Raw genomic sequence first — 144179 nt, 5'->3', positions numbered from 1 at the left:
ATATAACTCATAGAAGCCAAAAGACGTATACCATTCTTCTGAAACCCTTTATCTAGTTAATTTTTTATTTATGTAAAATCCAATAGATACACGATAATTTGCGGACTGACATGTAGAACTAACAAAATACAAGATGAAGTATTCTCACTTAAAAACTGATAGCCAATACAAGTAATCAGGCTGCACTAAGTGATTACAATACTAAAAAATCTTTACGTGGAAAGATAAATAACATGAGGGATAGCATCTCACACTAGAGTTCCGATCTGATATACCATCAACATCAAAGAAAAATGCACCAGGAATATGAGCCATCTGCATGAAAAATAAATGTGTTAAAAAGAAAAGGAATGCAGATGCTGCACATTGAAATAAGCAAGACAATATTCAACCTGTCCAAAACACTTAATATTCCTTTCGAAAAGATTATTTAAATCTGAAGAAAAACTTCAGGGTTGCTAAGAACGTGAAAAAACTGATGAACTATAAAAAGATTCAACACAAGGCAAAATCAATATGTATAACCTAAGACAACTAATTAAATACGCAATGACACCAGTTCACTATAATGGTTTCTTCCACTATTTCCTCTTTCAATTTGACACAGTTCTATTATATGCCTAAAAGATAATATGCTTGTTACTATGGTGGTAGTCAGATAGAAAGCCTACACTCAGTTTACCTAATCACATTAAAGTAGACACAGGGTTCAGCAGTGCCCAGACAACTACCTATATCAGAATCATCATATCCAAAACAATATATAGGAGGCACAAAACCCATCAAATGAAAATCCGTGTCTCAATGAAAGCCTATCCAAAAGATATTGCCCAAATTAGAAGCCATACTAGAGTATAATAATCCAGTAACTAAAGAAATAAATATTTTTTGATGCTTGGTCCTGGTTAAAGTTGCCTCTACTCATGCTTGCCTTATTCTTTCAAATATTCTCCCTTGGATTAAAAGCAATAATTTCTTTAAAAAATATACACTTTAACATTGAGAAGGCACCACATCTTAAATTTTTATCACATGAACAGAGGCCATACTTCTTACTTTTGCTTCTAGTATGCTGAATTTCAATGCATTTATGAATTTTGACCTTTTTTTTGAAAGAAAGATAATAAAGAGATATATACATTCTCATCAACACCAGCCCTAGCATAGTTTTAAAACCCAGTGACTCGTCACTCGGCAAGGTCGTGACAACTTTATATTTTATATAAAACATGTAAAGATATACATATAATATGTATTATATTGATATTTTATAATATGTTTATTGTATAATTTTATTAATATATGTATAACAATCTTTTTAAATATAATATACATAACACGTATATTATATTTTATATAATATATGTAATTACATACAAAATATATAATGTATTCACCTATATACATATATCTCAAATAGATGTATGACTCAGCCGAGTCATGCCAAAACTTGGCGGCTGACTGGGCCGAGTCAGCCCACGAGTTCTGTGAATTACTGGATCATTCACTGGGTTGACCCAGTAAGGGAAAGAGTTGGGCCGAGTCAACTGAGTTACTGGGTTGACTCGGCGGGTTCTTAAACCCCTGGCCCTAGGTACATTACATCCATTTAATTTGCAAAAAAGGTCAAACATGGGGAAAACATATTTACTTTTACCAATGATGCTTTAAGATATGATCAGGACCCTCTTCTAGCAACAGAAACATTATCAAAGTCAACCTAACTTGAAAAGGACAAGTACATGAAACTTTTTTTTCCTTCTTTGTTGTGCATGTTGGTGGCCTATTTCCATAACCAAGAAATACTCGTGAGACAAGGACCTCAGCAACAGGCCCAAACATGTCGTTAAAAAGAAAAGGAAGCAACACAAAAAAGTTGAAAGAGAAGAAATGACAAAGCATTTTTGAACATCCTTCCTAGCAGTTCACTTCTGGAAGCAAGAAGTGCCAAGACCAACTTCACATGCCATTTTCAAACCAAATGAAAACCTTATTGATGTATTCCGGCAGAAAAAAGTGCTATTTAAAAAAAAATCCTTTCAACAATTCTTTTCCTTGAAGAGGATGAAAATGAGTTCTTCCATTGTTCATCATTGGTAATGATAGTGTTGTTCAAAATATGAAGAGAATGAACCCAAATTCAACACTACCAATCATGCATTTCAAACAAATACTACAAAACATCTGTACTTTCTAAGTACAAGCAATAGTTAAAAGATAACACACAACAAGGTGCTGACCCTATCACTTCCACCTTATAGATGGAAGATGTGGTCTCAGTGTGGCAGTTCTGCACTAACCATATGCAACTTGACTCTATCTTGAGCCTTCGAATCTCCACGCACAGAACATGCAGGAAGAAGTAGAGACCCTTTCTCAACATAAACCAGGTATTTTGATAACTGGAGATGATTTAAGAGTTTTGTGAAATTTAACTAATTACAAAGAGACTATGTCCCACTGGTCCACTGGCTACTTAATATTGTACTGGCCAAAACGGCCCTCCCAGTGGAGGGTTTGGATCAAAGAAGCAAGCAAGCACCCTTCACCTAAAAAAGTTACAATTGTAATGTGGTGAATTTAAGTAAAAAACTATCAAAAAGAAGAATCTCACTTTTTTAATCCCTTAAAATCAGGATTATAGAAACACAAGCTACATTGTTGAGCAGTTAAGACACCTCTAATCTTTACTACTTAAGAAGATGTGTGTTACACCTCTGAGTGTAAGAAAACACCGTGCCTTCAAAAAATAGCAGGCAAACCACCCATCCACACCTTGTCATTTTGTAAATGTCTACAAAGTGCCCCAATTTTTGACAAGTCTACCTTAATCACTTCTTAAGAAGTAATAAAGTTAACCTACCATGATCAAGAATATAAAGTTCACAAGCAAATTAGAAGAAAACAAAAGGTTAGATTTATATTAAATAAAAATATTGTAAAACTTCAACTGAAGCAACATATGAAACAAACACCAAAGTAGCACCTGATATTCCTGTAGTGGATTCCGCTTCTCATCTGGCATATACCAGGAAGCATCCAACACCTGCATTAGACACAAAAGGCCTAAGGCATAATCAGAAAAAGAGAAATATTCATTGAACTCTTGGCCCAAATTACATCAGCTCCAAGATGCAGGATAAACATCATGATGAAGATGAAGAAACGAACACTGATTTATTGGTAAGGAATCTAATGAAACAAATAAAAGACCTTATCAAGTTATAGGTTTGGGAAACATCATACAAGCACTGTTTCTTCTTTTCTTCTTTTCTTCTTCTCTTCTCTTCTTCTATGAAGTTGTGCTTCTAAAGCTCAAAACCTTGCCCTTAACCTAGAACATTTTGTAAAACTTTAGGAGAGAGAACTTTAAAGAAACACATAAGGATATCATAAATAAAGGTACTGTATAGCTACAGACAAGGAGTTTCTGCCTTATGTATGAAGTTTATGTCTTGCTTTTTTCAATCTCATACTGAGTGAGCCACACAGACATGCTAAGCCTGACGGTGCTGAATAAGATAGTTGGACTGGTTAGAGTTGCACCATCTTAACTGACTGGATCTTGGGTTCACAATCCCATTGGGATAACCCCTAGCTTGACTATCCAGGAAAAAAAAAGAAAACAAACGTAATTCCAAGGTTAGCCTCAATTCAGGCTGGTTCCTTGACCAATGTGAATCTCATATGAAACCATTTCAAATAACCCAGAGCATTGCATGCTGGAATACTTATTATCTACTATGAAATACAAAAAGTTCCTTTTCCTTATATGAAAGAAGTTCTTAAACAGACGAAAACAACTCTTAACCCCATATTTACGGACTGCTGTTCCTGATCATGAACCGCATGCAATATCTAAGTCTGGTACTTCAAATAGAGTAAATGTCATTGAAGAAAACGTAACTGCAAGGAAAATAAAACTAAAACCAGCAACTATAACAGCCAGCCAATAATATCACCTCATGACAATCCAAATTAAAAATGAGATGGACATTCAGAAGCATCACGCAAAGTAAAATGAAAATGCCCAAAGATCATGAAGAGAGGCAAGCAAAGCAAACAAGCACCTTCAGATCAGGATCCCGGAGATTATCATGAAGCCAATCCACAGAAACAACTGGCTCAGTTGATGTCATGGTTTGGGTGACATATGAAGCTTTGCATGTTTGTGCCGAACTAGTCACAACACAGTGAGAGGAGCCAGAAGTTGCAGAGACGCAAAGTGCAAGATGCACAAACCAACATACCAACCTCTTCTACAGACAAAGATAACAAGCCAAAAACACCTCAGCCACTCATATAAGAAACATGAGAAAAGGCAATCAATCAAAAGAAAACCAACTGTACGAACTAATGAATAATTCTTACATACGTAAAATCAAATTCTATCAGCAAAACAAAGAGTTTGCATGAAGATTCAACATCAAAAGGGGAAAAGGCCAAATAAACTTGAGAAAAGAAAATTTTGAAGACAACAAAAATGATGGTGTTTCCAAAATTTCACTACACACATTTGATTGGTGTGAACACCCCAAATTTTACAAAATTTTGTTAATATTTCCTTTTTGCCCCTGGCCCCCGTGTTCTGAGTAAATTGAGTCATTTTCACTCAGAATTCCGGTTTATTTCTCGGATTTACTGGAATCAAATCCATTTTCTATCTTTGACTCAATTTCAGATCTGGATCCAGTTCAAAATCCAAATCTGAGCCTCGTTATCCAATTTTTAAATCAAATTTACAAAAAATACCAAAAATAATTTTTGAAAGGCTCAGACAATCCATCCGGTGTCTGTTTGATCTACGGCTCTGTATTTCTCTATTCGAGGTTAAAAACTTGAATATTTCCTCAAAATCCGGATCTAAACCCGTTTTTCAAAGAAATCAAACCCGAATTCTCAGAAAACCCCTTTCTTTGTAAATATTTCTCAAAAATCCAAAAAAAATAGTTTTAAATCTCTTAGTCTTAAAGTTTTTATGTCAAAAATACAAAAAAATGAAGAAAATATAAAGAAAACACCAAAAAAAATAGAAAATACAAAAAGAAAATTCCTTGAAAGCTCCCTTTTGAAAATCGGCTTTTGTTAAAAACCATTTTTTGGAAGACCTTATAAAAAGAGTCGTTGTTTTGAAAATTTGGAAAACTTGAAGGACATGCTTTGAAAAAACCCCTAACGGCTTTCTGTTGCAAAGGGATCGAAGAGGCCGCTCTTTCCCTCTCTCGATCTTTCCTCCCTTTTTCTATATAAACACCTATTGATCCCCTCTTCAATCCATCTATCTCCACCCTTCCCCTTTTATCGCTCTTCACCCCCGCATTGGCCCTTCTCTTTCTTCTTCACTGATCCCTTCTTCTCCCTATGATCTCATCTCCTTCTCCTTCTTATCTCCCCGGTATCTCCCCTTAAGCAACAAAAGGAGTCTCGATTCCCCTTTTTCAAGTCAAGTAAGTGCTCTTTCCTCCTTCCGTAGTTTTTATTTTTCTTTATTATTTTCCTTTGGTTTCCCCTGTTTTCAGTCCCTTTTACACACCAGTGGTGGCGGTGGCGTTGGGTTGCCTGTGCAACACCGACCCACCCTTGTGCTACAGCAAGAGGAACAATTACGTTCCAACAGTTTTGTGTTTAATTTGTTTCGTTGATCTGCACTTTTATTCAGTTTCTGCTTATGTTGTCAAATTTAATCATCTTATGCGTTTTCATCTGGATCCCATCCTATTCTTCTATTGATTCTCGATTTTTGCTTTCATTTCAATCTTTCTGAGAATTTTTAATTCCCTTATTCATGTTATTATCCTTGTTCTCAGAATTTGATTTCCCGTTTTCATTGGTCATTACATTTTCTTTCTAATGTTGTGATTTCCTATTTTACGTTATTTCATAGCATTTGGATGCTTTTATTCCATCGCATGACATTGATCACATTTTTGGATCAGTTCTGATCTATCAGAACATTGTTAAAATTTGATCTGATTGATTATTTGGGTATCGAGTGACTGTAATTGGGTTTTGGAAGAGCCTTGGTGGGATAATCTGATCGTCAGATATGTCTTGAACCCTGAGCTATCCACCCCAGGACCATTTTGATTGATCGCTTTGCTATTGAGTTTCTGTAGCTTCAACGAATTTTTGGTGGTTAAGTGTTATCTGAAGTTGACAGGTAGGGATACGTTTTCGTTGGTCTTTGAGATGCCTTATTGCAAGAATATCTTATCAATGATGGGTGTCTCTTTCTTTAAGAGATTTCTTCAAAAGGAATCTAGCGATCAAAAGCCGCAAACTTGTTCAATGGGTTGTCTTAGAGTGATCGATTGAAAGTCTGGATTGATTCCGATCCGATGATTCCTGTTTTGCACAGATCAAACTCTGGTAAGTAACTCTCCGTTTGCCGATCGGACGAGTTCAGACAATTGATTGTCTGAATTCCAAAACCATGGTCGAAACTAGACTTACATAATCATTTTATTTCTGTTTTGCGATGTTGATTCAACTTCATGTTTTTTTTTTTGTCTTTCGGCATGGCTTCACTGTCACGTTTTAGGTCATGGGTGATATCAAATCTGATTCCAAAATTTTTGGGTCATGCCTTTGTTATCCTGTCTGACCACCAGCTCACGGATGCTTTCTCATCTGCCCCTTTTATCCCTCAAGAGGCTGATCTCATCATTTGGTTGAGGCCAACATTTAAATCAATGAGGGAATTCGGTCTTTTGGTGTTGCATACGAATTATACAGCTCTTGACTCCTGTTTAGCTTCCAGTTTTCCTGTTAGGCAATATGCAGTTCAGATTTGCTGGACTCATGTAGCCTAATTGGGTGATGGAGGCAGCTTAAGAAGGCTGTCTTCTTTCATGACAGACCCATTATGAATGTGTTCCATAAGTAAGACGCTAGTCGTTTGTAGCAGCCCTGTATGCTAAAGGAGATCTAGGCTGCATCCAAAGTTCCAAATCCTTTTTTGATTGAGTAAAGGGTTTAAGAAAGAGGTCTGAGGATGATTCATTACACAAGCTTTCAAGAATTCCTGACATACTTAGCAGATACACCATGCTTGGATGAAAGTGACCCAGAGGCATGGCATGTACAGATATTCCACTCAATTGACTCCAATTCTGTCAAAGGATTTCCAAAGGATCCGAAAATGGCAATGAGCAAGAATTTGACATGTGAAAAAAAAATGTTACAATTAATATGAGCGTACATACAGTGTATGTTGAGGCCATTCGAGCCTCACAACATTTCATTTATATTGAGAATTAGTACTTCATTGGGTCCTCGTACAACTGGTCTTCTCACAATGATGTAGGTGCTAACAACCTAATACCCATGGAAATAGCACTGGAAATTGCCAATAAGATCAAAGCAAATGAAAGATTTTCTGCTTATATTGTAATCCCAATGTGGCCTGAGGGTCTTCCAACTATTACTACTACCCAGCGGATTCTCTTTTGGCAGGAAACTGGGGCAATCTATACTCAACATCAAAAAGTCAGTGATCTTGGACTGTGATGCTGGACATTACAAACTGTGCATAAAGAAGATTATCACAATCTATCTCTTCCAACAGGTGTGACTTCCCCAAGAGAGCCATGGCATCACTTGCACTGCAAAATTGATGGTCCTGCGGCTTACGATGTTTTAACCAACTTTGAGGAGAGGTGGTCCAAGTCTTCAAAGCGTTGTGGGATTGAAAAACTCAAGAGGTCCAAGGATTGTTATAGAATTCGGCATCCCTGACATAAGACACGTTAAATGTGGTATGTAGCAGGAGTATATGCTAAATTTTTTTTGGTTTGAATTTCTATGAGATGTTCAATCTTGTTCAGATGGGATGAACTCGAGCTATACTTTGGCCTGCCACTGGTTATGGTTTGAGATCGTGCTCTTTGCTGTTTTGATGTTGTAGTTTATCTGCAACTAAGGCTGGCCCATTCTACATAGGCAAAAGAAGGATGATGGTATTCTGAATATCATATTCTTGCTACACGTAGCACATATCACAACCCATTAACAGTACACTCCATCTATGTGTACAAGGCACTGTTGCCTATCACCCTGTCACCTCACTCTTCACTTATCATCTCACAGCACATTCACTGCCTCCATACTGCTACACTCTCACATTTCTCCTGTACACTTTCATGCTACATACTGAATATCGTATCACAACTTCTTACTTGTTGCCTTCACACTTCAGCATCTAGCACCTATGGCTTCACTATTTGCAAGATAGCCACTACTATATCTGTGCCCTGTTTCACCTGCATATTTCCACCTTTCTCATTATCCAGCATCTTCATTCATTAACCTACAGCAAGCATTCACCCACTGTACCTATTATCTGTACTCACATCCATACCCATTGCAGCATACCCTCTACAGCTCCACTTACCTATCACATTATACCAACCCATAGCATTAGACCCACTTCATACACTGCTATCACATTAGCACCTTCGCACCCTTCACTTCTTCATTTTCAGCATCCATACACAGTAGCCCTCTGCAACATCCACCTGTCACCGCCTACCAATGCACCCATTATCACTATACCTATTCCCCACTATTGCACCTCTTCCCTATTGCCTGCTGAAATTACAGCAACACATCATTGTTGTCACCCATTTGCAGCAGCCCGACATCCTCATTAGTCTTTGCTGCCATATCCATCCCGCTGCTACAACATCAATTCCATTCCCAGCCCACTGTTATGCTTTGCACTCCAGCACCTTACCCATGTGTATACTATCTACCACCTGTCACCGCCTACCAATGCACCCATTACCACTGTAGCTCACCCTATTGATTTTCCTAATGTATACTAATCACCCTTACCTGCCAACACTTCCAGTTCCACCATATTCATTCCCCTTGTCACCTATACTCTCAATACCTCTATCACACTACACTCGATTACACTACATTTAGAAACCATCTCTATTTTGTAAAATAGTACATTTCATGCAATTGGCACTTGTCCCAATACATTTTCCCAATGTAACCAGTATATAGCCCTTCTTTCCTTAAACTAGGCATTATATTTAAGAGCATATATATACATGCATTTTAAATTTCCTCATCAATTTAGAATATTACCTATGCATTCAAAGATGTATTTTCTCATATGCAATTTTTAATCCCAATATAGCATCTTAGTTTCTTTCTCCATTTTGCATTTTGCTTCATGCTACCTCTGTTTTGCAGGAAATGTATGGAAAATGTTATTTCTTTCCTTAGCTTAGAAGTTGTAATTTCTATTTCAATCTCAGAATTGTAATAGTTAGGTTATAATGAGAATTTTATATTTTCAACTTTTAGAATAGAATGTATGAGCATGCATCTTTATAAAATTATGTGTTTCATATCATTTTTTTTCTTTCTCTTCCAAAAATTCACGAATGAAAACACAAATGACACGTGCACCCTATGTCACATGGGTGCGGGTGCGGGGATTCAGCACTTCCAAAAAACCCGGGTGCGGGGGTGCGGCAGGGGCAAAAATGTAATATATATATATATATATATATATATATATATATATATATATATATATATATATATATATATATATTTTATATATATATATATATTAACCAAGCTTAATCGAGTTTCTTCATTAAGCTCTACTGGTCTGAGCCGAGTTTAATAGTTTAATCGAGCACTGTTGGATGCATATATAGTTTTAATTTTTTGCTATTGAATCAGACAAATATCAGGATTTGATGGATATCTGATTACATGTAAAAGAATCAAATAAGATACGAACACCGGTCCAAACGGGGCGAGACCCCATTTTCCCCCTGGCCAGGACATATATGCTTGGTTTTCCATCCGACTCTTTTAGTTATTCTCTCTTAGTTTCGTAATTGAGCTACTTTAGAATGGTAACCAAGTTGGTCATCCCTGAAGAAAGGCTATATTGTCCATGATCATTACATCCTGTCCCAAAATCTGGCAGCTCATTGGATTTAGATATTTTGTATTAATTTTTGTAGTATGTAACCTCCAGCCCAACGCATATCTCGAAGGAAATCAAAATCTGATTTAATATTTGCAGGCAGGTACAGTGGACTGCAATCTGTACGGGCCAACATGGGCATCATTACCCTTTTGCCTTCCTGAACCCTCTATTTTAACAGAACCATCTGTGCTCTCTTCAATTTTCAGGATACAGTATGGTTGTTCTCTGAGACCATCCAGATTTTCATGAAAAGTTAAGCTCTCATCAACTACGAGAGGTGTCAGATCTTCAATAAAAGGTGAGAATGATGAAGAAAGCCACCAAGTGTAGTATCAATGCATTGCCTGATTCACTCCCCATCAAAGTTGCGGTGAGGACCAACATCATGTCCAAGAGATGGAGGTATCTCCCCACCGCAATCCCCTCTGCAGATTTCGATGAGGATCATTTCCCTTCGACCATGAAGCAACTCAAGAGACAGAAGAAGCTTGGCGAGTGTCACTCGCCACTAGAAGGAATCGATCTATTCACCGTTGTCAATCGATTCTTGTTGAACCAGGCACCTTCGTAGATTGAGCCTGCGCTTGACCCAAAGAAACAATTTAGAGAAGAGACTCATTGGTAGTTGGCTACGGCATGTGGTTGCCGTAAAGAAAGTTGAAGAGTTGTGTCTCGAAACTCGCCATGTTGACAAACCAATTCCTAAGTTTTCTGGCTGTCATGCCCATTTCAGCGGGCCTCTTTTTTTTCAAGTCCAAAAGTTGGACATAAATGACCCTGGGTGCGTTGACCGCACCCAGGGTCGGGTTGACCGCACCGGGTGCCGCACGCGCACCCGCATCGCGTCGCATCGACGCGGGTGCGGTACCTGGTTGGCTGAATCCCTGTGACATAGCGTGCACCATTCTAATGAGAGGTAATTAATCCTAAGCAAATGGCTCACATTGATGGTCATAGTTAAAATGTGGGCAATGCTTAGGATTTTTATCTTTTATGAAATAACATTGGATCTACACTGGATCTCTTTTAAAAAATCATCATTTTTTTTTCTAAATATTTTCTTCCTTTATCAGAGTTTAACTTGAAATCAACTCAAAATATATATCAATGGCCATAGTCAGGATATATTAAGAGTCAATTTCATTTTAAATCCTATAAAGGCACCAAAATGTGTTTTATTCTTTATCTGAATTTAAATATAGATTATTTTATAATACATTTTATGACCATAGTCAGAGATGTATTATATTTTCAATCTTATTTTAATTCTCCTAAAGAATGAAATATGTTTTTCAAAATCCAATTTTAAATTCTTTTAATTCATTTATCATCTAGGATAGAATTACATCATATTTTCAAAATTCTTTTTCAAAATCCAAGTGATTTTGAGATATATTTTCAAATATCTTTCTCACTTCTCAATTCTTATAAATTCAAATTCTTCTTTCTATTCTCAAATTCTATCTTATTTCAAAAACTTCAAAACTTCAATTTCAAAGTCCAATTTGACTTTGAAATTTCAAATTCATTTTTTTTTATCTTCAAAATTCAATTTCCAATTGAAATCAAATTTCAAAGTTCAATTCGACTTTGAAATTCCAAATTCATTTTCAGGATTCAATTTCAAATTCAATTTAACATCTCAGATCAAATTTCAAAGTTCAATTTAACTTTGAAATTCCCAGATTCATCTTCTGATTTTTAAATTCAAGTTTAACATCAAATTTATTCTTTATTTTCCGAAGTCTCCAAAGTTTCATCTAAAGACGGAGTCTTGAGCCTCAAATTCAAAATCAAGGTTTTAAGATTGATTCTCAATCTCAAAATTCGATTTTCCCTAAGTTTAAAGCCCACTTGTAAATTCAAATCTAGATTTCCAAAATCCATATCGATCCTCAAAAGTCTCATTTGGAATTTCAAAATTCAATTCAATCTAAGATTCTAGATTTAGAACCTAGTTCCACCTTGGATTCAGATCTCCAAATCCAATCTCCATCTTTTTGGATTCCAGACTTCGGATCCAATTCTATTTAGGATTCCAGACTTCGGATCCAATTCTATTTTAGATTCCAGACTTCGGATCCAATTTCATTTAGGATTCCAGACTTCGGATCCAATTCCATTTAAGGTTCCAGACTTCGGATCCAACTTCATTTTGGATTCTAGACTTTGGATCCAATTCCATTTAGGATTCCAGATTTCGGATTTAACTTCATCTTGGATTCCATGCTTCGGATCCAATTCCATTTAGGATTCCAGATTTCAAATTCAAATCCACCCTGAAATCTAGATTCTAAATCCAATTCTATTTTCAAATTCCACCTAGATTCAAGATTCATTCTAAATTCGGATTTCAATTCCCTTTCAAGATTCCATCTCAAAATTGAATCCTATATTTAAAATCAAAGTTCATTCTAAACTTTGAAAATTCATTTTCACTTCAAAAGGTCTATCTCAGTTTCAAAATCTCATTTTTATTTCTTCAAATCAAAGTCCATTTTTCAAGTTTTGATTATTCTAAGACTTGAAATTTCAAGTTTCTTCTCTCATATCTATTTTCAAGTCTAAGTTAGATTCAAAATCTAACTTTTGCAAATCAAACCTTTGAATCATTTCTTCACTCCATTATCAAATTTATTTCAGAATCACTTAGAAAATCCCAAATTTCTAAATTGTTTTCTCAAAAGCATACATTTTTGCATTTACATTGCACAAGCATGATTCTTTGTGCATTTAGACTTAGAATAAATTCTTAGATAATATTTAGGCAAAGCAAAAGGCATAAATTCGATCCTGAGTTGGATTACCCCTGGTAAAGGCGCCAGAAACGGTCGAACCTCGTACCGACGAGCGAATCCCGTCTCTCCATTTTTCTGCAAATTTTTTAAACGGATGCGAGTAATTTCAAAATCTTTTTTCAAAACTAAGGTCAAGTGAGACCTTCGCAAAAGAGTTTCTCTCTCTTCTTTCTTTTCTTTTCTCTCTTCTTTTCTGTCTTTTATTTTCCCTTCAAAAGAGGAAATAGAGGTTCGAAAGGAAAAAGAAGAGGAAAAGAGAGAAAGATACGAGAGGAAAAAAAATTGCGATGATCACAATTGGTCATAAAACCAAGTATCAATTGCCAAGACCTACGGGTCAAGGGACAGTCTCAGTCTAAGAAACAACAATGAAATGCATCGAACAGCATGAAACTAACACAGAAAAGTGTTGGACCACAAATAACAAACCCGTCTTTGTACAAAGAAGAGAAAGAAAAAGTTACAAAAGGTGAGGATCCAACTCAATGAACCACAAATAAAAGAAGCTTCCCATCATCATAATCTCTTCCAAACAAACAAGACTGCCAAGAAACATAATGACCCACAAGCAATAACCAAAATCTCTTCGAAAGTACCAAAAATATCAAGACTTATGAACAAGAAAAACGGGAATAAAAACTCACTAAGCATCAAAATCGCTTCTAAACAAGAAACATCTACCAAAAACGCCATTTCCCACATGCGAAAACCAAACTGCTGCCTACAAACAATCTCAAAAGCATCAACTAATGAGCAAGAAGGATGAAAACTCAATCACCCAGAAACGAAATACACTTCTTTTCACCATAATCCCTTCTAAGCAAGCAATATTGACGAAAATTACGATCACCCACAAGCAAAAAACACAATCCATACTAAAAGATAGCAAAAGTTTCACAAAATGAACGAACTCAACTCACCATTCCGACTGTTCATGCTTGGACAAAAACCTCAAAAGCACAAAAAAACCTACAATCAAATCGATTAAACTTCTGGAAATGAGGATCAATACTCACAAATAAGAAGGGATTGGGGATTGGGGTCTTGTGGGTACGTGGGATTGATGATCGGACCGATCTCAATCCAGTGAAAGCTCTTGCCAAAAGGGCAACTGCCATCTCGAAACAATAGAAAATTGATACGATGGTGAAGAGTTCCTTCAGAAAATGGAGCAACGGTGGACTTTACCAGCACCACAGGAGACACAGAACCATGGAGGAGAGAGAGAGAGAGAGAGACTGTCAACAGTTTATGGTCTTCGCCACTTGGCTATCAATGGATCGGATCATGTCTGGATGGATCCCTTTCTGACCCGGTATAGACCGGGTCTTATTGTTTGTGTCAATGTCTCGTTTTTTTAAAGAAAACATAAAATTAATTGTTTGTATCAATGTTGCAGATCTCGTTATGCGGAAAATTTCAGCAAAGAAAATCTCGCAGTAAATTAATTTTTTTTTTAGAAAAAGTTGAAATTATCGTGCATTTATAAAATATTGAAAGTATAATAAACATATGTGAGTAAAAATATAAACATATCAAAAAATAAGGAAAATACTTCCATTGCATTAATATCATGATAAAAAATACGATAGTGTTAATGTGTGCAAGCTTCTGAAAATGTCGCATTTTTTTTAGAATGTATATTCTTCTGAAAGTACCACTGATAAAATCATTTTTATCATGGTATTTTCAAAATATCACCAACATTTGTCATAAAGGTTGATATGTTTATAACACAGACCTGGGTGAGATCTGCCCAATGTTGTCAGTATCGGTATCGACCCTGAATCGTTTGGCCACCGATTCAGTTGTATCAGCCGATACTGCTACTCAACTGAATCGTTCAGCCCAAAAATAATAAAAAAATATTATGTGTCAATCATAACGTTACATGTGTTAAAACTATTAAAATATTTTTTATATTTTTTTATATTCATTAAAAATAGCCGATTCAGGGGGTGAAGTGTATCGATTTTTGGCCCGATATGATGTGTATCAGACTTGGATTCAGTTGGATATCCAACCCGAACCTGAACCATTTGCATACTTATAAAATAGTCGAGCTTGCCTTGTTCATGCTTGGACTGGGTTTATTCTCCAAAGAATAATAAAATGAAAAAAATGAACCCCTAACCTATTATATCTAAATCATGGAATAGCAATTATTTATATGCATATTATTGTGAATATATAGCAAGTTGAACAAATATTTAATTTTGATAGCGCACTATTACTTGGCAAAAAAAAAGATGCATGTTCAACAGTGTTCATTTAATAAGAATCACACTTTGGATCAAGTTGTTTTGTCAGCAAATTATGAATTTTTCAATTATGAATATGCTCCTAAAATAGTGCTTATAGATCACAATTGAATACCTCAAAATATTTTTGTTTAACTCAATAAACCATGAAATGATATGTGCAAGGCCTGATCCAAAGGCAGATTTGATTACATAGCAATCAGTACCCTAGAGTCAAGGGGTGCACCACAGGTGGGAAGTGATCGTAAGTACAACAGGCATAGCCAGCGCGATTAGGTCTCTGATATCTTGAGGTAGTTTTCCAGTTCTTAGTTTTAAAAAAATGGTACTTTTCTCTTAACTATACACCTTTCTTACGTTGGACGTCTCGTCTTATATGTGGTTCTTAATTAGAAACTGCATAAAATTGGTCTAGTACTTGTTCTTTTGGTTGTGTCTATAGAGAAATTAAGATAACAAAAAATATGTGAAAGCAATATAGGATCTAACAAAGACACAATCAAATCACAACACAAGGGTTTACGTGGTTCGGTCAACACGACCTACATCCACGGGGCACGGAGAGAATAATCCACTATAGTGAAAGTAGAGAGTATAATGTAGAGAGTACAACATCCAATAGCTTGCCCAAAGCTAAAGATAATAACAACAAAGAAATCACAGGAAGAAATGAATACAAGATTACCTCTCGGGTGCACAACCCGAGTCAAAGTCCACACCACAACCAATACCTCTCTCTGAGGATCAATGTATGGTGACGAACCTTCTTCCTTCATTTTCTTCTTTCTACTCTCTCTCTCTTACTTCTTCTCTCTCTGCACACTGCACACAACCACTCTACCCTTCTCCTTCCAGCACACAGCCTCTGCACCCCTATTTATAGATGGCATAGAGTCTTCTAGATATGAACCTTCTAGAAGTGAGCCTTCTAGACTCATTCCAGAAATCGAAGGGGTTTTAACCCTTCAACTTCCTGCATTAATGGGAGTTAGGTGGCTATTCCACTTCCCCACATCATTAATGAGGGGATAGGGCTGACCCTTCAACTTCTCCTGCATTAATGAGAAGTGGGTGGCTATTCCACTTCCCCACACCATTAATTAGGAATAAGGCTGGACCCAACAATCTCCCCCTCCAGCCCAAGGGGATACTCCAATTCAACTAATCAACTGAAGTTCATGCCGGCTAATTGCCGACATGTATTTTGTTTCTCCATCGGTAAGGCCTTTGTCAGCATATCTGCACCATTATCATTTGTGGAGATCTTTGCAAGATGAAGCAATTTTTTCTCAAACACATCTCGAATCCAATGGTACCTGATATCTATATGCTTTGACTTTGAGTGAAAACTCAGATTCTTGGCGAGATGAATGACACTCTGATTGTCGCAGTACACCAAGTACTTGTCTTGCTCAAAACCCAACTCCATCAAGAATCTTTTCATCCACAACATCTCTTTGCAAGCTTCTATAAGAGCAATGTACTCTGCCTCAGTAGTAGACAAAGCAATACACATTTGCAATTTTGACTACCATGACACAGCTCTCCCTACAAAAGTGAGTACAAAACCAGATGTGGACTTCCTCGTATCAATATCTCCAGCCATATTTGCATCTGTGTAACCTGTCAAGACAGGTGATCCACCACCAAAGCTTAAACAAACTTTGGAGCTCCCTTTGAGATATCTAAAGATCCACTTTATTGCTGCCCAATGCTCTTTTCCTGGATTTGTAAGGAATCTACTAGCAACACCTACTGCATATGTGATGTTTGGTCTCGTACATACCATCGCGTACATCAAGCTTCCGACTGCTGAAGCATAAGGAACTTTCTTCATTTTCTCCTTCTCCTCGTCACTTGATGGACTCTGCTCCGAGTTCAGCTTAAAGTTACCTGCAAAAGGAGAACCAACTGGCTTTGCATTGTTCATATTTAACCTGTCCAACACCTTTTCGATGTATTTCTCATGTGATAACCATATCTTCTTGGTTTTTCTATCACGAGAGATCTGCATGCCCAATATTTTCTTTGTTGGCCCCATGTTCTTCATTGCAAAGGTCTTACTCAGTTCCTTTTTAAGCCTGTCAATTATAGACATATCTTTTTCAAGGATAAGAATATCATCAACATATAACAAGAGAATAATAAAATTCTCACTGAACCATTTTATGTAGACACAATGATTTGCAGCCGATCTATTGTATCCATTTTCAGCCATAAATGAATCAAATTTCTTGTACCACTGTCTTGGAGCTTGCTTCAGCCCATACAAGCTCTTTTTCAACCTGCATACAAGATTTTCTTTACCTTTGACTTTAAAGCCTTCTGGTTGCTCCATGTATATCTCCTCCTTCAAATCACCATGGAGGAAAGCAGTCTTCACATCTAGCTGCTCAATCTTCAAGTTCAGGCTAGCAGCAATACCTAGAGCAACACGAATAGAAGACATTTTAACAACAGGAGAGAAAATCTCTTCAAAGTCAATACCTTGCTTTTGACCAAAGTCTTTCACAACCAATCTAGCTTTGTACTTTGGTTGAGAACATTGTTCTTGAGTCTTCAACCTGAAAACCCACTTGTTCTTCAAGGCCTTTCTGCCTTCTGGTAGTTCCACCAAATCATAAGTGTGGTTCTTCTGCAATGCATTCATCTCATCGTGCATAGCTATTAGCCATTGCTCTTTCTGCTCACACTCTTGTGCTTCCTGGTAATTCTCTGGTTCACATGCATCAGTAAGCATCACATACTCATGTGGAGAATACATTTTGGAAGGTTGTGACTCTCTGAAAGATCTTCTCAGTTGGGGTTCTGGAAGAGGTTGTTCTCTAACTTCTTCCTGCTCAACATGGCCTGCAGGTAAATCAACATCTGCCCCTGCATCATCTTTCTGCACTGTTCTTCCTTCAACTTGTGTCACTGGAGGAGTAACTGGATCTAAGTAGATAGATCCACATGCAGAAGTCTGAATTGACACCTCTTTTTTTATATCTTCAAGTGTCTGATCTTCAAAGAATACCACATCTTTGGAACTGAATACCTTCTGCTTTTCTGGATTCCATAGCCTGTAGCCGAATTAGACATCACCATATCCCAGAAAAATGCATTGCCTCGTCTTATCATCAAGCTTGGACCTCTCCTCCTTGGGGATATGTGCAAATGCTCTGCATCCAAATACCCTCAGGTGCTTGTAAGACACATCATTTCCTGACCATACCCTATCTGCAACATCATTTGCTAAGGCATGAGCAGGAGACAAGTTGATCACATCAACTATTGTCCTTAAGGCCTCGCCCTAGAATTTCTTTGGCAGCTTGGACTGTGCAAGCATACACCTGATTCTTTCTGCAATTGTACAATTCATCCTTTCTGCAATTGCATTGTGTTGTGGGGTACCTGGAATTGTCAACTCATGGCGAATTCTATGAATTTTACAATATTCATGAAATGGACCTGTGTACTCGCCACCATTATCTGACCTGATGCATTTCAGTTGTTTTCATGTTTCTCTCTCAACCATAGCATGGAATTGCTTGAATACATCAAGAACCTGATCCTTGGTTTTCAGAGGGTATGCCCAAACCTTCCTGGAGAAGTCATCTATAAAAGTAACAAAATGAAGTGCACCACTGAAAGTTTTCACATCAGTAAAACCATTAACAGTTTTTGTTCTCAGAGAACCACAAACATCAGTATAAACTCACTCCAGAATGTGAGATTTTCTATAAAAGGCATTTCTAACAAAGGATACTCTATGTTGCTTACCAGCTAAGCAATGAACACACGGGTTTAGACGTGTACCTTTTAACTCTAGGAGTTGCTCCCTCTTAGCAAGAATTTGGGAGTTGCTCCCTCTTAGCAAGAATCTGCAAGCCCTTCTCACTCATGTGGCCTAATCGACTGTTCCACAAATCAATAAAAGAGTTCTCAGTTGTATTCAACCGTCACTTGCATACCTTGCCTTGCATCTTGTAAAGAGTACAACATCTCTTTCCTCTGGCCTGAACCAATAACCCGTTGTTGAGTTTCCACTGTCTTTGGCTAAAAACACTACTTCTGCCATCTTCATCAAGCTTTCCTACTGAAAGCAAATTCAACCTCAAGTCTGGAACATGTCTGACATCCTTGAGCAGCAACATGTACCCAAGACTGGTCTAGAGATGAATATCTTCAATACCTACAATTTTTGACGTTTCTGTGTTTCTCATTCAGACAACACCAAAATTATTGGTCCTGTATGTACTAAAATATTCTCTCTGTGGTGTGGCATGGTACAAGGCTCCTGTGTCTATGACTCAATCTGTATACTGACATACACAGATACATGGATCATTAGTAGTAGACAAAATCACAAGCTCACCTTCAACTGTGGTTGTGGTATCTTCTTTGGTTTCTGATGATTCTGTCTCTTTCCCTTTTTTCTGATTTTTCTTTGGCTCTTTGCACTGATTCTGGAAGTGCACTTTCTTTCCACAATTGTAGCAAGTGATGTGCTTCCTTGACCTGGACTTGCTCTTATATCTGCGGTCATTTTTCCTGTCCTTTGACCGACCCCTGTCTTTGGATGAACTCACCATCAATCCTTCACCAGAATCCTCATTCAGTGATGATCTTCTCCTAATTTCATTGGAAATGAGCGTACTTGTGACATCTTCCATATCCAATGTTTCTTTTCCATAAATTATGGTTGTCACAAGATGCTCATAAGATGGTGACAATGAGGTTAGTAACAATAAAGTTTTATCCTTATCTTCAAGTTTAACATCCAGACTAAACAGGCCAACAATAATCTTATTAAACACACTAAGATGATCAAGAATGGGAGTACCTTCCTTCATACGAAGACTATAAAGTTGTTTCTTGAGGTGTAACTTGTTGGACAAGTTCTTGGTCATGTAGAGGCTCTGTAGTCGCAACCGCAATCCTGCTACTGTCCTCTCTTACATCACGTTACACATGACTTCATCTGATAGACACAACTCAATCACACTAGCAGCCCTCAAGTCAAGATCATCTCATTCATCATCGGTCATGCTTTCTGGCTTATTCGCCTTCCCGACAAGAGCCTTGTGCAACCTTTGTTGTGCAAGTAGAGCTTTCACCCTTCTTTGCCATAAGAAAAAGTTTCATTTGCCATCAAACCTCTCCACCTCAAACTTAGAGCTAACTGACTTAGAATACATGATTTTCCACGAACCTGCTCTGATACCACTTGTAGAGAAATTAAGATAACAAAAAATATGTGAAAGCAATATAGGATCTAACAAAGGTACAATCAAATCACAACACAAGGGTTTACGTGGTTCGGTCAACACGACCTACATCCACGGGGCACGGAGAGAATAATCCACTATAGTGAAAGTAGAGAGTATAATGTAGAGAGTACAACGTCCAATAGTTTGCCCAAAACCAAAGATAATAACAACAAAGAAATCACAAGAAGAAATGAATACAAGATTACCTCTCGGGTGCACAACCCGAGTCAAAGCCCACACCACAACCAACACCTCTCTCTGAGGATTAATGTGTGGTGACGAACCTTCTTCCTTCCTTTTCTTCTTTTTACTCTCTCTCTCTTACTTCTTCTCTCTCTGCATACTGTACACAACCACTCTACCCTTCTCCTTCCAGCACACAACCTATGCACCCCTATTTATAGATGACATAGAGTCTTCTAGATATGAACCTTCTAGAAGTGAGCCTTCTAGACTCATTCCAGAAATCGAAGGGGTTTTAACCCTTCAACTTCCTGTATTAATGGGAGTTAGGTGGCTATTTCACTTCCCCACATCATTAATGAGGGGATAGGGCTGACCCTTCAACTTCTTCTGCATTAATGAGAAGTGGGTGGCTATTCCACTTCCCCACACCATTAATTAGGAATAGGGCTGGACCCAACAGTGTCCACGTGACAGTCTAATAACTTGGGGTGGCAAAATCTGACCCTACTCGCCAACCCGCTTCTTAGCCGGGTTAGGGTTTGGCTTAAATGGGTTCGTGTCATAAACGGGTCGACCCGCCTAACCCGTTTATTAAATGGGTCGTGTTCATGTTAGGGGTATGCCAACCCGTTTGACCCATTTAATAAATGGGTTAGGTGGGTGGGTCAACCCATTTACACGAACCCGTCAACCCGCCGACCCATATATATATATATATATATATATATATATATATATAAACTTATCTAACCCTAACTCAGACCCGCCAACCCGTTTATTAAATGGGTCGCCATTTCGTGTAATCGTGTCGTGTCGACCTGACCCGTTTATTAAACGGGTTAACCGTGTCGTGTCGGATTACCCGTTTAATAAATGGGTCGTGTTCGTGTTTGCCACATTTGACCCGTTTAATAAACGGGTCATGTTCGTGTTGAGGTATTTTGACCCGTCAACCGGCCGGCCCGACCCGATTGTCACCCCTACTAATAACCACCCATTTTAGGCTTGACTATTTTATCATACTTGATTATTTGTTGTTTTTTATTTATAACCTGAAAAAACCACACCCAACATAAAGACATAGTCGCGTTGGCTCAACCTACAATATTTATGATCATTCATGTCAGCTGTATAAAACTCTGAGGATAGGACCCCGGCCCTTAAAGCCTATTCTCCAAGTTGGAGAGAAGTGATGCCCATGAGAATCAAACCTTGACCGCCCATCTAACAGCAAAGGTCCCACCCCAAGTAGCCTGCCAATGGGTCAGTTGTATCTTGGGTATACCCAACCTGACTTGGAGCTAGATATCTAGGTATGACATATAAAGTGCTGACCCAAATGCTATTTAGTTTGACCCGAACCCATCCCGAGTAACATGCGTGGCAAATTTGGGTTATTATTTTCACCAAATATTTGACCCAACCCCGCTTATCTGAACGTTTTTTATATATTTTTTTCTTATAAAAATTATGTTGTCAATTCTCTCTAAATTTTGTAAATCAAATTTGCGTTTATCTTATCAGGGCTCGACATAATAGGAGTGTCAACATGTTAGATCTGGTTTGGACCCAGGCAAGTCCAAACCCAGATCCATCCTTGAGGTGCTGGTACTTGGTCTGGACCCAAGTCCTATATATCAGGTCAACTATAAGAAAAACCATACCCGGATCATATAAGGATTACATAAACCAGACCCGGTTCATACAGAGTAAAATACTATTTTTTATCTTTTTATATTGAAAAATCGCAGGTCTTAATCAGAACTCAGGTCGGACCTGGGTCTGGTGTAAAATTTCACAAACTATACCTAGTTTCATATACTAAACTGACCTTTTGGATCCAACCCGATTTCTAATCCCACATCCATTTTATCACCAAACCCTAACCCTAGCTATAGGGTTTGATGCTAGTTTGTTCCGGGTCAAACCCGACCCATTGACAACCCTGGACAGCTCAAACCTAAATTCAGACCCAACTGATTGTTAATTGGGCGAGTATTGGATGCACCTTGATGGGTTGGACAGCCGATCTGTAACTGTAATTGGCACCCATAGGGCTCACTAAATATACTACGTACTTGATTAAGTTGATTGGGTATTCAAACCAAAGCTATATTAAGGGACTCCCTAAATATTGGGCTTGGTTCCTTTTAAGTTGGACCTGGATCCATGCTCATTCCCACCTAAGCTAGACCATTTCTGACTAGAGCAGCACCTGGACGCACTCAGACCTAGCTCAAGTACTTGGTGCCTCTGATAGATTGATGGTCAGCTGATCCATGAGTGAACCCATTGTGGTTGGTCAACATAATCAAAATCCATATCCACCAAGTCAATAAATTGACCTATAATGGTTTTTAGACTTCCACCAAATGAGCTCTTTTTTATAATTAAAATAATTTGGACTAACTGAGAAAACTATATGCTACCAGCTTGGCTCGGTAGTTGTTGCAGAGTGATCACTTGATCAATTGGGATCTCCATGATGTTGACAAAACACTACAATGGAGATGGAGAGTTGGTGACTACGTACACCTAGGGCTGGGAAACACGCCAAGTCGGCCACCTGATGCTTGGATTGCATTTGGCTAATAAAAAGCGAGTTCAAACTCATAAAATAGGCTCAACAAGCTCAATATGAACAATAAGTGTTCAGCTTGGCTTGGCTCGGCTCAGTTCATAGTGATTCGTTAAGTAGAAATATAATATAACATAGAGCATATGATTCAAGCATTTGGTTTGCAAGCAATAGGTTTAGAGAAAATACCAAGGTGGGCTCTGCTTGTCTGGTAGAGCAGCTAGTGCACCTCACCTTGTGTTGGGGCATTGCAGGTTCAAAACTGATGTAGAGCAGGATCGGGTCCGGTCTACATATTGACAACACCCCGATCCATTAACAGCATGAAGATGATTCGGGTAAAGACTCGGGTCCAATACCGGACCCGATACCCGGGTCCAATAGCAGTCTTTAAAAACCCCTCTAGGGTTGCGTGCGCAGAGGAGAAGACTTTCATAATTGCAGCAGTCGTCCCTTTCTTTTCAGAATCAGTTTCGTTTTCTTTTTCAGCATATTTTTTTATTCTTTTTTTTTTGTCTTCTTCTGTCAGTCTGTTTTCTTTTCTGTTGGTTTTTTTTACTGCAGCTTTCCTTTCTTTCACGTTGAATTCATCCAGACTCCTTGACTGTTTTTCTTTTTGTCCTTTTGTATCTGTTTTCTTCCATCAGTCTAAGTATTTATTTATTGCAACAACCTTTTCCTTTATAATTTTTTGAGTTTTTTTTTAACACACACTCGATATCCTTTTTTTGTTTTAGTTTTCTCCGTTATTGCTTTCTTTCAGTCGCACGTCCTTCTGTAGTTTTTCTTCTATTATTCCTCTGTCACGTTCAGCTTTCTACAACAGTTTTTACATTAATGTTCTTTGTTTTATTTTCCCTAGTAGTTATTTCATTCAGCCATTCGATTGATTGTTAATAAAAATAAAAACAGTCACCGTGTATTCCACGGTGACATTCATTCACCATTGCAGTGCCTCGTTGCAAACTATATTTATTGATTCCTGGGTAACGTGATTCGCCATGCTGAATCCAAAGATTAACGTGTGACCTCGGTTCTTTCCACTGCATCAAATGGTATCAGAGCATAGCCCATCTTCCTTTGTGAACCACATGATGCAAGAAGCGAGAAATGGTCCTATGAGCAGAAAGGCGCGAGAGGAGATCATGAAGCGGATGCTTGACATGATGACAGAGATGCAAGAAGATATGCTATGCCTAGAAAAGGAGGTAGCCGGTCTGTCGAAGCGCATGGACAGGATCGAGGCGTGGATGGGCACTCTTGAATCCAAGGTAGATGTGCATGCGGTGCAATTGAATCAGTCAGGCGCACGCGCGATCAATCCCGTTGATACTACCGTCGTCGATCCAGCCTCGATGACGCTCCAACACACGACACGATGAGAAGGCATTGAGGAAACCCTGCACAGGGATACGAGTTGCAACAATGTTCCCCATTCGGTAAACCCCCTCCATCTCGAACCTGCGGTGACTGTGGCTCACCCAGATTTGGGAACCCTCCAACCAAGCCATCAAAGTGATACACCCTGTCACTCGGGTGTACCCCAACCGTGGCAGCAGGTCACTGCGACTGCAACGCAAACTGGATCTGGTCTACAGGAACCCAGCATCACGCTGAGTCCCGTCGTAGGTTTGGGATTGTGGCCTTGTGCCATGGGAGCTGTGTCGTAGAGTGGGTCAGACTTGTAGGGCCCTGACGTCCCTTTGAGCTTTGCTGGGGACTCGGGTACCTCTGTCTGACCCGGGTGGACAGGTCTGGTTGCAATTGTAGATATTAATGTTCATCTTGACGGCATTCAAGAAATCTCTTTGGTATTGAATCAAGCTTCATTACAGCCTGTCATGCTCAGGGTTGAGCATATCAGCAGTTATAAATCTGAAGTTGACGTTGTGAAGGAGACAGGCAAGCGTTGCAAAACAAAAAGGGTGGTAGATTTTGGAAAAACGCTCTGTGAGTATGGTAAGGTGGCCAACCTTGATGATGATGGGTTCTCATTTATTGGTGCTGGAGATGTGGTCATTGGTAGTTTGCAGAGTCAGGAGCAGATCATAATTTTAAATGGAAGCGCCTATCTTTGATGTGTCTGATCTATATGCTTACTGTGGAGGAGATCAGTCATCATAGCCGACTTTTTCTCAATCAGGAGAGAATGATGCAGAGCAGGATCGGGTCCGATCTACATATTGACAACACTCCGATCCATCAACAACATGAAGATGATTCAGGTCAAGACTCGGGTCCAATACCAGACCCGATACCCGGGTCCAGTAGCAGGCTTTAAAAACCCCTCTAGGGTTGCGTGCCTAGAGAATAAGACTTTTAGAATTGAAGCAGCCGTCCTTTTCTTTTCAACAACAATTTTTTTTCCTTTTCAGCATATTTTTTATTTCTTTTTTTTGTCTTCTTCTGTCAGCCTATTTTCTTTTCTGTTAGTTTTTTTTACTGCAGCTTTCCTTTCTTTCACATTGCAGATTGCCTGACTATTTTTCTTTTTGTCCTTTTGTATCTATTTTCGTATCCTTTTTCTATTTTAGTTTTCCTTGTTATTGCTTTCTTTCAGCCGCACGTCCTTCTGCAGTTTTTTTCTATTATTCCTCTGTCACGTTCAGTCTTCTGCAGTAACTTTTACATTAATGTTCTTTGTTTTCATTCAGCCATTCGATAGATTGTTAATAAAAATAAAAACAGTCACAGTGTATTTCACGGTGACATTCATTCATCATCGGAGTGCCTTATTGCAAACTATATTTGTTGATTCCTGGGTAACCAGATCTGCCATGCTGAATCAAAAGATTAATGTGTTCTTTCCACTGCATCAAAAACCCAATGGTACGTATAGTTGCATAACTGGGTTTAGAGACAATACCTAGGTGGGTTCTGCTTGTCTGGTAGAGCAGCTAGTGCACCTCACCTTGTGTTTGGGGGCATTGCAGGTTCAAAACCCAATGTTACAGTTGCATAATTGGTAGGGGTCTGCCTAACCCCAGCTTGCCTTTTAAAAAACAATGGTTTAGAGACAAGATCTAAGGCTCTGTTTGTAAACTAATGGCTGGGATAAGAAGTGTCATTTGAGGAAGTGAAAACTGTCGAATCATGATTTGGCAGCTGCCACCAATTGGAGGTGGTAGTTGTGGATTCCATTCTTTAGGGTAAATACAAAGGTGAAGGGACTTCCCTTCCCATCCCAAATGCATAAACACTCATCCCAGCTATCAGTTTTCAAATGACCACCAGAAGGTATATAGTTTGACCAAGTTTTTCTCAAATGCATTAACTCATATCCTAGCTTTTACTATCCAAACAGGGCCTAATTGTATAAAACATGTCAACTCGACCAGCTCAGTTCACTTAGTTTAATCTCATTATGAGCTCGAACTCGGTTTAGCTAACCACAAAAATGAGTCAAGCTTAAACACTTTGAGCTCGCTCATTCAGCTCATTTACCAGCTCGACGTTTCAATATAATTTATAACAGGATATTTTTTTGCAACTCCATCCCCAACGCCATATTTTGGCGAAACTATATTTTATATGACATGATCACGGTGTCCCTATTTTAGTGCAAAGCATTAATGAATGATACCATACACTTCTTAAAATTGAAGGCGCAACATGGAAGCTAAACCAAGCTGGTGTCTTATTATTGATTTCTTCTCCAATTTGCAGAGTTGAAAAGCCATTTGATTAATCTCTCACCTACGAGACATAAAGGTTTTTGTTAAAGGTACACGCACGAGTTAGTTCATTTAAAAAAAAAATATTTTTAGGTATTTTTAAGCTTGATAATATAATATATATACATATATATAATAAATGTATAAAATATATATTATATAATTATATAATCTGTGTACTGAGCTTATATGAGCTGAGCTTGCTATGTTAGTGCTTGGGTCATTTACCTAAACGAGCTGGCTTGTTGTAGCTGGGCTCATTGAGCTCAAATTTTGAGCTGAGCTCAAACTTCCTAACCTTGGCGTCACCCCAAGCCCACGATATTCAGCATGTGGCTAAGGCGTCTGTCATTTTTCTTGCTTTTTTTATTCATGGTAGTTTGTTTTCAGGGGAAAGACTCCAAGCAGAGGTTGGTATATGTTTTATTTTAATATATCTTGGGATGTGAATGTGTGTGCCTGCCTGCTCTTAGACGTTTTGGTTCATAGCTTGGAGGATGCATCTTTCACATGACGTATGTGCTAACATCATTCATTGTACGTACGTAACATTTTTTAGGAAAATGATCGACATGAACGTAGTGTTGAGTTTTTGAATAAATCCTCCAGTTACAATCTACTGAAATGTACCAAGGTCCGAGTTTCTACTTTTATATATATATATATATATATATATATATATATATATATAGAGAGAGAGAGAGAGAGAGAGAGAGAGTAATGGGTATATGCTAAATGGGCTTTTCTACTCTTTCAGTATTTTTTTTTCAGGGAATCCACACCTGGATCATGTGTTTTTGATGAAAAAATGATATTTAAAGCTTAAAAATTTTACAAAGATTTTGGGCCATTGATTTTTCAAACTTTGTAAAAATCACCCTTGTACCGGAATCGAACACTTCATGAGCTGACCCTTATAAAATCAAGTACATAGATCACATCTGTATGGTCAGGATTTAAAAAAAAAAAAACTGAAAACCCCATTTAACACATTTCATTTAGCATGTACTCATATATATATATATATATATATATATATATATATATATATATATATATATATATATATATATATATATATATATATATATATATATATATATAAAGAGAGAAGAGAGAGTAATGGGTTTGTGCTAAACTACATTGGTGCTAAATGGAAGTAAAAAAGCGCTGACTGTCCATCGTGCGCATTGATGGACCGTCTGAAAGCTTTACCAGCGCTTTTAGTGCATCACTAAAAGTCAAGGCATTTTTTTTAAAAAGGTCTTTGGTGGAGCACTAAAAGTGCCAGGTGTAAGATGTGATTTTTTTTTGCGTGCTGACCATCCATCAATGTGTGTGATGAACGGTCAACGCGCCTTAGCACTGGTTTAGCACCAAATGGGTTTAGCATAAACCCATTTCAAGACACACACACACACACGGAGAAACCACCCTTAGGATCAAAGGATCTACCTTTGTCCTTACAGAGTAAAACTCTTAAAGCTTACATCCGAAACTCCTTTGCTTTCTATTAAAAACACAAAATGCCCCTTGAAGGCATTTGTAATTAAATTATACGTGCAACCAGCTTTAACACAGAAAATATATAGCTTTTGGATTAGCTATCTAAATAGAAATCTCTCTCATTACCATCAGTTGGTACAACGAGTTAGTTTTAGCTATCTTAATCCTGTGAGTTCCCAATTCTAGAAATCTCTCTCTCTCTCATTATCATCAATTGGTACAATGAGTTAGTTTTAGCTATCTTAATCTGATGAGTTCCCAATTTCAGTGAAACAATCCTTCTGCCACGGGCCTATTTCTTTAATAAGCCAGTGATAAGGCTCAGTCGTTGTCACCTGTCTTCAATTCAGTGCTCACAAGCAATTACACAACTTTTGGACGCTAACGCGCAGGCGCAGCTTCACTAAGCACTTGCCAATATGCTCTCTAGCGGACACAGGCAAATCTCTTGCGCACACAGGCATGGTCACCTCAGCGCACACAGGTGTTTTCTCTTCTACGCTCACAGGTGCGAATGACAAAAGGTGTGCACAGTCGCTTAGAGAGAAGTTCAAGTATCGATTCCAATTCTTCTTTGATTCACACATAAATAAGATAAATGCAGTGCGCAAACCTGTGATTTAAGAGACGTTTATAGATTAAATCAATTTTAAGTATCAAGCTTGAAATATTTTTGCACTTAGCTGAGATGAGCAAATCAGTGAATTGAGCGAATGCTCTGGAGATTGATTCTTCGTTATTTCAGTCCAGCTACAGCTTCATCTTTCTGTGTTCAGGTGCTGGATTTCAATCATGCTGATCATCGTCCTGGGAAGGAAACAAAACTGAAGAGTTTCCAGCAAAATCGCTATCCAAGCTGTATGCATAATTGCACTTAGCTGCAATACGAGTGTTGACGATCTAGAGCTCACTTGCTCTAAGGTTCGTCGGAAACATTGTCTTGGATTGCCTGCTGTGATGCAGTTGTTTATGGATCCTCAATTGATTCGCCGGAAAGGATCATCGAATCGAACGACTTATAACGACCCCAACTCATACCCCTTGAAAAATATGATTTTTTTTTAAGAGTTGAGGAAAACTTCCCAGAGACCCGGGGTCCTTACAATTTCAATTTCAGCTGGCTAACTACATACAACAAACAAACTTATATTTATCATCCATAATAGTCTCATACTCAAGTTAAAAGTGAAGTAACAACTGTAGAAAATAAAAAAACTAAAAGAAATAAAAGTAGAATCACTTTGTCCGTAAGTAAAGCAGTATGAAGCAATTGTGGCCCTCGTATCTCCTTAGAAGCGAGTCAACTTTACTGATCACCAGTATTTGCGAAGGACCAATAAAGTAGGGCATCAGAATTCGAAGAATTTTGCGTACAGGTCTCTCTAATGAATCAAATAAGAACAAAATATATAAATAAGATTCATGCAATATTTTAGAGTGATACAATTATAACCAATTCATAAGACAATTTACCACTCATACAAATAGAAAATAAATATTAAGCATGAGAAAACATTAACTAACCAACATGGATCACAATTTAAGCAATAAGAGCATTTAACATGCATTTAGATAACAACATTATGCATTCATCAACATATAACAACTAAGGGGACAAGTAAATATGTATGATTTAATGTATAACAGGAATATGCATGATTTATGTGCAATGCATGAACTCTTTATTATCTATCATTTAAGCTTCTCTCTTTCCATATGCATGCTCTATTAAATGCATATAATTTAAGTTTTTTTTTTAATTATCATTGCCCGTGGATATACCAAACGGGTAAAAATCCCCGAGGTCAAGTTAGGTTCCCAGAGTATCTTAACACATAATTTGTATTTTATTACTGAATTTCAAACTTAGCCCTCGACCGATATCAAGAAACAACATCATTCATCGAAACATTGAAAAACAACATCCAATGTCGAAGACACCATAGAAAACAGCATCTACTGGCGCCATTTTCTTGGTATACCAAAACAACAACAATTGTGTCAAACACACCACCCCTAGGCAAAGTGACACTCTTCTTAAAATTGTGGCCAGGAGAAGAACCTCAATATCGAGTTTAGGGGCAACAACAACGCACATGGAGTTTTTATATCCTCACGATTTCTCCCAAACCGCAACTTCCAAGATTCTCACACTAAATAAGGGACATCAAGGAAACATAAATTACACTGTTCTTTACTTTCTTTTATCTTGTTATTAATTCATCTCTTTTACATTTGCAAATCAACATACAAAATTAATAACATAAGCTTGCAAAAAAGCATGCCAAGCTCTTCACGGGACCACAACCCGTGGCAACAGAGAACAATGTTGTAAAACCATAATATCACTTTCGATTTTTGCAATGCATAGAAAAATTAAAACAAAGAGCAACACCTGCTCAAGGCTCACACAGCCCAGGATGATCCAATTTGATCATCAATGCATCCATATACAAAAGCCATAATTAACATGCCATTACACATTCACTTCACATGCTTCTTGATGCATATTCATGTATGCAAACTTTTGAGATATGCATGAGACAAGGTTCATATGCAGGTGATCACATAATCATGCCAATTACATGCCTCTATTTATGAATATTCTCAAGTAAACAAGTGAACAACCATGCAATGGTGCACTTGCCAGACACATCAATTTAATGTACACACATGCATAAGATGTAACCTTGCGATATTACTTTAATTCAACGTATTATGTCAAGTAAAGGCATATGAAAAGAATTCATCTTTAACATGTAGATGGCTAGTTTAATACAAGAAATCAAATTCTGGATTTTGCATGCTAAGTGGATCTTTTGTTCCAGCTTCAATCGAACACAAGAACTATACATATTAGAAATTCTTGATGTACTGTGTGACCCTTGTCTGAGTATAAACCAAGCATACACAGTCTGAAAATTTTCTTCGTAATAGTGCAACCTGTCCTACCATCTACAAAAAAAATAATTTGTTTTTAACTGCACCCAGTCCAAATAGGTCCATACCGGGCCCAGAATCATTGTCTAGTCGACATGTAGTCAGCTGGGGCTAAGGCAAAAAATGCCCAGCTACAAACAACTAGCCCAACTGAACCCAGCCGATTGGGTCTATTCAATGCCAAAGCACACCCAGCCGACTGGGGGGGCAAACCAAGCCACTTACTCAGCTAGATAATACATAAAGAAAAATTGTTTAACTACATATATTGTTTCACTTTGAAATAAATGTGTACATCCATGTATAATTCTTTTATCAAGATTTCCATGACTATGAGTGCAGTGTTTTTGTTTGACATGAACAAACACACAATGCCCTTCTTGTTCATGTTTGTTTCTCATTGAAGCGATCATCAGTGTCTATATATTTTTTTTTTCAAATGCATATGTACCTGTAAATGTGTTGTGACCACATATATCTAACTGCCTATTGTTATCAACATTCACTTGACTGCAAATACATACCCCTCCCATGATTTTTTTTTTGTAAAACAAGATTTCAATACTCAGATATACATATGTTTGTTTTTTTTTGTTTTTTTGTTTTTAATAAACGTGACCTAGTCGATGTCCATCTACTGGGTTCAGCAGGCTCGACAGGCCTGTCTAGCCTGTCGAGACCTAGCTGAATAGGGCCAAATCTTGCAGAGGGCCTGCTCGATGGCCTCAGACCAACCAATAGGCTGGGCCTGGTGGGCCCGAGGTCTGTCCCAGCCGAGCCCAACTCGGTTGAGTTGTCAGGCACCCACTGCAGTCTGCAGTTTTGAAAGGCTTGCAGTCGGGCCTGACAGGGGCCTGTTAAGCCACTACCAGTCCAGCTGAGTGGCTAGACTGGGTCTGATAGAGGTCCAGGCTACCCGACTGCAACTCAAAACTGCGATTATATTTTTTTTTAAAAGGAAAATAGATAACTATATATATATATACGTATACAACATGTAAAAACACATATACTAGGTTATGTAGAGAACAAGCTACAACCTAATACACTGTTTTAACAAAAATCAAATCATGATTTCTATTTCAGCATTGGAATAAATTTTTTTTCACAGGTTTTGTGCTATCGCCCCACAAGTCGCCATATATAATTTCCCTCCTTTAAAACAATAGCACTCACGATCGACAGATCATCCTTTATATATATATATATATTCTTAACATAAAGTTCAAGGAAGAAGAAAATACATAAATCTTAGCCATGGAAACAAGATTTACAAAGCCCCATTCATGTATTTTAGAGTAAATAAGTAGATTTACTCTTCTCCCATGGATTTTCACTAAAATACCACATGGAATATGAATCCATATCCTTTTTTCTCATCTAAGACAATATAGACACCCGTACTTTGAATCAAGTTATGAAAATGAGGGTGGAAAATCGCTTGGAGCTGAAAAATCAATGGCTTCCCCTTCCTCTTCTTCTTCTCCCTTTTACCTCTCTTTTTCTCACCTTCTCTCTCCCCCTTCTTTTTTTCCTTCTCTTTCTCCTTTCTCTCTCTTTTTGAGGTCTTTTTATAGGCCCCCATAGGGGAGGTCACCCATCCCTTCTCCATCCCATCTAGAAGGGCTGGAGAGAGAAAACTTTTAAAAAAAATAGTACTCTTTTATAAGAGTTTTTCAAATTTTTTAAAACTCTTCACATTTGACTTTTCAAAGTTTTATGCTTTTAGAAGTCTTTCTTAAAACCACTAAGCCAAGACATGACTCTATAAAGGGTCCTAATCAACTATCAAAAATAGAATTTTGGAATTGAATTAAAATAATTATTTATTTAATATTAAATTATAAATAAATTTTTGAAAATTTCCAAAAATTACCAAATTAATAGGAGAGTCTTCTTAACATAAATAAACCCCAATTTAAAGGTTTTAGACTAATTTAAAGTTAGAAAATCACTGGGCTTGGATTTGGATCAGGATCTGAATCTAAGATCCAAACCCATACTTAAAACAAAAATGGATCAAGACCTGAATCAAGTCCAGATTTAAGTACGACCTAAATAAAACCCAAACCCATAGAAATTTGGATCCTAGGCCTTGGATTTATCACATAATAGGTGTGATGACTAACCAATGTAAATATCAAGTTGGATATCTGTCTTTACTGAAGTAACTTGCATAAGAGACAATGCCCCAAATCATGTGTATATTCACTCACATGCCAGGTTCGGCTAGCATAGGTTTCATTTTTTTTCATTTGTCACTGCTTATAGAGATATGTTTTGTTTAAACCATTTAGAACTCACACTAAGCTGTAAAATACACCAACTAAACAACATGTAATCCATTAAACTCTTCGTACCAAAGGGTATTTCCGATTAGCTTTACACGAAAGCACCTTGTATCCATATGAAAACCCCTCAAAATTTTGAAACCCCATGATTTGGGGTGGGATACAACACAGTGCAGACTTTGAAACACAATACACCCGAAAATCACATTAACTCCTATGTTCAGGTTTTCGAAATCTAAACCCACGCCAAACATAATAACTTCTACTATCGAAAATCCAAAATCCCCAAATCAGAGATTTGGCATTTTCGGTGGCTTAAAACCCAAATCCCCAAAATTTCTTTTCCGATTTGGGATTCACTGCACTCTTAAATCCTTGTTCACTGCACCCACATCCCATGCTTGACCCACAGAATACCCAAAAAAAAAAAATAGGAAAAAAACAAATGTATGTATATCTGAGTATTGAAATCTTGTTTTAAGGGTGAAATGAAATGGAAAAATGAACAGGTGATCCTAAATTAGCTGGTGAAAGAGCTAGCAAGGCCGATTCCTCACAATGAGGCCTTCTCCCTAAGGAGCCAAGAACAAATTGAGTTTTATTTCTTAAGTCAAATTTACAAGATTTCAGAATTCAAATTCACCGAATATCCATTTTACAACACAAACTTACCTATTTATAGGTTGAATTCCAAATGGCGCCAAAAGCTACCAGATGGCCCTTGATTCAAAACCGGTTGCAGACATGACTATTCCCACTATGCAAACCGAATACTCCATCTTTGGTTGATGATGTCTAAGCTGACATCACTGGCTGACCTGGCTCGTGTTGCTGCTGACCCTGCAAAGTCTTGCCATCCCAACTATCCCACGACTATCTGCTGAACCCATTTGTTGACTGTCTGTGACTGTCGTAGGCTCAATACCATGTGTACTGTCCTAACCGAACCAATCTAAACTTTCCTGACCCACTCAACTTGGTCTCGCATGTTCGTGGTTTGGATTTTTAATGGCGTCCATATCAATCCCTCCCTCTTGAGATTGTCCTAGTCCTCTAGGATGAAATTCTGGATATCTATTCTTCATGTTGTAATCCCATTCTCATGTTGTTGTGGCTTCCCTTTCATTATCCCATTCAACCAAGTATTTTCTAATTCTTCTTATACTTTTTCGCACTAATTTGGATTTCAAAATTTGTGTGGGTTGCCTCGTAATTGTCTCTTGTATTTCTACACTTGGTTTTGGTCCATGATATGGCTTAAGTTGAGATACATGAAGATCGTTTGAATGAGCACACTTTGTGGTAACTTCAATTTATAGGCTACTTCTCCAATTCTAGCCATAATTTGATAAGAACCAAAATACTTAGGTAAAAGCTTTGTTATAAGATCCTTGCTTAAGGAGAATTGACCATGATTAATGTACTTAAGCCATACCCAATCACTAACTTGAAACTCTCTATCCTATCTTTGCCTATTATAGACTTGTTTTATTCTATTTTGGGCATGCTCAATATTATTCTTTAAAATTCTTAGAATCTCATCTCTTGCTCTTAATTGCTTATCCACTATAGGAATGTTTGTCGCTCCTTCTTCATATAAGAGGGTTTGAGGTAGAGGTCTTTTATACACCGCTTCATAGGGTGTTATACCCGTGGTAGAATGAAAATAAGTGTTGTAACACCATTCGACCTATGGTAAGTAATCAACCCACTCCTTTTGTTTCTCACTTGTAAAATATCACAAATAAGTTTTGAGTGTTCTATTTACCACCTCAATTTGCCCATCTATTTGTGGATGACTTGCCATACTAAAATACATTTTGGTGCCCATCAAGGTGAAATACTCCTAAAATCTATTAAGGAAGGTCGGATCTCTATCACATGTGATAGTCTTAGGCATCCCATATAACTTGGTCACATTTTGCAAGAAAACCCTTGCCACCATTTTCACTGAGTAGGTGCTAAGTAGTACTATAAAGTGAGTAAATTTGGATAGTCTATCCACTACCATGAAAATCACTTCTTTCTTTTGTGAAGATGAAAGCTTTTCAATAAAATCTATACTTAGATCGGTCTATATTTATGATGGAATAGGGAGAGGTTGAAGAAGACCGGGAGGTCTAATTCTTTTATATTTGCTTGCTTGACAAACTTGACATTTCTTCACATACTTTTTCATGTCTTTCCTCATTCTGGACCAATAGATTTCGGATTTGATTCTTTTCCAATTCTTGTGAACACCTCCATGCCCTCACACTCTTGAGTTATAAAAATATTCCAAAACCTCATTAATAGAAGAGTCATTTGGTAGAACAAACTTATCCTTGAAAAATAACTTGTCTCCTTTCACTAATTAAGAGGGATGACTTGTAGGATCCTCTCCCAATTCTTGATTTTTTTTAATCTCTTCATTTTCAATTTGAGCTTGACTGATCCTTTCCACAAAGGAACAAGAGACATTGAAAATGATTAGAAGATAATCATTCTCCATTTTTCTTGATAAAGCATCGGCAACCACATTTTTCACTCATTTCTTATACTTAATTTCAAAATCATAGTCCATAAGTTTTGTAAGCCATTTTTGTTGAAGAGGAGTAGTAATCCTTTGTTGCAAGATATACATAAGGCTTTAGTGATCTCTTTGGATTAGGAAGTGACTCCCAAGAAAGTAAGGCCTCTATTTTTTCAAAGCCAAAGCAATAGCAAGTAGTTCCTTTTCATAAGTAGATAAGCTTTGCTTTTTTCCGAAAGGGCTTTACTCAAGTAAGCCAAGGGATGTCTTTCTTGCACAAGCACGACCCCAATACCAATGTCACAAGCACCGGTCTCTAAGACAAAAATTTTGTCAAAATTAGAAAAGACAAGAACCGGTGCATCTACTATAGATTGTTTAAGCTTAAGAAAAGCTTGTTTGGCTTCTATATTCCATCCCCAAGAATTCTTTTTCAACAAAATCATGAGAGGTTGGGCAATGAAACCATAATGCCTAAAGAACCAGCGATAGTATCCAGTAAGACCCAAGAATCCTCTTAAAGCCTTAATGGTGCATGGAATTGACCAACTAGACATTGCTTCAATTTTGTCCAGATCGGCACTAACTCCTTCACTTCTCACTATATGCCCAAGGTATGATACACTTGCTTGTCCAAAGCTACATTTACTTTGCTTAGCTAAGAAAGTATGTTCCCTTAAAACCTTTAACACAATTTTAACATGTTTGAGATGGTCTTCTCAATTAGCACTATAGACCAAGATGTCGTCAAAGAAGACCAATACGAACTTCCTTAACATCGGTCCAAATATATCATTCATTGTCCTATGAAAAGTGGCTGGTGCATTTATCAACCCAAATCGCATAACCAAGGATTCATAGTGACCATCATGTGTATGAAAAACGATCTTCTATATGTCTTCCTTGGCCATTCTAATTTGATGATAGTCGGCTCTTAGGTCAAGCTTAGAGAAGTATTTGGCACCAAGCAATTCATCAATAACCGAAATTGGATGTTTGTCTTTGTAAGTTACCTCATTAAGTGCTTTATAATTAATGCAAAATTGCCATGTATTATCCTTCTTGCACACAAAGAGGACCGGTGATGAATAAGCACTTAAACTTGGGTGAATGATGTCATTCTCAAGCATCTCTTGCACTAGTTTTTTAATTTCACTCATTTGTGTAAAAGCATACCGGTATGGTCTTACACTTATTGGCCCTTGTCCTAGCATAAGTGGTATATGGTGATCTTGAATGCGTGTAGGAGGTAAACCCTTAAGTTCTTCAAAAACATCTTGATATGACTCAAACAACTCACTCATGTCGAAAGGAATATGATGCAATATCACGATGTGGACTTGGTATGCATCGATCCACGATCTAAGATCCAAACAAATCTTAACACGCGCAGAAGCTTATACGATAATGAATCTGAATAGGACTCTAGGAAAATGAAATTTTGGGACCCAAACACTCTGCTTTGACAAATGCGGTCCAAATAAAAGTTATGCGCTACTCGCACAACTTTTCAAAGAATCCAAAATCACTAGATTCAGATCAACGGTGTCCATTCTACGAACTCGAAACTGGGACTCACAAACAAGGTTATTACAAACTTCCTAATTCTGCAGACAGTCTGTTTGAAGGAGTTTTTGACCCTTCAAACAGTGAATTTTGCAAAAACTTTCAACTGAGAAATCGAGGGACAGATCCAGACCTTTCCAACAAACTAAAATTTGATTTTTTTTGAGTTTTTTATAAGTCGCTACAAAATTTTGAATTATAAAAATGGTATGAGTTATTGATAAAAGAACTAAATTTTTCACTATTCGACATCAGCAAAGATTGATATTTTTGAAACCCCTAAACGAAGATTCATTTATAACTCAAAACATAAAAGTTATAGATCTGGGTTCTAGATTTTCATAGAATTATACAAAATAATTTTTCATGCAGAGAAACTCTAGATAATTAAAAATTACCGAACACCACTAGGAGTGTTCTGAAACAAGCAAATGACAGTGGATTCTTGTCAATCCGATACTTTACCAGTACTTTTTAGGGACTCAAACGATCGATTGAAGAAATGGTCTCAACTATAAAGTTGTAGACAATTGTCTTATCTTTTCCAAAAGTTAAAGAAATCAAGAATCCAACTAGTATCGAGGCCGATACAGACGATTCTTCAGAGTCATTCTAGAAAACTCAAGATTCGAGAACTCGGGTTTTAACAGGGAAACTGAGTTATGTAAAAACCAAACGAAAGAGAATTTCTTGTGAGCAATAGAATCAATTCGTAACATAAACTATTTTTAATCATTCATTCAAACACAACAAATAAATCACTTCAACTCACAAGTAAATTTCAATGAGAAAACACATATGAAAAAAATAACACAAATGAAAGACAAGTGAACCGGAGAATATGATTTTGGGATAAAGATGACAATGGATGTCACTGGGAAGCATCCGACACCAGAAAGAACACTCTTGAATTGTAACTTGAATCAACAGCCAACACAAACCACAAACGTTGCTCCACCCACAAGGTCGATCTTGACAAGATCACCTTCATGCCCAAGAGGAAACAACTTTTCTTCACTCACAAGATCTCTCCATCGAATTTTCAGCCACACACCAAAATATTTTTTTCAAAATGAAGCAGCCTCTTCCCACCTTGGTCGACCCCCCCTTCATAAAAGCCTTAGAGCTTGGGGAAGAGCCACCATAAAGGAGGTGTTGCCTTCCCAAGCCTTGTCTCAAAATTTGAATTTGGCTAGCCTATTTTTGGCCATGAGCATTAAAAGGTCCAACAACTATTTTTGACTTGGAATAGTCAAAGCTGAATTTGAATGAAGGCTATAAAGGTCCATACCAAGTGGCGCCAACTAGTGCCCCTTGGGTATGGCTCTTGATCCATATCCAAAACATGCAGCGAACTCAATCATACACAAAAATGCATTAGAAAATGCAAATGCAAAAAAAATAAAAAACTACCCGCATACCCCATACACCCTCTAGTACCACAAAAAAAATCCTACAGGGCACCAAAACTATCTGAATCTGTAGAATCTGACTCCTAAAAAAATAAAAATAAAAAGATTACAAATAAAAACATATTTAATGTGATTCCTCACATGCCAAAATGAAATCGAATAATAAAAAAAATACAATTTCTGAGCGAGTTCGGGTTTGGCTTAAACGGGTTCATGTTGTAAATGGGTCGACCCGCCTAACCCGTTTATTAAATGGGTCGGGTTCGTGTTAGGGGTATGCCAACCTGGCTGACCTGTTTAATAAACGGGTTAGGCGGGTGAGTCAACCCGTTTACATGAACCCACAACCCGTCAACCCACAACCCATCAACTCGCAACTCACAACCCGTCAACCCGCAACCCACAACCCTCAACCCGCAACCCGTGTTATCGGGTTGACCCGTTTAATAAATGGGTCATCATGTCGTGTAATCGTGTTGGGTCGACCCAACCCATTTATTAAACGGGTTAACCGTGTCGGGTCGGGTTACCCATTTAATAAATGGGTCATGTTCGTGTTTGCCACATCCGACCCCTTCAATAAACGGGTCAGGTTCGTGTTGAGGTGTTCTGACCCGCCAACCCAACCCGTCGACCCGACACAATTGCCACCCCTAGGCAAAATAAACAAATCAAGTTTGAAATAGGAACCTTGAAGATTAATCTCCACATCCGTGCAAAGTTGGTCACACTTGAGATGACTCCCATCATCCACCATAACATCAAACATAGGATGTTCATGTGGCCAAAACTTGAGTTTAGGCACTAAGTGATCTCTTACAAAATTGTGGGTAAACCCATGTCTATAAGCACTTCAACTTTCTTGAAGGAAACTCTCATGAAATTTGGGGCGGTTTTACTTTCTAAAGCATAACATTGGCCAATTGGTCCTTGATTTTCATCAATTTTCTCTTGGTCCAATTCATCCATGGAATCTTCTTCTTCTGATTCACTATCAACCACATTAGTAGTCACTATTAAACATTTAAGAGATTTGCACTTATGATCGAGCATCCAATTGCTCATGTAATTGAAGCATAACCCTTTTCGTCTTAATTCTTTCATCTCTTCTCTAGAGATGCGCTCTACCTTAGGGTTATTAAAACCCCGAAACTTGACTCTTTTGTTAGGCATAGCTTTTTGTATAAACCTTGAATTAGGGTTAGAACTCAATGTACTCTTGCGAAACCCATGCATTCTTTTGTGTTTCTTCTCAATTATGTGCGCTTGAAGATAGCAATCCTCAAGTGAATTGGGATTTTGAGCTAAAAGCTTATGACGGATATCATCTTTAAGTCCCCCTATGAAAAAGCTCAAAAGTGCTCCCTCGTTCCATTCCTCACATAAAGAACATAGATCTTCAAATTGAGTTTAATATTCTTACACGATTCCTATTTGACGAAGTTGTTTCATCTCAACCTCATGGTTGGTGTAAGGTATAGGGTCAAACCTTTTTATGATTTCTTGCTCAAGAATATCCTAAGTTGGATATCCATTTCTCTAGTCAAACCATTGGAACCATCTAAGTGCCTCTTCTTCAAAGCTCATAATTGCACATCCCACTATGTGCTCAAAACTCACGTTATGGCTTATGAAAAATTGTTGCACTTTGTATAGCCATTCGATGGGGTTCTTTCTCAAAAATGTTGGAAAAGAGAGTTTTACTGACCTAGGAAAGAATCCCTCATTTTGATTTTCAAAAGGTGCAGGTGTTCTATCATGGGTTGCAAAATCGGGCATTTGCTTATAAGCATGCACCTCATCCTCATGTGTGAAACCATCTACGAAATGTGCGTCATTTGAAAAGGTTGCATCCATTCGGTTTCCCTGCACATACTCAGCCTGACCCCACAGACTGTGCACAAGCGACACCATGCCGCACACTACACAAGTAGGCATTGCTCAACCGCCCTCCTGAAAGGTGCCATGTGCATTATATATTGATGCATCACGCGTGTCATGGCCATAGCCATAGGCTGCAAATCCATTCCACCCATCGCGTGTGTCCTGCACATTGCGCTCATCACGTGAGCAACACGTATCACGAGCGTCTTGTGCATCTTGCGCATAGTGTGCATCGCGTGTGTCCCACATGTAGCGAGTGTGTGTCTTGTGCGTTGCACGGTTGCATGTCATGTGCAAAGAACTGTGGCACATCTACCCGACCAGGCGTAGGCTCGTCGTTCGGCAATAGCAAGTGCATGCGCACGTTAATGCATTGCACTTCCCTGATAGATCACTCGCGCCAAGGCACATCAAACACAGGCATGTTCTGCACATTTGCGCTTAGGTCTGATGGATTTTGCGCTTGAGATTGTGCATGATACACATCTCCAATTTTTGTTGTATAAGGACTGGCAGTAGTCTGCATCTGTTTTGGCTCCTACGTATCAGGCGCTCGCCTGTCTGCAGAGCATCTGAGTGACTGACTGTTTTCCATCAGTCTTCAGCTGCATTTTTCAAGTCAGCAAATAACTCCCGGATGTTTTGCTGCAGTGATGACAGTTGAGTCTCCAGACCGGTAAGTCTCTTTTTCGATTTCTCCATTTTTTCTTCGATTGCAATTTGCAGCTGAACAAAGTGAGTTTTCTTCCAGCGGATCTTCAAGCTTCTGTTGCATCTATTCGAACACTATCTCCTTCAACGGAGTGGCCTTCGACGACATTGGATCTGATACCAATTGATAAGGCCCAGACTAATGATTGTTGTCGCATGTCTTCAATTCAGTGCTCACAAACACTTATACAACTTTTGGACGCTAATGCGCACAGGCGCAACTTCACTAAGCACTTGTCGATATGCTCTCTAGCTCACACAGACTTAATCTCTCATGCATACAGGCATGGTCACCTCAGCGCACACAAGCGCTTTCTCTTCTACGCTCGCAGGCACAAATGACAGAAGGTGCACACAGTCACTTACAAAGAAGTTTAAGTACCGATTCCAGTTCTTCTTTGATTCGCACAGGAATAAGAAAAATGCAGTGCACAAATCTGTGAATTAAGAGACGTCTGTAGATTAAATCAATTTTAAGTTTCAAGCTTGAAAAGTTTCTGTGCTTGGCTGAGATGAGCGAATGCTCGTTTTCACTGGAGATTGATTCTTCGTTATTTCGGTCCAGTTACAACTTCATCTTGTTGTGTTTAGGTGCCAGATTTTGATCGTGTTGATCATCGTCCTGCGAAGGAAACAAGACTGAAGAGTTTCCTACAAAATCTTTATCCAATCTGTATGTATAATTGCACTTAGCTGCAATACGAGTGTTGACGATCTAGAGCTCGCTTGCTCTAAGGTTCATCAAAAGCGTTGTCTTGGATTGTCTGCGGTGATGTAGTTGTTTATGGATTCTCAATTGATTCGTCAGAAAGGATCATCGAATCAGACGAGCAATGATGAGAGAAGAAGGAATGAAATGGAAAAGTGAATAGGTGATCCTAAACTAGTCGGTGAAAGAGCTAGCAAGGTCGATTCCTCACAATGAGGCCTTCTCCCTAAGGAGTCAAGAACAAATCGAGTTTTATTTCTCAAGTCAAAGTTACAAGATTTCAGAATTCAAATTCACCGAATATCCATTTTACTTACCTATTTATAGGTTGAATTCCAAATGGCACCAAAAGCTACCAGGTGACCCCTGATTCAAAATCGGTTGCGAACATGATTATTCCCATTGTGTAAACCGAATGCTCCATCTTTGGTTGATGTTGTTTAAGCTGACATCACTGGCTAACCTGGCGTGTGCTGCTAACCCTGCAAAGTCTTGCCAACCCAACTATCCCACAACTATCTGGTGGACCCATTTATTGACTATACTGTGATTATTGTATGCCCAATACACTCTAAACTTTCCTGACCCACTTGGCTTGGTCCCACATGTTCCTGGTTTGGATTTTTAGTGAAGTTCGTATCATGTGGCATGATGGCCCTTCCTTACCACCGGAAGCCTTCTAGTCGCTCACTTGCAACTAATTTGTCACGAGCATAGAATGCTTCGCAAACCCGTAACGTGCTAAACTTTCCAATCTGGCCAGCCTAACGGCCAAATGTCGCGTACCAATACCTTTCCATGTGCTGAATCATTTTTATTGGCTCTGCACACCACCTCATGCGCAACTACCTAGTGGAAGTTGATCAAGCGCATTTTCAAATATGTATTCTATATAGTTCATGTCACTTAGTGTATAGTCGTCCCATACCAGCTATCACTTTCGAAAAGCGCACAAACTTTACCTTAGCCTTGCGTGCCATGGAGCATATTGCAATTTCATGCACACGCTACAACAAAACCTTACCACTGAAGGAACAAGACTTTGCGGCCCTCAGTCCGAAGACCAGTTGATGATTGAATACTATAGCGAAAATCACCACCCAGACTCATTCGTCGATACCTACGCATTCTCTCGCCTAGCCCTGAGTCACCATACTTGATTGGAATCACCTAAGGTGATTCCTAAGAGAATTATCCCTAACCCACATGCACCCCCGTGCATCCAAACACTATGCGTCTGACACTCCTGCAAGCCGAGAGGTCCTTAACCAAATCTCTAAAGAAAATATTTGTTGATCTACTAGCAATGCTTAATCAAACAATGTTCCACATTTGTACCGTCACACAAAGATGCACTAACGATGGTACTGTTATCTATCGTGTGTCATGCTACCACCGCACATCACCGATCAAGTTAATGCACACCGCACGTTCTTATTGTCGATGTATTTTTCACTTAGTAGAGCTCTGCACTGCAACTTGCCCTATTCCGAAGGTTCAGTCCGAGACATTCTCCCGCACCCAAAACATTGTCGTCATTGACAATGCTGGTGCAGGTAAGAACACAATCTTAACAAATATGTCAGTTTCTCTTTGTACTTATCTTTGATTTACTCCTTTTCTTCACCTTACTCAACTTGTTTTGGTTTTCATCCACCATCGCCGCAACCTTTAATATGCAAAGTTTCATTCCTTAGCATGCCTTCGATCACTTAGACATCGGTCTTTTGCTTTATCAACATCAAACATTCTTTGCTCGTAAGACCCCAGTACAACCTCATACACAAGCGGGTCATCCTCGCTCGCACGACAAACTTGTCATCTTCAAGTACATATTTGTGGTGCCTTCTAACCCCAACAAGGGCAATTTCAAGCCTTTTATAGTTCTCGCAGAGATATATAACCACCAATGAGTGTCGTAGGGATATCAACTCCCTTAAGGTAGCAACTTACAGTTTTCCAACAGTCTAAACTAGTCCTCAAGTGGGGGACATCTACTTACATATCAAAGCAATCTTTTAAAGTGTCTTCCTAGACACTAATCCTTACAAGGGCACCTTGGCCTAACACTGCAACTCTCATCCATAGCCAACACGCCATAGGAACCAAACTGACGAGCCACAAATAATAACTTTTTGTGCACACACAATTCACAAAAGAACTACCAAGTAAAGGGACCAAACAATGAGCATTCTGCTCAACATGGGTACTCCGCTAACCCACAATCTTGGAAGAGAATATAGAAGTTTAGTTGAGTCTCTCATAGCCAAATGTGTAAATCAATCCAGCTGAATCCAACATGTATTCTCTGCATGGACAAGGCAAACATCATGCTCCATCTGCGAGCCTAACACACAACTGGTAGGAATCTTTGGCTTATCTTTGTTTCCTTAGTCAACTGAACAATAACCTTGCACTTCTGCTTACGATGGTCAAGATGTCCCATATCATCCTGCCAACATCTTGCTTCGGTGCTCAGTCAACAATACTTTAGTTGCACAAATTTGTATAACTAAGATAAACTATCTCAGTCTTCTTCAATATCGTACACAATAAATAACAAGGTCTCCATGAATCTTTCTGCTCTCATATCAATTTATCTCAGACATATTTTTTTAATAAACCAGTGTGGCATGACGGTCCTTTCTTATCGCCACAAGCCTTTGAGTCGCTCACTTATAACTAATTTGTCACTGACATAGAATGCTTCACAAACTTGCGATGCGCCAAACTGTCCAACCTGGCCAGCTTAACAGCCAAAAGCCGCGTACCAACATCTTTCCATGTGCTGAATCATTTTCATTGGCCTTGCACACCACTTCATGCGCAGCTGCCTAGCAGAAGCTAATCAAGCACATTTTTAAATATGTATTCTATATAGTTCATGTCACTTAGTGCATAGTCATCCCATATTAGCTATCACTTTCGAAAAGAGCACAAACTTTGCCTTAGCTTTGCGTGCCATAGAGCGTATTGTGATTCCATGTGCACGCTACAATAAAATCTCACCATTGAAAGAACAAGTCCTTGCAACCTCTAGTCCGAAGACCAGTTGATGATTGAATATCATAGCAAAGAGCATCACCCAAACTCATTCATCGGTGCCTAGGCATTCTCTCATCGAGCCCCAAGTCACCATACTCGGTTGGAATCACCTAAGGTGATTCCTAGGGGAATTAGCTCTAACCGACACGTACTCCCATGTGTCTAAACATTGCGTGTGGGACACTCCTGCAAGCTGAGAGGTCCTTAACAAAATCTCCAAAGATAACATCCTCTGATCCACTGGCACTGCTTAATCAAACAATGCTCCATATTTGTGTCGCTACATAGCGATGCACTAACAACAATATTGTTGCCTATCGCGTGCCATGCTACCGATCAAGCCAACGTACACCGCATGTTCCTACAGTCGATGCATTTTTCACTCAGTAGAGCACTACACTGCAACTTGCCCTATTCCGACTATGGTATTAGGTTTGGATTCAAGTTTAATCGGGTCTACTATAAGAAAAACTATACCTCGACTCGATAAGAACTACAAGAATTAGTCCCGGACGATACCCGGTAAAACCATAATTTTTATCATTTTTACATTGAAAATTTATGGGTCTTAATCGGAACTCTGGTCAGGTCTGAGTCTGGTATAAAATTTCATAAACTATACCTGGGTTCTTGTATTAATCAGACCTTCAGGTCTGTACTCAGGTTTTATTATTTATCATCATACCTAAACCCTATAGAGTTTGGTTCGAGTCAGATCGAGGTAAACCAGGCTCGTTGACACCTCTAATTCAAACTAATCAGAAAATAGGCAACCCTGAATCATGAGAAGAATAAAAGAAAAACAAGCAAGAGTACTCAAGTGAGAAGACTTTGAAACCTTAGAAGATTTTTTTTTGTGAATTTCTCTTAGATCCCATTGAAAGCTTCCTGCACCATGGACAAGGTTTTCAAAGGTCTGAGGGATTTTTCAAAACTATTAACAAGTCATAAGCCTAGCAAGGAGTAAGCCTTAATATTTCTCAATGTTTAATCTAATATATATATATATATATATATATATATATATATATATATATATATATATATATATTAGGAAAACTATAACTATTACAATAAAGTATTCATTCATAAATCACAAAACATAAATAAATAACAATTCATAACAAATAATAAAAAAAACCTAGGAAGCAATTATGCATCTTAATATACAATTAATTTAAGAAGCAATTCAGAAAAATTGATATAAACAATAACAAGAACAAACAAACAAGAAAATATTCATTCAAATATATAAGGACAAAGATAAAAATCTAAAAATAAAGATCCTATTCAATTTGCTTTTTCCAGCATATATGGAAGCACATATAATAATAGAATTTAATTAAAAAAGTATAAGAATAAGAATACCCAATTAAACAAAGAAAATATTTGGTCGAATTATATAAAACAGAAATAAAAATAAAACAATTAATTTATGGTTAAATAGTCCTTTACTCTTTTTTTTTGATATTTTTTAGTAATAGAAAAGTTAGGAAGAGTAGATTGCTTCTTCTTAGCAATAACATGTCAGACTAATGGCTAGTTAGGTAACTATGTAATCTAGAAAATAGTGAAAAAAAATTAGCAAATGTAGGTAACTTACCTTACTTAGGCATCTAAAAGAGGCAACTACCTCTTTTAGAACCTAGAGTAAATACTAGGTAAAAAGGTAAAAGGTCAAAGAGTTGTGTACAGGCCCACGCCTAGGGGTGTAACCGGGCTGGGTTGGGTTGGGTTTGACTCAGATATTATCACTCCTGATTTTGAGTCAGGTCTAAAATTAAGACCCAAACCCGACCCAATCTAATTTGTATTCAGGTTCGAGTTTGGGTACAGCTAGAAATTATGGATCCATATGGGTTAACAGGTTTGGGTACAATCGGTTTGGGTCTTTAATAGTCCCATTTTGATTTGGTTCAGGTTCAAGCCTGGGTATCACTGAAAAAAGTAGTCCCATATGAGTTGACGGGTTTAGGTATGATCTGTTTAGGTCTTCAAGGGTTCAAATTTTAGCTAGGATCTTCATGTGATTGGTAATCCAGACCTTTTTTTATGATGAAGAATCCTTGCCGTGAACTGGGTCACTTAATGGGCCTTCCCCCTTGCGAGGGAAGCCTCAAGTTGGGGGGCCCTCACACAGCCCACCAATTAAAGGCACTAAAAAATAAGTAAATATAATTAACTACTCATTAAGAAGATTATATGCTAACAAATGAGAAGTTTATTAATTATTATAAATATGCCAAAATTTAAATATAAAAATATTATTTTGATACCTACCAATCATTTCAAGTTGAAATAAAATGCCATCAATGACATCTCATATTCAAAATGTATCAAATTCAGTTACTTCTTGAGTATTATTCTTTAGAATTGGGATTCACTTCAACCCAATAATTTTCATGCTAGAAGGGCAATAGGAAATATCTAAAAATAAATGAATTAAAGTTTGCATCTCTAAAAGGTAATACATTTAGATATTTAATTGATTATATAACATAATATTTACCAATTATTCTAGCTATTTACTGGTATTACCAATTATAAAACATGTTTGGGTACATAATCAATTCGGGTTCAGGTCGGCTTAGTTATGAAGTGGGTTTGGGTTCGAGTTGGTTCAAGAATAAAACTGGTTCAGGTACATAATTGGTTCTGATTCAGGTTGGTTCAATTTTACAATATGGGGAACGATTAGGATCAGATATAAAAAAAATGAGTCGGGTCCAAAGAGGTTTGGATCTTATTTGCAATACTCAAGCCCAACCCATTTTCATTATGGATCTATATTTTGGATACAACCCGAACCGATGGGTGCACCAAAATTGAGTTGGTTTGGGTATAATTGGTTCAAAACGCTAGTTTGGGTCTGGTATACCCAACCCAGTTACACCCCTACCCATGCATCATCAAGGGTGATAAGCCGCGCTGTTGGGGAGGCATAACTCATAAGCCTCACTACCGGCAAAGTGGCTTAAGCTTCAAAGTACAAGGCTAGGGATGGCAATGGAGCAGGGTGGGGGCGAGGGACAAAGTCTCCACCGCCACCCCATCTCAAAATTCTGCCCTCCATCCCCGCCTTCATCTCCCATGGGTTTTGATTTTAACATCCATCCTTGTTTCATGTCCTCCATCTCCGGTCCAAACGGGGCGAGGAGAGGCAGGGCTCTGTTTTCCTTCGGCTCATTGACATCCCTAAAGAAGGAGAGAAAGGTTTACTAACGGGGATCGGATACTGGGTGGGGCAGGGCAAGGCGGTGAGAAAGCATAAGTCCATCCCCGCCTCCATTCCCATTTCATGTCCTCCATCTCCGGTCCAAATGGGGCGAGGAGGGGCGATGCTCCGTTTCCCTTCAGTCTATTGCCATCCCTAAGAAAGAGAGGAAGGTTTACTAACAAGGATCATGGACGGGGTGGGGCAGTGTAGGAGAAAGCGTAAGTTCATCCCTGCCTCTATCTCCGCACGGGTTTTGACTTTAACCTTCATCCCTGTTTCATGTCCTCCATCTGTGGTCCAAATAGGGTGAGGCGGAGTGGGGCCCCGTTAACCCCCATCCACTGCCATCCTTACACAAGGCATTGAGTGGCGTTAAAGGCATATGCCCTTAGCACCTCTCAAAACGCCTTTAGAAACCATGACTATGGAGACTATGCATCTCTCTTCCCAATGTAGACAAGAAAATATGATACCAGCTACTAGGATGAATTAGGAGAGATGAGAGTGAGATAGGATAGAATGAGGGTAGACAGGAGGGCTAGATAGAAGGATATAGTTTTGGAAGGAATGTAAATTTTGAGTGTGAGGAAATGAGAGATAAGGTGAGGGAGTTGTCAGTTGCCTAGATGACTAAGCAAGTGACCCAAGCTAACAAGGCTTCCAACTATAGACCAAAGCAATGTTGTTAAAATCGGTCCGAATCTAGCAGTCAGCCTTTAGCTGATTCACATGTCATTTCAATTCATATTGTTTAATTATTTTTAATATTTTTGAGGTTAAAAAGTATTTAATATTTTTTAGTAATTTTTATTGTTTAATGACACAATCATTTGTGATTCACAAACGATTCTATTCGATCCTTAGATTTTTTTTAAGAAACCGAGTCACCTAGTGAACCAATTTTAACAACATTTGGACTAAATCCACTCTAACAATTCAGAGAAGCTAAGAGACCTAATAGAGATCAATTCAATTTCTTTAAAGACGTAAATTGATATGGACTCTTATTTATAGTCTCAAACCGTTCCTAAGCTTCTCAAGGAAGCTACAAGAGTGCAATGATAGTATTGCCTCCCACAGTATATGTAAACCCATATACAAGCTTTTATTTGGGTCATGGATCCTAGTACAATACTAATTGCACCGAAACACCTCAAGTAAGATGTAAAGGACCCCATCTAACAACCCAACCCAATACAAGGAAATCAATCCAAACCCAAGGCTAGTTGATACTGTTGCAAAATAAGATGAGTTAAAGATAAATGATTTCTAGAATATTCTAAAAGGCTTAGTGTGTGGATGTGCATGGACTGATGGACAAGACCACCATGGGACACACCCTTGCCTTATGGCCCACCTTCATCCAGTTAAAACATCTTGGATGCCCCTCTTATCCACCAAGGAGCCTACTGCTTCAGTCTTCAAGCAAGGGATGAACAACTCAGGGATTGAACTCTTGATGTCCTTTAACTTGGACACCTCAAGTTGGGCAACCTAGCCAAGTGTGTAGAGCCCATGTCACATGATGGTTTAGGTTAAAACTACTCTTTTACAAACCTAAATTTCTTTGGCAAATCTAGATCTTTGGAGTCAAAGTGATTCAATATGGCCCAAAATTTAGCTTATCTAAGCAAGATGATGCCATAGGGATGCAAATAGATCAAATCAGTTGGACATTCCCTCCATATGTGATGTATTAATGTTACAAATCAAATTCAGACTCACATAGTTGGGGTCCTTTTTAGATTCAGACTCGAACTTGGATTAATAATATTTTCTGTTGGATTTATATTCAGGTCGATATCAAATTTGATTTGTTTGTATATCTTTACGTGTAAAATATGCATTCTCTATCCTCTTTTTTTATCAAATCGATAGTATCATATAAAATTTGTATTTAGATTCAAATATCCTTATCAAATTTATTATGGATTTGAATTCGTAATTGAACTTTTTACTAAATTTGGATTCAAATTCAGATCAATCATGACACGGTCCATATTTGATTAATTTTCAACATTATCATGTGATGGGATGGTAGTATTTGAGTTCTGGTGGGACCTAGATTCAGATGTTTCCAACATGAATCTTTCCAAGCTATGCATTGTCTTTAATCTTTTGGAAGAAAGATGGCACCATACTGACAAGTTTGAGTAAAGTCCTATTCCAATGGATTTGAATTTGGTAAGGATCCATTGATGAAGTAAGATTTGAATGAGCATTTAGATCAGTTTGAATTTGCTAAATCAAATTATCTTTGGATTTTAAAACAGATTCAGCTGGATCAGTATTTTAGGTCAACTCTAATAGAAATTCAGTTCATAATCTTATCTATCTATCTATCTATCTATCTATATATATATATATTACCAGATCTGGTACTACCACATATATTTCAGATCTAGATTCAAACCCGACCTCTTCAGATCTGATTTGGATTTGGATTCAAATTTTGATACAAATTTATTCTTTGCAATTTGGATTCAGATTCAGATTTGATATGATCCAGCCCGCAACTGTTTTGTGGGTTCCTCTAGTTGTTAGAGTGCAATTCTAAGCAGTTCAACTATCTTATTGAACCTAAGATGCAAGTGGAAAAAGGAAAAAAGAAGGAAAAAACTTAAAGACCAAGTCTGGCCTTATAAAAGCTTGAATCCTCAGGCCCATGGGTCTAGAGGACCATTGATAAGTGCTTCTTACTAGGTTAAATCTTATTATTATTTATATGGTTAATCTTTCTTCCCCCAACCTAACTCACAAAAGCATACTCACGAGACTAGTCACAAGCACAATCCCAGTAAGAATCGAACATGAGACATCGAGGTACAAAGGACAATTGCAGTTCGATCTAACCACATGGGTGACCCTATGGTGGGCCATCTATTCTTGACCTAAAACTAATCATTAAAAAAAAGTTTCAAATGTCTATGTGACTAATTTAACAAAAATGATCCAATCCTTTGACATAGGATACAAAGTATCCTATGTCAATCCTAGCGGTCCAACCAATGCACCTGGACAGCTAGGATCAGTCCACATCTAGGTGAAAATGTAGACCAATCTTAGTTGTTGGTTGGATGGTTAGGATTGAATGTAGGACGATCTCATCCTTATCAAATGATGGGATCCCTACTCCTAATTTTAATGGTTTTCCTGTCACTAATAAAGACATTGAAATGAAACCTTAATTAAAATGCTATTTAGACTTCAGTTTAAATTGATATCTTCAAGTTGTTTTTTTACTTCACTTGTCTGCTTACAGCTACCATGATTTTTCACGGAAGTGTGAAGAAGAGGTTGATTAAGGTGTTTCAAAGTTTTAGTTGGACTAGAAACATTGACAGTAGCTCAAGAGGATTGGTGGGTTGGTTGGATATATCAAGACCATTAGAGTTTGGTGGCTTGGGTATTCGAAACATTCACTGATTTAATTTGGCGCTCCTTGCCAAATGGTTATTAAGGATGGCAGTGGGCCGGGGGAAAGCGGGGCCCCGCCCCGCCTCGCCCAGTTTGGACCAGAGATGAAGGGTATGAAACGGGGATGGAGGCGGGGACAAAGGTTAAAATCTATCCCCGTTCGAAGATGGAGGCGGAGATGGACGTACACTTTTCCTTACCCCGTCCCCACCATGATCCCCGCCTCATCCCTGTCCCGCCCCGTCCCCGCCACTTTTCCCCGCAATAGCCCCGCCTCGCCGCATCCCCATTTGAACTGGGAATGGAGGACATGAAACGGGGGTGGAGGTTGAAATCCATCCCCATGCAGGGATGGAGGTTCTAATCTTGAGGCGGGGCGGGGGTGGAGACCTTGTCCCCCACCCCGCCCCACTGCCATCCCTAATGGTTATGGGGGATCTACAAGAAGAAAGGTAGACATTCTAAGTTTTTTTTTTTGAAAAAATATAATTTATCAGAATAGCCTTGGAATTGGTCGGAAAATTATAAATGGCAAGGGGGTTTCGAGATTTGGAAAGGATGGTTGACAGTTATTGATGCATTCTACCAATTTATTACAGTTGGTGTTCGCGACGACGTGCTCACACTCTTTTGGCATGACATTTGGGGGGAACCGTCCACTAAAAGAAGTGTTTCCTGAATTATATCATGTTGTTCATGGTAAATTCGGCGAGGTGAAGGATGTTGGTAAGCCTAACACAAATGCATGAAATATAATGCTAAGAAAGGACCCTTCCAAGGAAGTATTTCGGCAATGGTCCACCCTCATGTCTAACTTGGAGGGAGTTCTATTGACGCAACAATTGGACAGTTTAGTGCAACTTCTCTTTACAAGGCTTTGGGTGATCCCTCCCCTATTTGGATGCCAAAAAAAAATCCGTGTGGGATGGCGGGTTTTTCATACGGGTTTCGCTTAGAGGGTGGCTCATCATTCATGAAAATATTCAAACTGAATCTAAGTTGAAGCATAAAGGGTTTCACTTGGTTAGCAGGTGTTCCCTATATTACAGTCATGAGGAATCAACAAAGCATCTCTTTTGGGACTGCCCATTCACAAAAAAATTGTTGCATGAGCCTTGAAATGATTTGAATTTTGCTTGGGATGAACTTCAATTCCCTCAACATGTTCTAATTGCAAAACATTTACAACAAGAAGAAAAAAAGTGGTCATTTGTATGGTGATTCTAGTTGTCCTCATTCTGGAGGATAATCTGGCTTAAACGCAATCATCATACTTTCAGGGATGTCAATCTCAGTTCTGATCAACTTTTGTTTCAATTGAGATGGGAGACTTCCAATAGGGTGCACAGGAAATGGCCAAACTAGGACCATTGGTGCGAATTGGGTCCTCATCTGATGTAAACAACACCTGCATTCAATTCCTCTGTTGTGTCTTCTTTGCTGGATTGGGTTCACTCTACGATGTTTGAACAATCAGATTCTTTTTAGGATTAGGCATATGTTGGATCCTTACGGGTGCCTGGACTGTGTTTACAGGCTTCTACTCTCCTGCTTACTAGCTGTCACTTTGGTCTACCTCGTGTCCCTACACTAAACATATCCTTTGTTGTCTCTATCTCACCATTCAATAGATTATATGAAACTTTCATCTGAAAGTGTACTAGGATCGAGACAACGAGCACTAGAGGGGGTTGAATAGTGCTTTTAAAAATTTTCTGCGGAATATTGAAGGATTTCGCAATTTGAAAAGCAAACACACAAAGAACACAAGATTTTATCCTGGTTCGGTCTATCCCGACCTACATCCAGTCCCCAAGCAAAACCCGCTTGAGATTTCCACTATCAACCTTGTTAACTACAAGATCACATAGACCAAAACTGGTCCCACTTTCAGTAACAACCCTACTGAAAGCAAACAACTCCTTTAAACCAAGGAGTCCTTCTTTTTACAGAAAATAAGTAACAACTTACAATACAACCTATGAGCCTTTCTTTTGAATGCAAATGAGATGCAATTGGCTTTTGAGGTTGTTGAAATACTCTACTCACGAATTCACTATCTCTCAAAGGAATTTGAGTGAAAAACTGAAGTGAAAATATCAAGTGAGTGAGAAAACAAATACTTGAATGAATAAGAGTGAAGGGCAAGAAGTAAATGATTCAAATTGATTGAATTAAAGTTGTTTTGAGTGTAAAATGCACTCATATTTATAGTTAAAAAATTCCATACATTGAGAGTATGAAAGGGTGTCAAAACAGTCCATTTTGAACGTTCAAAACCTTTGAAAAATTAAAAGATGCCCTTTTGAAGTTTCAGGAAAAACGACAAAATTAGTCGACTGGAACAGTAGTTAGTCGATTAATAGTTAGTTATTAGTAGACTGACAGTTATCGTCGGTCGACTGATCTGTTTATCGAGCCGTTTGAAAATCTAAACTTTTGAAACTTAATCGACTAGAGAAAAATTAGTCGACCGATAATATCATTAGTAGACTGAAAAACCTTTCAGTTGACTGCTGCTAAAATCTTCTGAAAAATAAACATTTTGTCCGGTCGACTGATAAAAGCATTAGTCGACTGCTGCTAAATTTTTCAGAAAATACATGTTCTGTTCAGTCAATTGATAAAACCGATAGTCGACTGCTGCTAATTTTTCAGAAAACAGACATTCTGTCCAGTCGACTGATAAAACCTTCAGTCGACTAATTTGACAAAAATGACTTTTTAGAAAATATGGCGCGAAAGGATTAGTCGACTGGTAAGTCTATTGGTCGACTAATAAACACGAAAATTTAAGAAAAGAGTTTTATAAAAAGATTTTCATGAGGGGTTCTTTTAGAAAAGTTTTTCTAAAGACTTTTAGGTAAAATACAACCTAAATATGCACTCTAAGTAAGGCTCTTACAAGAATCTAAGACTTTTTAATGAATTAAACATTTGCACACTAGTCTTCAAAGATTCTTCATCGAATTCTTCAATTTCTTCATAGCCTTAGCTGAAATACAGTTGATTCCACTTGCTCATCATCAAAACCTTGTACTTGAAGTATCATGTATGGATTCATTGTCGTAACAATCTCTCCCTTTTTTATGATGACAAGCTTAATCAAAGATGGAGCATTTTAGATGCATAGATGGAGATTTTACTCCCCCTATCAATATGCTGCAAAACATTAAAAAGTTAGTACTTTCAAAGCACATATATCACATATTGATTGGTTTGCATTACCATTCATCATTACTTCATGCATTTATAAATGCATTCATTCAAAGCTTACTTTTTCTCTTAATTTCGCATTTCTCTTGCAAGATCTCCTGCAATTTCAATTTAATGCTATCTTTTATCTTTTTTTCTCTCTCTTTGTCGGAATAAAAAAGAGTAAGGGCAGAAATAGCATAAGCAAAATAGAGATACAAGTTTAAAATATTACAACCCATAAAGTATGAAAGTTTAGACAACAAAGATTAGAAAAATGAGTTGAGCAAATCCTTGATTGAAGTAATCTCTTTTTGAATCGAAGATAGTTGTTGAGTCACATCTTCACGAAAAGTGTGTTGATGCAGCTCCAAAGCTTCCAGACTCTACATAACTTCATCATTGTCTTGACTTGTAGGAAATTTCTTTCTTTTTGCATAAGATGAAGGTGTCGCAGAAGGTGAAGGTTCAGAAATAGATGGTTCAGTAGGATCAGATGGTTCAGTTTGATCAACATTTAAAGGAGGCAGATATTTAATTTTCATTCTTTTAAAAATTGTTTGATCAAAGAACTCTTTTTGCTCAATATATTTTTCATTTGTTAAGGGAACTTTGAAATGTCTACAAATACGAGTTAGAAGACATCCATGAGGAAGAAATGATTTTTGTTTCCACAAATTTGTAAAATACACATTGGCCCAATTTACAGAAATATTTCCAAATAAAACATAAAGAGCCGTAGATAGATCTGTGGAATAGTAATCAAAAGAACCAGTTTTAGATAAAACATTGTGGGCAAGGATTCGTCCAGCAATGCGTGCACGAGTTTAAAGATTAGTATTTTTGAAAGGATGGCAGTGAGGTGCACCTGGAAGAAGAATTTGTTCAAAAATTCTTTCATCATTTAGTTCAACAGTGTTGAAAAGAGTGTTTGAAGGTAAAATTTCTAGAATTTCTCCAAGCAGTTTAGAATTAAACTCGATTTCAACATCACGAACAAGAGAAGAAAGAACTCCAGTTTCATGATCAATTTGTAAATTCGTGTAAAACAAGTGAATCAGAAAAGGATAGTGAAGGGTATATGCACAGGCATCAAAAAGATGTGAAATTACAGGAAATAATTCTTTTATTTTGTAACGAGAAAACAGATGAAACAATACATTTCGGCCTGGTAAAATAGGTATTGCAGAAATTGATCTAAAAGTATCATATAAAAGAGGATTTCAGAGTAATCTGAGTGAAAAACCATGTCTTGAAGAAGGTGTAGGAGGAGGAGAACCTAAACCTTTTGCAGATGCAGACTTCGTACGAGGCATGATTAAAAATAGATTTACCAAAAATGTTGACTTCCAAATGACGTCCGGCAAGAGGAAAATGTTGTCCGGCGTTCAGAAACTAAGGAAGATACGGTGGCTGACGGCGAGTGTGAAGGCTGCCACAAGGGGATTCCGACAATGGCTGAAGATACACCGTCACGGCAAGAGTGTTCCAACATGTTTTGAAGATGCGTCAGTTACTGCAAGAGGATTCCGACGTTTTAAGATCACGACCAGAAGATTCCAGTGTTTCCCTGTCACGACAAGAAAATCCCGGCGAAGATCGAACGACACTCCGAGGGTTTTTCGGAAGAGAGAGAGGAAAGAAACCAAAGCGGGATTTTTATTTTAAGGGTTTCGTTCCTTTAAAATAAAAACGAAAAGGTGTGAAAAATGAAACGATGCCTATTTTAAAAAAAAAATGGGTGTTAAAAAATATCCAAGGGGTATCGGGTCCCTTCTTTTAATTTTTTTTTAAAAAAATTTTAGTCGACTAAAACTTTATCGGTCGACTAAGAATGTGCGACTCATTCTAAAAACATCAGTCGACTAGAAATATATCGATCGACTAATATGGTGCGATAAAAAAATTTAAAGCATCAGTCGACTAAATTTTTATCGGTCGACTAATATAGTGCGATTTTGAGATTTTTTTCAAAAATTAGCATTTTTATAAATAAAAAATGAGCAAATACCTAGTTCTCTCCTAATTCTCATAAAATCTTCATTTTTAAGAGGTTTAGTGAAGATATCGGCATGTTGTTCTTTAGTGGAAATAAAATTTAATGAAATATCTCCTTTTAACACATGATCTCTTAAGAAATGATGTCTAACTTCAATATGCTTAGTTCTTGAGTGCTGAACAGGATTTTTCGAAATATTTATAGCACTACTGTTATCACAATAAATAGTTGTTGTGGAGTAATTCAAACCAAAATCTTTTAAGGTTTGTTTCATCCATAGTACTTGTGAACATGCTAAACTAGCCGCTATATATTCTGCTTCAGTTGTTGAGAGTGACACTGAATTTTGCTTTTTACTAAACCAAGAGACTAAAGAATTTTCTAAGAAATGACAAGTTCCACTAGTACTCTTGCGATCAGATTTACTTTCTGCAAAATCTGCATCACTATATGAAACTAAATCAAAGGAAGATGATTTTGGGTAAAACAAACCGAAATCTGAAGTATCTTTAAAATAACGAAGAATTTGTTTTACGGCAGTTAAATGAGATTCCTTTGGATTAGCTTGAAATCTTGCACACATATAAACACTAAATATAATATCACGTCGACTAGCAGTTAAGTATAATAGAGATCCGATCATACCTCTGTAGAGCTTAGTATCTACACTTTTACCATTTTCATCTTTATCAAGAGAAGTAGTTGTACTCATAGGATTCCTTCTTGATTTTGATGAGTCCATCCCAAATCTCTTGAGAAATTCTTTTATATACTTAGCCTGATTGATGAAGATTCCTTCTTCAGTTTGCTTTATTTGAAGTCCAAGGAAGTAGTTTAATTCGTCCATCAAGCTCATTTCAAACTCTTCCTGCATAGCTTTAGCAAATTCTTTACAAAGAGAATCATTAGTAGAACCAAATATTATGTCATCAACATAAATTTGCACAATAAGAATATCTGAATTAAGATTTTTAATAAATAAAGTGGAGTCTACCCGACCAATGGAAAAACCAGATTGTTCTAGAAAATTTCGTAGTCTTTTATACCACGCTCTTGGTGCTTGTTTGAGTCCATACAAAGCTCTTTTCAATTTGTAGACTTTTTTTGGATATTTCTCATTTTCAAAGCCTGAAGGTTGCTCTACATAAACTTTTTCATTGATGTGTCCATTTAAGAATGCACTCTTAACATCAATTTGATATAACTTGAAGTTCATGTAACTAGCAAAAGCAAGCATCATTCGAATTGACTCTAATCGATCCACTAGTGCATAGGTTTTATCAAAATCTATGCCTTCTTCTTGATTATAACCTTGTGCTACTAGCCTTGCTTTGTTACGAATGACTTCACCATTTTCGTCCAGCTTATTTTGGAAGACCCATCTTGTTCCAATTACTGGATGATCCTTTGGTCTATCAACTAGATCCCAAACATCATTCATAGTAAATTGGTTAAGTTCTTCAGACATGGCCAAAAGCCAAAATTCATCATCACAAGCCTCATTGATATTCTTTGGTTCTAATTTAGATATGAAAGCAACATTTGCAATATATTTTTCTAATTGCCTTCTAGTTTGGACACCACTCTTTATTTCACCAATAACTTGTTCATGTGGATGATTAGGAATTTCTTTCCAAACTGGTTGAAGAGGAATATTTTCTTGAGAAGTACTCTCTATCAAGGGTTCTTCTTGAAGTATTACTTCTTCTCCTTCGCTTAGAGGTATAATCTGCTCACAATTCTCATCAAATGCAACATGTAAAGATTCTTCAATACAAGATGTTCTTTTATTGAAAATACGATAAGCTTTACTTCTAGAAGAATATCCAAGAAATATTAATTCATCTGATTTTGAATCAAACTTATCAAGATTATCTTTGGTATTTAACAAGAAACATTTACTACCAAAAATTTTGAAATATGAGATCTTTGGTATACGATCATAATACAATTCAAAACATGTTTTATGTAAAATTGGTCGAATAAGAACACGGTTCAAAACATAATATGATGTATTTATTGCTTCAGCCCAAAAGTATTTTGGTAAATTTTTATCTTGAAGCATGGTTCTAGCACATTCTTGCAAAGTTCTATTCTTTCTTTCAACAACTCTATTTTGTGGAGCCGCTCTAGGAAAAGCAAAGTTGTGAGATATACCATGTAAATCACAAAACTTTAGAAAAGATTCATTTTCAAATTCACCACCATGATCACTACAAATTTTAATTATAGATGTAGATTTTTCATTTGTAATTCTTTTACAAAGTTTAGAAAATTCCGAAAAAGCATCATTTTTGCTTTTTAGAAAAATCACCCATGTAAACCGAGAATAATCATCTACTATAACAAAAGCATACTTGCTACCATTCAAACTTTGAATTCTAGATGGTCCAAATAGACCTAAATGTAAAAGTTCAAGAGTACGTTTTGTTGAAACTATATCTTTTGCTTTAAAAGAACTCTTGATTTGTTTACCCCTTTGGCAAGCATCACATAAGTGATCTTTCTTATATGATATTCTAGGTAGGCCTCTTACAAGATCATTCTTGGATAACTTTGAAATAATTTTAAAGTTAACATGTCCAAGTCTCTTGTGCCATAACCATTGAATTTCATTTGAAACAATAAGACATTTTTCATTAAAAATGGGTAATTCATCTAGATATAGTTCATACACATTGTTCCTTCTTTTACCTTTAAAAATGATCTTTTTATATTGAAAATCAGAAATTAAGCATAAATTATTTTCAAAAAAAACATGAAAACCTTTATCACATAATTGACTAATAGATAATAAATTATGCATTAAACAATCTACTAAAAGAACATTTTCTATCAAGGGAAATTTTGGATTACCAATATTACCAATACTTATTACTTTTCCCTTGTTATTGTCACCAAAGGTGACAGTTCCTCCATCCTTATTTTGAAGGATGAAAAATAACTCCGGCCTTCCAGTCATATGTTTGGAACAACCTCTGTCCAATATCCATTTGCTCCTTATGTTGTGTACCTACAACAAAATTAGAAAACAGAGCATTTGACCCCTTTCTATTTTCGGGTCCATGAGAGTTAGTCTTAGAAACCCATATCCATTTGGATTTTGGTTTCCTTTGATAATAAATATTCTTTCTATAAAAGAATTTATCATGTCTAGAATAATCATGTCTAGGCTTATAAGTATTATACTTTCCATGATTAGACGCATTTCTATTAGAACTAGAAAGTTTAGTTCTATTAACAAATGATTGAGAATAATGTCTTTGATTTTTCACCACATAGTTTGGTCTATTTTGAGTATCAAAGAAGCTATATCCCAATCCGGTTTTATTAACCGAGCATCTTTGAGAACCAAGAAGTTTTTCTAGATTCTCTTGACCATTTGTGAATTTGGTCACTTTGGAAAGAAGATCATTTGATTTTTCTTTTAGACTAGATATTTCTTTTTGTAAGAGATTGGTTCTAACTCCAATTTCTTTTATCTCAAATGCTTGGCAAGAGTTTTCCTTCTTGAGATCTTCTATCTCTAGAAGTAACACTTTATTTTGAGAGTCAAGAGTTAAATTTTCAGTTTTTAACTCTTTATTTTTAGAACTTAGACTCTTAAATTTATCATATAAATCATTGAATGCTTCTAACAAATCATCATAGTCAATTTGACTTACCGAATCTTCTTGTGCTACAAAGCACATGTTGGCGACTTCTTCATTTGATTCTTCATCGAAAGAGGAGTCACTATCATCCCAACATGCTTGAAATGCCTTTTTCTTCTTGAATTGTTCCTAGGGCTTGATTTTGAGAAGAGGACAATCTTTCTTGATATGTCCTACATTTTTGCAGTTAAAGCACTTGACTTCATTGGAATTGGAAGAATCTGCTTTATTTACCTTTCTTTAAAATCTTCCCTTTTTGATGAATCTTCTGAATTACCTTGTGATGAGGGCAATATCTTCATCTTCATCTTCTTCTGAATTTTTTGAGTCAGAAGTAGCCTTAAAAGCAAGAGATTTCTTCTTGGGCTCTTCTTCTTGTCTGTCTTGAAGTTGAACTTCATATGCCATAAGGTTACCAACCAAATCTTCAAGAGTGAGAGTATTAAGATCATTTGCTTCTTCAATAGGAGTGGTTTTTCTTTCCCATTCAGGAGTTAAACACCTTAGGATCTTTCTGACTAAATCCACTTGTGAATATTCTTTTTCAAGGGATTTCAAAGTGTTAGTTATATTGGTAATTATAGTTACCATGTCCGATATAGATTCACTTTGCTTCATTTTGAACAATTCAAATTTATGAACTAAAGAAGCAATTTTAGATTCCTTTACCTTTGACGTACCTTCGTGAGTCACAAGAAGAGTATGTCAGATTTCATTTGCTATAGACCATTGAGAGATGCGATTGAACTCTACCTTGTCAATGGCACAATATAATGCATTCATCGCCTTGGCATTCAGTGAAGCAGTTTTCTTTTCTTTATTGGTCCATCGGCTAAAATCAGTTGATAGAGTTTGGTACTTATCTGAAACAACTCTCCAAATACCGAGATCCATGGATTGCAAGAATATTGTCATTCTCACTTTCCAGTATCCATAATTTGTTCCGTCAAAGAGAGGAGGACGAACAGAGGAACATCCTTCTTTGTGCTGAGATGTTGTAGTTGTCATGCTAGATGATGATCAAATCAGAATAATAGCAAACCTGCTCTGATACCAAATGAAAGTGTACTAGGATCGAGGCAACAAGCACTATAGGGGGGGTGAATAGTGCTTTTAAAAATTGTCTGCGGAATATTGAAGGATTTTGCAATTTGAAAAGCAAACACACAAAGAATACAAGATTTTATCCTGGTTCGATCTATCCCGACCTACATCAAGTCCCCAAGCAAAACCCGCTTGAGATTTCCACTATCAACCTTGTTAACTACAAGATCACACAGACCAAAACTGGTCCCACTTTCAGTAACAACCCTACTGAAAGCAAACAACTCCTTTAAACCAATGAGTCCTTTTTACAGAAAATAAGTAACAACTTACAATATAACCTATGAGTCTTTCTTTTGAATGCAAATGAGATGCAATTGGCTTTTGAGGTTGTTGAAATACTCTACTCATGAATTCACTATCTCTCAAAGGGATTTGAGTTAAAAACTGAAGTGAAAATATCAAGTGAGTGAGAAAACAAATACTTGAATGAATAGAAGTGAAGTGCAAGAAGTAAATGATTCAAATTGATTAAATTACAGTTGTTTTGAGTGTAAAATGCACTCATATTTATAGTTAAAAAATTCCATACGTTGAGAGTATGAAAGGGTGTCAAAACATTCCATTTTGAACGTTCAAAATGTTTGAAAAATGAAAAGACACGCCCTTTTGAAGTTTCAGAAAAAACGGCAAAATTAGTCGACTGGAACAGTAGTTAGTCGACTGATAGTTAGTTATTAGTAGACTGACAGCTATCGTCGGTCGATTGATCTGTTTATCGAGCCGTTTAAAAATCTGAACTTTTGAAACTTAGTCGACTAGAGAAAAATTAGTCGACTGATAATATCATCAGTAGACTGAAAAACCTTTCAGTCGACTGCTGCTAAAATCTTCTGAAAAACAAACATTTTGTCTGGTCGACTAATAAAAGCATTAGTCGACTGCTGCTAAATTTTTCAGAAAACACATGTTCTGTTCAGTCAATTGATAAAACCGATAGTCGACTGCTGCTAATTTTTCAGAAAACAGACATTCTGTCCAGTCGACTGATAAAACCTTCAGTCGACTAATTTGACAAAAATGACTTTTTAGAAAATATGGCGCGAAAGAATTAGTCGACTGGTAAGTCTATTGGTCGACTACTAAACACGAAAATTTAAGAAAAGAGTTTTATAAAAAGATTTTTATGAGAGGTTCTTTTTGAAAAGTTTTTCTAAAGACTTTTAGGTAAAATGCAACCTAAATATGCACTCTAAGTAAGGCTCTTACAAGAATCTAAGACTTTTTAATGAATTAAACATTTGCACACTAGTCTTCAAAGATTCTTCATCGAATTCTTCAATTTCTTCATAGCCTTAGCTGAAATACAGTTGATTCCACTTTCTCATCATCAAAACCTTGTACTTGAAGTATCATATATGGCTTCATTGTCGTAACATCAACTACAACAATTTTTCTTTGGTTTTATGTCTTTTGTTGTTCTTTATCTTTGTAGATTCTGTCTTGCTGCAGAAGTGTATTTGGGTTGTCATACTCTTTTGTTATGTATTATGTTGTGTTCTGTATTGGTATCCAAATGGTATCTCATCGTTTGGCTTACCATTTTTTTTATTTTTAAGTAAACGCGATTATACTTTCAAAAAACAAAATTACAGCTCCTTTGTGTGTGTTAGAGGCAAAAGTTTTGAGCATGCAGAAATTCACGCTTTAAGACTCCTCTTTTCTCATGAGGCAATCACATTGTACAAATGCAACGCATTGATGCACCTAATTACCCTCCATATAATGTTGGACCGTACTATAATGCCTCAAATTTTTCAACTTAAAATATGTAAAATTTTAACCCAATTTTTTTTAAGTCTTTTAAAATGTAACACAGTAAAAATAGTTTTGGGATTCAAAGTTGGACAACCCTGAACGGGTTACAGAAATAATAAGCTCTAGGCTGAACTGGATCCAATTCTCATTTGGATTTAAATCCAAGTTTGTATAAAGAGTGATCCCAGTGGGAACATTGATTCCACAAGTATAGAATGAAAAGCATATCTATACATAACTTGACAAAATATCATCATCCACAATTAACGACATGTTCATAAGACAAATTCAAAATTTCTCAATCTAACTGAGATGAACAAAATCCTATGATCAACAAAAAAATAGAAACATGGTTGCTTGTCTCGCCATCGCACCACTATTTATTCATCAACTACACCCCATGAAATGGGGTTAGACTTTTGCGAGCAAGCAAGATAAATCACAAATATAAGAATTAAACAATACCAAAGTATTCATCAATAATATAAAATCGCAGTTCATCAGTTTAACACAATTATGCTCTCACAATATATCAAACAATATTGATCAAGATATAACTATAATAAAAATAACTAGCAACAAATATCTCATCATTGAGAACAATTAACAATTAATGTGTCATTATAAGCTTTCTTTCTCTTGATTACGTCCTTGGAAATGTGGAGGGTAACTTCATCGTATCTGTTGAGGTCAATACAATGTTTATTATGATATAAGTTGGTTTTTCTATAGTGCCTAGCAGACTGGATTAACTACTTCAAGCAAGTGGTCTATGATCGAGAGAGTCCTGCAAGAGTTAACTACATTGCAATATGTACTAGTGTAGTAGATGATGTATCACTTATGGATAACCTCGACTTTCCTAACTTTGAGTGACAGGAAGTCAAAGAACGTCATTGCTCTTGATTTCAAGTCAGTATGACATGTAGGTGAAATCTACATGTGATATCGTCACTTGAGGTTGTACCAGCCTACCTTCTCTAAGATAGACCAAAATGGTGTGAATAAGTTACAAGACTTTTCTTTTCTTTCTTAATATGATTAACAGTTTATGTACCTTGACTCGTGAGACAAATAGGGCTCAGTAGCCCAAGTACCCTCTTAAGGCAATGGTCATGTCATGACATTACCCAACTTATTTATGTTGTTCTGGTGCCTTAACCCACGTTAGCATTTCATTAATGAAAGCGAAAGAACAAAACAAAGTGGGGATGTGTGTAAGTATTATGGTGCGTACTAGCGCACCTTGTGGGTTCTTGACAGACCCAAGCTCATTTTTGCGCTATAAAAAATATATTTGACATAGTTTACATGCACTTCAATGGCAATCTAAAAAATAGACAAATCTATATAAGTAACCGATGACACTACGAAGGTTCCTTGAACTATACTTCTAATACATGGAATAATATTGATAGTACAAACATGTATCGTACGCTTCAAACATTATTAAACATCATATTTCACATTAAAAACATATAGCATTGTCAATAATGCATTGTGACATACTTCATTTATGACATACATTCAAACTTCATGAATATATATGTATACCAATACAATAATATTGATTGTGCAAGCATGTATTGTATGAATTGAACATCATTAAACATCATGCATTGCATTTAAACATAATCATCTCATAACATTATCAATAATGCATTGTGGCATACTTCATGTATGGCATACATTTGAACTTCATGAATATATATATATATATATACTTGAAATTATGTGTACATAATTTTTTCCAAAGTATATATATTCTTTCGTGTGCCAACTATGTATATACACATTTCAAAACGTACATATAACTATACATATTTTTTTCTTAAAACTAAATGGCAATATATATATATATATATATATATATATATATATATATATATATATATATATTTCTCCCTTAATTTTTTTCATCATATTATTTTTGTATGCTCACAAGGTGAGCGCCGATTGAGGCCAGGTCTAACCCGCATGGGTTCAGACCAGGACTGAACCAACTAGTGGTTCAGGTTGGGTCTGACCCAGTTGGGTTCAGACTCAGTCTGAACCATCAAGTGGTTCAGGCCAGGTCTGACCCACCTGGGTTCAGACTCAGTCTGAACCAACTCATGGTTCAGGCCGGTTCTGACCCACCTGGGTTCAGGCCAGGTCTAAACCAACCAGGTTCGGGCTTGGCCTGATGAACCAGTCAAGCAAGGGACGGTTAGTAAATTTTTTTCTTCCCTCTTTTTTGTTAAAACCAACCAAGCTCAGATTTTAAAACCATAACAGCTATATTTTAAAACTCCATAAGCTGAGACTTCAAAACCATATATCACCATCAGTCATTGGTTGATCCATTTTTCTTTTCCCTTTGAGAAGAATTCAGTCATATCTTGTCCCTTCTCTTTCTATTTATGTTCCAAATTGATTGTGAATCAAAATGAGAGTTCAAGGGATAAGATAGAAACTAGGAAAAGTTAGAAAATAAAAATTCTCGAAAAAGGAAACCAATAAGCTACAGAAAATGGTAAAACACGTGTGAGTAGATGGTTGCACATGCGTGTGGTTGCAGATTTAGGTGCTTGAGTCCAAATAGATTGACCTGGCCACCTGAGAGGAACATGTGCCCTGTTCCAATTGTACGACGTGGCAAGGGGCCCACGGACGCATGCTTTCCTGTGATTGGTGGTCAGTTCAGTCGGATTTGATTTAATATCTTTTGAGGGCAGATTAGATCATACTCTCTATAATCGATTCATCAATTATATTCAATCCTCACCCGCATCTGCTTTCACAGAGATGTGCTGGCCTATGACCTATGTAACCAATTCCTCAGTTATATTCAATCCCCACCACATCTCATCATCCAGGGAGCGCTTAAGTGCCCCCATGTATATGACATAGCCAATCACATGACAGCATTCAATATGGGGCCTGCAATGCTGTGAGCCTCATGCAATGCTGTCATGTGATTGACTGTGTCACATACCCAGGGCACTTAAGCGCTCTCTAGATCCCCTGTCTACTCTCACAGATCCAAGTGAGATGTGCAGTTAGTATTTTATCTTGCCGACGATTTGTTATATACAATATCAGTCTCTCTCTCTCTCTCTTGTGCGTGTATGTGTATGTGTGTAATTTAGAAAAGGTTAGATTAATAAAATTGTTCTTTTTTTTATAGCCAGCGCAATTGGTCTGTGATAAAAGACATGATAAACTACAAAATATAACCGATGATTATTATATATTTGGCCACTCTTGTTCTTGCTTGACTAAAAGATAACCATAAGAGGCTGACTATAAAAAAAAGTGGCCGGATAATGTTGTAGTAGGAAACTCCACAACAAATTAACTGATATACGACAATGTATAAAAGCTGATTTTCTAGATCTAGTGCATCTAGAAGGACTAAACACTGGAGATGCATAGGAGCCCATTTGAGCACAAGCACAGCCTGTTCTATCTCCACCTTGTTTGCTTGAGCTAGCTAGGTTCTAGCTCGGCTTGAGTCAAGTTCAAGTTCATCTTGAGAACAGAGCAGATCCAATGATTGGGCCTGATTACTTTACAAAGTACTGGGATCACACAAAACACAGAAAATCACTGTGTATATAGCAATTCTGTGTCCTTAATTACCATATGAGCTTTTCCTTTTTGTTATTACTGTTCCTATGTCAAGGATAATCCAGCTTATTATCTGGGATCGTCTCTTTTTATACTATTTTTAATGGAAAAATTGACAAAAATGATGTGTCCTTCACGCTGTGTCCATGTGACATAGGTTTGGAATATAATATATAAGCAACCATTTTTTTCTGACTTGTGCAAGCCTTGAGTTCCATGGCTAACATTCCATGGCACAATGCTTAAAGCTTAGGATCGGGATCGGGTCAGCTAATTTATGCAAATAAACTAGCTCCAAGCTGACCTATAGCTTTTTGCAAAAAAAAAAACTATGGCGCGTTGTGCAGCCTCACCCAGTGAACAGGGATCCAGGGAGCGGTTAAGTGCCTGGGTACGTGACACAGCACAACATTCTATTTGGGCCTGCCTGCACTATGTAGTTGTGGACTCCATACAATGCTGTCATGTGATTGGCTAGTGTCATATTGCCGGGCTCTTAGCCGCTCCCTGAATCCTTTGATCTCAAACCCTCACACAGCAGCCACTACCTCAGCTCTCCACTACCACCAAAAAAAAGAAAAATAAAGAAGCGACCATAGATATCTCAAACTAAGCCAGCATGGCCAGGTTTCGACCCTAGATGTGGTTTATCTGCCTAATAAGCAGCAAAAAAATGAGTAAATAAAAAAAAGCACATATGTTTGTGTTCACGCGCTTTATGTATACACACACAATTGGCCGTAACAGTGGAGGCCCAATTGTCAGACGCACGGGTGCGTCCGATTATATTTTTTCGGTGTTTTGGGCCTTTAGTGGCGGTCCTGGACTGCGCTAAATGTCTAGGCAGAAAAATGACACCGCCATTAAAAGGTCATTTTGCTCACAAAAAAAATGCACACCGCTCATCGTGCGCACGATCAGCGACACAGGTTCATCTGACATAACAGTGGACAATCCAGCATTGAATAAATCTGTGGACAAGAAGATTTGTCCATCTGTAATGGAAATTACATTAGTGAGAATATACTCCGAAACGTTTCCAGCTTGAGTCTCAACTATTGGCAAAGCAGTCATATTTCCTTCGCCTAAACGACAATTTAGTTTAGCAGCTCTTTCAGAGAGAGAGATATAGAGAGAGCTTTCTGAAATAATAGCAGGAAAAAATCATTAAGATTATGACAAGAAAACTTGGAATAAAAATGCAATATTTTTCATAAAATCTCTCTCTCATCACCTGTAAATGATGTCAATCAAGACCATAAAGTTGGAGACACGAAGAGAGTTGCATGGTTTCAGGTCCTACCGTCCTCCATGAATATATACAAATGCCACATTGGTGCATCATCGTGTGGGAACTTAAAAAAGCTAGTAAGCTCTTGTATAGGATAAGAAATTAATAATATACTCATTAAGACTTGATCAGTTAATTCAAATGATCATAGAACAACATGCCTTTAACATGCATAAAGCTCTACTAATTCTTCCATGGAGTCAGCAGCTACATCAGGATCAGCATTCTCAAGCATCCACAGAAGATGATCGAACAAGACGACCTCGCATTGCACGGTGATGCTGCCGGCATTTTGCCGGGATCTATCGATCAATGCGTTCAACAGGGAATGAGTCAGGTGCTTGGAGCTGATTGAGTAACGCTTGCGCGAACTGCCTACAAAGACAACTCCCCTCCCTTCATCATCCCTTCTTTCTTCCCATAATTCATCCTTCTCTGGCTTTGGACTAAGGCTGCTATAGGATGAGGACCTCCCTTGTTTGGAGAAGCTCTTCCATTTCCTTATGATCATGCTTATCTTCTTCATCTTTACACCACACCAAGAAAGAGAGAGAGAGAGAGAGAGAGACTCCAAACTTAGAAGCAAATGCTACCCATCAACCTTCATATAGGTTTCAATTTCTTGTCTGGTCATGGTGGGTGTCACATCGTTGTCTCTGTACCAACTTACAAAATGCCCACCTCTATTCACTAGGGATTGATAAACAAATACATGATCCACTTGAATGCGACATTTACTGTTTACTTCATTGTGTCAAACTGGTATTATTATTGTTATTGTTATTATTTTAATGAAGAAAACAGCTTGTGCAGAGCAATGGGGATGGATTAGCCACCTTATCCCAATGTGAAAAGATCAGGTGCAATATAATTCAAATATTTGTGCATTAAGCACCTGATCACCCTCCATCTTGGGACAGGGTCTGTCAGGTGTGGGGCTCAAGACCTGATGGATGGCAAAGAGGTTTTTGTGCAATCACATTGCACCCGATCCTCTCTCATTTCTAATAATTTCTCATGGATGTAAATCCTCCTGTTCACCCGCTGGGTATCAAACTCTTGATATCCTTTAACTTGCATATTGTTAAGTCGACCCACCTAGCCAGGTGTGCGGAGCCATAATTGTCATGTTTTTTTTTTTAAGAAAGCCATTATTGGCGTGTTAAAGCATTGTTTTTTTTTATGATGAAAGAAAACTCTCACCGGGTCACTTAATGAGCCCACCTTATGAGTTAAAACTGGTTGAGGATACAACCACCTAGCCTTACGTGCCCCAATCGTGATAAAGTAGTAACAGCCCCTATGCACCAGCGGGCCTTCAGCTTGACAAGAAAAAATAGCTTGTAAGGAGATGAAAGGCTACCCACACTACCTTCATAAGCATTAATTTAGACATAACTTGCATATTTCAACTAGGTAGGGCATGCTGATGTTAATTTCACAGGGTCTTCCTTAATAGGACAGACAACTATTTGGATTTTGGGCCAAGCACTTGTTGATCCAGGCCTTGCTCCAGTTAAGTGTGGAATATGTCAGATTCTGGCGGATGTTACAAGCACTAACCTGCAGGTCCATGTACATTTACCTGCCTTCCCAACTTTATAAGCCTACTGGGTAGGGGTGTCAACAAGCGGGTATGACCCAATTATGACCTGTACCAGATCCAGTGGGTCCAAGTTTGGTTAAAAAAAAAAGAGTCCGGATTAGCAATTCAGGTCAGATCCATCTGATTAGCACCATGGAGCCGTGTATGGTTTACCTGTGAGTCCCCATTAACATCCATATTTTTTAAATGTAGAAGACATAAAAAGCTATTATTTTTACTGGGTTTGGTCCAGGTCTGGTTTTCGCTATAAGACCCAGGTATGGCTTTGCCTTTGGTAGGTCCGGTCAGACCTGGACCTGGACCTGGACCTGTACCTCAAAGTTGGATGCGACTCACTTCCTGTGCTGATCAAGTTGGACAGGATTCTCAGCTTTTAGGTTTGCTAAACTGAGAGAGTTTGTTCTTTAGATTGTTGGATACATATCCTAAAGAAAGAAGGTTTGTGTTTCGAATGCAATGTGATGCTTGATCAACAATTATTCAAATTTGTAGTAGTTAAACTTGTGGTAGCCCACAAGGGCTTCACACACCTGGCTAAGTTGGTTGGCTTAAGGCTCTCAAGTTGAATGAGGTCAAGAGTTCGATATGTGGGGTGCACGTCTTTAGCCGCAAAACCTAAACCAAATGGGAAACTGTCAATGGGCAGAGGTGAGTACACTAGACATTGACTCAAGTTCATGGTCAATGTGACACCCTCTTGGCCCAAAAGAGGATATCTAAGGAAGCGAAATGGATACGAGAAGCGATGAATGAAGTGGAAGCAGGGTAGCTAGTGTTAAAAAATGGTATGCAGCAGGAAGCCATGTATGGTTACGAAGTGATTGTGCGAGCATATGAAAAATGAAAAAAGAACTCATATAAAGCCATACTAAGCAAGGGAAAAAGTAAAGGAGTGACATGAACACAAGTATAAGACCAATATGTAAGTTTGTTATTAAAAAAATTAAATTTTTTAATATGAAAACATAACAAGTGAGGTGGAAAGCAAGTGAAAAGTAACGACAAGTGAGGATGAAACATTAAAAAAGTGACAAGGAATCGATTTTAGAAACAAGGAGGAAGCGGACTTCCCACTAAAGGGATTTGTGTTTTCCATATTTTGGAAGCCAGTTTCCCAAAGCTTCCCTTGCTTTCTGAGAAGCCAGGAGTTTTTTGCTTCCCAAGCGAGCTTTCCGAAAAATAAGTTTCCCCATGCAGCAAGAAGCTTCCAGTAACTATATATGATCCAAACCATGACGGTAGTTTCACTATACTATAAATTTTTTTATATATATAGTTTTTTTGGATAATAAAATAATCTATAGTTAAAAAGAATGAAATGTTTAATGTTAGCCTTTTAGCTTTAGAAACGGATGCTGCCATAAACATATATAAAAGCTTTGAGGCATCAGAAAAAACATAAAGTACTTTTTTTGTCAACATATAATCTCTCTCTCTCTCTCTCATGTTAAATGAAGACCATACTCTAATTACCCTCTGAAATTCATATTCCTTCTTACAGTACTGGTTAATTAATCCCATCTTCATTAATTCAGGAATTTGGTGAGGTATGGGTAACTCCTGTCAAGGTAAGAAAACTAACCAACTTGGTCACTACTTAAAATTTTACTCTTTCTTAACTTTGACCTACAAATGCAGGGAGTACAAAAAATATTATCTTCCTTGGCCTAGCTAGTAAAAAGGAAAAAAAAAAGCATTATCTCAAGAGCAGCAGTGGGATCCAACCATGTCCTCACATTATGGACCTTGACCCCTTGCCTCCCTCAAGAGGGTGCAAGAAATGCCTCGCACGTGCACACCTTTTGTCATGAAGCTGCTGCTTTCCACATACAGCTTGCCTTGGCTCTTGTTTTTTCTTGCTGGTTTGCATGTGGGGTTGATCGTACACACGTGCAACTGTTCACAAAGACATGGACATAGACACTACATGCACATACTGTCGCATTGACTGATATAAAGGTGTAGAACATGCCATGGTATTTATTTTGTTTTTTTAAAGAAACATGCCATGGTATTTTAATTTGTTCGCGTGTGTACCGACATGCGCATACGTACTAACTAATATTTAAACATATTCTCATAAATATGGATAAGTCTTTGGTGCAGATGTACGTACCACAAATTTGGTATCAATGAGTAGAATCCCACTTTGCAGTCTTAGGTTGATCGAACCATATAAATAGATCTGACATGATTAATTTACCGCGGACCATGTTAACTATCGAGCAAAATTAAATTTTAAAACACAGTCTTAATTGATGACAAAAATGGATGGTTTAGATTAATTCTGTCTAAATGCAACTATTAAAAGACTGCTTCAACCAAAATTTGAAACATAAAACGTGGTTTTTACGAAGTAAACTAGAATAAATCGATCAGTATTGTTCGATCTATGCAAAAATGCACAATGAGAAGATGCAGTGCAACTCACGTCTGCATGTGAGCATTTGATTGCAAATATGGGATATGCAGATGATTTCTACAAGAAAGTCAGGATGAATCAAGGTTGCTTGACTAGGAAGCAGATATACGGAAGCAAAAGTGCAAAGTGAGAAGCAAGACATTTTAAAATTGATAAAAAACAAGAAGTGATATGAGAATCGAATGGAACACAAATAAAAACTAAAATAAAAATAGCTGTTCTTGAATTTCATGATTTATTAGTATAAGAATTAAAAAAATTCAAAATTTAAAAGTGATGACAACCAATTTAGAGAAAGCATATAGGAAGTCAGTAGAAAGTGTAAGAGAAAGAACATAAAAAACATGAAAGAAAGCTTGAAGGAACATATAAGAAGCATGAATAAAGCATAGAGGAAGCTTGGGAGAATTGAAATTCTCATAAAGTTTCGAAAGTGGAGAATATCACATTTCTAAGTGTTTCCAGAAAGTGTGCTTCCTGTCTATCTAAGAAGCTTCCAATAACTCTGAGATAAAATAGATCCATTTGGTTTGATCTATGCAAAAATGCACACATAGATAGTGTTCCACTAATCGATACAGTCCACACATCCACTCCTGACAGTTATCCTGTAAACATGGGTATATATTTGCTACATGATTATAGGCAGAATGAACAGTTGCTCTCATGTTTTTTCTGTATTTTTTGCTGGAAGATGTGTACACTGTTTTTTCAGCGATCTAAAATTTGGACAGCCATAAATTCACCAAAATTTCTTGATTAGAAAAACATATCTTTTGTTCGAAAAAAACACAATCCAAGGGTGGATTTCTGACAAATTAATTGACCATGCTGAATACACGTACGATCGAGTAAAAACAACTTGCACCTCAGTGATCTCAGGTGATTGTACAGACAATTGACTGTATCAAATATATATCCGTAAATATGCACCCCACCGTCTCTGCTACAATACATGATTTAGCCATACCTTATTATGCAAGCAGTACACTATGGTCTATGCAAGCAGTGGGCTTGACACAAACTGCCAAAAGCTAGTTCCTGTATAACATGCTTAGCTTATCTCTACAAAATGTGTTTTGACAAGAGTTGCCAGTCGAGGAATCGGGAGTGGAAAGCGAGGCACTTTCAAAATTTTAGGAATTAGCGAGAAGCGCGGGACGACTTAGAAGCAAACCAAGAATAGTCTCAGAAGCAAACTGGAAGTGACCTAAGAAGCGAACCGGAAGTGACCTAAGAAGCAAGAGGGAAGCGACAAAAGATAAAAATAAAATAAAAATAAAAATTCAAACACAAAAAAATGAAAAAAAAGAAGAAGAAGCAAGCTTGCCCTAAATGGGAAGCACACTTCTCAATTTTTTTTGCGCTTGCCAACATGTTTCAGAAGTGTCACATTTTGCACTTCGGGGAAGCATGCTTCCCCATGCCCTATGGCACTTCTGGTAACCCTGGTTTTGACCATAATCAAATTTCCACCAAAGCATGGGTTTAACAATTCCAATGCATCCAGTTCGTAATCTCCATGGGCCTGAATTATGGTGGGGTCGGAAGCCTTTTCCATTGGGTCTGGATCCATTTGACAGAGTGGGAAATATATTCAAATTTCAGATTTTTCTTTGGGATATGCTGACTGAATTTAGAAAAAGAAAAACACCGGATCCAATAAATCCATATGGATCTATAACAATTTTGGTAATGAGCTGGTCCTGGATCTACTTAGAGACAAGCTAATCGCAACCTGTCTTTGTTATTTTTTAATGCTGTCATGCAAAGGAATCTCTTAAGAGAAAAGAAACTAAACTTGGTACAGCTAATTGACACTGCAATATTCCTAATACAACTTAGATTAATTTTCAAATTGAGACCTATCTTTTCAACGATGGTTTGAATTTTTTCAAAAGTGCACTGAAACTGTGTATTAATAATAATAATAATAATAATAATAATAAACGTATATAAAATTTCAGCATTAAATTCATAGTAAAATCTTAAAATATGACCTTTCAAATTTAATAATCATGTCTTCCTCTCTTTCTCCAAACTTAAAACTCTCATTTGTATATGTTTAAACACATTTGTTGTGCATGGAGATGATGATTTAAATATCAATAAATTGCAAAAACAAATTGAAAACAGTTAAATCAAATTTTGAGGGAGGAATATGTTAAGTAAAACCTACCTAATTGATCAGTATCGTGAACCTAGTTTTAGCAAATAAGACCAAGAGTATATTCTGATTATGTAGAGCAAAATGGTAAAATTATGTAAGAGTTGCAGTTAGTTTTAAAAAAGTTTGTTTTTGATCTACATAAACCAAACTTGGCGCCTTTTTGAAAATTTTCTAATCTTGGGTGCATATATGAATTAAAGCAAATGTTAGTGGCCATTTTGAAAATTTCCCTGGAACTTTCCGTTATAATTTAGGTTGTTGGAAAAATTTAGTACTTTCAGGTATGAACTAAAAGGAAAAAGATGTGACGCCTTGATGCAACTCCTCAACTTTTAAATTATCATTCTTTGTTTCACAAGGAAAAGCATTCAACCAACATCTCCAAGAATCTCTTGACAGACAAGAACAAAGTATCTTAGGTGCACTGGACACATCATGCATAGTGATTAAGCTTTCTTTTTCCTTCAACAATGGTTCATAAGGACACAAATTTGGATCACAAAAGATAAATCAAGATAAGATCAAGAATGGCAGTATGCCTAAGACTAGGGCTAGGAAACCAGAGATGCTGCTCGTGGTCTACTCATAAAGAGTCAGTTCGAACTTGTGAAATAGGCTCAGCAAGTCCGAACTTGTGAACTTTGAAGAGACCACACTCAAACTCGAACTCACATTTCCATGGTAACAGCTCACACATTACAATTGCTCTATGCAATTACCCTACTTTGCATATAAAATCATGGGGACCATATTTGCTACAGTCGTCTGCAGGTACAAATGCCTACTTTTTATGTGTGTTTTTTTTTCATGAAACTAGCCTTATAGATGTGATGTACATAATTTTAGTAAGAATTGGCTCTTAGATCGTCCAATTATGATACATAGGCAAGTTTTTATACAACTTCAAAATCAACAGTTTAAAAATGTGAGATACTTTTCTGGATTATAAATTTGTTTTTTTTTTTCATTAAAGACATGATCCAAAACCAGATCTTCACTATTTTGAACATGCTGAATCCATCTATGAGGTCTAATTAGATCAAAACAACTTACACCATACATATCCAAAAGAGGTTGTACGAACAAATGTTTGTAATAAACATTACCCAAAATTGTAATGCAGATTCAGCTTTACTTCATAAAATCTAGTTGGATTCAGATGCACTCATTGCTTAAAATGTATACATGGATTCAAATCAACCATGATCCATGTATTTAATCTACTTGCACCTGTAGCCAAAACTAAAACTATAATTTTTTTCTTTTGTTTATTACACAACAAAACCGGAATCCAGTTGAGACCTGGATGACAGGGCATGGGGGTGTGGTTCACGAAGAGAAGAAACCTACATGGCAGGGAATGGGGGGCATGGGATTTTTTTTTGAAAAAACTAATTTAACTGGAAAGGTGATGATTGAGACAGGTCAGGCCGATCTGGCTGGGGCCTTAAAGTTGGGGTCCCATTTTGGGCATCCCCATACCTCTGATAGACATCTTGTATAGTTATGAGAGTCAAAGTTAGCTTTAATCACTGTAAAACTGATTTTTTGGTTAAGAATCTTGCTAGATTAGCTAGAGGGGGCATCAACAAGAATTGGAAAGATTATCCCCCTGACTGGCACCCACTTATGGATGGGGGAATCTGCATATCCTTCTTATTCTCAATGAGCTGGTAGGGGTCCGCCTAACCCCAGATTGACTATAAAAAAATGGGCATCCAGTTGGGAGATCTGCAGTCCTAGAAAGTCCTGATTTATGGTCACCACACCCAATGACATAAAACCCTAAGGCAGCCCCTCTCGCACACCTAGGAGCCTACTGCTTCAATCTTGCGACATGGAACACACCTAATTGTCGAATTCAAAATGTTCTTGAACAACTTAAACCAATCCACCTAGCTGGTGTGCACACCCCAAGTGTCAGAACTCGAAACGTTCAGCTTGAACAACTTAAACCAACCCACCTAGCCGGTGTGCAGAGCCCTTGTGGACATTTTCTATTAATTTAGCTTTGATCTAACCTATAATTTTCTCTCAAACAGGAAACCTTTGACCTAAATCTAGTACAGGTCCGGGATTGGAACATTCAAGCTGGCTATTGGTAGGCAAGCCTATCACTTTGCCCAATTCACATTCTAAAACTGTGTATAAGATTCAGCATAAGCCGGTAGAGAGAGAGAGAGAGATGCACCTAACAAATAAATATCAAAATATTTATCTAGAAAGTATTTCCCAGCAGAAAAAAAAACAGACTTTATTTGATAAACTCATTAAGAAAAAGAAAATGATTCTAGTTAATCAATACATTTGAGTAAATCATTGGATTTAATAATTGATACATTATATAAATAAAGTTGGTTACATTTACAGGGGCCTGCCCTCATGGCAGCAGCCCCCTTGACCACCAAACATTTTTGGTGTCAACAAATAAACAAAAAATAGAAAAAGATAAATAAAACATCAATTTTAGTTTTGTAAGTTTGGAGTCCGCTACTTACACATTGAAGCGAAACAACATGACATCGCCTTCCTGTACCACATAGTCTTTACCTTCTGACCTCAACTGCATCAACGCACACACTAAGTTAAATGTGCGTATCTTTGTGCATGTTGGCGTACATTCCTATACGTGTATACAAACTCCTTGCATGTTCAAATTAGGCCATTGACCCCATGGTTGGGCTTCATGTTTCAGAAACAGTTTCACAGGAAATGAATTTCCCACATGCAAGTATAGTTTCCAGTAACCCTGGTGTGTGTGTTCATACACATGCATCCATCTCTAAGAGTGTAAACCCTTGTGCTTAATGCATTGTGTGTTGTGTTCTTTATACTTGGATCAACTACCCACTGATCCCTAATTCAGTATTATGTTTTGAATCTAAGACACTTGGTTGAGATGTGCAGAACTGAAGACCAATACGATAGGCCTTGAGACTAACCATGGGACCAAGCCGCCCATGCACAGAGGATATAAAAGTAGGTCAAGATCCGCTAATGTATAACAAATAGGACAAGCACAGGAACCAAATTGCAACTGAAGTCACTAAATCAGATAACCAATAATATATAAAATGCAGATAAGTGAAAGAAAAAACGAAGCCATGCTTAAAAGGGAGCATATGCAATCATTTAGATAGAAACAACTTACAAGTCCTTTCTCTCTTGCAGCCGCTAGGGAACCGGCAGCAACAAAGTCATCGTAAGCAACCTGTGATACCCCCACACATCACAAGCATTAGCAACAATAACCTGGACACTACTGGCTGAGCGCGCACACACACACATATCAAGAAAATTCGTCCAGATGAGTAACTGAGCACAAAGATGCCAGCTCATGGATGCACATGCCAGCTCTGCTCTTTTTAAAATTTTGAAACTACCTTTTTTTTTCCTGCAAAGTTACCTAACAGGAATGTAAAGAAGCAGAAGATTCAAAACCTGCTGCTCCTGAAAATTGAAAGCCTCGTACACTGGGATAAGGATAACACACACATATGAGAAAATATTGGCTACGCTCGTGGGTTCCAAAACCCCCAGCTGAAACTCAGAGAGAGATGTCATCTGATCAAATCTGACACCAAACATGTGTTCACTAATGTCAAAATAGTAGGAATCAGCCCTTGGATCATATTCTTTGGGCATAAAATTACAATTTTTTGATGGTTAAAATTTGTTGCATTGTAGGCTGTTGATTTTCCAAACCTTGAAAAATCGGGCATACACATCAGAGAAACACGATCCAAGGGCCAGTTCCTACTAAGCTAAACATGTAGATCACATCTGAGGGGTCAGATGTGCAAAATAATAAAAAATAAACTAAAGTTTTCAGTAGGGGTTGGGACTTGGGACCCACGAGAGTAACAAAGGTTTCCCTATATATATGTTAAAATACATGTGTAATCCATATATATATATATATATATATATATATATATATATATATATATATATATATATATATATATATATATATATTGTCTAATATACCCAATAGGGGTATTTTAGACATTTCACAAGTACCCGATAGGGGTACTTGTTATTTTACTTTTATTTTTGTAATTATTTTGCACTTTATTTTTTCTATTTTTTTATTTGTTTTTTGTCCACATAAGGGGCCCCACCATGGAGTCGTTGGGGGCTCCCAACGATTCCATGGGGAGCCCCCTAGGTGGCTCTTCTTTTAAGGCCATAAGGCCCCCCTCCTCTCCTTCTTTTGTGTATATATAGGGGTGAACCCCTCTTGTATTTTTCACTCTTGAGAGCTCTCTCTCTTTTCAATAAGAGACATTTATATTTTTATGTTGTGTTGTCTCTTGTGGGTTTGGGTGTTACCTCTTTTGTTTGTTCATTAGTGGATGTTGTAAGTGCTTAACACACTCTTTGTTTTTCCGCATATTTCATTACATGGTATCAGAGCCTTGTGTATGCTCTTCTTCTTAATATAGCTAGTTGTGTAGCTATATTTTTTGTTTTCTTGTTGTATCTCTCTTCGTTTGTCCTCTTGTGAGTGATTAAATGGAAGGAGAACAAAAGATTGATCTCTCCTTCAAGCTCAATGGCTCCAACTACATGATGTGGGCCGTCGCCATGGAGAACAACCTCAAAGGTAAAAAACTTTGGGGATACGTTATAGGCACCATTCCGGAACCACAACTCCAACTCACTAAGATGGATGGTGATCAAGAAAAAGCTCTTGAAGGAAATGCCCGCATGAAGGCCATTGAAGATCACCAATCTAAAGTAGAAGATTGGGAAAGTAAGCATGCCAAGATTCTTGCTTAGTTCATGAATAATGTGGAGCTCAAGATTTGCGCCAACATTGCTAAGTTTCGGATGGCTAATGAAGCATGGTTCTTTATGAAAGGTATGCTTACTCAAAAAGACTTGCTCGTCAATTCTTTCTTCAAGAAAAAATCTAGACTATCAAGCAAGGAGAAATGAGTGTGAGGGACTACTTTAGCACTCTTTGACCCTTATGGGATGAACTATTTTTACTAGAACCAAAGTGGGTTTGTAGTGTGGATGTGGAATTAAGGAGAGAACAAATGGAAAAAGAGCACTTTTTCCAATTTTTACATGGGCTTAGGCCCGAATATGAACAAGTTAGATCTTCCCTTCTTCATAGATCTAAGTCTCTTCCCTTGGAAGATGTCATAGCCGAAATATGCCAAGAAGAAACTCGTCTTGGCATGATTAAAGGAGGAGATGATGTTTTGGCCGTATCAAAACCCGGCAACCATGTGAAAACCTATAAGCCTCCACATTTTGGAAGGCAAAATAATTATAATGGCAACTATAGAAAAGCCATTTGCCATCATTGCCAAGAACCGGGTCATATAAGACCTAATTGCCCCAAGTTGAATGAAGCACCTAAAAATAAGGTTGCTTCCGTTGAAGAAGCTACTCAAAAGAAAGAGGAAACTATTAAAGGGAATGAGTCTTTTTCTCTTGCTCAACTATAGGAAGCACTACAAACTCTACTCAAGATACCATCAACCTCGGGTGTCGCCATAGCTTCCTCCTCTCCTCCATGTATGTCTTATTGGATCCTTGACTCTGGAGCTTCCTTTCATATGACCCCGCTTGAAAATGAGCTTTCCGATTTGTGTAATAACTATAAAAACTCCTATGTTTCAACTGCCGATGGTACATCTTTACAAGTAAAAAGTTTTGGAACTTTAAACTTTTCCAAAGATTTCTTTGTGCCAAACGTGAGAGTGGTACCTCAACTTAATTTAAATCTTTTCTCTGTTGCTCAAATATGTGATCATGGATGTGAAATCTCCTTCTCAACTAAAGATTGCTCTATACAGGATCTCCGGTCCGGGAAGTAGATTGGGCAAGGCCATAGGAGGGGAGATCTCTACTATATGAGCAACTTGAAACTTCCCACTAACTCTTTTTGTAACCATGTCCAAGACAAAAATATTGAAATTTGGCATCAAAGACTTGAACATCCAAGTTTCTCAAAAATGTACTCCTTTCCATTTGGAAAGAAATTTTGTAATGAGAAACATTTTGTTTGCAAGAGTTGTATTTTTGGCAAAATGAAATCCACTCCTTTTCCAAATCGAACCTTTGTGTCCAAAAGACCTTTTGAGTTAGTCCATTCGGACGTTTGGGGTCCTTCCCCGGTCATGTCTAAAGGAGGGTACTCCTATTACGTTACTTTCATTGATGACTACACTAGGTATGTGTGGATCTACTTTCTCAATTTAAAATCCGAAGTCTTTGACTTCTTCAAAAAAATTCATATGATAGTCAAAAATCAATTTTCAAGTAACATCTCTACTCTTAGATCCGATTCGGGTGGAGAGTATCTATCAAATGAATTTCAAAATTATTTAGAAGTAAATGGAATTTGCCATCAAAGATCATGTCCTAGGACTCCTCAACAAAATGGTTTGGCTGAAAGAAAGCATAGACATATCATGAAAACCACTAGGACACTCCTTATTCCAAAGGAAATTCCAAAGAGTTTTTGGGTCGAAGTCGCCTTAACCTCAACTTACTTGATAAATAGAATGATATCTTCATCCTTACAAAATACATCTCCATATGAAAAACTATTTGAAAGAACACCTGATTCCAATAGATTAAGAATTTTTGGGTGTAAATGTTTTGTTCTTACACATAAAAGAGACAAATTATCTCCTAAAGCTATTGAATGTGTTTTCTTAGGATATGGAGAAAATCAAAAGGGTTTTAGATGTTTTGACTTGAAAAATAACAAACTCTATGTATCCAAAGATGTAACATTCTTGGAAAATGAAAATGGTTTTGTGAAAACTAAAGATATTGACGAAAGTGAATATGCTTTTTTATTTGATCTTCTCTCCCAAGAAGATGAGACTCCTCAAGAAGAGGAAATCTCTAATGAGTCGTTGAATGACCTAGAGGATACTCCTCTTGACAATGTTGAAGATGAAAGTGATAGACCAATCCAAACCTATGTTAGGCGTGGTCAACATGCTCAAATGAGCGCCTTAGAAAAATACTCTCAAGGATCCAACATAGAAGAAACCTCTTTAAGGAGATCCGGTCGGATCTCCAATCCTCCTAATAGGTTTGTTTCCTATGAGTCCCTAACTCCAAGGTATAGAGCGTGTCTAATTGCATTGCACTCATTTCATGAACCCTTACACTATAATGAAGCCAAAAACATTCCTCAATGGGTTGAAGCCATGAACTTAGAGCTTAGTGCCCTTGAAAAGGCAAAAACTTGGGAAATAACTTCTTTACCCACTGGAAAGAGATCGATTGGATGTAGATGGGTCTTCAAAATTAAAACTAAAAGTGATGGTTCATTAGAACGTTATAAAGCCCGGTTAGTAGCTAAAGGATATGCTCAAGAATACGGTATAGATTATGAAGAAACCTTCGCACCCGTAACTAGGATGACCAGTGTTAGGACTCTTATCGCCGTTGCGTCAGTCAAAAAATGGCCTATCTATCAACTAGATGTTAAGAATGCATTCCTAAATGGCGAATTAAATGAAGAAGTTTACATGGATCCCCCACCAGGAGTATGTATTGGTAAAAATAAAATTCTCAAACTTAAAAAGGCATTATATGGTTTAAAACAAGCCCCAAAGGCTTGGCATGATAGATTTAGTAATGTAATGACAAGTTTGAATTTTCGTTCATGTTATACTGACACTGCTTTGTTTGTGAAAAGTGCAGGGTCTTCAGTAGTTATTTTACTACTTTATGTTGATGATATGATCATCACTGGAAGTGATGAGCAAGGAATTAATGATATTAAGAAAGTTTTAAAAGAAAATTTTGACATGTCTGACCTTGGTTTCTTAAGATATTTTTTAGGAATTGAAGTGGCGTACTCTCCTCGAGGGTACATTCTCTCTCAGATGAAACTTGCTGCTGACATTTGTTCCAAGTCTGGTATCTCCGATGATAAGAAGATAGAAACCCCTGAAGTCATCAATGCAAAGTTAAGATTGGAAGATGGAACACCTCTCGAGGATCCTACTCCCTATCGGCAACTTGTTGGGTCTCTAACCTACTTGTCCATCACTCGGCCAGACATAGCTCATGCCGTCCACTCTGTCAGTCAGTTTCAGCATGCACCTACAACCGTGCACATGAGTGCAATTTTAATGATCGTCAGATACATCAAAAACACCATAACTAAGGGAGTTTTTCTTTCCTCCTCATCACTTGATTTAATTGCTTATACTGATGCGGAATGGGGAGGAAATCCCAATGACCGAGTCTCAACTACGAGTTTTTGTATTTTCTTAGGTGACTATGATTTCTTAGAGATGCAAGAAGCAACATAAAGTATCCTTGTCATCAACGGAAGCGGAATATCGTGCTATGGCCACTACAACCATGGAACTTGTATGGCTAAGAAGTCTCCTCAGTGATATGGGCATTGTCATCTCTACTCCTTCGAAGATGTGTTGTGACAACAAAAGCGCAATTTATATTACAAGCAATCACACCTTTTATGAGCGTACTAAGCATATTGAGATGGACTGTCATTACGTACGTGATGAATACCTAAGAGGAACCATAGCACTTCCTTACGTCACATCCGAGTACCAGTTGGCGGACTTCTTCACTAAAGCCCTTGCTGCTCCTCGTTTTTTGTTTCTCCTTAACAAGCTTTCGGTTATATCCCCGTAAAGCTTGAGGGAGGGTGTTAAAATACATGTGTAATCCATATATATATATATTGTCTAATATACCCAATAGGGGTATTTTAGACATTTCACAAGTACCCGATAGGGGTACTTGTTATTTTACTTTTATTTTTGTAATTATTTTGCACTTTATTTTTTCTATTTATTTGTTTTTTGTCCAGATAAGGGGCCCCACCATGGAGTCGATGGGGCCCCCAACGGTCACATTTGTGACCGTTGGGGGCTCCCAACGATTCCATGGGGAGCCCCCTAGGTGGCTCTTCTTTTAAGGCCATAAGGCCCCCCTCCTCTTCTTCTTTTGTGTATATATAGGGGTGAACCCCTCTTGTATTTTTCACTCTTGAGAGCTCTCTCTCTTTTCAATAAGAGACATTTATATTTTTATGTTGCGTTGTCTCTTGTGGGTTTGGGTGTTACCTCTTTTGTTTGTTCATTAGTGGATGTTGTAAGTGCTTAACGCACTCTTTGTTTTTCCGCATATTTCATTACAATATATACATATATATATATATAGATAGATAAAGAGAGAGAGAGAGAGAGAGAGAGAGAGAGAGCATTGCTACGGTACTCCGGGAGCACCTACTCCCACATACTAGAAATCATAGTTGTAGGTTGTATCTTATCAATCAGACCTTATGGATGAACTCAACATAGTTTATTTGATAGGAATCATGCTTTGGGTCATATTTTTTTGACATAAAAATAGATTTTTTAAGTCATGAAATTTTGATACATTGTGAGCCATTGATTTTTAAAGGTCCTTCCGCCAGTCCACACTGAGCGAACAGGTGCTTTCAGTTTTTTTTCAAACCTGACCCTAAAGATGTGTTTGACATGGTCGATTTGCTAAGGAACAACACTTGGATAATGTTTTTTTATTCAAAAACAATTTTTTAAGCTTTGAATATTTATAAAAAATTTAGATGCATCAATTTTAAACCTTATAAAAACCTACCTATGTGTTAGAAGGACGATCCAAGGGTTCTTTCCTATAAAATCAAGTATGTAAAACACATTTGTATGATCAGATTTAAGGAAAAAATGGAAACTGAAATATGTTTAGCAACCAAATATATTTAATGGTATGAATCGAGGTTTTCATCGGGTTTTTTGCAAATGTAACCAGAGTTACTAAAAGCGTCACATGGAGTGGGGAAGCGCATTTCAAAAGCATGAAACGTCGCGGTTTTGAAACGCGTTGGGAAGCATTTTTTTGGAAAACGTGCTTCCCCCTTTTCTTCATTTCTTTTTTTATTTGAATTTTATTTTTTTCTCTTTTTTTGCTTTCCCCTCGCTTCCTAGATTGCTTCCGGGTACGCTTCCAGTTCGCTTCCTAAGCCGGTTCCCTAGACGATTCCTGGTTTGCTTTTAAATCATCCCACGCTTCCCACTTCTAAAAATTTTGAAAGTGCCTCGCTTCGTGTATCGCTTTCCGCTCCTGCTTCTTCGACTGGCAACTCTAAATCGAACCATGTAGATGTATTCAATGTGATCCATTTGCTAAGAATCAACTATTGGATCATCGTAATCGGATCAAGAAATGCGATTTTTTATATTTGATATTTATGAAAATTCTAAGTCATTGATTTTTAACCCTTAAAAGACTATTTTTATACATCGTAATTGGATGATCAATGAGTCTGTTTCTATAAAACCAAGCATCTAGATTAAGGTTGTAAGTAATGTATCGTTACCCATATCGGTCGGGCCAATAGTAATACTGTATTGTATCGTATCGTAAACTTTTAATAAAAAATTTCAAAAATCCAAAAAATTAAGAAAAAAAACAGAAAAAATTAGTAAAAAAATTTAAAAAGCATATCAAATGAAATACTGATAAATTACACAAAATACAATCATAAAATCACAAATGAAGCATTTATGTCTCTATGAGTTGCATAAGACATCCTCAAACATCAACTATCTCACAGGAACAATGCAAAATATTAAATATCGTGCAATTAAGAACATGTCACAAGACTCATACTTCCATACTACATAAACAAAAATATTACAGCAATAGTTACACTCAATTTTCAATCGGTTTTCACTCATTACTTGAGTACCCCATGTCATATCGTATCATCTGATACCATCTTTGTTGGAATGTAGAGCCTAATGTTTAGAGAGTAGCTTTGCAATTTTACTCATAATAAAGATTTTTTTATCTTAACAGATTTTTTTGAGTGCAAAAATAGTGAAAATGCATTTTTTTTTACCTTAACCCACTTCTTTAGGTGAAAAAACAATGGAAATGCACTTCTAGTGGCCTCTAGACAAATGGAGAAGTTGGTCTTCAAAAGATATTTAAAACCCAAAATAAAAAAATTAATTTTCAGCCTTTTTAAAGTGCGTCAAAGTTGTATCGTGTGATACACCATGTATACAGAGGTGTATCGTACGATATACCTAATACGGGTACGATACACACTCATATCATGATACGAGTGTATCATATCATAAATTTCAAAAGTAATGATATGTATAGTACGATACAAACAACCTTGGTCTAGATCACATCCATACGGTGAAATTTTCGAAAAAAAAGTAAAAAAACATATGAAAATCTTGGTTCATACCAGGGTTACCGGAAGCGCCTAGCTAAAAGGGGAAGCGCGCTTCCCCGAAGCGCGCTTCGGAAGCGCGGAACGTCGCGCTTCCGAAGCGTGGGGGGAAGCGTCCCCCTTTTTTGGGAAGCGCGTTTCCCTTTAATGGGGGACGCGTTTCCCTTTAATGGGGGACGCGCTTCCCTTTAATGGGAAGCGCGCTTCCCATCACGCTTCCCCACGCTTCCCCCTCGCTTCCCCCACGCTTCCCCTGTTTTTTTTAAATTTTTTGTATTTTTTATTTTTTATTTTTATTTTTTTCGCTTCCCCTCGCTTCCGAGACGCTTCCTAGGTCGCTTCCGAGACGCTTCCTAGGTCGCTTCCGAGACACTTCCCGAATCGCTCCTAAGTGGTCCCACGCTTCCCCGCTTCCTAAAATTTTGAAAGTGCCTCGCTTCCCGCTCCCGCTTCCCGTATCGCTTCCCGCTCCCGCTTCCTCAACTGGCAACCATGGTTCATACCAGTGAACATATTTGATAGGTAAACATATTTTAGTTAACCTATATATATATATATATATAGAGAGAGAGAGAGAGAGAGAGAGAGAGTCACTAGAATATGAGAACTAGAAATATGGGCATTTCCAACAGTTTTTTTGCAAATCCAATTATGTGGATGTGCTTGGCAGGGTGAATCTGCTAGAATCAATCATTGGATCATGTATTTTTGATGAAAAAATGTGATTGTTGAATGCTTGAATATTTATGAAGATTATGAGCCATGATTTTAAAGTCTTAAAAAAACTCATTTATGCATCAAAATCGAATGATTCAAGATTGGTTTTTATAAAACCAAGCATGTAGATCACAGCTGTACGGTTAGATTCAAGAGAAAAGATCAAAAAATCCATGAAAATTGTGGTTCACACATTAGTTCTCATATTCTAGTGACTCTCTCTCTCTCTCTCTCTCTCTCTCTCTCTCTCTTTTATATATATATATATATATATATATATATATATATATAGGGGCGGAGCCACGTATGGGTTAGGGTGGGCCAGTTCCCACACTGACCTAGAAATCCCCAATAAAGGGTTTGGGTCAGGTCCTACCCTAACCCAAATGTTGTGCACACCTCTCTCTCTCTCTCTCCACCAGCCTGTACATCCATTGTCACACACACACATGTGCCCTCCCTAACTTGGATTTCTGGCTCCGCCAATATATATATATATATATATATAGAGAGAGAGAGAGAGAGAGAGAGAGAGAGAGAGAGAGACTAGCATTTCACTCTTTAGCACTGTGTAGGATATTTCGTCATGCTGACAAAGTTATATTTTCCTCCAACACTCCATAATATGGACTTCAGATGTCTACAGAAAGAAAACAAGGACGACACATGCACTTACTGTTTCAGCTCGAATGAAGCCTTTTTCAAAATCAGAGTGAATAACTCCTGCTGCTTGAGGTGCCGTCATTCCTAACAACCAGAAATGAGAGCCAATAATGGGACAGAAATTCCTTAAATATGCTTACATGATAACAAATGAAGCAAAAATAGGTAAACCTGCAAGAATCGTCCAGGCTTTAGTTTCCTGAAAAGGAATAAGAGAATAAATTCCAATTTGTCTGGTTAAAGCCATCATTCCATCAAATATTTAAGCAAATAGAATAGTGTGAGTTCCTGCACCTTCTCTCCTGACGTGAAATATGTGCGCAATCCCAAAAGGCTGTAGGTTTCTCTGATAAGATTTCCAAGACCACTTTCATTAACCCCAAGAGATTTCAGGTACTCATATCTTTCTTCAGGTGGAAGTTCGGTTAGCTCAGACTCGACCTATTATGGCATGATAGAAATCTTGATTCACTTTAACAAACAATGCAAAATATAACAAAACGGAGTATATAATTCACCATTTGTAAAATCAAGACTGTGATGCTCATAATAGATCAACCCAATGTACCCATCACATTTACCAATAAATGGCATTTTCTACCAAAAATCTGAACAGAAAGTCAAGTGGATTGTTAGTTTAGACATAAACCACTAAGAAACAACATATCAAGTTTTTAATTAGAAAAAAATATATAGTACCTATTTTATTTTTGCAGCTTTCTTTTAATGTAAAATGAAATCCCCAGTCCATGCACCAAAGTTGAAAGATTTTTCTTTTTCCACTTTTCCACTCTTTACAAAAATTTTCTTTTACATTTTCGAAAATTATCCTTGAATTTGAATTCAATGAGATTCTAAGGATTAAAATCAGAAAGATAACAAAAGAGCCAAATAATTGGCAACGATGCATCTCCACAACCATGACACCAAAATTTTGTGTTACTTTGACGAAAATGACTAATATAGAATCCAATTCAGCATTTTACACAAGAAGAAAACAAGACACCTTAGAAAGACCCTAAACTCACCAGGAACCTGCTTCAGAACCGTGTCAAATTAGATTGGACATGGAGAGAACCTAAAACCAAGATAACTCAATCATAAATTAGGGAAATTTACAAGTTCTAAAATGACAGTAATGACAACCTAGAAAAGAGAAAATGACTGAAGCAGACTGAAGAATAATAGGCCCTCCATTGATGTTCAAACTATTCAGATGCGATCTAAATAATATATATATTATATAGTTGCAAATTAAGAGATCAAAGAACGCACTAAAATGTCCTAAACTAAAATGAGCAATAGCAAATCGTTGATAATACACAAAAGCATGCATCCATGCATGCATATGTGCACAACCACACACAGCACAGCACATACATGAACCACATAAACCAAGAGTACAGGAATAACTTGTTCCTTTAGAAAAGAATTCCAAAATTTCTAGGTATAGCACTTTCTGAAAAAAATGATTATAATGATATAAAGGAAACCACAAAGGCCAAATGGGACTTGTAAATAGCAAAACCCATTTCTCCAAGACTTTATTCAGATTTAGAGCATCAGGCATACAAAGCTACAGAAATTTGAAATTTCACATCCAAAAGCTTGAATTCCATCAAATTGGGAAATTTGTACCTGTGCTGAGATTGTTACCACCCTAGAGTCCAACTCTGATGCAAGATTTGCCACTTCTCTAACATGTGAATTCTCATAAGGATGACCAATGTCAGATTCAGCCACATTGGCTACATATATGACTGGCTTCATTGTGAGCAGGCACAGATGGCGTATTGCTTCCTTCTCAAAATCTGACAGGGAAACTGATCTTGCAGGCTTTCCTGCCATCAGTGTCTGCTGAATCCTTTCCAAGGCAGACCTCTCAGCTTCCTCCTAACATCCAGACAACACAAAATAAACCATTGGAATATGCCGTAATTCGAAAAAGACTTGGACATAGTTATAAATCCATAAGTTACCTTTACTTTTGATTGTGAATCTTTTGCTTTTCCTTTCTTTAACTTCTCTATCCTTTTGTTAATCTGAACAAAGTAAAGAGTAAAACTCAAATATTTTCAAAGCATTATTTAGATTGATGCACAGAAGGCATACAAAGAAGCACTCATATAGGCCAACTTATAGAACCTGGAATTTTCCTGTGCTATATAAACATATTTAATCAAGAGATAGAAGGAAGATACTCATAATATTCAGTTTAAATATAATCATGTGAATATAGTAGCATATTAGACACACAGCTGTGTCATCTAATCAAGTTCAGTTCCTACTTAATTTAAATGTTCATTGTCTAAACATATTCCCAAATTCAAAATATGCTATTATTCATTCTATAAATACCAAAGGTACATGAATCAAATAGCCCCTATAGTTACATGATAGTTCAGTGACTTATGATTGCAGATGCAGTTGAAAAGCATCACCTACAAATAAAATGAAACATATATTGGTAATAAAGCCAGAAAAGGTCACTTTAATGTTTAAAGTCGAGAATGAAAAAACCACAATGGTAATAGTTTGCTGAAAATGAGAGGGAGGTGTGGCACGTGAGAGAGGCAATGGTGAAGCCTCAAAACCCTAATAGTTCCATCTTTTTCTCTTCTTTTGTAGAGGCTGCACACTCTTCTTCTTTTTATTAATATGGGAGCCTAAATGGGGCTGTACATAAAAGGGCAACATAATCAATGCAATTACAACAATGCCATCTAAGTGGTGTAAAAGACAAAACATACAAATAACAAGGAAAACACAGCAATACAAGCAACAAAAGTAACAATAAATAATTGTGACAGGTGACAGCCAAGTGTGGGAATGAGCGGAATGATGATAATGTCCTGAATGAGTGGAATGACGATAATGACCTTGGACTAATACACAAGTTCAGCTTGATACTCCCCCTCAAGTTGTGCAGGTCCTAGCATGCACAACTTGCATTTAAGAAATTTAAACCTCTCTTTGGATAGGCCTTTAATAAAAATGTATGACACTTGTAACTCTGATTTTATATACTTTGTCTTCACTTCTTCATTTTCCACCTCTATCAGAAAGTGATAATCAATTTGGATGTGCTTAGAGCCTTAGACATATCATGCAAAACGGGGTTCACAGCCAATGCTAATGCTCTTTTGTTGTCACAAAAAATTATAGATCTTCTACTTTTGATCCCCAAGTCATGTAGGAGATTATTGATCCATGCAATATCTAAAACTACTTTTGATCCCCTGTATTCTGCCTCAGTGCTACATCTGGCCACACTTTTCTATCAGAACCCTAATCTTAAACCCAAAGCACCAGCATAGCAAAAGAAAGAAGACAAAACGATAGGAGCTACAATTCACCATGATTCCGTGAAATATTGTGGGTTACTATTCCTTTATATCAGAAAACTGTTACATATTGAGAAATTACATACATACCCTTGATAATCTCGTTAGAAGAATCATGTTTGTTGGTGATATAAGCATAAATATTGCAAGTTTGTTGGTGGGTAAACCTCCCCAATGGAATTTTTTTGGTGTTTTTTTCAAAATTCTGACTGTACAGATGTGTTCAGCATGATTGATTTACAGCACTTGGATCATGAATTTTAGACAGAAAAAATGGTATTTGGAGCCTCAAAAATTTACGAAAATTGTATGTCGTTGATTTTGAAACTTATAAAAACCTATCCATGCATCGAAATCAAATGCTCCAAGAACTAATTCCTATAAAAACAAGCATATAGATCACATCTGTCAACAACAACAACAACAACAACAACGCCTTCATCCCAAACAATAGATCACATCTGTATGGTCAGAATTTTTGAAAAAAAATAACAAAAATCTAATAAAACATTCATTGGGGAGGTTTTCATTTCCCTTTATATATATATATATATATATATATATATATATATATATATATATATATATATATATATATATATATATATGTTGTGGGTGTCTTGAATTTTGAACCAGTTCCGATTCAAAATATTTTGGTGACCATATAATGGAGATTTCCAATGGGAGTTTGTTATCGACCTGTCCAGTTTTGTAATTTTTCCTTTTGTATCAGCTAGGGTTTTATGCCCTTCATCGTATATATAGCTGCCTCCCTTTGTGAGTTGAGCAGGAGAGTTTCTAGTGCATTAGGGATTAGGATTTTGAGAGCTCTATATCTCGCCTTTGTATTTCCTCACATCTTGCTAGTGGATTTTGCTCCTTTCACCCATGGACGTAGGCCTAAGTGCCAGACCACATAAATCTCGTGTCTTCTCTTCTTTTCTTTCTTCCCTCTATCTTGTGCTTTGCTTCGTATTTGGTTGTGGTTTGCATATATATATATATATATATATATATATATATATATATATATATATATATATATATATCTTTTCAACATTTTCCACGTTGCAACCTTTGTACTCATGTTACACCTTGTACATGTTTTATGCTTAAAATATTTGAAAATTATCCTACATGTATTTGCAAATTATCCATTTAGAACTATTCATTTCACTTCACTGGAGGATAAGGACAACTTTTATTAAGTGAGATTATATAAGGAGCTCATCTGAAGATGGTGGATAAAAGTATGGGGGAAATGTCTGGAGATGGTGGCTCTTAGAGATGAACAACCTGATCTTTGAAAACACTTCTAGGGGCCACCTGTCTTTAGATAGATGTATCTGATATGATATTTGGGCTGACAGTTTTGTTCTCTTCAATTTTCCTTTTGCTTTTCATCACTTTTGCTAATAAATTTCCTTTTGACCATGAAAAAAAAATATTCATTGTACATTATTTCATGGGAAGCATGCTTACCAAATGCTACCATACATATATATATATATATATATATATATATATATATATATATATATATATATACTAAGTCACAGGGACTCGGCAAAGCATGTGCCGCACCCGCGTTGACGAGACGCGACGCGGGTGCGACACTGTAACGCCCCAAAATTTCAAACTTGCGAACCTTTCAGAAAACAGGCAAGAGACTAGAAGAAAATCTCTTTCCTTTCAGAGTTTGTTTATGTAATCAGCGGAAGATAATTCTTTTGTTGAATTTAGAAAGGCAAGCTGACAACTTTGGGCACGTAAAACCAAAACTCACTGCACATGTTACTTGCAAAACACTTGGAAAAACCACTTTCATTTAAAGAAGTTTCCAAATAGTACAAAATTCAGATATCCAAAGGAAAATCCATGACAAAACCCAAAAACATCAAGAACGCGAGCTAAGAGCAAGAAAAAGAAATCTTGAAGTCATCTTGCCATCGCCCGTGGTGTACCTAATCATCACATGTACCCATAAAATGGGTTAGTTTCACGAAAAACTAGTAAGTGCACAAGAGAGACTACAGGAAACTGAATTAAGAGCATTTAATTCAACATGCTAAGCAGTTTATAACAGATCAACAGTTAAACTGGTAAGCAGGTAAGCAGTTCAAAGCAAGTAAGCAGTGTAACTGTCAAACGCAGCATGACGAATCATTTGATCGTAAGTTGTGAACTACCACGCAACTAGCAAGTCTTATGACCCATCAACCAGTGTGAACAGACTTATGTTTCGATATTACTGGCCTGCGAGTATGCACAGACAAATCATAGAAACAACTGAGACTAGTTCAGGCGTCTATTATCCTATGTATCTTCAATAACCCGAATAGTTAGTAGAGTCCGCTCCTAAGGGGACGACTTTTTTAGCCGAGAGAGGATTCCCCAAAGGCAGTTACTTGGCAACGGATGCATCCAACTTCTGCAGAAGTCCATGGGTTCTACCACCTAGGATAATGTCCGGTAGTCCCTTCCCCTAACTCCAATGACTGGAAAAACCGAATATTTGCTCGTGGAGTAGTTGTTAATAACCTGTCCATTGGAGTTTTTTTACCGATCCATCATCTCCCTTGACAGAAACCAAAGGGCGAATGGGTGTGTTAGGCATTGCTTAACTAACGACAAATTCTATATGCTCGAGTCTTTCAACCACTCGAGCATCTTACCTGTGAAGGCGATCAGTCACCATTTTATGTGATTACAACATTGTGCATTTAGCATTATTCGAGGTCGCACGACCGTCTCATCGCAGTACTAGCGTGCAATGCACGACTACAAGTACTCTAGGATGAAAGGAATATAGTTCCTCAATAGGAGCCTCAACAAAAGTGTTTCGCAAAGATGTAATGTTTCTCAAACTTTACTTTTGACATTATTTATCTCTTGAAACAGCCAACAACTTGTGCCAACATTTGGCATGCGATTTTTTAGAATCTCATCCGTTATCGTGGTATCTACATGCCTCACATGACTCGATACTGGCCTCGATAAACGGGGTATGGGTTTCTCAACAAAACCTCCGCTAAGAAGTTCGCTCAAGCCCCAATTTGGGGTTACCCGAGATATGTCGGATAGATGAACAGAACCAGCCAATTACATCCTTCCAAATACTTCGATTTGGGCAGTCTTTGATGCTTTTGCGCAGCTCCCTAAATTCTCAAGGTTACTTTGCAGGACTGCTCACTCGAAAAGCCAGGATCCTTGCTAAGGATCCCTCTCCTTAGACGAGGATGTATCGTTAAGCCCCCGACTCAACTCTAATCGCAAGAGGGAGAGCGGTAAATGCTCCTTGCATCCTCCACGAGGATGCCTTTATAAAACATGCAATGAGCGAAAACTACAGCGTCATCTGCAATGGCAAGGCAGTAACGAAACATTTGCAAAAGCAGGAGCCTGGGCGCAAAGCGCGACGACAAAGAAAAGACATGACAGAAAATAAAGGACAAAGATCGTGAAACCACATCCTTGAATTAAATATGTACTCGTATAAATATATATATATATATATATGCATATATATTTATTTAATTGTCATTTTTAGTTAATTGAACTCAATTCAACTATCCAAGTCCTCAGTGCAATCTTCTCCTACCTTGGGGAGTTGCGAGATTGTTGGCGTCTGCGGGTGTAAGCGATTGACGGCTCGGGATGTGGGGCGCGAGCGGGATCCATCGTACGAGCTGCAAAAGCGAGACGTCAACATACTATCTCAAACAGAAAGGTAGAGGACAGAGGCGTTGCCACTGTCCTGACGTGAAAGAAGCAAAGGATCTGCTGAACGTGAAAAACGGGGAGGCAGGGGGTTGCACCCCTGCCTGACGATGGTTCATATAGAGGCAAGGGTTGTGCCCCTGCCTGACAAGGTGGAAAAGAGGCAAACAACGAAGGAGGTAGGAGGGCTTCGCCCCTGCCTGTCGGAGGAGCAAAGAGGCTGAGGCAGGGGCTTCGCCACTGTTAGTCGAAAAAGCAAAGAGACAGGGGGCTTCGCCCCTGCCTAAAGGAAGTAAAAGAGGCAGGGGCTGGGGCATCGCCCCTGCCGGTCAATTGGAAAAGAAGGGCAGGGGTAAAAGCCCCTGCCAACCAATTATACACAGGCGGCAGGGGGCGTTGCCCCTACCAGCCTGCCGAAAAACAAGAGGCAGGGGCCAAGGCCCCTACCGACCTATGATATGCAGGCGGTAGGGGGCGTCGTCCCTGCCGACAAACGACAAGCAGGGCTCCAGCCCCTGCCGACCTGCCATAAATGACAGGCAGGGGCTTTAGCCCCTGCCCCTTAAAAATTTCAGGCGACAGGGGCATCGCTCCTGCCGACCTGCCAAAAGACGACAGGCAGGGGCCAAAGCCCCTGCCGACCGAAGGCAAGAGAGAGAGGCAGGGGCTCGAAACCCCTGCCGACCGATCAAAACAGGTGGCAGGGGGGTGTCGCCCCCTGTCGGCTCTCCGAAAGGTGAGAGGCAGGGGCAAGCCCCTACCAACCAGTCGAACACAGGCGGCAGGGGGTGTCGCCCCTGCCGGCCTGCCGACTGAAAAGAAGGAGAAGAAGAAGAAAGAAGATAGAAGAGAAGAAAAAGAGGCGGCACGTACCTGGAGGGGGTCGCCTGCGCCGATCTCGACAGCAAGAGGGACAGGAGAGGTGACGGGCGGTCAGCTGAGGGCTGTCGAACGGGAGGTCGTCGATGGCGGTGGGTTGTCGGGGGGTCTCCGGCGAGCAGAAACGAGAGGGACAGAGTCGGGAACGAGAGGGTGAGAGAGCGAGAGGGGGTCGGGGGGAGGGAAAGTGCGGAGAGAGAGAGAGAACAGAAGAGCAGAGGGGAAGGAGGTTTCGAGAAACCTCCCCCCTCTGCATCGCTGCCTTTAATAGGCAGAGAGAGGCGATGGCCTTGGGTTGGTCTGGATCCAACCCGAATCAAAAAAAAAATTCTTAGGGTCTTACAGGCACCCGGTGAGGTCAACAGGACCCTGGGTGCAGTCAACGCACCTAGGGTCATTTTCGTCCAATTTTCATACATAAAAAAAAATCCCCGAACATAAGGTTGTCGAAAGAGGATTAGGGCAAAATCCTCTCCTCTCTTCTCCCGCACAGCTCTGCTGGCCTCCTCTCCAACTGACGCCTCTCAAAGGAGCCCGACGCCACCTCCTCCTCTCCCTCGTCGCAGGTACCCTCTGGCTCCCTCTCGCTCTCTTGGTGGGTCGGCAGGGGAGGGGCCGAGCCCCCCCCCCCCTGCTCCCTCTCGCTCTCTTGTTGGGTTGGGTTGGGAGGAGAGGGGTCGAGCCCTGCTCCCTCTGATTTTAGGGGACGGCGCCCCTCCCTGTTTTCGGCAGGGAAAAGGCCGAGCCCCCCACCCTGCTCCCTCTCGCTCTCTTGTTGGGTCGGCGGGGAGGGGAGACTTGTTTCCCACAGCCTTCCCCCCTTCTTTCCCATGGAATCCCTCCACCCTCACATGTGCCCCGCCATTTTCTGGCCAGTGCTTGGCTGGACACAAGTGAGGGTTGATGGGTTTCATGGGGAAGAAGGCGACCGACTGTAAAATGGCCATAAAAAGTTAGTTTTTTTATGTTTTTTTGAAAAAAAAGGAATGACCGACAAATTTTTGATTGGTGACTTGCCGAAAAGCATTTTTTTTTTAAACGAGATGGGCCAGGCATCTACAGAAAAATGGTTGGGCCAATGTTGCCTGGCATGGGCAACACTAGCTCAACCATTTTCTGGTCGTTGGCTAGCTGGAAAATGGCTAGACACAGTTTTTCATTTTTTTAAAGTTTTTGGGCATGGCCGGCCATTTTTCGGCCAGCCACCGGCGAAGAAATGGCCTGGTTAGTGTCGTTTGACAAGGGAAACACCGATCAGGCCATTTTCCTGCCAGTGGCTGGTCAGGAAATGACAAGCCTTTTTTTTGTTGTTTGTGACCAAAATTCTGAAAATCAGGTTTTTGGTCACCCAAACAGCCCTTTCATGTTGGTTTTTGGCAAACCAGGTTTGTCTTATTCTTCGATCTTTGAATTATTTTTCATGTCGCCCACGTGCCATGTAGCTAAGGGCATTTTAATGATGACTTTTCAGCTACGTTTTGAATTCACGGTAACGTCCGATTCTTTTTCAAAATCACTTTTTTTAGTTGGTGTCAGCCATTCAAAAAATAGTTGTTTTAGAGCCAAGCTTGAGCTCATCTCGGCTCAAGCCCAAAATTTTGGTATGTAATTTAGTTCTTTTCTGCTTTACTTATTTGATTGATATTTAGGTTGATTTATGTAATTGCTTTACTTATTTGATTGCTATTTAGGTTGATATATTGCATGCATGATGAATGATATTATGACAATGTTAATTGTTAAATTATGACAATGTTAATTGTTAAAACTTCAAAATTATATATATATATATATATATATATATATATATGATTCCCACTGTTCCTGATTTACTTCCTACCTCTCGCTTTATGCATTGCTACTTGATTTTGCTTCCTTTGTTGGCAACATTGCTCCTCTATCAATTGCAAGGGATCATATCAAAAGCAACTAGGGCACTTTCAAATTGTAGAGGATTGTTCCTTAAAGACTAATAAAAATATATAGTAATATAGAAATACAAGAAGATTAAACATTTAGCATCGTATATCATAAATAATTAGCAAGAAAGGGAAAACTAATGATTAACCGGTACAAACTAAAATGTCTATAAGGCACATAAAATCTAACAATAGGTTTTTATGCCTAGAACTAGTTCCATATACATTTTTTATTTACAAATAAACTGAAAACCATGAAAACATTGCTTTTTCAATAGCTGAATAACATGTGAAGTGATCATGACTTATAAATTTCTTAATGATATTTAGGATACAAGCACTTAAATACTCTAATCCATATTAAGTAATAGATCCTAATATAATTGGTATTACTTAAAGCAGTGTGACAAATATCAGCATATTTTTTCAAAAAACAACACACAAGGAATTAGATGGTTGATATTTTCCAATAAAACTGCCAGAAATTAGTTTTTTTTTTTACAATTTTACTTTGTAAAAATTAACTAAAATTTGATTTTATATTTTTTATTTAATTTTTTGCCTAAAAAACAGGAGGGTTCTGAAAATTTTCAAAATATTATGAGATTTTGGCTGCAGATAGTTGCCGAAAAAAAAAACAGTTCAGCACTATGGTTTAAACTTTAAAGCAGTGTTGTTAAAAACTTGCTTTGAGGCGTAAAAGCATGCCTCGATGTTCACCTACAAAGCACAAGAGGTTATGAGACGTGTGCCTCATGTGCCTTGAGGCGCGTCTCGCACATGAGGTGCATACCTCATATTTATGGTGGTCAAAGGCCTCATTTGACCTGTTTTATGTCATTAAAAAAAAAGAAAAATAAACATGAAAACACATGAAAGGAAGGGGTTTAGGACAACGTCAAACCCTTCTCCCCTTCTCTCTTCCACCTCCCTTCTACCGGAGAGGATTTTACGGCAACCGATAGTACTCTCTCTCTCTCTCTCTCTCTCTCTCTCTCTCTCTCTCTCTCTCTCTCTCTCTCTCTCTTCTTTTTCATTTTTTCCTTCTTCTTTCAGTTTTTTCCTTCTTCTTTCGTGCCCTCTATTCTTCTTCTTTTCTTTATTCCATTGTTTTTTTCTCCCATCTCCTTTCTTTCTTTCTTTCTTTTTTCTTTTACTTTTTTCCCTTTCTTCTTCTTCTTCTTCTTCTTCTTCTTTCTTTTCTTTTCTTTTCATTTTTAATCTTTCATTCTTTTTTTTCTTCTTCCATGTTCTTTTTTTCTATATTTCTTCTTCTCTGTTCCTTCTTTTTCAGTTTTTTTCTTCTTATTCTTTCAGTTTTTTCCTTCTTCTTTTGTGCCCTTTGTTCTTTTCTTTATTTCATTCTTCTTCTTCTTCTGTTTTTTCTCATCTTTTCCTTCTTTCTTTCTTCTTCTTTTCTTTTTTTTCCCTTTCTTTTTCGTTTTCTTTTTTATTTTATTTTCATTTTCAATCTTTCTTCTTTTTCTTCTTCTTTGTTCCTGTCATCTATCTTTCTTCCTTTTTTTCTATCATTGTGTTTGATGAAGGACATGCACATCGTGTATATATGATTTATGATGTGTGTGTAGGTGAACATGCGGTGTGTGTGCTTCGTGTGTATGCATTGTTTATGGCACATTGATGTTGGATTTTATAGATGGGAAAGCATTCTCCTGACAGTATGCAGGATTTAATATGATTTCATCTGAATCACGATGCACCTCCCTAGTATAGTTTACATATAGAAGTAGTTTGCTTCTTCTTCAATTTGTGTACAGAAAAGTCAAATATGATTTAGTGTAGTTTCTTCACTTTATTATATTATTCATTAATAGTACATAAATTATGCATATTTGTTTTTGTTTTTTTATTTGGTTGATGTTTTAATATTTTTTGTGAAGCTTACGCTTTTTGCCTCGAGGCTTATGCCTCGCTTCATGAGCAGGTCTTACGCCTCGCTACGCCTCCGCTATTCACAACATTGCTTTAAAGTTTAAAGTAACCTTGAGGTCAACTTCTGCTTTATTAACAATCTAATTCTCTCAAAATAGTTATGCAAGTTTAAGTAAGAATAATTCAATAATTAACACTTTTAGGTATCATTTGACTACTTAGCATTGATGACATTAGCATAATAATCTATAGTAAGGCTATTTATAGAACATATATGTTAAGATTGTCATGGCGAACCACTATTGTATGTTTAAAAATTACATCAAGTGAAAAGGTAACAAGAACTTAAGAGTTAACCTGGTCAAGATCAGCAAACGCAAGCTCTAAGTTGATAATATCAATGTCTGATTTGGGGTCAATCTTCCCATTCACATGAACTATGTCATTGTCCTCGAAGGAACGGACTACCTGAAACACAAGAATGGTTGGTATCAAGAAAGACATCCTATCATTCATCAGGAAAGCAAGTCACTGAAAAATTTTCACATAAATGCAAATTAATGTCACTGGACCCCAAATGCAAGATTTAGATGCACTATTGAATATCACGCACGCATGCATACATGCACAGAGAGACACATGTAGTCATGTGCAATTTTAAGTTGATGTTAGTAGGCTCATCTACCTTCTCTATAAAAGTAATGGTGGTCTCTTACATTAGTTGCCATTAGCGTTACAATGACCTTTTTGCTTTTTTATTATGAGGATCTTAAAATGAGATTAGTCAGCTCTTTTTACATGTCTGGTGATGCAAGGCATCACCATTTTCAAAAATAGTTAGGGGCAGAAAGCATCAGTGGACTCTGCGAGTCTAATAGCAATGAAGCAGAAGACCAGAAAGTGAAAGACAACTGCAATGAAGCAGAAGAACAAAAAGTGAAAGACAACCGCAATCAGAGTTACTGGAAGCTTCATAGATAGAAGGAAAGTGCACTTCCCCGAAACAAGCTTCGGAAGTGTGAAACTCCTTGCTTTCAAAACTTGATAGGAATCTCGATTCTCTCATGCTTCTTTTTATGTTTCTTTAAATTGGCAACCAACATTTTTAGATTTTGAGAAGAATTTAATTCTTACACTATGAAATCACAAAATTTAAGAATAATCATTTTTATTTTAGTTTTTTTTTCTCTCTTTTTGATTTGTATTTTGCTTCCCATTTGATCCCATGTCACTTTCTTTTTTATTCTTATTTTTAAATTGATTCTCGCTTCTTACTTCTGCTTCTCGTTTTGTTTCCCGCTTCCACTTCCTAGTCTGGTAACCTTGACGGCAATAGCCTAACTACATGATAATGAGATGGGGAGGCCTACTAACATCACCACTTATATGTTGATTACGGTAGAGTTCTGGACAAATGGTCAAAATTCCCTTACCACATGCTGGTATTACAATGATACATATATACAAAACTGCCCTCTATACTTGTATGATGGTTTCTAACACATGCCTACCCTGAAGGTCACTTGAGCAGATACCTTATCAACAGTGAGGCGCACATGCTGTCAGCATGTGCTAGACAGAGATCCTTTCTAAATGCTTTTCTTGGTTAGGACGAGTTAGACTGCAGAACCTAGAACAAGGGAGCTTTTGATTTCTTAATTAGGAAGAGTGGGCTTCTACACATAAGAAGGATGAGTATTTCAATTGTTTTCAAAATTCACCCACTTGCCTATCATCAAAGAGAGAGAGAGAGAGAGAGAGGGTCGCTTGACTACCACCTACGCTATTTTTCTAAGAATTAGAAGATTACAACTACATTACAAGCTACCTTCTCTTTGCTATTTTTGTAACAATTAGAAGATCACAACTACATTACAAGCTACCTTGTCTGTGCTACTTTTGTAACAATTAGAAATTTGAAACTACTTTACTATTTGAAAACCAAGAAATAAAATTTAGACAGAAGTATCCTACTTTTCTGAATAAAAGATATATAATAAGGATCACCTCCAATGCCCACCGGAATACCACCTTATGTGAAGACTGGTTAGTTCAAACAAGGATACAATAATAAAAGAAATTACAAAAGTTGATCATTGTATAGCTTGAGATGTGAGGAGGGAATACAACCACAATGAAAGAGAACAAAATAGCAGCATATGTTGAAAGAGACATAAAGGCATGCCAATTAATAAAATTACAGATTCACAAAGACAGGAGACAAAAGATGCTCTAAGAAATTCATAAACCTGAAGTATGGAATCTACTTCACGAATATGTGAAAGGAACTTGTTACCCAATCCCTGAAATGCAGAAAAAGAAAAACAACAAACTTAGATTCATATATTATGGTCCATGAAAAATGATAAAAAGTGAAAAAAACTGAAAAGAGTAACAATCAACTTAAGAGAGCCCAAACTTATCATAAGGAATTTTTCAATGATCTATGCCTTTCACATTTATACTATTAGATTGACAGTGACAAAGCTCTAACTGACTTTTATTGTTGTTGGTTTTCAGTCTGAAATCATGAGATTTTTTCAGTATTTCAAAGATGTGGGAATATCCAAATTAAGCTATAAGTGACCATTTCCTAAACTGAAATCAATGAAGTAAACTGGCGAATTCTGCCCAATCAGCCATCATCACAGGGTCCAAGCTTAGTGCTTAAAGCATGGCTTACTGATTTTCCATTTTTAAACTTGTTCACAGAAGATATATTTCCATTACCAAAAACAGAAATGAGAATTATGAATAAAACATGTGTTATATTATCAGGTCTCTCTCTTTGTTACACTTAATTGTTTTACATAGTTTTAAGTATCTTTTCTCATTTATTTACCTCTTGTACAAATGAAATTAGTTTTAATTATTTATTTACCCCATTATACAAATGAAAATGAAACAGGAAAAGTATTTTCTGACTCTAGACTCATCAATAAGCAACTGTATTGAAGATCCCTTTACACAAAGTGCATTATGGTCGAGTGCATATCTGTCAAGACTCAAGATACAAAAGATAACAGAGTATGAAACCAAAGGACACATGAAGAAAGGCTCCCAGATCACTGTTCAATCATTGCAGAGATGCCCTAGAACACTATGAACGTGCCTTTTGCGCCTCAAGAAGAAGAAGAGTTTTTCAGTTATGTAATCAGTTTCTTAGTTACTTTTATATGTTAATCTCATATTTTTTAGTACTTATTTGAGATTTTCTATTTTCTATTTCTTATTGATTGTTACTTCATCAATAAAGTATTTCTTTATTTATTTGTATTTTTAGATATTTTTATATTTTTTTTAAAGTTTTCAAAAAAAAAATTGAGGCTTATGCCTCACCTCAGTTTTTGGCGGAGCACCTCGCTACGCCTCAACGCTTTTCACAACACTGCTATGAAATTACCGAAATACCTCTATCCATCCAAAATATTACAGAAATGCATCTGAATGATCCTGAATTTTTTTATAGCATATCTAGACGCTTTGAGTATGCTGCCACATCCTCTAACAAGGAGATCCCAATACAAGAAGGTTTAGGATTGGTTAGGATCGGAGTCACCTATATCGTTCAATGAAATTTCTCGGCGAGGGTTTTTCTCAGAGATATTTTGAAAAAGTGATTTTTCTCGAGAAAATATTGGGAAAATCTCAAAAGTAATGATCTTGCAAAAATATAAAGAAACAATTAGAAAAGGTTTTAAAATATAAAAGAAACCAAAAAATACTTAAACTATATAAGAAAAGTTTTTTTTTAATCTTGGAAAAATCTTGGGAAAATATTGCAATATTTTGAAAATCTCGAAAAATCTTGAGAAAATATCGGCTGACCTTGACAAATTGATAATATAGTGATATTTTCAAAATATAAGTGATACCAGTGATTATGATTATGATGTTTATTTGGGATCTCACCTAGTCTCTTAGTCAAATAAGAGACCATAGTTACTAGAAGCGGGATAGCAATTGTTTCACCGGAAGGAGGGAAAGCAAGGAGAAATCCACTTCCTGATTATGGGAAGCGTGCTTCCCCAAAAATAGAAACAGGCTTCGAATAATCCATGAAGCATGCTTCATATAATCAATGAAATGTGAATCTCTTTTTCAAGAAACATGGTTCCTAGTTAAGGAAGTGCACTTCCAAAGCTTAATGACACTAATTTTTGGTTTAGTTATGTGGGCTTTTGGAGTTTCTCAAGGGTATTAAAGGCATTCAAAAAATAAAAAAGAGGGGGGTCAAAGAAATGTTTTGTTTTACTTTTTTCTTTCATTTGTTAAGGAAGAAGGTAGAGAAAGAGAAAAAGGAAAATCAAAGGGAGAAGAAGGCTACTGGGAAGCAGCACACCAGCACCACCAACCACCGGTGATTTTGGTCAATTGTTGACCTTCAACAAGGCTTACCACAAGTGAGAACGTAAGACCATGGTGGATCCTATTTTTCTGGTACTTTTAGTGCTTGTTTTCTCCTTTACTCTAGGTTTAGGGTTTAGGAAAAGTAAAGAGCAAAAAGGGTCTCTCTCACTCTTGTCTTCTTTTTATTCGTCTTCTTCTGTTAGATCATCCATATCATGTACGTTCAAAAATACAAAACGATGATCGATCCTCTTCCCATACTATCAAGTATCATCCTCCATCATGTCTAAAGTTTAAAAATGCAAAAAGAAAATAGCAATAACTGAAAAAAAATCAGCAGATTATATATAATCTTCGTTCTTCCCTTTTAAGTGCTTGCACCATGACTAAAACTTAAATGACCTCCTCTACTGCCTCGAGGATTTCCTAGAATCGAGTATAATTGTAAATTAAATATGAAACTAAATTATATATGAAAAGAGTCTTAAACAATGGTTTAGAGTCCACATGCACACACATATGCATACATGTATATACGCACATCCAAAATTCTAAATACACAATACACATATAGTTTATGCAATGTATCTCTCCATGTATGATTAATAAAGCTAGATATAGAAGATTGGATCGTAGAAGGTTGTAACATACATCTACCATGTCCATGTGAGGGAATAGGAGCTCAAGAATGGACACAAGATGATGCATCTCTAATAATTGTTGGAGCTCTAATGATTTTAGTTACAATTACATTTGGATTTTCTTTATCTTGCACCTCCTTTCAATGGAAGCCATGTCCTCTTCTTGAAAGTAGTGGTATCATCTCCATTATCATCATCAAAATCTTCCCATTGTCAATCCTCTAGCTTCAGTAGATTATCTTCAATACAAAGAATCTCTAGATTGATATTCTATTTTCGATCATGTCCTTCATAATAATTTGATTTTTTTTTCATCTCAAAAGTGAAATCAACAAACATATGTTATAATTGAGTATAATATGTTCATTATTTTAAAACCAGTAATCTATGTCACAGGGATTCGGCCAACCAGGTGCCACACCCGCATCGACGCAGGTGCGGGTGTGGCACCCAGTGCGGTCGACCAAACCCTGAGTGCGGTCAACGCACCCAATGTCATAAATGTCTAAATTTTGGACTTTAAAAAAAAAAGAGCCCGATGAAATGAGCTAAAAGGAGGATTAGAGCAAAAAATTATTGCCCTCTCCTCCCGACCCCGACGTTGCGACCCGTCTCTCGACCCCGACATCGGCGACGACTACGAGCTACAACCGTCCGGTGATGCCTCCTCTCAATCTCCAACCCAGGTACGCGTAATAAAGTATGCAAAAACATAAAGAATGCTTAAAGCATTCACAATGGACAAGAGAGAGAACAAGAGAGAAGTCCATTATGGGACAATACAACAAGCCTTAAAGGCAATACATAAAACTGAATATAAGCTTTATTAGAGAGGAGCTCTAAAGCTTGAAAATACAAGAGGGGGAAGCCCCTATTTATACAAAGAAAAAAAGGGAAAAAGGGGAGCATCGTTGGGGGCGCCCCATAGCCCAACGACTCTATGTGGGGTCCCTTTTGCGTGGAATAAAAATAAAAATAAAAATAAAATACAAAAAATAAAATGAAAATAAAACTATCTAATATAAATAGTTGTTTCTAAAATAACTTATGAAAAAGACAAAAATACCCCTATCGGGTATTATATATATTTATATCATAAATATATATATATAGGAATACATGTATTTTAACACCCTCCTCAAACTTTACGGAGAGATGACTGAAAGTTTGCTAAGAAAAAAAATGAAACGGGTAACAGAAAGTGTTTTAGTGAAAAAGTCTGCCAATTGATATTCTGATGTAACATAAGGTAGGGCAATTGTTCCTCTTATATATTCATCATGAACATACTGACAGTCAATCTCTATATGTTTTATACGCTCATGGAAGGTGTGATTGCTGGCGATATAAATTTCACTTTTGTTGTCGCAACATAGCTTCAAAGCACCAGAGATGTTAACACTCGTATCTTTGAGAAGACTTTGAATCCATACAAGTTCCATTTTAATAGTTGTCATAGCCTTGTATTCAGCTTCAGTAGATGACAGCGAGACTTTCTATTGTTTCTTGCATCTCCATGCAATCAAGGAATCTCTTAAAAGGACACAAAAACCAATAGTTGAAATTCTATCATTAGGATTACCTCCACAATCTGCATCAATATAAGCAAGTAAATTTAATGAGGAAGATGAGGATAGAAATAACCCTTTAGATATGGTATTTTTGATGTATCTGACGATTCATAGCACGACATTCATATGCACAGTTGTAGGAGCATGCTAAAACTGGCTAGCAGAGTGAACGACGTGTGCAATATCTGGTCTGGTGATAGACAGATAAGTGAGAAAACCAATAAGTTGTCTGTAGGGTGTAGGATCTTCTAGAAAAACCCCATCCTCCAGTTTTAATTTTGCATTGATCACTTCAGGAGTCTCCACCTTTTTGTCATCTGAAATTCCAAATTTAGTACATATATCTGCAACAAGCTTCATTTGTTAAAGTATATATCCTTGAGGAGAATATATTACTTCGATTCCTAAGAAGTATCTTAGGAATCCTAAATCAGACGTATCAAAGTTATCTTTTAACATATTTTTAACATTACCAATATCGACTGGATCATTTCCTGTGATAATCATATCATCAACATAAAGTAAGAAAACAACAATATTAGCTCCTGCACTTTTTACATAGAGAGAAGTGTCAGTATAACATGAACGAAAACCCAGTTTAATCATGACATTACTAAATCTATCATACCAATCCTTGGGAGTTTGCTTAAGACCATACAATGCTTTTAAAAGTTTAAGAGTTTGACCTTGCCCAATGTTATACCCCGGCGGAGGATATATATACTTCTTCGTTTAATTTTTCATTAAGAAAGACATTTTTTACATTTAATTGATATATAGGCCATTTGTTTATTTATGCTATAGCTATTAAGGTTTTAACACTAGTCATTCTTGCTACAGGTGCAAAGGTTTCCTCATAATCAATTTCATATTCTTAGTGAATATCCTTTAGCAATTAATCTTGTTTTGTATCGTTCTAAGAATCCATCACTTTTAGTTTTAACTTTAAAAACCCACCAACATCCAATGGGTTTTTTGTTTGGAGGAAGTTTAATTATTTTTCAAGTGTTAGCTCTTTTGAGAGTATCTAGTTTAATTTTCATGGCTTCGATCCAATGAGGTATATTTTTTGTTTGATGATAATGTGTGGGCCCATGATATGAATGCAAAGCTATTAGACAAGCCATATAATTTGGTGTAAGTGATTCATATGACACAAACCTATTTGGTGGAATGGATTCTCTAGAAGGTTTCTCCCATAGATTCATTATTTTGAGAATATTTTTATAGGGCACTTATAGATTTATCTTGTTCACGTCGGGTATAAACATGTAGATTTTTATCAATGATGTCATCACTACTTGGTGATGTTTCAATATTAGATACTTCATGATGTGTATCATTCATAATTTCAAAATGATTCAAAGAATCATCATACATATCTTTTGTTGGGGAAAGATCATACAAGAACATATAGTCAATTTCATCTTTCTTATCAAGTATTTCAAAACCATTTTTATCTTCTAAGAAGATTACATCTTTTGAAACATAAAGTTTATTATTTTTGTAATCAAAGCATCTATATCTTTTTTTATTTTCACCATATCCAAAGAAAACACATTCAATCGCTTTATGAGACAACTTGTCTCTTTTATGCAAGAGGACAAAGCATTTGCAATAAAAAATACGAAGGAGATTGAAATCGGGTGTAAATTTTAAAAGTTTTTCATAAGGAGATATATTTTTCAAGTTTGATGATGACATACGATTTATTAAATATGTAGAAGTCAAAACAGTTTCGGCCCAAAAATTCTTAAGAACGTTTTTGGAGATAAGCAATGTTTTAGCGGTTTCTATAATATGCCTATGTTTTCTTTCTGCTAGCCCGTTTTGTTGTGGAGTTTTAGGACATGATCTTTAATGACAAATTTCATTATGCTTTAAATAATTTTGAAAATCATTAAATAGGTATTCTCCACCCGAGTCGGATATAAGAATGGATATGCTACTTTAAATTTGGCTTTGAACTTTTATGCAAAATTCTTTAAAGAAAAAAAAAACTTGCGATTTAAGATTAAGAAAATAAATCTAAACATATCTAGTAAAGTCATCAATGAGTGTTACGTAATATGAATAACCACCTTTAGATATAACCGAAGATGGACCACAAACATCTGAGTGCACCAATTAAAAAGGTCTTGTTGAAACAAAAGTTCTAGTTGGAAATGGAATAAACTTTATTTTCTCAAAAATGCAATCTTTGCAATTTATATCTTTTTTTTTTACAAAACTTGTTTCCAAAAGAAAAAAGATACATTTTAGAGTAACTTGGATGTCCAAGTCTTTTATGCCAAGTTTCAATACTTTTATCTTGGACATAAGTACAAAAAGAGTTTGTATGAAGAGACAAATGATCCATATAGTAGAGGTCTCTCTTTCTATGGCCTTACCCAATCCGCTTCCCGGACTAGAGATCTTGCACAAAGCAACCCTTAGATGAGAAAGATATTTCACATCCATGGTCGGCAATTTGAGAAACCAAAAAAGGTTTAGGTTTAGTTTTGGAACCACACTTACTTTTGGAACAAAAAAGTTTTGAGAGTTATTAGAATCTAATGTTCCTATACCTTTTATTTTTTAAAAAATTCCATCGGCCATAGAAACACAAGATATTTTTGAATTGGTGCAAACATCGGTTAAAGCATTTTCATGAGTCATATGAAAAGATGCTTCGGAATCTAGAATCCAAGAATACGTACTGGGTAGAGACGTAGAGGCAATGACAGCACCCGATGTAGAGGAGGTAGACTTGAGTAATTGATGAAGAGCCATAGATATTTGACCAAGAGTTTCTTTGAGATCTTCGTTCTTGCCTCCATCTTTCTTTTTGGTGATGGATTCTTCAACGAAAGTCACCTTAGGCTTGAAAGTTCCATTTAATTTTGGGCAAAGGGGTTTAATATGACCTGGCTCATAGCAATGATTACACACGATCATCTTTCCACCTCCATTATAGTTTCCTTATTTTTCAAAATGTGGTGGTTTATATGCCTTGACATTGTTGTCGGGTTTAGATGCAGCAAGGACTTCATCTATACCTTTACTCATGCCAAGCCGTGTTTCTTCTTGAGTGATTTCGGCAATGGCATCTTTCAAAGGAGGAAGAGTGGATCTATGGAGGAGTAAGGATCTTGTTCAAATTCGGAACGAAGCCCAAATAAAAATTGAAACAATATTTCTTGTTCCACTTACTTTTGTCTAAGTTCAACATCCTCCATAGCCACCCACTTAGGCTCTAAGAGAGCCAATTCATCCCATAATGGATTTAGAGTATTATAGTAATCTTGAATGTTCAAATCCCTTTGCTTAGTGGTTCTTACCTTTTCTCGTAAAAAGTAAGCTCTTGCAAGGTCTTTTTGGGTATACATACCCTTCATAAAGAACCAAGCCTCATTGGCTCGGCGAAATTTAGCTATGTTTGCACATACCTTGAGTTCAACGTTATTCATGAACCATGCTAGGATTTTTGCGTGATTGCTTTCTCAATCCTCCACCTTTCTTTAGTGTTCTTCAATTGCTTTGAGGTGAGCATCTCCCTCAAGAGCTTTTTGTTGATCTCCTTCAATCTCGGTGAACTTCAATTGGGGTTTCGGAATAGAACCCATTACATAACCCCAAAGTTTCTTTCTCTTGAGATTATTCTCCATCGTGGATGCCCACATCATGTAGTTCTTGCCATTAAGCGTGAAGGATAGGTCAATTTTGGATTCCATTGCACCAACAAAGTATAGGAGCAAGAATGGAGAGCTTTCAACTTTCAAGAACTGTATGGCTCTAATACCATGTAATGAAGTATGCGAAAATATAAAGAATGCTTAAAGCATTCACAATGTCCTACAATGGTCAAGAGAGAGAACAAGAGAGAAGTCCACGGTGGGACAATACAACAAGCCTTAAAGGCAACACATAAAAATGAATATGGGCTTTATTAGAGAGGAGCTCTAAAGATTGAAAATACAAGAGGGAGAAGCCCCTATTTATACAAAGAGAAAAAGGAAAAAGGGGACCACCATTGGGGGCTCCCCATAGAGTCGTTGGGAGCCCCCAACGGCTCTATGTGGGGTCCCTTTTGCATGGAATAAAAAAATACAAAAAATAAAATGAAAATAAAACTATCTAAAATAAATAGTTGTTTTTAAAACAACTTATGAAAAAGACAAAAATACCCCTATCAAGCATTATGTATATATATATATATCATAAATATATATATATATGTAGGAATACATGTATTTTAACCGTACGTATTCTCTCTCTCTCATTCTCTCCTTCAATCTCTCTCGCAATCTCTCTCTCCCCTCGTCTCTCAGACTCTCTTCTGAGAACACTAAAAACCCAACCTTAATCGTAACCCAAGACTTTGATCCATTTATAGGTTTAAGAACTATAATCACAAATCTCATTTTCTTGTGATGTTTTCAAAAATCTGTTTTCTTGGATAAATATCAGAAAAGTTATGGTATTTAAAAAAAATTGGGTTTTCCCAAAAAAAGTGAAGGAAATGTTTTGACATATATATATATATATAGTAATACGCTGGTTCTGCCCACTTTCTTGTTCTGTCCCATTTTGCTCAGCTCAAAATCATAGTTTTTTTATGTTTTTTCTCACATTCAACACCATAGATGTGATATATAGGTTTTGTTTAGTGGAAACTAGCTTTTGGATCACCGAAATCTGACCTGTATACAGGTTTTCCCGGTGATTCAAAATTAATGGTTATAGGCTATGAAGGTATCAGTTTTTTTTACATAAAAACATATATATATATATACCCTCCCATACCCCCGCATCCAAGTTTTTTTAAAGTGCCGCATCGCTGCACCCGAACCCATATGACATAGCCAGTAATAAAAACTTGCATATGCTACCTACCTACTCAATAATTCAAGATTTAAATGAATATGGACAAGCATGTCAGCATGTTTTCCGTTCAACCTATTTTGCTTTACATTATGGATATAGCTATATGTACTCCATAGTCATTTTGTTAAAAATATGCTAATAGCTTCTAACAAGACCTTGATAGCTATCAATTTTAACTTTGTAGTACGATCATGAAGACGCCACCAGCCTAATACAGAATTGTTTGGCTTCAAATGTCTTATTGCCTCTTTAGTACCAAAACTTTTTCCTTTTCTAAACAAATGCCAAAATCTTCAGTATAACATCATTTGTTGCTTCATCATTCACCATTGCATTAATGGCATCTTTAGCCTTCTGCATAACAAGTTCATTTTGGTCTAAAAAGTGCAAAACATGGAATGATTAGCAACCAATTAACAAGTTACAAATTAGTTAACAAATTTGAAACTAAATGCATCTATAAGACACGAGCATCATTTTAAAAAAGTAAACATATGTATATATAAATATATAAATGTCCACGACCGAGTCTACATGGACCTGGAACACTCAAGTACTTATTGGTGTAGTACTTAAGAATCAAAACATATGTCAAACAGTATAATGTTAAATTTATTTTATCTCACCTGTTACAAGCAATGTTATAAACATTTTGGTATATATCATAACCTTGAAGATTCTTTTTTATCTAACCAATTATATTCTCCATTCTTTCATAAACTTATTCAATCAAAGGACCTTGATCGGCAAATTTTATCATTTTGTAAGTTTTGTAATAAAAAAAGCCAATTTTATATTTTTCTAAAATTGTTCTGACTAGACATGTTCTTGTGTGACCTTCGCTTTATTCTTTATATCTTGATCTTCACAAAAAATCCATTTGTTTCAATCATTTGTCACCATTATAACTCTTAATGCTTCTCTTACATCCATTAAATGCCTTAAAGTAGTACAATGTGAAACAAATCTTGTTTTGTCAACTTTCAAGACATCTAGTTTTGAATATTTTCTGAACATGTCAAGTATTTGACTATTGATTAGTTATGTACTTGATAATATTTTTTGCAGTCAATACATTTCTTGTAACCATGAAAATTCATGTGTTAGGTTCTTGAATATCAAGTTAAGAATGTAAACCATACATGGTGACCAAAAAAATGTGGATATAAAATTTTTACTTTAACTCCTGCAGCCTTGCAATTAGCAACATTATCTGTCACAATTTTGACTACATTTGATGAACCAACATCATCTTCAATGGCTCTCAACAAAAATTAAGCTACAACTTTTCTTGACTTTTCACTACAGCAAAAGCATGAGCAGAGAGAAACATTGAACCATAAGTATTTGAAGCCAATATATTAATTAATGATTGGTTCTTGACATTAGTCCACCCATCTTAAATAATAGAAACTTCATACATAGGTCATTTTTTTCTCAATTCATCTAGCTCCTTGCGCACATTTTCTTTCTCATTATCAAGAAACATTGTCCTTGCCTTCACAAATGATAGCACTTTACATCCTAGCAACTAACTAATACCATGAACCATATCATTTTATTATGGAGATCTTAGCACATTAAATGAAATTTTATTTGCACACAAAAATTTGATCACTCCATAATCAACATCTTCTTGCTCAAATGTTTTAAAAGATTCCACAATGCTACCTTAGGTGCCAAAAGATGAACACCAGTAGATGATGTTGTTGCTTCCCTATCTGTTATAGACTTCTTCAAGGTTATTGTTCATGGTGCAATTTTAACTTATCTTGTCTATAAATCTTATGTTGCAGCTTTAAGGATTTCTTCAGTCTCTTGTCTATAAATCTTATGTTGCAGCTTTAAGGATTTCTTCAGTCTCACAATGGTGAATCCCCACACTATTGCCTTTAGCAACTCTCATTAAATCTGCATAGATTTGTGTATAAGTTCCATTAGAGATCACCTTACAATGCTTGCATATGAATATTTTTGTACCACTTTTGCCCTTTCCACTTTGTTTTCCTTTAATTACATGGCTCCATAAAATTGTACTATAAATGGGGGTTCTTGGCAAACTCGACATCATCATTTTCATGAATTGAAATATTATGTTCTTGTAGTTGTGGCCTTTTTTTTTTGTGGAACAAAGAGATGGTGAAACTCATAATATTTCAACTCGTGAAAATGATGATGCCAAGTTGTAAAAAACGCTTATTTACAATATTGTTTTATTAATCCATATAATTAAAGGAAAACAAAGTGGGAAGGGCAAAAAGATTCAAATGAATGGAATAAAAAGATAGTAAAATTCATAATATTTCAACTCGTAAAATGACAATACCAAGTTGCCAAAACTCCTATTTGTAGTACAATTTTATAGATCCATGTAATTAGAGAAAAACAAAGTACAAAGGCAAAGGTGGTACAAAAATATTTAAATGCAAGCATTGTAAGGGGATCTTTCATGGAACTTATACATGAGTCTATGAGCATTTAATGGGAGTTGCTAAAGGCAATGGTGCAGAGATTAGTCATTGTGAGTCCGTAAAAAAATCGTTAAAGTTATAACATGAGATTTATAAAAAAGATGAGTTGAAACTGCATCATGAACAATAACCTTGAAGAGGTCTAGCATAGAAAGGGCAGCAACAACATCATCTAATGGTTCAATCTTTTGGCACACAAAATAGTATTGTTAAGTCTTTTAAAACACTTGAGCAAGAGGATGTTGATTATAGAGTGATCAGATTTTTACGTGCGAATAGAATATCATTTAATGTGTTAAGATCTCTATAATGAAATGATAGGGTTAATGGTATTAGTCAATTACTAGGATATAAAACACTATCATTTGAGAAGGCAAGGACAATGTTTCTTGATAATGAGAAAGAAAGGGTGTGAAAGGAGCTAGATGAATTAAGACAAAATTGGACTATGCATGGAGTTTCTATTATTTCAAATGGGTGAACTAATGTCTAAAAGTAACCATGCTTCAAATCTTTATGGTTCAATGTATTTTTCTATACTCATGATTTTACTGCAACTGAGAAGTTAAGAAAAAATATAGTTCATTTTTTGTTGAGAGCCAGTGAAGATGATGTTGGTTCATCAAATGTAGTCTAAATTGTAACAAATAATGTTGCTAATTGCAAGGATGCAGGATTTGAAGTAAAAATTTTATATCCACATTTTTTTAACACCATGTATGGTTCATGCTCTTAACTTGATATTCAAGGACCTATCACGTGAATTTCCATGATTGCAAAAAACATGACTGCTAAAAATGTTATCAAATACATAACTAATCATAGTCAAGCACTTAAAATGTTCAGAAAATACTTAAAACTAGAGGCCCTGAAAGTTATCAAAACAATATTTGCTTCACATTATACTAATTTAAGGTGTTTAATGGATGCACGAGAAGCATTAAGAGTTATGATGGTGACAAATGATTGGAACAAATGGGAAACTTCTTATACAAATCAAGATATGAAGAACAAGGCAAAGGTCATACAAGAACATGTCATGTCAAAAGAATTTTGGGAGCATATAAATTTGGTTTTTATTGATTATAAAGCCTATTTACAAAATGGTAAAATTTACCGATCAAGAAGGTTCTTTGATTAGAGAAATTTATGAAGGAATGGAAAATATGATTGGCCAGATAAAAGAAAATCTTAAAGGTTATGATGATATATATACCAAAGTACAAATGAATTTGACATTGCATAGTTTGGCATATGTTTTGATTCTCAAGTATTACACCAATAAGTACTTGAGTGTTCTAGGTCCATGTAGAGTTGTTTATGTACCTCCAGGTGTATAATGTTTATATATTTATATATTTATATATAATGTTTATATGTATATGCTTACTTTTTTAAAGTGATGTGCATGTCTTATAGATGTATTTAGTTTCAAATTTTAACTAATTTGTAACTTGTTAATTGGTTGCTACTTGTTTCATGTTTTGCATTTTTTAGATACAAATGAACCTATTATGTAGAAAGCTAAAGATGTCATTAATGCAATGGTAATGTTATATTGGAGCTTTTGGTCTTTGTGGACAAAAGAAGAAGTTTTGGTACTAAAGAAGTAATAAGACAAATTTTGAAGCCAAACTCTTTTGTATTAGATTGGTGGTGCCTTCATGGTGGGACTACAAAGCTAAAATCAATAGCTATCAAGGTCTTATCACAACCTACTAGCACATCTTCAACAGAACATGTGGAGCACATATAGCTATATCTATAATGTGAAGTGAAATATGTTGAACGAAAAACATGTTGACACGCTTGTCAATATTCATTTAAATCTTCACTTATTGAGTAGGTAGGTAGCATATGCAAGTTTTTATTACTTGTTTTAAAATAATGAACATATTATACTTAATTATAACATATGTCTATTGATTTCACTTTTCAAGTTCAAAAGCAAATCTAATTATTATGAAGGACCTCATCAAAAATGATATATTAATCTAGAGATTCCTATTATTGAAGTTAACTTATTGAAGTTAGAGGATCGACAATGGGAGGATCTTGATGACAATGATGATAATGGAGATGGTACCACTATTTCCAAGAAAAGGTACTTGACTTTCATTGAAGAGGAGGTACAAGATAAAAAAAATCCAAATATAACTACTACTAGAAGCATTTAGAGCTCCAACAATTATTAGAGATGCACCATCTCATGTCCATTCTTGAGCTCTTATTCCTTCACATGGACATGGTAGATCTATGTCGCAGCCTTCTAGGGTCCAATCTGTATCTATCTTTATTAATCATGCAGGGAGAGATATATAGAATAAACTATATGTGTGTTGTGTATTTAGAATTTTGGATGTGTGTATATACATGTATGCATTGTGCATGTGGACTCTAAATCATTGTTTATAACTCTTTTCATAGATAATTTAGTTTCATATTTGATTTACAATTATATTCAACTCTAAGAAATCCTCGAGGGAGTAGAGGAGGTGGTCATGCAAGTTTTAGTCATAGTGCAAACACTTGAAAGGAAAAAACAAGATTATATATAATTAGTTGATATTCATTCAGTTATTGCTATTTTCTCTTTGTATTTTTGAACCTTGAACACAATGGATCATCATTTTGTATTTTTGAACTTTAAACATAATGGAAGGGTGATCATATGAGAAGGAAGATGATGGATCATCCCTTTGTACATGATGGTCATTTTTATACATGATATGGAGGGTCTTTTTGTACATGATGATGGAGGGTCTTTTTATGTCAAGGAAGATAATGGATCATATTTTTGTATTTTTGAACTTTAGACATGATGGAAGTTGATGGAGATACTTTGACAACAAAAGATATGCAAATTTGTTAAAGTTAAATGTTGTCTTGTCATATTATGTGTAGGTACCATATTACCTTTCCGGCTATGTTCTTATTCTTTCTTTTGTCTTATAAATTTCTGTAACTGATCTTTATTCTTTTGGTTACTTTCTTATGCCTGGTGATATGATGTTCAAGGTCCACCTCTTTCATGCAAGATCAGATTTCTTTTATTTCAAGTGCATGTTGGTTATAATGCGCGGTCTACACTTTGTAAAAAATACAGTTAATTACTCAAACTTGCCTCTTTATTTAGTGTCTTATATTCTTGTGATCTCATCTTTTCTTGTGTTTGTTCATTATCAACAACTTTTAGAAATTTTTTGCTTAATGATTATTAGATGTAGATGATGGAATGAATTATGAAACATTTCCTTATGATTAATTGTTTTTTATTTTGATTGTTCATAATCCATATATTTGATGAATGGCTTAATGTTGATTTGCTTGAGTTAATAAAACATTTTTTTAATTATTATAGATATATTTGCTTCCATGTCACTTCAGTTTTGTTTCCTTTTCATATCCCACTTTGCTTCCCTTTCGTATCCCACTTCGCTTCCCTTTCAAATCCATTTTCACTTCTCATTCATTTCCCTTTCGCTTCTCGTTCATTTCCTTTTTGGTTCACGCTTCATACATTTTTGAACTATCAGCATCCCCGCTTCCGCATATTGAATCACTTCCCTTATCCGTTTTACATCCTAGTAACTATGTAAAAGACAATGAACCATTGCAAGATCAAGTAAAGAGGTCTAATATCATGCTATGACTGCAATGGCTGCAAAAGTTTTGCAAATTCAATACTAATTATCTTCATTAGGACAGAAAATTGATAGGTCACTATTATTTTGTGACAATTGGAATGTTGTTGCCATATCCATAAATCCAATTTCAAATTTAAGAAAAGAAAAGAAAATTGTGGTGTTAGACCAACATTTTGTTTTCTTTTAGAATGAGAAAGTTGAAGATGAGGAAATACAACCATTATTCATTTGTGGGAAAGATCAAATTGCCACTCTCTTTATAAAGCTATTATCAGTTGCTAGGCATCAGTTCTTGAAAGGAAAATTATCCATGGTTCTCATCCACGCATAATTTGAGAGGGAATGTTGAGAATAGATTGTATGTACATCTTATATTGTGTACACCCAGGAGCATTTATTTCAAGTTATATTGAAATACATATGTATTTTGTGTATAAAATGACACTTTTTTTAAATCATCTTTTATTCTAATACTAATATGAAACACTAGTCCTAGAGGCCCTAAGGTCGTCTATTCGGGTCCCTATTGTTGTTTCTTCTTCTCTTCTTTCTCCTCATTTGAATCTTCTTCTACAAGCATGGATGCCAGGGAACTTTACACAAACAAGTCTTTATCCTTCCCAGTGGAATGGGAGCTATGGTTATATTATTTTCTATTAGCAAATGAAAACTTTTAAAAAAGGTTCATGGTTTACATAAGACCATCGGACTAGATTATATGGTTATAGAAGCATGAGAATGTGAGTGCAACTTCAAAAATCACCTTGACCTCAATACTCAGAAAGTCATAGCAAAACTTCTACATGACAAGTTTTTGGAAGCTAATTCATAAGGCTACACAAGTTTTCACCTCCCCTTGACTGGCTCCTTTCACAAGCCCTGCAATATCAACAAATTCTATGGATGCTGGAACAGCACGTTGAGATTTACTCAAGTTAGAAAGCACATTCAAACGTGCATCTGGTACTGCAACAATTCCCACATTGGGCTCAATTGTGCAAAAAGGAAAATTTGCAGCTTGAGCTTTTCCATTTTCAACCTGCAATATGAAATAGAAGCCCCTTTATGAAACATATACAAACATAATAAAAAAATTAGTACCAATTATGCGGCCTTATTCACAATATATATATATATAGTGAAATCATGTGAATGTTCATTTTGTACATGTATCTTTATCCTTATATGAAAATGTGTGCACTCTTGTGAAGCATGTAGAGATATCAATCAAAACAGATGGCTCAGCATATATTGAAACACCCAAATGAACAGAATTTTGAAAAAGATACACCCTAAAGAATATATGAGTAGAATGACGAGTATGTAATCAATTTTAACCCAAGCTGATAGCATGCAATGTTGGTACAATTTTACTAAGCACATGACTGACTCGAAAAATGGTGTGAAGCTTGAGGTATTGGAATTGTAGTCTATGTGAGACAAACATAAAGACAACTAAATGCAAAATAATATTTTATGATAAAATAGCCAGGCGCTATGTTCGTAAAACCTATTATTTCAACAAAGATCCTTAAGATGCAAACCTGATTTTTGCTTGTGGTCATCAAACCCACATATGACAAGAAACATGTGAGATGTACTTAATGCATTCATGTGCACTAAACTTGTGAGGTGATGTACAAAAAAATAAAAAATCAATGAGTACTCTTTTTTATTTTTTTTTCAAAATTAGAATTTAGTTAGGTTCACATGTTGGGAAATGTTTTAGACAACGACTAGTGCCAGAATAACCTTATAATTGTTAGGACTAAGTGATTCAGATGCCAATTTGCACCTTGTCTTCTCAATCTTTCCAGGCATAAAAGTCACCTTGAAATGTGTGGTCAATAGACAGTATCAAAGCCATCAGCATAGCAAAGTGACACAGTTTGCAAGTTGGACAACTCAATCCCATGTTAATTATTTTCTCTAGTTAAAGAAGAAATGCATTCATACAAGCAACTCTTTGTTTAAGTTAAAGATTAAATGCATTCATACAAGCAACTCTTTGTTTAACATATATTTTAAAATTGTTTACAAGGAAAATATTTGATTAAAAAGGCAAAGCCCATTTTAACTTGAAACTACGTTTCCATCAAAAATTTTAAATTCACAATGCATCACATTGATGCATTCTGAGCTTATCAAATTAACAAGAAATCCATGATAAGCAAACCCCATTGCCATCACAACCACAACTTAAGTAGTACAGAGTACACAACCAACTCCATTCCAAAAGCCAACTTCTCCTCCATAGTTTCTCCACTTAAATAATACATAACAAGCCTATATCCACCATTTTTTATTCAATTAACTATATCCACAAATTCTATAAACATTCCAATGAATTCTTAAAGAACAAATTCCGTTTCCAAAACCATAAAATCAAACACATTCACCGTCAAAAACCTATTAAATTCAACAAGAAAACAATCATAACATCAAATTACCATCCAAAAATATACACTGTGACCTTAAAAAACCACCAAATTAGCGTCCACAAACAAGGAAAAGAAAATGATTTACTTAAATACCAACTTATCTACAGACAAAACCACCAATAATATGAACCTTCCTGTAGGCAACCCTCTCCCAAGAGGATTCGCAACATGTCCAACCGTGCTAAGTTTCTTTGCTTTGCGTCGAATTATTCATTCGAAGATAGAAAACAAAAAATGATTCTCAATTACTCAAATACCAATTCCCTACAAACAAACCCACTAAAAATTTCTCCCATTCACCAACAGAACAACCCAATTATCTTTAACTTCAACAACCCGATTTTATCGTATTTTTATCCACCAAAAGAATCACAGACAACAAACTAACCCATAAAAACCTACTAAAATATCATCCACCAACAAAGAGGGGGAGACAAAAAACAAAATAACAGATTCTCAATCCCTTGAACACCAACTAAAACAAACACACCGCCCATTTTGCTCATTCAGACAAGAACCACCAACGAACCAAGAGATACTCACCACCGCATTGAAGAGAGTCGATTTCCCGACGTTGGGGAGGCCCACAATGCCTGCCCTCAAGCTCATGCTGATCTTACCACCAGAGGAAAACCGCCTCATTGGGCAGCGGAAGCCGAAGCCAGGCTTCAAGAGGGGAATCCCGTGGATGGAGGCCCTCCTGAGAGGGATCCCTAGAGAAGGAATAATATGGGTGTACGCCATTTCTCTTCTTCTTCCTCCTCTTCTTCTTCTTCTTCTTTGAGCTCACTCTGTGGCTCTCGTAATAGCGTTGAGAGCGTTTGAACAAAAGAGAGGCCAAAACCAAAAAGGTTAGGGCTGTAATGGATCGGAGGTCCGACCCAAACCCGGTCCAGCTTAGGGTTAGTTATTTCTCAATGTCACACGACAGTGACACGAGTGTGTGCCTTGTGTGACACGAATCTGTTTAAGAACACCCCAAAGAATGTAGTTTTGTTTGATTAAGAACAAAGTTGGTTCTTGTGGCATCAGGAAATTTGATAGCTTGGTATAGACAAATATAAGAGAACAGATCAGGTGATCCTCATATAACTTTAAGAAAGTGATTTGACATCTTCACCGTCCATTGCTTTATCCCACGTCTTTATGCAATGTATGAACCCCACATCTTTCCTTAAAGTGATTCGGCAGATCACCTGATCTGCTCTGAGAGCTTATCAATTAGTTTATAACTATAAAAAATTACATATTCACTAAGTTAGCACAACAAGCAAAATATTAATATTGTATGTTGAAAATCTTATCCATACCCGCCAGCTTAGTGACAAACGGTAGGGTATCACCAAGATTTTTCTAGTGAGATTTTGAAATTTTTTATTTATCTTGAGTTTTTCATTAATTATTGGCTAAAAATAAATTAATTAATGCTTAACAAATATGAGTCAAAATAAAAAAAATTAGAAAATAATATGGGTTTAACTTACATGTTGGACTTTAGGAGACCTTTCCTATCTCAACGCATTTAAAGCTTTTAATTTTCAAGATAGATTTTAGGAAATCATTTTTTATTATCAACACTTTTTAAAGCTGCCATGTTTTTTTACACTGAGAAACCTGCCCTAGGAACAGAGACCTAATTGTGCTGGCTCATACTTACAGTCGCTGTCCTGGCAATGTAAAACTCAGTTGGCTTACCCCTTCGTTGAGAACCTCGTTTTATGTTTTTGGTAGATGAGAAAGAGTTTTATTATTATTAAATGAGAGAAAGAGATGAATTAAAATACAGTTTAATGAGAATTTATTCACTTGAATATAGTGATGTTCAATGCATTTTAAATGAATTTAAAACAATCAAGTGTCTCTTTTTTATTTTAAATCTCGTGATAAAAATGTGATATTTGTCAAAAAAATATATTGATTATTTAAAGTTTAAATTTTAAAACGATAAGATAATATATCACATTTTTTTATATTTTGAAAATATCGTTGATATTTGTCACTATGCCCCTTCAGAATATACTAACACAGTCAAAAGAAAATAAACAATGTGTTCGCTATAAATTTACACAGAGTTCACCAAATGTTTGAATTTATCTGGGGATATAAATTTGCTACAGTCGTTTGTATATACAATATAGGAGAAAACACTATTTCTTTTACATTTTTTCACTTTCTAGGTAAAAAACAGGATTTGGATCATGTTTTTGAGACATGTAAGTTGGTTTTTCAAAAGCCCAAAAAATCAACTGACCGTATATAATGAATCAAAATTTCATGACTCAAAAAGTCATATTTTTACATTAGAAAAAAACATCAGATTGAATTGATACAACTTTGCGCTCATGTTTTTTCTCAACTGGATTGTAGTTACAAATTACAATAGATAGTGGCAAATATATATCCTTTATCATGTGGCAAGAAGTTTGTACATCAGGTTCTCAAGTGTAGGGCCCATAGACACATGTACCGCTGTCATTGGTGGTTAAGCACTCAAGCATGCTCGACTCGAGCTCCTAATCCAATCTCATAGACGATTGCATCACTTAATACAGTATGTCATTCATGGGTGTGCCTTGTCTTCTTTAACCATTACCATTATAAAAAAAGATAATTATAATTTATCGGTTGTGTTTTTTTTCTTAAAATTTATCGTATAAGTCATAAAATCTCTTAACTTGAGTACATGACTTTTTTTTTTATAGTCAAGCTGGGGTTAGGCAAGAACCCTAGCAGTGAGTTAATTCCATGAAATAAGGGAAAAACAAATATATCTGTGTACAAAATCACCCAAGCATAATTGGGTGCCAATCTGGGCCTATCCTTCCAAGATTGGTTTAGTCCCCTTCTTGCCAATCGAGCAAGTAATCTACTCAAAAAATAAAATTTACACAACTGAAATCTGACAGTGTAGCTTTGTGCTCGTCCTTCCAGAGCCTGTTGGATCACTCTGTCCACGTCCATTACGCCTGTTTCTAAGATCACCCTTCCTGCTACTCATGTTTCATGTATAACATCCATCCACACACTCCATTATTTATCTGTAACAAGCCCCTCTCTGCTGAAACATTAACCAGCTTGCTGAATGTTTTCTTCATGAGTGCATAAGAGTGTATCCTACATGCCTATTCACATTGAGTTTCACCCACCCCCTTGGTGGTGGGTCTTATTCGCCGGCAAATGTCTCCAACGATTGGCCACTACATGATCAGATTGATGGAGGATACCCATAACCTGCTCTTGTATGGCCATAGTAATTTCCTCCACTATGCACTGTTTAGACTTGGTTTTCCCCTCGAATAGCCTTTCATTTTGTGTTATCTTTTCTTTTGACTTTCCTTTCGAACCACCTAGCGCAGTCAGTTTTCACATTCCTCCCCGGGCATCACCTCACTCCAAAATATGACGCAACTATCTTCCAGACTAGCTACGCCCATGGGCAATGTAAAAACAGGTGCTCTTCAGTTTCTTCTTCGGCTTCATAGAAAACACATCGCGGCCTAGGTTTTTTCAACTTCACTTGAGTGAGTAACTTCCCTTCAATTGCTAGCCTTAAAGCAATTGATGTCATAGGTGGGGCGGCCTTGCTCCTCCATGCCTTTTAAAATATTTCATCAGGTCGCTCTTTATCCCTAATGGCCTCCCACACATTTTTCATTAAGAACCCATTAAGTGCATTCCACAATATGACATCCTCTATTCTGGGTTGCCATGTACACATCTCCACCTCCTGCAATATCTTTGGAGGCAGCAGCACTCTCAAGTCAGTGACCTTCATGTACGAACATCTTATCTGATCAATCATCTTCCCCACTGAAATGTATCCGAGTGTGTCATAGAGCACCTCTTGAGAATTAGAAGGTAACTGTAAAAAAAAATAGGGCCTTTACTCAAAATGATTCCTTATATAAGTATTTCACTCAAACTAGATTGGTCCATGGAGTTTTTTCATTTTGTATTATCCTCTATGTCAATTTTGCAAGAGCTGCTTTGTTTATCTCATCCAAGTCTCTGATCCCAAAACCACCCTCCTCTTTGGACTTACACGTGCTCCCCACTTGAGGAGGTGGTAATGCCTGTGGTTCACATCATCAAGCCATAAGAAACTTTTCATGATTTTTCCCATTTCTTGATAATGGCCATGGGAAGACTGAAACAACCCATCAAGTATTGAGGAAAGGTATTAATAACAACTCTAATCAAAACAATTCTAGTTGTCGTCACCAGAATCTTGCCTTGCCATGATTCCAATCGAGCTCAGAGTTTCATAACCAACTTTGTGCACATCCCTTTTTCTTCAAGGCACCTCTAAAAAGTGGCAATCCCAGGTAAGTGATGGGAAGGTTCATGCTTTGCCAGCCACTTAGTTGTTGGATGTCTGCAGTTTTGTCATGGGACAAATTAAAGGAAACAAATATTGTCTTTTCCTTGCTATTGAAGCTCTGAACATCATTCGAACTCCCCTATCAAGGATAGAAAATTCTTTATCGTGTTCTTTTTGTCTTGCCAGAAGAAGAGTGCATTGTCTACATAGAAGCTTTGATGCCACATAAACTTCCTCACCTGAACAGGAATTAAAGTCCCTGTCCTTTTCTCCTTATTAATTTTTTGAGATAGTCTTTCCGTGATCAAGAAAAGATGAGATGTGGGGACATTAGATCTCCTTGCCTGATGCCTCTGTTGCTCTGAAATAGCTTGCTCGCCTCCCCATTGATGACAAGAGCAAACTTTGGAGATTTCATACATTGCATGATTATATCTACCCATCTACAATCAAAACCAAAAAACTTCAAGGTAGACTCTTAGAACTTCCAACCAATTTTTGTCATAGGCCTTAACCAAGTAGGTTTTATACATAATACATTTTTTCTTTTCAACTGACATCGAGTCCACCATCTCATGGGCAAGAAGGGCACTGTCTTGAATTGATCGTCCTTTGAGAAAGGCCATATGATTCTTGCTAACAATATTATCCAAAACCCCGCTTATTCGATTGACAATAATTTTAGTTATCACCTTATACACAAAATTGCATAAGCCGACTTAGTCTGGTGGCCCCCTTGATTTTTGGAATCAAAACTAAGTTGGTGCAGTTGATTCTCTTGAGGAGCTTCCTCGATTTGAAGAAATTCTCTATTGCTTTACTAACGTCTCCTCCAACTATGTCCCAGAATTGCTGAAAAAGGCTACATGAGAAGCCATCTGGGCTCGGGCGCTATAAGGGTTTAACTTAAATACTGCCTCACGAATTTCCTCCCATTGAACCTCTTTCATCATGCTTTTATTGTCTTCCTCAGTCGCCTTTAAGCCTTATGATTCTTCTGATGCCTCTCCTTCTGAGAACTGATCTCTAAAGTACTTTGTTGCTTCCTATAGTAGGTTCTCTTGGCCAACAACCTCTGATCCATCCTCACTAATAAGGATAAAAATACTCATCTTCATAATATTTTTATTAATAATTATGAAAATAGTGAGTGTTCCTATCCCCCTCTTTGAGCCATTTGCTTCACAATTTCTGCCTCAATAGAGTTTCCTCCATTTTGAGCCAAAGCTTGCAGTTCATCACGCAATGATAATTCTTTCCCCCATTCTTTCCTCCTCCCCCTCTCCCATTCCCAAGTTTCGCTGATTTGATTCCAGCTCTTCCTCCATTAATGTTTCTATCCTGGCTGGGATAAAACCAATAGTATGTTTATTCCTTTAGACCATACTTCACTGCTTCAAGCTTTGCTATAAGCTTGTACATGGGGCATCCTCTCACTTCCTTTCCCCAAGCCTATCCGACACTTGAGAGAGCTACTAAGGAGCAAGCAATTGTGATATGAGATGGTTCTAGGCAAAATACGGGCTATGGTATTAGGGAAAACCCCTACCCAATGTTTGTTCACCAAGCACGATCAAGGCGGCTTGCTCGAAATTGATACTTCTTCTCACTATTATGCCATGTAGACAACAAACCCCAGTGGACGATTTTAGTAAGTTCATACTGATTAATCATATTGTTAAAAAACATAGAATCATGATGATTACCACTGGATCCTTTCCTTTCCTCCAGTGATTGCGTGGTTTTCCAATCTCCCATAACTATCCAGGGGGTCTCCCTTGGGTGTTGGGAGAGCACCTCCCATAGTCTCTTTCTATGGTTCGCTTCATGATCGTGCTCAATTGAAACATAGATGAGTTGATCAACATCACCTGCACTAAGACCAATCCTGGGTTTCACATGTTGGACATATGGATCGGGTCCAGCCCATTTGAGTGACCCGGTTTGACACAATTAGTGGGCTACTTAATGGGGAGATAGTGGGTGGCAGTTACATACTTACACTACAACAAACCAGTGGATTAGCGACGACCTAAATCCGTCGCTAACCAGATTAGCGACCGATTAGCGTCGGATTAGCGACGGATATCTTTCATCGTGAATTTTTCGACGCTAATAAACGACAGAATATATCTGTTGCCCATTCCGTCGTTAAGTAGTGATAGACTGTATCTGTCGCCAGTTTCATCTCTAAATTGCGACGGAATACCGAATGACAAAATCCGCCGCAAGGCCGTCGTCACTAAACGACAACTTCGATTTGGCGACAGATTTATATTTGTCGCTAAATTTAACATAAATAATAATTAGCAACGAATATATCCGTCGCAAATAAAGAAAAAAAATAAAAAATATATTTAAAAATTAAATATCGAGAAAAAAATTCTCGTGATACAATTTATATTTCTTGTACAATTTATATTTCCTATGAATAAAAAGCAAAGTACACATCAAAATACATATAAAAAAAACTGAAATAATTAATCGATCCACCATAGAATTCGCAAGTTATAATGATTTACAATTTAACATTTACATTTTTGAAACAAAAAGAAGGTAGAACAAAGTCAACACATAAATCTAATCATCGCCAAGATTTTGTGCATCCTCTTCTTCAGTGTCTCGATCTGTCCCTTCAGCTCTACTACGCTGATTATCGCCAGCAACCTACACGAGAAAAGAAATGTCAGTATTGATAAACAAAATATACTGAAATATAGCCTACTCTATATGTGATTCTATTATGCGCATATGTGTTCTAAGGCAGTAAAAAAACTTTATACATGATTCTATCATGCTCATATGTGTTATAAAGCAGTAAAAAAACTTCATATATGATTCTATCATGCTCATATGTGTTCTAAGACAGTAAAAAAACTGTATATGTGATTCTATCATGCTCATATGTGCTCTAAAACAGTCAAAAAGTTGTATATGTATGTGTTCTAAGGCAGCAAAAAAACCTTTTTATGTGATTCTATCATACTCATATGTGTTCTAAGGCAGTAAAAAATTTGTATATGTGATTCTACCATGCTCATATGCGCTCTAAGGCAGTCAAAAAACTTTATATGTGATTCTATCATGCTCATATGTGTTCTAAGGCAGACAAAAAATTGTACATGTAATTATATCATGCTCATAGATGTTCTAAGGCAGTCAAAAAAACTGTATATGTGATTCTATCATGCTCATATGTGCTCTAAGGCAGTAAAAAAATTTGTATATGTGATTCTATCATGCTTATATGTGTTATAAGGTAGTAAAAAAACTTTATATGTGATTCTATCATGCTCATATATGCTCTAAGGCAGTAAAAAAACTTTATATGTGATTCTATCATGCTCATATGTGTTCTAAGGCAGTAAAAAAACTTTATATGTGATTCTATCATGCTCATATGTGTTATAAAGCAATAAAAAAACTTCATACGTGATTCTATCATGCTCATATATGTTATAAAGCAATAAAAAAACTTTATATGTGATTCTATCATGCTCATATGTGTTCTAAGACAGTAAAAAAACTTTATATGTGATTCTATCATGCTAATATATGTTCTAAGGCAGTAAAATAACTTTATACATGATTCTATCATGCTCATATGTGTTATAAAGCAGTAAAAAAACTTCATATATGATTCTATCATGCTCATATGTGTTCTAAGGCAGTAAAAAAACCATATACCTGACGGGCACCGAAGCTCATGTTGAATGCAGATAAAGTTCCTCTGTCCTGAAAAAAGTTGCACAACTCATTACGGACAATGTTGGGAATGACTTCATTTAAAAAGTATTGCATTTTGTACTCAAGACGCTGACATACACCATCCCAAGACATGGCAGAGTCATTAGGACGTTGAGAGTTGATGCTGGTGGGAGAACTTTGTGGGCCTGGGCTGCAGGAGGCAACGACTGGTGTGGTGTTCATGTTACTCCCAAACCCGAACACACGACTCTTTTTGGGTTCACCGGTTGCAGTCACCCATGCTGCAGGATCAAAAGGCGGATGCTGAGTGGAGTCATTGTCATATTGATGTACCATTTGCTGCTCGTATGACTCCTACAATGTAATGATTAGAATATAAATTAATAATTAACAATTACAATATTTGTGATAACGTAAGTCATAGTAACTTGTCTATTATAATGTTTATTAATAAAATAAATGCATACCGCTGTCGCTCTCGCCTTCTCTGATACGAACTCTCTCGTAGTCTTACGTTTATATGTTTCAACAAACACATCCTTGTATGACACAATGTCTCTTTTTTCTGCTTCCTGCGAAGTGAAATGATAAAAGATTTAGTTAACAAGTTTACAGCAATACTTATAAAATTGACAATATATATATATATATATATATATATATATATATATATATATATATTGATGAGTTACCATTTTCTTCTGGTGGCTCCCAAAAGTCCTAGATCCACCTGTGTGTAGATGGGCTTCAGGCATTTTTGCTCAATTTTGTGTAGCCTTCGCTGAGCAGTTTCGAAATGCATCCCTCGCCCACTTGTCGCACATTCTCTCCCAATAATCTCTCCTGATAGTAATAGGGCCATGACCCTTCCGCTGTAGTGGATCATCTATTCCGTCAGATGCTTTTTTTGTTGCAGTTTTATATTGTGCAGCATGTCTGCAAATCGATTGGCAACCACCTTCTACCACACTTTCCTTGCATCATGTTCCTCCATCGCAGTCGCAAAGCGATTCAAAACCTATATATATTTTCAGAAAGTTAGTAGACATGACTATAACAAAAAATTAAATATGAAACACATTAACTATGACAAACAACTGTATACCGTGAATAAGGACCACAATCTGTCTATCACCTCTTTTGGATACTCTTTTCATTGAGCGACCGGTCTTGGTAGATGTTGAAGTAGTGAATTCCTAATATCACGTACTACTTCTTATGGCTCAAACCTCGTGTTGCACATGAATTGGTACACAATAAATATCAATATACAATATTTATAAGATATGCAATAAGTGAAAATGAAATATTTATGGTCGATTATCGATATACATTATTCGAATGAGTCTTCTTGTGCCAAACTGAGAAGACCTTGCATCATGTGTTGGCTTCTGACTTGTATGATCAACTGGTGTAGGTGGGTCATGTAGAGGCGAAACATCATCTGTAAAAAAATACATTAGAAATTCTCAGAATGCACATTTCAACTAATCAAGTATCTAATTAGTTAAATGATATACCTATCAAAGGAGCCCGTGAAGATGAAGGTTGAGACTGCTACCACCAGATGAACGCCACTGTAACCTCCACGAACCATATTCTAACAAATAAAAAATATCGTGAAATACATTTAAATCATTTCAAATCATTGACATCAAGTTTTCAATACATTCAAATAATTTAAATCAAGTATTGCAATACATTCAAATCATTCAAATTATTCACATCAAGTATTGCAATAATATATTCAAATCATTCACATCATGTATTGCAATAATATATTCAAAACATTTAAATCATTCAAATCAAGTATTGCAATAATACATTCAAAACATTCAAATCATTGCAATACATTTCTATACATTCAAATCATTCACATCAAGTATTGCAATAATACATTCAAATCATTCACATCAAGTATTGCAATAATACATTCAAAACATTCAAATCATTCATATCAAGTATTGCGATAATACATTCAAAACATTCAAATCATTACAATACATTTCAAAACATTCAAATCATTTACATCAAGTATTGCAATACATCAAAAACATTGTAATACATTCAAATAGAGGTTTGTATTACAAGATTTTGCTCACTAGCTCGAAAATTCTTTCTCATCACTTGTTTGACTTTCATATTCTTTTTCTTCTTCTTCTTCTTCTTCTTCATCTTCTTCTTCATTGTTTGCCCATCCACTTGGTATGTCATTTGGATCACATTCTTCTATAAATGTTTCATCGACCAATGGCGATATGACATCATATCATGCACAACATCGTGACCATAAGAGAAGTCATAGATATCAATCACTCTCTTCAGTTAACTTGTCTTCTTATAACTGATCATACTCAGGGTATGGTTTGGACTTCACCTTGCAAACTGCCCACCATTCATTTCTATCTGACTTTTTTATACTCGGATATGAAGTATAATAAACTTGTTGAGCTTGCGAGGCTAATATGAATGGTTCATATATTTCAAACCTTGATTTATGATTCACTTCCACAATGCCTAAGGCTTTGCCGACTCTTGTTGCAGTTGGATCAAACCAATGACACTTGAATAAAGTTACCCTATTATTTATGCCTAAGTAAGTCAACTCCATTATTTTCTCTATAACACTGTAGTAATCATGTTCATTTTCACCATAGCTGCAACCCTTGACACACACGCTACTATTCATCATTGATTTATTTATACCGTAGTCTTTTGTATAGAATCGATAACCATTTACGATGTACCCATTGTAACATTCACAACTTTGGTTGAACCATTTTGTAAATCACATATTCCTTGATCTTTAACATCACCATGGCGGACCTACACACAAAGATAAACAATGATTGTGATCAAGACCAATTAAGTAACTTAGTGTTGTTTACAAGTACACAATTTATGTGAGCGTCTTTACCAACTCTTTCAACCACTTCACAAGCTTAGTTTCACGTTCTTTTTGTACTTTTGCATCAGTGAGATGTGAAACTTCTTTTCGCAACTCCATATCAAATCATCTGCAAACCATAAATACATATATTACTGAACCATGTATGCACGTATAGTACATAAAAGAATTTAAAATTGTGTTGCGTCTACATATACTTACTCGATGTATGGGTCGATCGCTGAGCAATTAAAAAGAATATAGATGTGTGCTGCATCTTGCTCTCGATCTGTCAAGAGTCTTGATCGGAAACTATCAAATGCATGCCCAAGTGGTTGAATTATCGACAGTTTGTCAGCTACAGTTACTTGTTCTCTATCATCGTTACGAGGCGGGCATATGTAACGTGTTGGAATGTGAGGTTCAAAGTACATAGATGAGAAATTTGAAATCCCTTTTAAAGTTTACGCCTCACAAATAAAGCCTTCTACTCTTGCTTTATTACGAACCTTTTTTTTAGGTCAAACATGCATCTGTCAAAAATATACATTTCAAATTTAAAATATCTATCATTGAAGAGACAAATATAAGGAAACATATACCTTTTAAATGGGTACATCCACTGATATTGCATAGGACCACCAACCCTTAGTTTATATGGAAAATGTATGATCAAATATTCCATAACATCAAAAAATGTTGTCGGAAAAAATCTTTTCTAGCAGACAAACAGTAGTGGACAAAGTTCTCGAGATTCTTTACATCAGATACTATGACTTCCGATGCGCACAATGTTCTAAAAAATCCACTCAACTAAGACAATACCCCCCATATAGGTTTGTCTAACATATCATGGAATGCTAGGGGTATCAATCGTTGCATAAAGATATGACAATCATGGCTCTTCAACCCACATAATTGTTCATCGTCAATCTTCACAGCCCGAGCAATGTTAGAGACATATCCATCTGGAAATCTCAACTGCCTAAACCATTGACATACATGCTTTATTTGATCAGGTCCAAGCACGTACCTTGCCTTTGGTTTCAGTACTTTACCATTATACTCTTTGAGTTCAAATTCTGGTCTTTTACATATTACTTTTAAATCCATACGGGCCTTCGAATTATCCTTTGTTTTCCCTTTAACATTTATTACTGTATTGAACATATTATCAAACACATTTTTCTTCACATGCATCACATCCAAATTATGTCGTATCAATAGGGTCGGCCAATATAGTAGCTCTCAAAAAATAGATTTTTTTGTCCAATTGTGATCATTTCCAAATCCAAGGAAAGGCGTCAGACTACAGCCATCTGTTAATACATCTAAAAAGTATCACAATCTTCTTAAAATCTCTATGTCAGGCAATCTTGTGGATGAACCTTCCATTTCAGTTGTGTCTGCTCAAAACACATTCCTTTGTCATCGTAACGGATGGTCGCTGAGTAGAAATCGACGATGACACTCAAACCAGCAAGGCTTCCTTCCATGTGTCAATCTAAAAGTTTTTGTATCCTCCATGAGGTACGGACATGCCAACCTCCCATGTGTGCTCCAACCAGATAACATACCATATGCAGGAAGTCACTGATTGTCCATAGAACAACGACCTTCATATTGGAATTTTATTTTTTTTGGGCATCATACATGGTAACACCATCATCCCACAGTACTTTTAGTTCATCAATCAATGACCTTAAATATACATCAAGATTTTGGTCAGGTGAGGTCGGATCAGGGATCAATAGAGACAAGAAAAGATTTGGACGTTTCATACACAAGCTTAGTGAAAGGTTGTATGGAGTTACAAATACTGGCCAGCATGAGTATAGAGTTGATCTACCCCCAAATGGATTAAATCTATCTGTACATAGACCAAGTCTAACATTTTTACTTTCATTGCGAAGTTCTGATGAGTATGATCAAAGTGCTTCCAAGCTTCGGCGTCAACAAGATGCGTGATCTTGTCTTCATCATGTCAAACTTTATTTGCATGCCATATCATGTGTTAAGTTGTCCTTAAAGACATATACAATTGTTACAATCTAGGAGTGATAAGAAAGTAGCAGAGTGACTTGTATGAAACTTCTTTTGATCTCATGCTATCATTGCCTCTTGTCTTTGGCTTGAACCGAGGATGACCACATGACGGGCATGATATGTTGTTTTCCTGATCCTTGAAATACAACATGCAGTGATTTGGACAAGCATCTATCTTTTTATACTACATACCTAGAGCGTTAACCATAAGTTTCACACGATAGAAATTTTGTGGCAATTTCTCATCTTTGGGCAACATACACTTCACAATCATGCACAAACAGTCAAAACATGATTGACTCAAATTATACTCAGACTTCAAATTCATTAGTTGAAGAACTGCAGACAAAATAGTGTGACTCTTGCAACCGTTCCAAAGTGGCTCATCAACATTACTAATCATAAAATCTACTAGCTGCATCGTTTGGTGATTCTTCATCTACTGTAGTTCTTACATCACTAGGACCCATAGCAGAACCAAGTTCTGTTTCTGCGGCATCAAATATCAAATCCATATATGGATTATCGTGCACCACATTCACCATTGCATCAAAATTGTTTCTAAATTCTTCTCCATGAAACATCCAATTCTGATAATCACTCACAAAGCCCTTCCTGTATAGATGATGTCTAACGCCATGAGGTTCTACGAATCGATTATTCTTACAAATCTTGCAGGGACACCTAATCCGACCTGTGGGATCCACTGTACTAACACTTGCAGTTGCAAATTCAATAAAACTTTCAACACCATCCATATATTCATGCGATAACTCATTGTCAACTATCCTACGATACATTCATTCACGGTTTGCAGTTATTTTGTCGTATGATGTTACGAAATGTATCTTAACCAGTTAAAAGAGAACCATCAGAATGCTATGATGAATAAAATATCAAATGATCATGCAATATATGATGTCATACAATCACAAGAATTATGATGCATGCATTGATAACTTAATATTTTTATGTGCAAACTATTCATAACACGATACATTAATTTGAAACATTCTTTCATTATACAATTTCACATGAAAGTCATAATCAAATTGAAAGTAACTACATGCAAGCATAAATACAATCACATCAAACATTGGCATACATGCAAATCATTCATATAAAAAAAATGTCAAACATGTACCTGCAGCAAACACACCTCAATATCTCGCTAACTACTACCATGCCTAGCATGAAATCCATACTCCAAAAATAAGAACACTTCTATTCTCGTACATTAAAATCATGCTCAGCATGATCTTCAAACTCCAACAAAACAGTTCTAGATATCAATAACTAAGTGAGTATATGAACAGTAAAGTGTTACATCCAATAAATTAAATAACATGTGATGCACTTGCATCACTTACTCACCACGGATATTTACCCGATTTGCATTATTTTTGTCACTTACTTAATATGGGGCACAAGCGGGTTCCATTGAGAAATCTGCAAGAGACACTGTGTTAAAATGAAGTCACTCCTTGTCAAAAAAAAAAATGAGGCAAGGTCGCCTCCTTGCCGGAAAAGCAGGGGGCCGACTCCCTGCCCAAATAAAAAAACGACAAGGGGGCGACCCCCTGCCTGAATAAAAAAATGGCAGGGGGGCGACTCTCTGCCCGAATAAAAAAATGACAAGGGGGGCGACCCTCTGCCCGAATAAAAAAATGGGGCATGGGGGTGACCCCTGCCGGAAAAAACAAACGAGGCAGGGGTCACCCCCCTGCCGGAAAAAAGAGAGGCAGAGGGCGACCCCCTACCCGAATAAAAAAATGAGGCACGGGGGGCGACCCCCTACCGGAAAAATAAAAACCATGCAGGGGTCGCCTCCCCTGCTGGAAAAAAAGAGTGGCAACGAGGCAGGGGGTCGTCCCCCTACCTAGAAAAAAAAGAGTGGTAGGAGGGCGACGCCCTGCTAGAAAAGGAGGGTGGAGGAGCGACCCCCTGCCCGAATAAAATAACGAGGCAGGGGGGTCGACCCCCTGCCCAAATAATTAAACAACGAGGCAGGGGGTCGACCCCTTGCCGGAAAAAACAAAACGCGGCAGGGGGTCGCCCCCCTGCCGAAAAAAACAAATGAATTAAAACAAGGTCTCCACCCCCGTCCAGTCTCTAAAATGTAACCTTCATCCCCGGTCCACCCCCGTGGCGGGGAAGACTTTGGGCCTCCACCCCCATCCCGTCTCAAAATACTAATCCTCGTCGCCATCCCTATCCCCGCCTCGTCCCCGTCCAACCGGTTGAGGCGCTATCAACCTCTTCGTCGACACCAATGAGGAGTCGCAACAGAAGCTCGAGGATGACTTTGATGCCTTCACGACAACAAAGGTGACCGACCTTGCGCAGCCGCTCGTCGATGCGCATATCCTCTTCCGGATCCACATCGTGAAGGACCACGACATGAAAGAAAAGCTTTGCCTCAAGGTCGAGTGGCTCGGCCTCTCTGCAGTCATCATGGGCAGCCACGACTTCGGCGCCTCCAAACGGACTAGCAAGAGCCGTCTCGTCAACGACTGCTGCATCCACCACTGCATCTGCCCGGTCGTCGTTCTGCGCTATCCGGAGCGTCAGGAAAGAGGAGACAGTGATGGCTTCGACTGATAAAATAGGGTTAGGGTTAGTAAGAGAAGATAAAATATGAAGGGGCGGGGGCGGGGATGGGGCGGGGATGGGTGGGGGAAAGTGTCAGTCCATCCCCGCACGGGGATGAATTTGAACCTTCATCCCTGCCTCCATCCCCATTTCATGCCCTCCATCTCTGATCCAAACGGGGCGAGGTGGGGCGGGCCCAGCTTTCCCCATGTCCACAGCCATCCCTAGTAACAATAGCTTTTTGGATCATTCAATTATGACATGTGAACAAATTTGTATAGGGCTTAGCGTCATAAATTTCATAAATTTAAAAGCTCATAAAATCATATTTTTTTAATCTAAAAACATGATTCAACAGCTACTTCTTATCAAATGGATCATACTAAACACATGTACAGTGTCTGATTTGCCAAACATTGTCATATAGTTCAAATGAATATATATATAATCCAGCAAACAAATACAGACGCTCGCACTGTTGTGCACGATCCAACAGCAAGCATGATGTTTCACAAGAAAAGAAAAGGCTTTCTTAGCATGCACAAGTGCCGGCCGCTAAAGATCCTTATGCTTGCACATCCCTAAAAGTAATAAAAATACACTTTGCACGTTTTTCAGCTGTTTAGATGCTGCCGGTGTGTTAGTTGAGAGAGGATCGGGTGCAATATGATTGCACACAAATTGTTTATTAAGCACCCGATGGCCATCCATTAGGTCTTGGGCTGCACACCTGACAAGCCTTGTCCCCAAGATGGAGGGTGATCAGATGTTCAATGCACAAATATTTGTGCAATCATATTACCTGATCTTTTCACTGTGTTAGTTCGTGTTCACTCCTAATTCTCTCTCTCTCTCTCTCTCTCTCTCTATATATATATATATATATATATATATATATATAGTGTGTGTGTGTGTGTGTGTGTGCGCGCATGTGCACCTCTCGCACTCTCTCAAATTTTCTTAAGTAAAGTTTTGTTCAGACAAAATAGTAGTAGCCAAGAGACACGTAGGAGAAAAAGTTTTCTGTATTCCTTGTATTTTTCTTTCTCAATAGGAACCCCACAACTTGTGGGAATCTTTTCTTCATCATGTTAGAGATGTACAGTTTCTATTCATGATTTTTGGCACCATGGGCCCTGAGTTTTCCCCTCAAAGCTAAGAGGATACATGTATAGTTGCCCCTAAGCTTTTTTGATATGATAACCACCTTTTTTCACTTAAAAGTAAAAACAGCTCACTTTTGCTACGTCTTATGCTCATCTTATCATTCCAAATCACCTAAAGCTACAAAGCAAACTATGATTAAGTATCCCCTAAAGTATACATGATTCTAGGTAAGCTTTTTGCATATTTATCTAATTAAGGAAATCAGCAAAGCGTTTGTGTGACTTTTGGGCCTCAATCACTGGCCCAATTCATAATGATCCTTTCAGTAATCACTACTTTATGATTAGCAACAAGTGAAACAAAGTCACCACCAACCAACCACTATTATTTATTTATTTATTTATAGTGTTATTTATTATTATTACGATTATTATTATTATTATGAATATTCAGCATCAATTATTTAAATAAGAATATGGGGACTGCTCACACGTGCATTCAACAAATATTTAAAGGCAGCACTGACTCACAAGTGTACATGTAATATATGCGAGTTAATGAGCACTTTTGGCACAAACTCACTCTACATCTTTTCCTTTTTGAACATCGACATATAGAAAGCATCGTCTGAGACAATAATTTAACACTCATAACAACATGTTCTCGTTCAAGAATTCACAATAAATGCAGCGTACACCATCAAGATACATAACCGGCATTCAATACATTTTAACACCAAGAGCAAATATGAAGAAAAAAGGAAAAGTTTTAGTGACGGTAAAAGGAGCCATAGAACTTTTGTAAAGAAAGTTTTGAATTACGTTCACAATGTGTTTAAGAAAAAACAACAGTACTTGCCACTGAGTTCTAACATTGCTCAATGGACAGAGAGTAATGACCAAAAATACTGCAGGGTTCCCATCATGTGTCTATATGGGAGCTTTCATAAGACAAGGATTGATAGAAAAAAACCAACCCTTTATCTTCTTATTTCCCTTTCAAAAGCCCAACTACTGTCTAGAGTTGGAACCTCCCCAACAATAGACTAAGCATAATTATTCCTCACTGTAGAGGATAAGTCATGAGTCTTTCAACTGCTCTTTTTACATCTTTATGTTCCCATCCAACTGTCACCCAAGAATAAGTGTCTCATGCGAACCAATCCCACCACTTTTTTTTTCTCCTTGTTTTCCTTTAAAGAAAAAGAAAATATAAAAAAGAAGAAGAAAAATCTCATGTATTTCCAACTTGACGTAAAAGGGTTTATAGCCAGACCTTGGATTCAAATTGCACCACAAAATTCAGCTAAAAATTGAAGGATGGTGAGCCAAGGTCTTGCTATAAACCCACCCTAGGTCCTGCATATGAGTTGTCAGGCCAATCATAGAAACTAATAAAAGGGTCTAAGCCCTTGGTGCCAGGGTCTTCATTTGATTTCTCATCATTGAAACCATGAGGAAAGATGAGGCTCAGTGGATTTGGCTCCAACTCTCCAAGCTCAGAGAAGATCAAATCATCAGGCTGGCTTGAATCTGGTGGGATGGGTCTGTAACTCTGGTGGAAATCTTGGCCCAGCTCACCATCATCAATCTCTAGGGACTTTTCTGCATCACCAATCTCCTCTTTCACACAAACACTCCCTTCTTTGTCAACAGTGTTTTCCTTGAGCTCTTCCTTTACTAGTGTTTCATCTGCCTTTGGGGTGTGAGGAGGGGGAGAGATCTTTGATGCTGAGGCCGCTTTAGTTGGCTGTGTTCTTGTTGAGCCAGCAAGAGCATTTCTTTGAGTTGGCCAGGGATGGTTGTGTTCTGAGGTGTAGGTGATGACTAGCATGTTGGGATCAGTCCTGCTCCTTTCAACTTGTTTTCTAGCTGAGCAACCCTTGGAGCTGCTGCATCTATAATACCCTCTGTAGGATGCAAAAAAATCCAATTACTCTAACCAAGACCCATCTTTTTTTTCTTGTTTTTTGAAGGAAAAGACATTTTGATAAAAAACTATCACCAAATCTTAAGATTCTTTTTATTGGAGAGATTGATGGATAATCTTTTGTTATTTTCAGCAGTTCCCCAGAACAGTTTCTCAACATCTTCAGGGCCACCTCAAAAGAAAAGAAAAAAGGAAAAGAAAAAATAAAAAACAAACAAAGAAAATCATGACTTATAGAAACCCAAAGCAAAAACTTATTTGCATTAACAAGATCCTTTTGGATGGCGGTACTGGGTTCTTTTCTTCCTTTTTTTTTTTGCTTCCCATCTATAACCTTTATATGATCAAAAAAGGAAAAGGGACAAAAAAAGCCAATGATAGAGTCTATCCAAATTCCTTGAATTCATGGTGAAGAAACGCATAACAGAAACTGGTGATAATGCTAGTTTTTCACTTCTCCTGAACATTTTTTTACTCTACAAAGGAGAAACTATGATCAAATAAACTCAAAATCACCAAATTTTATGATTTATGGTTTCCCAAGAATTAATAACGTGTTTTTTTTTTGTAATTGTCTTTTTTTATTTGAAACCTGCTAAACAGTTTCAGCACTTAAGAAAAATAAGAAGTGAAAAAAATAAGACAAAATTATTTGTTTCTATGATTTTTCTTTCCTATTTTCTTATTTTAATTTTTTTTTCTCTTTTTGAAACTTCTCATTCGAAATGATACCTAGGATAAGGAGATCCTTTAATGGGTTTCTGACCATATTTCCTCCATGCCCATAGATCTGAGGGGACAACCTCTCCACTTGGTCTGTTATTGGCTGCTGCAGGTGCCGGTATGCAAACCACCCTTTTCGTCTGATTCTTTCTGACCACCACACACCAAAAAAAAATGTCAGAATTCATAGAACCCTAAATCCATTCATCTGAATTATGTCCACACAAAAAACAAAATTACATAGGAATAGAACAAAACAGGAAGAGAAAACAAGAGAAGGGAAAAGTTCTTCTATCTCTAATGCCAAAACTTTCATGGAATATCTGTGCTACAAATTTTGAGTCCCTTTGCATTGAAAACCAAACAAGCAAGCAGTCACACTTTTCAATTATCATCATAACATCAATTACAGTAAAGTAAAAATGACTGATCCATCAAGTATTTGATGTGCAATAAAATCATTTCTTTCTGAATGCTCCATAACTTTACACTTATTATCATTTAATGGAAAAAAGTTTCAGAAAACTGCTTTATCATTGATTAAGGCAGAAGAAAGTTCATCATTTACCTCGTTTTCACAACATTGAACCAAATTACAGTACAGAACTGATAAACTTTGAAAAAGAAAAAGAAAAAGAAAATTTCTTACCTCCTCTTGATACCAGGATTTCTCGGAGAATTCATTTGCAAACCAACATTTTCATTAGGTCCACCCAATGAATTCACCTTGATACCATCATTCAGAGGCTTGATTCGTCTAGGAGAAAGAGAAGAAGGCGAAGAGTTGATTGCCGGAATGGGGATCTTTTGCTTCTGGCCAATTTGAAGCATCCTTGTTAGCAACTGGCAAGGCTTGATCTCCTGACCCATCATACCATCACCATAAGTGTTATCAGTAAAACTACTATTCTCCTTCTTAAGCAACAAAGAATTCGAGCCCGCAGCGTAAAACATCGAACTCACGACCTCCGATTCATGCAACAAGGAATCACGAGCGCTGCAGAAGGGGTCGCTGAAATCCTCGATCAGGTCATCGGTTCTCAACGGAAAATTCATGGATTCTGTCGGAAAAGCCCAATCATAACCCGAAGTAGTAGCAGCAACACCTCCAATACCACTACCACCAACACCAATATCACCGCCACCACCACCACCACCACTAGCTCTTACTATATCCGAGAGATCACCTTGGTCATTCTCCATCTGCCAAAACAAACTGCACATCTTTTGATAAGAAAAAAAAAATATGACTCAGAATTCTTATTTTTATAGTCTTGGGGTTCAGAATTGCACCACGAGAGACTGAAAACCAAGCAATTTTATATGAAAATAGTGATGAGTTTTCTTTTCGAGAGAAATGACGTTACAAAGGATGGATTTTTTAATGCAGAGGTGGGAATGGCACCTGTGTGTGAGAAGATAGAGATGATGGTGGCGATGATGAATGAGACGATGTGGGATATCCTCCCAGAGAGAGAGAGAGAGAGAGAGAGAGAGAGAGAGAGAGAGAGGTGTCTATCCTTCCTTTTTCCTGTAATTTTCATACACATAATCTAAGAAGGCTGACTTTTTCGTTGAGAAGGAAACCTAATACCGTGTCCTTCATACGCCAAAAGAGTTGCTTCTAGTCGTGGATGGATGATGCATCCCATCGTCACTAAGGGTCAAAACTTTTTTTATAGAGAGAGAGAGAGAGAGCACTCACACCAAATAGAAGAAAGGAGCTGGATTTTATACTTTATATGTGATATGCGCTTTTCTTGAGAGTTGGCCTCTTCAGGAAGAGAGACGATCACTTATATCCTTGATTATCTTATAAATGGCATATTAGAAAGCCTGCATATTATGCTAAGCGTAAGATGGCTCGACCAGCGGCATATGATGATCACTAAACGGTTCGGGTTTCATATTCCGCTGAATCCGAGTCCGTTAATCGCATTCGGTAAGCAAAACCAGATCTGAATTGAATTAAATGGTCTCGGATTCGTTTGCAGTATTCTCACATCTAAGTCCAAATCCACGACTTAAAGTCCAACAAGATCCGACCTGACAATGTGTATATGTCTGAACTTTAGGGTGTACGTTCTAATAGATCAAGATTCAGTATAGGCTCTAAGCGTCCGAGTCCAAATCCGACTATGAGTACGATTATCTTACATCTGGCAAGATCCGACCCGAGTCCAATCCAATACGTCCCTAGTTACTCTCACCATGCTAATTAAACAGCACATACCTAAAACCATAACACCATAAGGGCATGCCATAATATTATCATTTTAGAGTGTATATGTTACAAAATGTTGTCACATACACTTATAATTGTTAGATTGGCCATCTAAATCCATGTGAGACATGAAAGGCCATGGTCTCTCTCTCTCTCTCTCTCTCTCTCTCTCTCTCTCTATATATATATATATATATATATATATATATATATATATATATATATATATATATATATATATATATATATATAGAAAGGATTTTGGAGATCACCATGATATAATAGCACAACAAAACAGCCGTTAATTACAAAACTATTTGCTCTGTGTATGGTCTCTTTCAAGATTGGCTACTAGATCCATGTTTAGATAACCACACATGACATATAAGTTTTTGGTTTTTCTTTAAATTCCCACTAGTTCTAAGAATTCAGATCCAACTCATCTTAGGCGTTGTTTACAAAAACCCATGTCCAGCACGAAGAAAGCGGCAATGGGTGTCAATGTTGTCGATACATTTCGGACCCAGATATATGGATATGGATCTTGGTGCAACTCAGGGATGCCTTTCCTTATGGGTTCTGGTTCTAGCAATCATCACCCTCTGACCTCCTCCCCCTTCTTTCTTTTGTTTTGTTTTAACATAACCAAGCTTGTGGATGGATCTTGGTGCATTTCGGACCCACGACGTTAAGATAGTGAGACTGGATCCAGATATCATATTGGAGGCTAACATGGCTTTACGTGTAAGATGATAGAAACTAGACTGTGATTGAAAATATATAGTCATTCTGAGTCCAGGTCCATGTGAATTGGTGTACTCTAGAAAGCTTATCCGATCCAACTCTTGGATCATGATCTGGTCCAGTCAAAATAAGCAGTCTAGCACCGCCTAACCACTCTATTAAACTGCAATGTGCCTTGCTACAAGAATTTGAATGGCGAGGGATATAACTGAAATATAATGAATAAGTGTGAACTTTTTAGTTCTTTGGACATAAAAAGAAAAAGAAAAAATGAAACCAAACAACTATTTTTAATTTATCTGAAAAATAAAAAACAGAAAAATTTACGTGGGCAAATGCGGCAGGCTGCCGCGTTTCTCGGCCGACGATGGGAACCCCCAAACGGATTCTTGGTCAAAGGACAAACAAGACCCTCCACCACTTTTATTTTATTGGGAGCTGATGGGGTGATGATCATGACGTTGGCCTTTGACTTTTTTATTTATGATGAAAAGGGCAAAATTCACAAGCAACCTCCCCACCTTGGTAGGGGTGTCAACGGGTCGGGTTTGGTTCGGACCCAGGTAAAACCAGACTCAAACCAGATTTGAGATGATGGTAGCTGGGTCCAGAAACGGGTCTAATCGTACCCACCATAAGAGAAACTATACCCGGATCCTAAAAAAACTACATGAACCAGACGTGGACCATACCCGATAAAATAATATATTTTATCATTTTTACATTGAAAATTGTGGATCTTAATCGAGACTCGGGTCAGGCCCAGGTCTGGTATAAAATTTCACAAACCATACCCAGCTTCATGTATTAATCGGACCCGAAGACCCAATTATAATTAATCGGGTCTTCTTATTTATCACCAAACCCTAACCCTATATATAGGGTTTGCTTAGGGTCGGGTCCGTGTCAAACCCTACCCGTTGACAACCCTACACCGGTGGGCAGTTTTGACTTGGAGACCCTTTACAATAAAATGATAAAGTTATCCCTCTTAGGGATGTGTCCCATACATAGGAGATTGGATTTGTAGAAATAGTGTTGGAAATGCCCATATTTCTAGCTAGTTCTCATGTTCTAGTGACTTTGTAACTGCTATATAACCCAAGTATCTTAGTTCCACTTGAGCCACTGAGCAGGCTCAAGCCTGAAGCAGAACCTATATATATATATATATATATATATAGAGAGAGAGAGAGAGAGAGAGCATGAAAAGTGCATTAGGATAATATATCCTAGCATAAAGAAGAAATGATGATGCAAACTACATAACATTGTATTTGGAGAGCAAAGTTAATGCCAAGTAAGTTTACTACCTAGTAAACAAGCTTTCTGGCTACTAAAGAAGCTTCTAGTGTCTGTATTCTATGACACGGACATAAAGAAACTTAGCAACTGTTTCGAAATTCTTATGCAATGGGGCAAGGTTAATTTGCTCTAATTTGGTAGGTTTCATTTTAGTAGGAATGTGTTAATTATCGGCTGATTAAAGCAAAATGACATTGTGCAAATTAGATGCATATGTTCCGATAATGTATCCCTAATCCTTCATTTGTGGGCTACAAGTCAAGCGACTCGAACCAACTTGATATAGACCCTACTAGTAATTGATCAACTCAAAAGAGCTACACCGAATCCATAGAATGCTAGTGGATTAGGGATCTCATAGTCACAAATCTTTTTCATTAGTATTGATTTGAGATGCTAATAGGTGACTTGCAACATGGGGTTGAACTTAGATAAGGCTTAGTAGAGTCTTGCTCTCAAGCAAAGCTTTGTAAAGTTTTTTTTTTTCAGACCCAAAGGGTTTGCAGTAGTGGGAAGGGGACTAGACCATTTGATGGGCAGTCTAGGTTCAAATCCCATGGACGTCACACCCTGCGTAAGCCGAAGCTTGACGACTCTATGCGGTCGAGAGGTAAGCCCTCGGAGTTTCATACTGTCATGGACAGAGACCATAAGTACAGCAGGCTGAGCCAGGGCAGCTAAGTCTCTGCTCCTGGATCAGTTTGTCCGAGTGAAAATCAAAAGTTTCCTGATCCACCAAGAAACCTTTTTTAAGAGTTGCCGGATTGTTTTGAAAATACAAAATATCAAAGGCTAGAAATTGTGCTTAGGATTGCTGTTGGCCATATGTAAAGACTAGGTTAGTTAACATTTGCACAACATGTAATCTAACAATACGAAATTCACCTGTATTCGAGGGTCATGAACATGCGTGACTAAAATCATATTTTCTAATGAAGGATGACATCAGAATTTGACTTTTGGTAAACACCCCTTGAGAGGCATGCATGAGAGAGAGAGAGAGAGAGAGAGAGAGAGAGAGAGAGAGAGAGAGAGAGAAAGGTCTACATAGAATGTTGGGCTCAAGGGTGTAATGGTAATTTAAGATTCAATTGAACAGTGAATGGATAGTGAGGGTATGGTAGATAAATTAAGATGATTATATTTGTTTACACCAAAAAAAAAAAAAGATAAAAATGTGGCTGATGGGATAAAGTGTGGGGGACGTTTGGGAGTGGTGACAACACGGTCCAGGTACATGTGAGATGATGCATCCAAGTTTCTTTAATAACCATGGTTGCTGGCATGAGAGAGAGAGAGAGAGAGAGAGAGAGAGGGGGGGGGGGGGGGGGCGCTGGTGCCTAAGGTGAGATACTAGGTGGATTCCATCAACCACACTCAAAATAAGGCCTGTGGTTGCCCTGAAAGTTTGAACAGGCTTCTGACCTATCTGGGTTGGCTTAAAGGCTGTTTGTAAAAGGGAGAGGGCCCTAATTCCCCCTGTTATGGAAAAAAATCATTCATCTATG

At 37.1% G+C, this 144179-nt stretch overlaps 4 protein-coding genes across 6 annotated transcripts in view; all 4 read right to left on the bottom strand.

Moving 5' to 3' along the window:
- LOC149834466 (thiosulfate/3-mercaptopyruvate sulfurtransferase 2-like) overlaps positions 1–13998 on the bottom strand; it is a 22326-nt gene extending 8328 nt beyond the window's left edge. The window contains exons 1-4 of one of the 2 annotated variants that reach the window (XM_090011431.1): positions 13776–13998; positions 4071–4259; positions 2987–3046; positions 253–315 (exon numbers count right to left, since the gene is read on the bottom strand). In XM_090011431.1, coding sequence (XP_089867557.1) covers positions 253–315; positions 2987–3046; positions 4071–4259; positions 13776–13877 — 414 coding nt within the window. In that variant the 5' untranslated portion in view covers positions 13878–13998. The remainder of the gene's footprint in view (positions 1–252; positions 316–2986; positions 3047–4070; positions 4260–13775) is intronic. The other variant, XM_090011432.1, reaches the window with a different exon arrangement.
- Positions 13999–68695: 54697 nt separating this feature from the next.
- Positions 68696–69058, bottom strand: LOC149834465 (auxin-responsive protein SAUR77-like). The gene has a single exon (XM_090010139.1). It carries the CDS (start codon positions 69056–69058, stop codon positions 68696–68698), a length of 363 nt encoding a protein of 120 aa, XP_089866265.1.
- A 7991-nt stretch (positions 69059–77049) lies between these two features.
- Positions 77050–119904, bottom strand: LOC149834464 (uncharacterized). Its single transcript, XM_090011430.1, has 11 exons — positions 119629–119904; positions 117495–117683; positions 101348–101401; positions 99456–99566; positions 89323–89385; positions 88982–89236; positions 87638–87784; positions 87515–87542; positions 87357–87427; positions 77882–77941; positions 77050–77293 (listed from the first exon to the last, which is right to left on the bottom strand). Exons 1-11 carry the CDS (start codon positions 119827–119829, stop codon positions 77225–77227), a joined length of 1248 nt encoding a protein of 415 aa, XP_089867556.1. The 5' UTR covers positions 119830–119904; the 3' UTR covers positions 77050–77224.
- A 17026-nt stretch (positions 119905–136930) lies between these two features.
- LOC149834463 (putative WRKY transcription factor 14) lies at positions 136931–139893 on the bottom strand. 2 transcript variants are annotated; one of them, XM_090010138.1, is made up of 4 exons: positions 139804–139893; positions 139048–139614; positions 138408–138548; positions 136931–137655 (listed from the first exon to the last, which is right to left on the bottom strand). In XM_090010138.1, the coding sequence occupies exons 2-4, from the start codon at positions 139599–139601 to the stop codon at positions 137085–137087; spliced, it is 1266 nt and encodes a 421-aa protein (XP_089866264.1). In that variant the 5' UTR covers positions 139602–139614; positions 139804–139893; the 3' UTR covers positions 136931–137084. The 2 variants fall into 2 exon arrangements, with proteins under 2 accessions (XP_089866264.1, XP_089866263.1); XM_090010137.1 differs by having other exon boundaries at positions 139048–139818.
- Between the last annotated feature and the right edge of the window lie 4286 nt (positions 139894–144179).

This window comes from Nuphar pumila, chromosome 6 (genome assembly GCF_984573655.1).
Source record: "Nuphar pumila chromosome 6, dmNupPumi1.hap1.1, whole genome shotgun sequence".
Classification (NCBI taxonomy): Eukaryota; Viridiplantae; Streptophyta; class Magnoliopsida; order Nymphaeales; family Nymphaeaceae; genus Nuphar; species Nuphar pumila.
This window is presented reverse-complemented; position numbering and strand designations above follow the sequence as displayed.

Excerpts from the sequence above, each read along its gene's own strand:
- LOC149834465 (XM_090010139.1), bottom strand. The coding sequence starts at position 69,058 with ATGAAGAAGATAAGCATGATCATAAGGAAATGGAAGAGCTTCTCCAAA.
- LOC149834464 (XM_090011430.1), bottom strand. The coding sequence starts at position 119,829 with ATGGCGTACACCCATATTATTCCTTCTCTAGGGATCCCTCTCAGGAGG. Across the intron at positions 87,428-87,514 it reads AGCCTGGACGATTCTTGCAG|GAATGACGGCACCTCAAGCA; the intron begins GTTTACCTATTT and ends TCTGGTTGTTAG. Across the intron at positions 77,294-77,881 it reads CTGCAAGAGAGAAAGGACTT|TTGAGGTCAGAAGGTAAAGA; the intron begins GTAAGTTGTTTC and ends GCGTTGATGCAG.
- LOC149834463 (XM_090010137.1), bottom strand. The coding sequence starts at position 139,622 with ATGTGCAGTTTGTTTTGGCAGATGGAGAATGACCAAGGTGATCTCTCG. Across the intron at positions 138,549-139,047 it reads AATCCTGGTATCAAGAGGAG|AAAGAATCAGACGAAAAGGG; the intron begins GTAAGAAATTTT and ends TGTGGTGGTCAG. Across the intron at positions 137,656-138,407 it reads AAAGGATCTCCTTATCCTAG|AGGGTATTATAGATGCAGCA; the intron begins GTATCATTTCGA and ends TGCATCCTACAG.